This window comes from Parasteatoda tepidariorum, chromosome 4, assembly GCF_043381705.1.
Source record: "Parasteatoda tepidariorum isolate YZ-2023 chromosome 4, CAS_Ptep_4.0, whole genome shotgun sequence".
Lineage (NCBI taxonomy): Eukaryota > Metazoa > Arthropoda > Arachnida > Araneae > Theridiidae > Parasteatoda > Parasteatoda tepidariorum.
The window spans coordinates 33,713,512-33,853,396 of NC_092207.1; the positions used below are offsets into that span (position 1 = coordinate 33,713,512).

General features: G+C 28.1%; 1 protein-coding gene across 11 annotated transcripts; it reads right to left on the minus strand.

Moving 5' to 3' along the window:
• Window positions 1–40,885: 40,885 nt before the first annotated feature.
• LOC107437663 (protein split ends) lies at window positions 40,886–105,208 on the minus strand. Of its 11 annotated transcripts, XM_071179635.1 has the most exons (16): window positions 104,386–104,617; window positions 83,184–83,229; window positions 71,263–71,319; window positions 70,105–70,242; window positions 68,646–68,764; window positions 66,062–66,260; window positions 63,925–64,095; window positions 60,523–60,759; window positions 59,060–59,305; window positions 56,591–56,886; window positions 54,244–54,413; window positions 52,175–52,355; window positions 51,151–51,255; window positions 47,571–49,702; window positions 45,052–45,245; window positions 40,886–41,851 (listed from the first exon to the last, which is right to left on the minus strand). In XM_071179635.1, exons 3-16 carry the CDS (start codon window positions 71,291–71,293, stop codon window positions 41,838–41,840), a joined length of 4,233 nt encoding a protein of 1,410 aa, XP_071035736.1. In that variant the 5' UTR covers window positions 71,294–71,319; window positions 83,184–83,229; window positions 104,386–104,617; the 3' UTR covers window positions 40,886–41,837. The 11 variants fall into 11 exon arrangements, with proteins under 11 accessions (XP_071035736.1, XP_042912909.1, XP_071035741.1 ...); XM_043056975.2 differs by lacking the exon at window positions 83,184–83,229 and having other exon boundaries at window positions 104,386–105,208; XM_071179640.1 differs by lacking the exon at window positions 63,925–64,095 and having other exon boundaries at window positions 104,386–104,628.
• Window positions 105,209–139,885: the final 34,677 nt, after the last annotated feature.

Here is a 139,885-nt window from a genome sequence, read left to right on the forward strand (position 1 = left end):
CTACAGTGAGTGTAGTGTTTATAAACATACGCTAAGAGAAAAATCCTTCAAACAATATAATTTTCAATGTAATTCGTTAATTACAGCATTTCTTTGATGATAATAAAATGTTTTTCATCTTTTAAATTATGTAGTAGTCATTATTAGGTGTTCGTAATCATTATATATAATTGCTACTTTTCCGATTTTTCTATTGTGTGAGGTCATGATTTAAACTCAGTTTTAAAAAAGTTATTTTCCTATTCTTTCTCTAAACATATTACACAGATTCTGCAAGAATGATTTCGATGGATTTTGGAATATTTATTGAGAAAAATAAATACTCATAAAATGCTATTGCTATCACTTTGACGTTTAATTTTTTTTTCTGTTCCTTTTTATACACGAAACGAGAATATATTGATCATAATTTTTTTTAAAAAATATTAGTCATATCATAAAACATACATTCTAAAATATATTGGCTCATTTTATATCATCTGCTTGTTCTTACTTTTGGCTGGCTCATTCATCTCAAGAGAAGCATTAGTAATAGCTGTAGCAGATACCTTTGTCACCTAAAATGTAAGATTGGCGAACAAGCTATAATAACAGAATAACAGGCTTTGATTCTTTTTAAAGTTAAAATAAATCGTAACAGCAAATTTTTAATAGTATATTACAATAATGCAAATACTTGTAACAAAAAAACAGGATTTTTATCATTTTAGCAAAGTTTTTGCTGATTTTTTCTCGCGAATAGCTCGCTTTTATTAGAAATATATAAGAACATCTTTAACATATCATTTCTCATCTAAAATATAAAAGTCCCTCTGATGTTTTCTGTGTCTAACCATTAACAGGTTGTTACATAACAAAAAAATCAATCATTGCGCATATAAGACATGCTTTGAAACCAAATTGTTCAAAATACTTGCTCTTTGTTGAAACTGTTATTTTGTTTACATTAGATCTATGTAAACTTGAATCAGTTAATCAATACTTACCAATATTCTTATCGTTAATTTAATTGAGTGGCAATATGGAATTATATTAAATTATGCATTTAACTTAATGAATTTAGGTTAAAAACAAAATATACCTAATTTTTTTAAGTTAAAGTATTCATTATATACTATAAATATATAGCTTAAGTAAAGGAATAAATTATTTCTGTGTAAAAGTATCAAAATAGGTTTCTTGGACTACATTGTTATGTCTAATACATTATTGTTCTGCCTAATACATTTTTCGTGAACTTAAAAGGGTTTGATGCGTCATGTTTCAACGACTAACGAGATTGCGAAAAATACCGTCATACATCCAACCGAATTTAAATTTTAACAAAATTCTTGCATATTGATTTGCTATTATTAAACCATATTAAAACTTAGATAATAATAAAAAAAATCTCTCGATTACAAGACTGATCTTATGAAATACAAGACTAATAGTTACGCAACGTAAACTTTTATTATGTTGCAAAAGCATCAGAAGCACAAGATGAAAAGCGAAAAGTAACAAGACGTCAAAGAAAAGAAGAAAGAGAGAAAAAAAAAAGCGATCAAAAGCAAATTAAAGAGGGAACGAAAAGGAAGATGGATTAAAAAAGAAAGAGAAGTTAGAAAAGAATTCCATAAAGAAAATTGTAATAAGAAAATAAAAAATGGCAACAGCTATTGACGCAAGTTCAACGACCGGCTGTGGCCCAGCGTGAACTTGACGCATTGTGAGACTGTTGTGTGTGCAATGGGTTTGTAATCTGGGTTAGGACGACCACTAGGGATACAGGTCTTCAACACATAGCTGTTTCCCGGAAAGGGTTACAGGCGCAAATCTACCTCACAGTGTGTAATATACTAAGCGAAATTCAAACGATCTTTCTTTCTGTTTATTTATTTAAAACACTTTGGCAACGATGGCGCTATCAAAATGGAAGATAGAGCAAACGGTCAGGAATTTTGTATCGGTTCAGACTGGAAAAATAGGAAGTGGGCAGTTAAGTAAATTGTATGAGGTGTTTTAGATAATTGATACCTGGGATATTGTTTCTTTTTTTTTTTCTATGCGTGGAATGGCAACGGTATAGAAAAGAAGAAAAAAAACAAATTTCGGTGAATGAATGAAAACGACACAAAATTAATTTATTTAAACAAGAATAATAAATTATTTCGGGAAATTAATAACGTTTTTTTTTCTTAGCTAGACTGGTTTTTTAGTACAATTTTATGTAGTTTTAACGTATTTTAAAATATTTTCTCACGTTTATGAAAAGAAGTGTTTTAGTTATAGAAGTATCAAAATGAGTTGACAATATTTCATGTAAGTATTAATTCTAAGGATTAGAATTTGCCTGAAGCTTATAGTTCCAACAATCATTAATAAACTCATTCTTTCATAAAAATTAAACGAGAAATCGAACTGAATTCTGTCCTTTCAATATTAAATCTCTTGTAACTTGTACCAACTCCATTAAAATCGGATGAACGCTTAGGATTTTTACTTAGCTGTAGAGTAATATAATGTAGTTTAATGTTAAAATTATTCTTATTTTTTGTCTAGGTTTTAAAGCTAACACTAGGTTTTGTGCTTTTTGTAATATACAATTTTAGTTCTAAAATTATCTATCACGATGATTTGATAATTTAAGAAATCCATTGACGATTTCGTAAATAAGTATTTTAAAATGACTAAATTAAAATTTAGAGTAAGTAAATAAGTTTATTAATATTTTCTAAACTTATGTTTCCATCATGAATATTTTCGCTAACTAATGCAATAAGAATATTGATTTTGCAATGTCGAGCATACTGTAAATTGAAGAATGATATTCGACTTCACGGCCACTAGAGCTTCATTTTTTCTAAAGATTGCTTAAAAAGTAATTAGTAATTATACACACTTGATAAAACAGTAATTAAATTTAAAAAAAAGACATCTATATAATTTACTCGCTATAACTCTATCACTATACATTTAATAGAGTCTTATAAAATGGAACTGTTTGGTCTGGCGAAGTTCGATTTTGCAGAGGAGGGGAGCTTCTAATATCCAATGATTGCCTTACATTTATTACATAATTTGATCAATTTTTCTTTAAACATATCATCGCTACATTTTTGTATCATCCTACTTTTCAGTAATGAAGGAATAACAGTAATAATCTATTCCACAGCAACAAACCTTGAAATCGAAATAAAATGACCAACTAAATTGCAATCTAATCAGTCTCCAATCAGTTTCTTCTTGAGGACTTAAGATTCTATATTTTTAAGACTGAATCAATAAGAATGAAAGTAATTTAAAGAGAAAAATGTGAAAATGAAGACCATTTTCGAAATTCTTTGCATTGAAACTCTCAAATTATGATGAATATTTTAGATTAAAATAAAATCTGTTCTCATGGTTTATTTTAAACTTCTTTACAAGTCTTTTAACAAGTTTTAAAAAAAGTGCTTTTTTTTATTTGATAACTAATTGTTAACAATTTTCATTTAATCTGTGCAAGGAATCTCAATTTCAAACGATTGGTAATAACTCATTGATAACTTTTTAACATTGCTATCGTTTTATCAAAACTTATGTGTTGTGTTTCTTTAACATCGATTTGGTTTTTGATAACTTTTTGATGCATCTTCCTACTTTTTTGTTCAAAGTTTTTGAAATTCGTTACAATTATCATGATATTTCTGAGAATCGTTGCTTTTTCAGATCATTTTTACTTTTTGGTCACTTTTTGATCTTTGTCACTTTTTGGGGTAATATTTCGGGCGACAACTCATAATTCGCCATTTTATAATTTTCCTTGATTGTCTTTTACTATTTTATTTTATTAATAACTTTAAACACCAAATCAAAATAAAGGATGTTTTTCATGATTATTAACTTCGCAGACTTCATGAGCACAGTAGAAAACAAAACAAAAAAACTCCCTCAATAAAGTATTTTATTTTATTTTATTTTATTTTATTTTATTTTATTTTATTTATTATTTTTTTATTTTATTTTATTTTATTTTATTTTATAACCGTCGTTTAACAGCCGACCCAAATGTTTGAGTTTACGACTTACTAATGCTTAACTCCGTAGCCCTGTAATTTTGAAACCCAATCCAGAAAACAAAGGAACTCCNCAGCTCTGTCAACTCTCCGCTGACGCCCAGATAAGGCGCTTCTCCTAAGAAACCAGACCTTTACTAATGCTTAACTCCGTAGCCCTGTAATTTTGAAACCCAATCCAGAAAACAAAGGAACTCCTGAATCAAATATTTGGAAAAATTTGCCCTTGTGGAGGACTTTTTGAGGGTACTAACCCGCATTTGCTTTACATGGAGAGGAAAACCACAAAAACCTCCTACGGTTACTTCACGGTAAGGGGACTCTAACCCATGATCCGTCTAAAGCTGACGAGATTCAATGTCAGCACTATGGCCGGTTCCATCTGGTTGCGGAATTCGAATCGACCGACTGTCGCTGGGATTTAAACCCGGGTCAGCTCATTGGGAGGCGAGCGCTCCATCCCCCGAGCTACCATGACTAAGTTCATCTGCTTAGAATAATTTTTAAGTTAAATAAATCCGTTTTTGTTACGCGTTACACTGAGAAAAAGATCACAAAAGCCTGACTGTGCTTTAGTATTAAACTATTATCGGTGAGATTTCTTACTAAAAAGTTCCGTTCTTTGAAAAGCCTTTAATCCTTCTATAAACATATTTATATTAGCGGATTCATTTTGTAAAATTGAAATCTCATGTTTAAGAAATTTTGAATCATAATTTTGTTGTTTTTTAGCTCATTAACTTAATTAAATTCTCCACTAACACAAAAAAAAAAAACAATATGAAGAGAGTTTGTCCAAAATTGTTGTTAAGTACAATTAAAAAACCAATCAAAAACTATATTCTAGCAATGTACGATGTGTATTTTTTCGAAATTTCTTCCAAAGTAATCGTTATTTTAAAATTTGTTTTGAAATTTGTTTGTTGTGATATATTCCTGATTCTCTTACTTTTTATTTTACATCACTATTACTTTGTTTTATTATGAGATGTGCAATTTATGCATCACGTACTGCATCCTATGGGTTGTTTCTCTTTCCTCGATTATCCTTTGAACTATCATGGAATCAAAGCTAACAATTTAAAAACGAAAATTTTAATTCTAAATTTATGATGTATTTTAAACTTATAATGTGGTGCAAAAGCATACATGATTATTACATCGTACTGTGATTCGCATACCCCTCAAATTTAAATAGCGCAACAACCTGAACTGAGTTTATGTCTAAAGTATTGGAGGACGAGAGTATTACAGATTGATTGAACGAGATTACAGATTGATTGAACGATATTGTAGATTGATTGAATGAGATATACGATATACAGATTGATTGAACGAGATGGAAGGAGGTTTTAAAAATTGATCTGAAAAGTCTTCTGAATTCCACTCAGAGAAGTTTTTTGAATTCTACTCAGAGAAATTTTTGAATTTTTAATAAGCAATTATGTATGGATTATTTGTTAATTTCACTATCCATTTAACTTACCCTTGTTTATTTTGAACTAAAGAGTGTTTTTTGGTAATTCTAAAAAGTTAATAATCTTCAGAATGCGAAGTTCCCTGGTGCTATAGAAATTTTAATCAACTTCACTGTAAGAAAGAGTTTCCTTGTCTTTTGTGTTGCGTTCAAATTCACAAGGCTAAAGAGTTATGCATTACCCAGATAGCATTGTAAACTATGCAAGCTTGAAACAATGCCACTTTTAGCGATGCTAGTTTACGCACGATGAGGTTCGCATTAAGCTTGCATAATATTTTATATCGATATTAAATCTAAAAACACTACACTCACTATATAATAAATCACGGTAAAAAGTACTGACACTCAGGGTGCCGGTACTTTTTGCCGTAATATCCATTTTTATCAAAACATGTTTCGAAACAAAAAATTTAATAAACCGTAATTTTTACAGTTAATAATGACCGCAAAATCACTGAATCACTCTTAACTAAATAAATATTACAGTAAAAATTACGGTATTATATTTTACGGTAAAATGGATTTTACAAAAGATGTGCCAAAAGTGCCGGTACTTTATACCGTAATTCGATCGAGATTTTTTTGCAATGCATCATCAATAAAATAAAAAAAATTTTACTTGAGAACCTAACATACAAAGGTAAAAATGTTCTTAAACAAAGTTTGCAATAAAAGCCAAAAAACTATATTTCTTACAAAGGTTTTTGTGTACCTTCATACTCAATCTTTAAAAAAATAATATTCGCACCGTTGTAACATTTTTGTTTCGTAAGAAAAATTATTGACCAATCAACCTTTATGTATCAAACAGAAGAAACCACAAGTGTAACGTTTGGCGTACGATTGCTAGCTATCTGGGTAGTAACCGCGAATCTGATATGAATTGGTTGCTTAACGTTGATTATTTATTATAAAATTGGATTTATAGACTCAGTTTAATTTTAAAGCACATTAAAACTTTTTTAAACATATTTCTTATATTTTCAATTATTTTTTTTTAATTCTCAAGTATATCCTAACAAGATTCCTCGAGAGTCAATGACCTCAAATTAGTGGTACATAATTGAATTTCCCCCTTTAAAATTTATTCTCCTTTAATTGATATCGTTTTCAATGTCCCCCAGACCCCTCAAAATCGTGTACTAGGTGAAAAGGATGCGGAAGCGAGTTTTGGGTACGGAAATATATTCTGGATGCAGAAAAAGATGGAAGTGCATCATATACCCTTCCTAAAAGTGGATCATGGGAAAGGATAAGTGAGAACAATTCAAAACAGAGAATGGGGAAGTGAAATCGAGTGAAAGCTCTCGAAAAAGTGTTTTTTTTCCATCCTCATCATCGTTGAACTCTCACGCGAGGACCCCCTAAACAGGGCCTCAACGTGTTTCCCCACGTAAGAATTCCTCTGTCACCGCAAGTGATTAGAAAGAAAGAAGAAAAAAAAGTTTACAATTTTCTCCATCTTACTCGGCAGGTCAGATTTATCCTGAGTTATATAAATGTGATCCAAGGGGCAAAATATTGGAAAACAAAATCTCTCTTACGATGCAAAATATTGTCAGATACATTTGCTGCTGTAAATAGAAGATGGCCAATTTTAATTTTGTATGAATAGAAAGTTCAAATGAAGCCACGTTATTAATAAAGTCATAAAAGCCTATCTCAATCTACCATTCAATCTACCAGCGTAAATCACTGAACAGAAAAGAACATGGAATAAACATTACGAAAAAATTGGAGGTTTGAAAATTGCTTGAGCAAAAAATCGCGTAGATGAATTCTTCCTTTACAGGAAAGTTTTATATCAATCCTATACCCTCCCGAGACAGCAAATGTTTAATTTATTGGAAATTTATGCATATTTGTAATATGCAAATAAATACTTATCACAAGCATCCATGCATATATAATATTCGTGATAATTGCATGTATATTATGAAACCATGATTATTGCATTGACATTAAAATCTTACTACAATCGGATGAAAATTGAAGTTGATAATCCCTTTCTGTTGCAGAGAAGTTTAATTTCAACCTGATACGTATTTAATTTAATGGAATTTCTTAAATATATAGTATACTTCAAAACGTGTTTATATACACGTATACATATACATATATGTATATTAACATCCATATCATAAAATATATAAAAATGTGTAATTCTTGTGACATTAAACTTATTTACCAAATCGGATGAAAATTGAAGTTGATGATCCCTTTCTGTTCCAAGAGAAGTTTTATTTCAACCTGATACGTATTTAATTTAACGGAATTTTCTTAATTTACAGTATAGTTCAAAACGTGCATATATATACACGTATACATATATGTATAATAACATCCATATCATAAAATATATAGAAATGTTTAATTCTTATGACATTAAACTTATTTAACAAATCGGATGAAAATTGAAGTAGATAATAAAATTCTATAACAGATAAATTTTAAATCAACCCTATACGTGAATAGTTCTTTCTTTAACTATTGGTTTTCCTTCCCAGAATTCCTCTCTTCAATCATTTTAATACAGTAATAAACGTGTATAAGTATGTGATTTGAACTAATTAGTTAATTTAATATGTAGTATAACCGTTGAAATTAAAACGTAACATAATGATAGTTAGATATAAAAGAGAGTGATCTTGATTTGATTTGCAGATCTTGGGCTACTTGGCCACCACAAAGCCACTTAGTGACCCTATAAAACTGTCAACAAATCGAGAGTTTACATGCATGGTTTTTAATCTCAAAATCAAAACATATTTTTTTAGACAACAGCAAATTGTTAACAACCTAAAGCCATCACCCATAAAGTGCATGATACAGAAGTTCGAAATTTAGCTAAACTATTAAAGAAGAATTAGAATTTAATTGATAGAATAAGAGTTTTGAGAGAATACTGAAAATGACATCGAAAACAAGATATTTGTACTAAGTACCCAGTAAATCATATAATACTATTCTTAAAAAAATTTTTGTAAGATTTATTGCACATTTCGAAAAGAACTATTTATCAAATTTATTAGAGGTAATAATAATTTTATCACAAAATTAATATTAATAAAAATGAAGAAAAATTTGAGAGCCCTTACAAGTTGAAGTCTAAACTAGTTTAAAAAATAAAAAACTTGTTTTTCCTTATTTGGAATAGGAGCTCCTCACAAGTTGGGGGTCGTGGACACTTGCCTCGAATACCCATCCTAAAAACAGCCACCGAAGTTGATTGAGTCTAAAAGGTTTTATATCTTTCTAAACAATATAAACAGAATTTTGTAACATGGCTATGATAAATTTCTAAAGCTGCAAACTGAAATTCATCAAATACTCAAATCTTGTGAAATCAATATTTTTAAAATCTTTCTCATATATATATATGTAAATATGTATAGCCTGTGAAAAAATTAAACAATGCATTATCTTTTAATCCAAATAATTCTTTTATTTAGATTATTTTTTTTTTATTTTTTTGCCAAGGGAAATAAAAATTCTCACATTTTAGAGTGCCATATACTGTAAAAATTCCTGATCAATTTGCAGTAAAATCCCTTTTTATTGGAACATGTTACGGAATAAACAATCTTACAATAATAATTACCGTAAAATCACTAAACTGCTCTAATTCAATAAATATTAATGTAAAAATTAAGATATAATATTTTATGGTAAAAATAAATTTAACGGATGGTGCACCCAAAGTTCTGGTACTTAATATTGTAATTTGATTCGGAATTTTTTACAGTGTAACATTACAATAAATTTTTAGCTTATACTACACTTACTGTTTTACTACAGAGTGCTTTAACAAATATCTCACCTTTCAAAAAATATAGTATGTATATTGAAAATTCGGTACGATTTTTTTTCTTATCTAATTAAAAATTACTAAAATTAGCAGATAGTTTTCAATTTTGCCTATTTTTCTAAAACAGAAGCATAATGCGATTGATCAAGTTTTCAAATATTAATAAATTAAATTGAAAAATGCTTTTAACCTTTAAAGGTTGTGGATTTTCCTCATATTAGAACGCTGAGCCATAGAGGTTTTCGGGAAACAGAGGATAAGTTGCTCTAAGAAGATTTCTTCTGCGATAGTTCTATTTCAATACAATTTTATGTCAATCAAAAGTCTTTTCTTTTTTTAATTAAACAAGAAAGATTAAAAAAAAAAAAAAAGAAAATTGCATTATCTTTCACCCCAAACGATTATTCTTCTTACGTAACATCTAAAAGAGAGAGAGAGAGAGAAAAAAAGAATTGAAATTGTAGCAAGTGAATTTTCCTGTCTTACATCACCACCGTTAAAAAAAAAAGAAAAAAAAGTTGCCTGAAAGTTGTCTTCCCGATGAACCATCTCACGTGAGTTAGAACGTCACGAGTCGGTTGTCTTACCTACCTGTCCACAGCTGCGGAGGCCCACTTTTACTTAGTGGCTGCCACTCCCGGAAGTGGGGCAATGACCGACAGTAACCCTGACCTTGAGCGATTATGTTTTTTTTTTTATTTTATCTTCTTATTTATTTTTCATTTCTATTAACGTTTTTTTTTCTCTTGTATCTTTTTCTCTATTGCGATTCGTTTGTTTATTTACTCCAGGAAAAACTCTAATCGTGTTTTTTTTATGTATATATATCCTTTAGAATGAATATAAAAAGATTATTCTCACTCGTTTGTTTTGTTTTCTTTACGTATCGTAGGTAATTTTGAATTGAATTGTCTTATAAGCATATTAAAAAGTTTTTTTTTGACGATTTTATGATTCATTGTACTTTACTCTTTAAGTACCGAAATGTAACTGCTTAAATTCGACTTGTAACAGTAATTTTTTCGACTGTTTAAATAATCAATTGACTTTCAAACTTTAGAATTAAAATTATTGTTCTCCGTTATCATAATTTGCTCTTAACGATTTTATATAACAATATGGCTTTACATTCTAAATACCGGAATCGAATTCTTTAAATTCGATTTGTGGCATTAATTTTCGTCTGTTTAAATAAGTTAATATTTGTGATATTTTCCTTTTAAACTTTAGAGTTTATTTAAAATAATTGTTCTCTCATATTTGCTTTGTTTTCTTTACGTGCCGTATATAATTTTGAATTGAATTGTCTTATAAGCATATTAAAAAGTTTTTTTTGACGATTTTATGATTCATTGTACTTTACTCTTTAAGTACCGAAAAGTAACTGCTTAAATTCGACTTGTAACTGTAATTTTCGTCTGCTTAAATAATCGATTGACTTTTAAACTTTAGAATTAAAATTATTGTTCTCCGTTATCAAAATTTGTTTTAAGCGATTTTATATAACAATATGGCTTTACATTTTAAATACCGGATTAGAAATTAATTTTCGTCTGTTTAAATAAGTTAATGATATTTATGATATTTTCCTTTTAAACTTTAGAGTTTATTTAAAATAATTTTTCTCTCATATTTGCTTTATTTTCTTTACGTGTCGTATATAATTTTGAATTGAATTGTCTTATAAGCATATTAAGAAGTTTTTTTGACGATTTTATGATCCATTGTACTTTACTCTTTAAGTACCGAAATGTAACTGTTTAAATTCGACTTGTAACTGTAATTTTCGTCTGCTTAAATAATCAATTGACTTTTAAACTTTAGAATTAAAATTATTGTTCTCCGTTATCAAAATTTGTTTTAAACGATTTTGTATAACAATATGGCTTTGCATTCTAAATACCGGAATCGAATTGTTTAAATTCGATTTGTGGCATTAATTTTCGTCTGTTTAAATAAGTTAATGATATTTATGATATTTTCCTTTTAAACTTTAGAGTTTATATAAAATAATTGTTCCCTCACATTTGTTTTGTTTTCCTTACGTGTCGTAGTTAGTTTTGAATTAAATTGCACTTATGAGCATAGTAAGAATTTGACGAGTTTATGGTTTATTATACTTTAATCTTTAAGTACCGTAATATAACTGTTTAAATTCGACTTGTATCAGTAATTTTCGCCCGTTTAAATAATCAATTGACTTTTAAACTTTGGAATAAAAATTATTGTTCTCCGTTAACAAAATTTGTTTTAAACTATTTTATACAACAATTATGGTTTTACATTCTAACTACCGGAACTGGATTGTTTAAATTCGATTTGTAACATTAATTTTCATCTGTTTAAGAAACTTAATGATATTTATGATATTTTCCTTTTAAAGTTTAGAGCTTATATAAAATAATTGTTCCCTCTTATTTGTTTTGTTTTCTTTACATGTCGCATAGTTTTGAATTAATTGCACTTATGAGCATATTAAAAATTTGACGATTTCATGATTTTTTATATTTTACTCTTTAAGTACTGTAATATAACTGTTTGAATTCAATTTGAAACAGTAGTTTTCGTTTGTTTAAATAACCTAATGTTTTCATTTTCGACTTAAAATGAATATAAAATAAATGTTCTTTTTCGTTTGTTTTGTTTTCGTTACGAGATGTAGTTGGTTCTAAATTCGATGGCCTTTATACACTTATGCAAAACTGTTTTTGACGTTCATATTATTCATTATGTTTAACTTTTATGTACCGCAAATTTTAGTGTCAAACTTTATTTTGTGACTTCCATTTGTCTTTTAAATTTGATTTTATTATGAGCATCTGGAAAATTATTTCACAAGTGCATTAAAAATACAACTTTATTTCTGAAATATAATTCTAATAAGTATATTAAAAAGGAAGGATATTTCTGCTTTAGAATTCACGTTTTAATTTTAAATTATCTGAAAAGCATATTAAAATTTATTTCATAAACGTATTAAAAATGTAATATAATTCTAATTCTTATAAGAATATAAGAGAATAGTTATTCACTTTTAGTATATACATTTTGTAAATAGTTTTAGATATGAAATTTCTATAAGAATATGAAAAAAAATTTAAAAGCATTTTGAAAACAAAATCTAATTATAATTATATAATATAAATTTTATAATCATATTAACACTAGGTAGCCTAAAGGAAGTCATTGTGACTGCTTTTTAACTGCTTTTTAACTGCTTTTTCATTTGCGAAAAATGTACAAATAATAATACATAAATTAATATTTTCTTTCCGAGTGAAAAATTTTTTTTATTGTTAACATTGACTAATAACTTGTTATATAACTGTAAATAATGTAAAAAATATTGAAAATTAATTAAACAAATTTCTTTACTCATTAGTTATTCTTTCAGAATGCAGTCATTTTGACTGCTTTTGGGCAATATAGGTATTTCAGTCTTTCTAGTGTTAAAAACGAGCGATATTCTCGCTTTAGACTGCACGTTCTGTAGTTAGTTTTTAATTGAACTGTCTTAAAAACATACTAAAGTTTGCTTTATAAGCATATTTTATAATTTTATAACCGTCTTTAAACAGCCGATCCAATTTAGGGTTTACGACTACTAATGTTCAACTCCTTGAAATAGCCTTGAAATTTTGAACCCAATTCAGAAGACAAGGGAACTCCTGGATTAAGTATTGGGCCTTCATGAAAGACTTTTTGATGGAACTAACTCGTATTTGCGTAACATGAAGAGGAAAACCACGAAGACCTCCAACGGTTAGCCTGACGGCAAGGGGACTAACCCGTGATCCGTCTACCACTGAGGATATTTCACGTCACCACTGTGGTCGATGCGAGACTGGTGCGGAATTCGAATCAACCAGGTATTTCATTCCAGGTCACCTCATTGGAAGGCGAGCCCTCTATCCCCTAAGCCACCACGACTCTATAAGCATACTTAAAATTTAATGCAATTCAAGCTCTAAAGTATAATTCTTATGTATGGTCAATACGAAATCTGCTACCGGTTTCCACCAACTACAGTGCTGATGTAAAATATCCTCAGTGGTCGACGGATCATGAGTTAGAATCCCTTTGGCATTGATCTGATCATTGTAGATTTTCGTGGTTTTCCTCTCCATTTAATGCAAATATTGGTTAGTTCCATCAAAAAATCTTACACGATGACTAGTCTGTGCCAATGCTTAATCTAAAAGTTTCCTTGTGTTCTGGGTTGGGTTCAAAATTAAAATGCTACTGAGTTCAACATTGAAAGTCGTAAACCCGAAAATGAGAAGGCTGTTCAACGCCGGTTGTAAAATATCAAGTAAAACGAAATCAATTCATAGATATTAAAGATAAATACGGGGCATTATATCGTTCACTAACCCCCATGATACTTTTACCGCCATTTTTGTTTAGTGACGGTAAACAGAATGTAACGGTGAAATTAGAAGTTATTTAATTAAAATATTCCAAATTTTTAACATGGATTTAGTTCCGAATTCTTTTAGTGGAACATTTAAATCTCTTAATTTATTTGGCTACCATCACATCACTCATATTTTTTTTTTTTTTTTTTTAAATCCCATTTAGTTTTCGTTATTATAAAAACTCATTGCAACTGTTTCTCGCCCTCGAGGTATTATGCGTAATGTTAATTATTTACATTGGCTTGAAAATGTATATTGTATTGTGTATTGAGTTTATGTAAATGTATTAAGTTAATGTAATGTATTGAGTTAATGTAAATGTGTATTGAGTTTATATTTTCTTACAACTGCGTCCGTTGACTGAACGCCTGTTTTATATAAAATTTATTTTTAAAGTAATTATAACCTGTTATAAAATGAATATAACTTATTTGCCATTTGACAATAGTAAAATCGTAACTAATATCATCAAATGCTGCGTAATAAGATAATATCGTGTGTTTATATTCTAATACAATAGAGGGGCCACACATTTTCTCTTAAGCCTTTGAATAAATATATAATAAGAGAGAAAAATATTAAAAAAAAGATGATAATTACATGCTATGCTTATAAATAACGTTAAAAAAAGGATTAATAAATAATTTACAGGTAAATATCTTCATAAATTGTATTAACTTTATGCTGATTGTAGCCAAAGATATCTTCTTTGATTATCTATGGTCATGTAATGAAATCGTGTTTGTCCAAATGAGAATGCATGAATTAGTAAGGAGACAGTTATTTTTTTTTTTTATCTACGCTCTTTTACTCTTACTCTCTTATACTATATGCTTAAATATACTATGCATTACTTTGTACATTAGCAAACATGTGCGCTAAACGGTCTTTTTGTGCTAAATGTGGGTCTGCTGTTAGAGATAAGAGAATGCGAAAATCACCCATAAGTGCAATTTGTGCAAATATTATTCAAAGCGAAATATTTTTATTATTGAGTGTTAGATTTTATTATTGTTAAAATATTCCTATATTTATACTATTTATATTTATATCATAGCATAAGTTAGGCATATTTTTAAGAAAAAATGAATAAAATTCCCTAAATGTTGCTTTTAATTTTATCGTGATTTTAATTATTACTTGCTTTTTTCTATGCATTAATTATACATTAGTCGTGACCAAGACTACGGGATTATGTACCTACGATAATAAGGAGCTAAACATTGTACTTCATGCTTGCGAAGTAGACGACTCAACACTGAGAAAAAAAGTATGACAAATCTACCAGAATATGGTGAAATTTACCCTGTTTCTAGCTCTATGTGAATACCAAAAAGATCGGTAAATTTTCACCGAAGAGCTTATTAGACGATTTGGATAAATTTAATTTAAAGAAATATAATTTTACAATGTGTGGCAAAATTTGGTAATTTTATCAGGATACCTTAGAGCATAGCATAAAAACCATTTATTCGATTAAATTCATTTTTCACTTTTGTATTTTTTACTAAATGTGTGATCATAAGAACTATTATTTTAAAAACAATAATTTCCGCCAAACCGCCACCATATGAACGGAAAATAATCAAATGAATAGTTAAAATACTGTAAACTTTGGTTAACCAGAATTATGTTTTTTTATTTTTCTTTCACCATTATTGTCATTACATTACAGTTCGGTAAATCAGTAATTTTATCGAATTTTTTTTTCTCCGCATAACATTTAAGAAAAAACATCGTTTCGACAAAACTACGATACAAATCAGAACTATCAAAACGGTTCTTTATAAAGCAACTAGTGAATTGTAAAAATGAATTTTTTAAAAACGACACAAAACAGAGAGGCAACAATAAATCTTTTATTTTTTTTTTGTTGTTGAAGGAAATACAACCAAACAAGCAACATTTAAAAAATTTTCAGACTTGTTAAAAAAATATATATTTTTTAATTATATATGATAATAATAAGAGAGGTACGTATGCTTTCTTTGACATGTCGATTTTTGCAAAAATAGCACGTGAAAAATATAGGAGGAAATTGTTGTCCAGTGAAAAATAAAAATCCTGTTAAGAATTTAATTTTTAATATACAGTTTAAATCTGACTTCAAACAGTTCGGAAAAAATGGTTTTAAATATTCGGCACGCAGGTAACTGTTAAGGGCTACATAAAAATTTAAAATTCGAGTCCTTAAATATTTCTTCCTTTTTATAAGTCTTTGGATGCCTTAATTTCTTTAATATATTAAGACTTTTTAACCCAAGTCAAAATTTTTGATGGTTTTCCGTTGATGAATCAACGTAATCTTGATGGTAGCCATCAGTAATTCCATCATGAACCATTATATTTTTTGATGGTAACCAACATAAGTAATCATCACCTCAATGTAGGAATTCGGTCCAACATATAGAATAACAACTTGTTTTGATGGTTTGTTCATGTTGAACCATCCCGAATTTCCATCATACTATCTTAGAAATCAAACATTGGAACGATCATGAGAAACCACCATCCCAATGCAGGAATTCGGACTAATTTATAATCGTCCAACATTAAAAAAAACCAAATTGTTCTCTTGGTATATTCCTGTAAACCAACAGGAATTCCTATTTAACCATCATGGAAATGTATAGGTGGAAACATCATGAACCATCACAGATCACCATGGATTGTTGGTCCATGAGAGTCAAACTTCTCTTGATGGTAAACCATCATAGTATTAAATTAGCATTTTCCATCATGGAATGATGGAAGTTTGTTGGCAGATCAAAAACCATAAACACGTAATAGAAAATGTTGGATGATGGTGACCATCGTGAATCACACTGAAGCCAACATAAGCCATCAAAATTTTTTGATTGGACGATCAAGAATTTTGACTTAAGAAGCCCAAAAAAATTTCAACACCGAAAATAACCTAACTCTTTCAATCATGCTCGCAGCTCACGTGACCTAAAGAAAAATCAAATCACACAGGCCATGTATTCCTGACCAGCATCTGTCAGACGATAATTCTTTGACTTTTCTTGTATTTCCCTTATTCTATAAAGTACTTTCCCTTGCGTCACTCCCCTGAAAAATACTTCCGCTGCTAACTGACCGGAAGTGAACATTACACGATTTCCCTTTTATCATACCCGTTCGTAATGACGAACAAACCGAAGTCCATTTGTAAATACTCAAAAAGGAGGCAGAAATTTATGAGCCCCGTTTCCGTTGTTCAGAACGANGATCACCATGGATTGTTGGTCCATGAGAGTCAAACTTCTCTTGATGGTTAACCATCATAGTATTAAAGTAGCATTTTCCATCATGGAATGATGGAAGTTTGTTGGCAGATCAAAAACCATGAACACGTAATAGAAAATGTTGGATGATGGTGACCATCAAATGATGTTGGACCATCGTGAATCGCACTGAAGCGAACATAAGCCATCAAAATTTTTAGATTGGGTGATCAAGAATTTTGACTTTAGAAGCCCAAAAAAATTTCAATTCCGAATAAACCATCGTGGAAATGTATAGGTGGAAACATCATGAACCATCACGGATCACCATGGATTGTTGGTCCATGAGAGTCAAACTTCTCTTGATGGTTAACCATCATAGTATTAAAGTAGCATTTTCCATCATGGAATGATGGAAGTTTGTTGGCAGATCAAAAACCATGAACACGTAATAGAAAATGTTGGATGATGGTGACCATCAAATGATGTTGGACCATCGTGAATCGCACTGAAGCGAACATAAGCCATCAAAATTTTTAGATTGGGTGATCAAGAATTTTGACTTTAGAAGCCCAAAAAAATTTCAATTCCGAATAAACCATCGTGGAAATGTATAGGTGGAAACATCATGAACCATCACGGATCACCATGGATTGTTGGTCCATGAGAGTCAAACTTCTCTTGATGGTTAACCATCATAGTATTAAAGTAGCATTTTCCATCATGGAATGATGGAAGTTTGTTGGCAGATCAAAAACCATGAACACGTAATAGAAAATGTTGGATGATGGTGACCATCAAATGATGTTGGACCATCGTGAATCGCACTGAAGCGAACATAAGCCATCAAAATTTTTAGATTGGGTGATCAAGAATTTTGACTTTAGAAGCCCAAAAAAATTTCAATTCCGAATAAACCATCGTGGAAATGTATAGGTGGAAACATCATGAACCATCACGGATCACCATGGATTGTTGGTCCATGAGAGTCAAACTTCTCTTGATGGTTAACCATCATAGTATTAAAGTAGCATTTTCCATCATGGAATGATGGAAGTTTGTTGGCAGATCAAAAACCATGAACACGTAATAGAAAATGTTGGATGATGGTGACCATCAAATGATGTTGGACCATCGTGAATCGCACTGAAGCGAACATAAGCCATCAAAATTTTTAGATTGGGTGATCAAGAATTTTGACTTTAGAAGCCCAAAAAAATTTCAATTCCAAAAATAACTTAACTCTTTCAATCTTGCTCGCAGCTCACGTGACCTAAACAAAAATCAAATCACACAGGCCATATAATCCTGACCAACATCTGTCAGACGATAATTCGTTGACTTTTCTTGTATTTCCCTTATTCTAAAAGTACTTTCCCTTGCGTCACTCCCCTGAAAAATACTTCCGCTGCAAACTGACCGGAAGTGAACATTACACGATTTCCCTTTTATCATACCCGTTCGTAATGACGAACAAACCGAAGTCCATTTGTAAATACTCAAGAAGGAGGCAGAAATTTATGAGCCCCGTTTCCGTCGTTCAGAGCGAAATACGATTTGTTATTCTAAGTTTTACAACGCGTATCCGTGTTAAATTCAGATCAATTGTAAAAGGAACAAAAATTGGTGGGAAAACCAATAAAGTGGTTACTTATTTCGAAATTTCGAAGAAAGGAAAAGTGAGGAATGAAAACTGATCCACATCAACCCGAACATCAATCCTATTTCTTTAAAAACTGATAGATTTGACCAACTTTATATCGTATTTACGTACTTTTAATCATGTTCTAACTTTAAATCGTATTTAAAATTTTTAAATTTATTTAACGTACTAAAAAATTCAGAATTGTATTCTAAAAAATTTTGGACCTAGCATAAAATTATATTTAAAAATGAAGCAAAATATGAAAAACTTTTCTGAACTAATTTTAAAACATTTTAAGCAATTTCAAATTAGGCAAAAATTTTAGAAACTTAGATTTCTGGATATATATTGAATCATATTTAATTTTCTTTTTTTTTTTTTTTAAATTTCCAAAAATGTGAAAAGCTAATATTTCTGACCTAAATTAAAACCATGAATAAAATATGATAAGTATTAAAATTTATATCCTACCCGAATAAAATTATATGCTTAGCTTTTAAATTCGAATCGAAGTTAAACTTTATATATTGTACAAAACTTTTAAATTTGTCTGAAGTATGATCAGCTGAGATTTCTGACGTGTAGAAAATATGGTAGTTTAAAATTTGTATCTTAGCTTTAAATCATGGATAAAATTATAGGGTTGGATTTTAATTTAAATTTACATATGTTAAAAACTTTAAAAGTTGTCAAAAAATATGAAAAGCTGAGTTTTTTGACATAATTTTAAACCATGTATAAAATTTGATCCACTAAATCGGGAATAATGTTGTCGATTTAAATCTTAAATCAGGCTTAATTTTAAGTCATGTTTAAAATATTTTACAGGAAATAAGAATAGCTTAGATTTCTGAATTAGTTATAAATCGTGTTCAAAGATGTTAACGTGTTTTAAAACATAAAAAATTAAAATTTAGAAGAAGTTTAATCCGAGAAGAATATATTTTTATTAATAAAAGTATTAAAAGAAACTTTTAATCGTTTTTTCATGAATTCACAATATTCCGGCAAAAAGTAAGAAACATTTTATAGTTATTAGATTTTCTTATTGTTCTTTTCTTCTATTCTGGTTTCAGATTGGTTTATCACACCTATTTGTTTACCTTAATGTTTAACCTATTCCAAGATGAGTGATGAGTTTCATACCTTAACTAATATATCTTGTGGGTTTTGAATTTACCTTGTGTTTCAAGTTGTCAAATTTCCTGTTAAAAAAATTCTTGCAAAAATTAATGTTTTATTCCCTTAACCATTAAATGTAACGACTGAATTTAAGTTAATACTGGAGGTACAATTGAAAAAACAACATTAGTGCTTTACTCTAAATTTCGAAGAAAGTTGCTTGAACACTTCGTATTGCTAATGCTATGAAAGTTAAAATTAAATTTCAGAAAACTGTAAAAACAAAACTTATTTTTTTCATAAAAAGAAAATTAAATACTATATAAATTACCATTCAAAAATGTCAAATATATAAAAAATATCAATTTTGAATTTTTTAAATTTTCTTTATTTCACATATTTGAAAAGAGCAGAAATTAGGGATGGGGGAAATGATTAAAATAGTTATCTATGCTTCAAAATGAATCAAATAAGAATTGTTAGAGGGAGTACCAGAATAGGCGTGCCTAATTTTTGTATTGCTTTATAGGCACCAGTTTTTGATTACATAAAATTTTTAAGTTACCTAAAAGCATGAACCTCCTTGTGACTCTACGTGCAGTCTGAATTTGTGTAGTCTAAATGGTTGCCATTCGAAAGTTTATTCAAAGTATTTATTCAAAAAAGTTGAGGCCTCGTGAATTTTTTATAGAGTAAAAATAATTGGCACTAAAGTAAAAGTACTTGGTCACAAATTGGATTTTTCGACTCCAAAAAGAACCAGCAGCACTGGTGATTGTCCAATTCACCATAGAGGTGGAGCCATAAGAACTGTCAGAACATGTAATCGCAGCCATTAGAGAACGGATTAACAACAATCCATGCCAATCAGTTGAAGATATTTCAAGGAAAAATGCAAACATCACCATCAGTGGTGAACAGAATATTTTAAGAAGACATAAAACTGGAACCACATGCAAAAAAGCAACGAATTCATGGTCTTACGCGCAAAAGCAAGCTTGTAGAATGTACTTTGTTAACTGAAATTTCGCTCATTTATTTTTTAACTGCAGTAAATAAATATTTAAGTACCTCCATTTTCACACAAATTTTAATGTTAAAAATTATAATATTACAAATTAAAATATTTTTTTGACTTAAATGATTTTGATTTTCAAATTGAATTTTATTAAACTATAATTATAAAATACAGTGCATGCATGCTATGCGATGCCTTCAAGAATTGTTTTTTTTAACTAATTATTTTATCTGAGCAAAAAAACTTTTTTTTTACTTACGTATTTTGTTACTTTCAGGATTATATTCTGTAGGCTTTCTTTTCTGTTTTCTTTTTCAAAAAAACTAACTTAATATCTGTTTTAGAAAATGTGATTTATCGCATTATTGATGTCAAACTAAAACTTTTAAATTAAAAATAGAAAATATGTGATTTCTCATTGTTTCAAATTAATCCTTTCTATTTATTAGTATTACAATTCGATTTGTCTGAGTTAATTTTAAACTAAAGAAATAAAAGTTTCCTTTCAAAGTTTTTGTAATGACTTTCACGGAAAGACATTAATTAGTCAAAGAAAACAAAATTGATAGTGAAGTCCTCATAAAAGATAGTTTTATTAATCACGATTTTTATCAATGAAATCGTGAATGATAACCAATCACGATAGCGACGTTAGTAAACAAAGTAATAAATAACTCACGATTATAATTTTAGTTTTCTTTTTTCTTCGTTTTTTGTTTTTCTCTATTGCTTTTACTCTTCTTAAATCTTTTTACTCTAGGATGCTTTTAATTAATTTAACTGCTTAAAATTAGAAGACATTAATTATGTTTTCGTTTTTTTTTTTTACTTTCTATGTACCTAATTATTGTTTAATAGTTTAACTTAAATAATTTAATATGTTACTTCCGTTTCTAAGAATGAGTGGCAAAAAGAACGATGCAGTCGCGTGGGAATTTATAAGGTTTGAAACTTCAGCACGAAATACTTGAAATTTTTTTAAAATAGTAGCTGAATACCCATTTTCAGTACAGAGAAAAAAGAAATTAATCGGTGCATGCACAAAACTGAAAAATGACAAAATAAAATACTAATTGTATTAAACTACATACATTTTTTAAACATCTCTCCCAAATTATATAATTGAATTTTTTTTCCTTACGATTTTTAGGATAGGTGGCCAAAATTACTCGATAGCTCAAACTGTCCCAGAATTAAAAGAGTCTCACGAAAAAGCACACAAACTCTTCTCTTATTATCGATAGATAAATAAAAGATTATTAAATAATGAATATTGTTAGCATTTATTCAAAATACAAATTATTTCATGAAGGAACTTAATCTACAGAAATAAAATATGGTAACATAAATGTACAACATGAACCTAAAGTGAAATATGTTTTCTTTAAAATAATATTAATTTGCTACTTTCAACTCGAGAAGAAAACGATCAGTGATATCCAGGCACGTGATCTATGACCTCAGTGCTAGTGGATGGTATATAAACACGAGGACGTATTAAAGTCGGGCTAAGTTTCTCCACATGAGTTACAATGTTAATTAATATATAGTTAATTAAATACATTACCCTATCGCACATCGAATTTATTAAAATATAATTCTTTATTATCTATGTCTTTTACTTAACTTAGATTTATTATTTGTTTATGTATTTTATTGTAACCGAGATATATTTTTGCTTTGTGTACATAGTAGCTTCCATGCATAATTAGTTTGTTTATGTTCTGCATGGCTTCGTACCTGCCTTTTGTGTTAAGTAAGAAATACATTGTGAAAGAATCTTTCTGAAAGAATGTAGAATGTGTCACTTAAGAAAATTGATACTTGATGGACTTGGCTTACTTGTAATAGAATGGAAATAATTGCTAAAGTAAACAAATTCCACGTTAAAACAACTAATCAGGATCGAGATATCCACACTTTGTCACATGTATCTCATTGAATAATATTTTAGAAAATTCGTGTCAAGTTCTTACATAAAATTACTTATAAGTTTAAAATAATTGTACTTCTTTACATTTAAAAATAGGAATAATTTAGAGAATAAAGAATTTATTCAAACAAGCTTTTAAAAAAAAGTAACGCAATTTCACAAAAAAAATTTTTAACGAATGATAATGCATGTATAGTTTCAGTTAGAAAAGAATTTAAACATTGATGAAAGATGGTCCAAACTACAAGAGTATAGTAAACCATATTTCTGACTCTATAGAAACACAAAAAAAAAGAAAGGAACTGTCAAACAAAAGGAACAGCCAAAGCACTTTGATGATGATTTTGGCGAAATTAATAATAAAATAATGTTTTATTTATGAGTTTAAATTTGGTAAATGAGGTAAAATTTGGTAACTTTACATCATTTACCTCTCCATTCAAGGAAAATTGATATGAAAATCTTCCATGAAGATGTGATACAATTCTCACTAATGGTGATATTTGTAAACTAATTGCTAGTCAAAATACTTTTGCCATAAAAATTAAAATCCTGCCTCAGAGGGAAAAAAAATTTTTTTTTAACTTTTATTTAAATATTGACTTACAGCCTCGTTTAATTCTAATTATAAATATTAATTTATTTCTTAATGTTTAAAAAAAAAAAGAAATGCTAGAAATAGTGAAGTTAAACTTATCATTTCTATTTCAACTTCAAAATTCTTCTTTAATTTCTTCCAACGCAACGATTAGATGGTACTAATTTAAACAGTAAAAGAGTTAATCGAGAACTTTTATCCATTATATTAAAGTAAACAGAGGTCATTATTATTTAAAAGTAAACAGTAAGTCATTTCGAATTTTGACCAACAATGAAAAAAACTATGAAACCAACTTAGATTCTTTTATAAGAATCAGCATTCGCTTGTTGGGAACAAAAAAGCAATGCAACAATGTATTTAAAGTAACAATGTATATTATCGATGATAAAAATTAACATTCGTTAGTTGGGAATAAAAAAGCAATGCGACAATGTATTTAAAGTAACAATGTATATTATCGATGATAAAATGTAGTTCAAACCTAAAACAATGAAATTCACAGAAGTGGAAGACAGTTACTATGAATTTAAGTTTGTAAATATGTTTTGGCTTATAATAATCTTTTTACAAAAGCAGTTTTAATCTGTTTATGAAAATTTTCTTAAAATAGAAATTTTATTAAAACGTATTGTAATATTAGTGCAGAATTATCATCAATTTTGCGTGAGCAATTTTAACCATTGTTTAACAATTGTAACAATGTCAATTTGACAATGTGAGCCGCGGTGGCTCAGGGGATAGAGCGCTTTCCTCTCATTGAGGTAGCTCAGACTCGAGCCCCAGTGATCGCTGCTCAAACAAACATAAGAAGTTAATCTTCAATTAATAAAAAAAAACAATCGTGAGGAAAATCACAATTGATTACAGTGCTTCAAAAAAGAGATAAAAATTCGCTAAAACGTAAAATAAATATTTTTAAAAAATAATCTGTTTTTGATCAGAATCGTTAAAACTGATTTAAAGAAATAAGCATAAAATTCGCAATTGTTAAATTTAGATCAAAATGTATTTATGACTATATAATTTCTTTTTATTATTTCTTGGAAAAAAAATAAACAATTAAAAGTAAAGAGTCTTCAGTTTTTATGCTACTTAAATGTATTTTTTTAATTTAATTCAAAAAACATTTTTTTAAAAAGCTAAAGAATTCTAGGCTTAATTTAATCAGCGATATGGATAAAAAGTTGATTAGCTTAAATATCAAAATTTTTGGCGAAAATGATTCTATATGCAACATAAAAAAATATCAGGGAAAGAAAAGATTTTCCGCGTGCAAACATCCACAATTTTTATTTGATTTTTTATTTATTGGATTTCATTTATTTATTTTATAATATCGTTAACATTTCCTGTAATATACAATTTTTTAAATACCTTTTAGGAAATATAAGCTTGATCATATTGATGTAACTAAGCTACATACAGTAATGTTACATATCGTAAACTAAAGTTGTATCATTAATTACTAACAATGTAATCAACACTGAAGTAATTAAAAAGAAAAACTAATTTAAGAAATAATTTTAAAAAAATTCTATTGAACATTGGTTAATACTCGAATTTTTTGTTGCTAATTTTTGACCAATTTGTTCCAATCCTGTTTTAACATATTGATAACCATACACATTATTATTCAGTGCCCCCCTCCCAATCCATCCATGAACTGGTCGAATTTAGAATGTATCATTAGGTAGCATCACTTTCTGTTCTAAATTGAATTCAAACTTTGAATTTCTACTCATCAGGTGTTCTGTTAGTTTTTTAATTGATTCTTTACCGTAAACTTTACGTTTAATTTAATAGACAGAGTAATACAGGTTATTTTACAGCAATTTTGCAATGAAAATTCTAGCAGTTTAACTGGCCATGGAAATACCAAAATATACCGGTCTTGGCATCATTATGTTAACATGGATTTTCGAAGCTCTTTCGCCAAGGAATATAAAAAAGCAACAGTTTAGGTGTTTTATACTTGAAGGAAAGCTATAATTTTAAAATATTTATGTCATTTTGCAGCAAAAAATTATCTGAGCTATAGAACGGTCGAATAACTTAAAAATTATTCAACTTAGAAAAAATAATTTTTCCGACGACATTTTTCCACCAAGAAGAAAATTGTCAAAATCAATACCTTCTTCCTATTTTTTTTACACATTTTTATGAGTCCAGATAGCGCAACATTGGAGGGAGTTTTTAAATATTTAAAAATTAGACATCAAAAGCTTTTTATTTTTTCAAAACGGTGGCTTTTCTCCATATTGACGTTTCGCGCCATTTTCAGAATTAGCATGAGAGCTCTGGCTAAAGATAGCTTAAACTTGATCTAACAGTTACATGAGTAACTGTTACAAACTTACAACAGTTATCAAAATAGCATATTACTTGGAAGAAAAAAAAGTATCATTTCATGCAACAACAGAACCTTCGAAAAACAACCTTTGAAAGATATTGCAACTTATAATTTATTGTTTTTCTGTTTTCAACTCAACTACACTATTACAACTTGACAAATTTATTATAATAAAATAAACATCTGTATTTGCTGACATACGATTCCACAATGTTTATTTAGTTGTTCGTACATCTAAATTGTTCGTAAACTTTCCTTCATTGTTATAATATATTTTATCTCCAACACGGTGAATCCTTGCCCTAAACCAACATCAACAGCTGCTTGTATGTAAATGAACAAAATATTTAGAAAAGGCAAAGAAAAATAACCCTATTTGAAGATTTTGAAAGCTACCCGTCATACCCAAAAAGGGGCGAGAGGTCGGTGACCATTGGGGGGGATCAGTCAGCGGTCACTGATCAGTCTGCACCCCTTTTCGGAACACAAATCCTTTGACCGTGAAATGACCGGAATTGAATTGATATCTTGCCCCTTGTCCGAAGGATTTGCAAATAAATCATTATGTTCGAGTCCATTCTTTATGCTTATGTACCCCTTTATGTACTTTCTTGGAGGGTTATTAGTAAAAGGGACGTTGAAAAAGGATATTCCTCAGCGGGGGGTTGCAAAAATATGGGGGGAGGTAAAGGTGATCTTTATGCTTTCCAACGGCGTTGCAGTTGGGATTTATGAGATGTAAGGTGGGGTCTTGTAATCTAAAACTCTCTGTACAGAAAGTATAAACTTACATATTTTACATTTTGGAAACCAGGTGAAATTTGGGATCAATGGGTTAGAAACCCATATTTTTTCTATGTTCCTTCTGACAATGCGGGAATTTATATCTTTATTTTTGCTCGAAAACGAAACGAACTTTTTTTTATATATATGTCTAGGTCTTATTTATATCTTTCAAAGGATTTAAACGAAGCGGGAATATTTACCGACGGGTGTTTTTGTAATTTCGTGTCCAGTGAGAAACCCTGTGGATAAAATTCAAACCGAAATATAAAAATGCAGATGTAAAGATGGAACAGACAAGCAGTTCTAATACTTCTTGTTATGTTTGAATGAATTTATCATCAAAAAATCGGGAATTCTAGACTGGTGACTGAAAACTCAAACTTCTCTATTACTTAAAAAAGCCCCTTCATTTGCAGCAGTGCTGATTTTAACGAGACTTTAAGTATTAAAACTACGTACATATTTACTCGGAGAAAAAAATTCTGGTAAAATTACCGTATTGTACAGTAACAACATTTCAAGTAAAAAAAGAAAGAAAAAAGAAGAAAACATAATTTTGGTTAATAAAACCAAAATATACGATGTTTAAACCATTCATTTAGTAAATTTTCATATCGTACCGGTTCACGGGAAATTCTGGTTTTTAATTTTATAGTTTTTACTACCGTAGTAATAAATACAAAATTTATCCAAATAAATGGTTTTTATGTCATTCTTGAAGGTATCATGATAAAATTATTACATTTTACCATATTTACCAAATTTTATCTTTTATTATAAAACCATATTTAATTGTTAATTTTACTAAAATCATCATTATCAACACATTTTTGTAAAAATTATCGAGCTTTTTGGTGTTTCCACAGTAACAGAAAAGCGGTAAATTTTACCATATTCTAGTAGCCTTGACCATATTTTTCCTCACCATATACAATAGATCATAAAAGGAGTGAAACTGTCACATTTACTATAACCGAACAAGATAGTTACCTAGCATGCTAACTTAATACTGAGTTTGGAGTGGTTATTATTAAATATAAGTGCTTTTCTATTTTTAAAGACCAATTTATTGTATTATCCATACGTAGATTTATTAGCATCCGGGAAAGCTAAAAAAAAAAAAAAAAAAAAAAAAAAAAAAAAAAAAAAAAAAAAAAAAAAAAANAAAAAAAAAAAAAAAAAAGCCGGGAAAGCTAAAAATTTCGAAAAAAACAATCAAAAATTAGTAAGACACACTGAATCGCACTATGTATCCAATAGCACTGGATGTGGTGGGTAAAGAATAAACTATTAACGCATAATATGTAAAGAATATGTAATGTAATGTATTGTATGTGTACTGTAACATATAATTCGATCATACTTCACCTCATACGGATCATTCCACCATCCATCTATAGACTTAACAGTATCCGAAAAAGCTTTAAGAAGAAAACAATTTATAATAAAGTTTTTAAAAAACATTCGAAAGCTTGTCACTTTGCTTTTGCAATTTATAATTCTCAGAAGTTCTTTCTCATCATTAACAGAAATGATTTGCCTTTTTTAAATTGGGAAGCAAATTGGCAAATTTTCAAATATCCTTTTAAAATCTTTGGTTAAGTATTTTTTTAAAGAATTTTTAGAACGCTAAAATTTATCCACATGATTAATCAGCTATTGACATATGTTTATTTTATTTCATTAAAGAAATACACATTTTTAATGGTAAAAAACAATCATTATTCTTTATATGGTTTAAAAATTATTTAAAATATTATTTAATGCATTTAAAGCTTAATGTGCATTACTACAGTTTTCGGTGATTAAATGCAGACCTTCACTTAAGATGTATTTTTTATTTTCCTTTATACAGATAAATTAACCAGCAAAAAAAAAAAGAAAATCATTTTTATGTATACCAATATTTCTTTTCTTAAATTTTATTTTTCTTCCTTCCTGTTGAATAGCCGGAAACGTTGACATCGAAGAGCAATGCATCAAACGATGAGCCATAAATTTCACTGTCACCCATTAACATCAATGCAAACACTTTTATAGATTACTACATGTTTAAGAATGTGTGTAAGAAATGCTTAGGGTTGAATGGGGCTTAAATGTGACACGTTTCGAAAAAAGAATTATATTCCAGAGATCGGTATCCTCCCCCATCCACCTTAACTCTTTTGTCACCCATATCATCAGTCAAGGGTGCTGGAGCCTCCCACACTTCTGGATCACAATCGGCATCCTCTCCTCGGATACGTTTCCGTTTCTTAATGGTTTCCACGGGTCTTTTGATGCTTGAGATGGAAAATAGATGAGGATTTAAGTAAGTGGGTAAGGAGAACTTCGAAAGGAGTATCTTCTATAGTTAGATACTCTATCACAATTTTTTGCTATAAGATTTGTAAACAATATCTATTTTCATTACGAAGTGCTATAGTTTGTTCATGAACAGTAATCGTAGAATAAGTAATAGGTTGTCATCGCGTTCTTTAATGATAATTAGATACTTGATCACATTCTTTGTTAGATACTTATCACATTCTTAGTTGCAACGATTTGATAATTAGATACTTTATTATATTCTTAATGGGAAAGATTCAATTGTTAGATACCTTATCACATTCTTAGTTGCAACGATTCGATAGTTAGATATTTTGTTATATTCTTAATGGGAAAGATTCAATTGTTGGACATTTTATCACATTCTTAGTTGCAACGATTCGATAGTTAGATACTTTATTATATTCTTAATGGGAACGATTCAATTGTTAGATACTTTATCACATTCTTAGTGGGAAAAATTTGACAGTTGGAAACTTTATCACATTCTTACTGGTAAAGATTCTATAGTTCGATACTTATTCTTTATGGGAAAGATTTGATAGTTAGATACATTATCACATTCCTAGCAAGAAAGATTCAATATTTAGATACATTATCACATTCTTAGAGGTAACGATTCGATAGTTCGGTTCTTTATCACATTCTTAGTGGGAAAGATTCCATAATTAGATATCTTATCACACTCTTAATGGTAAAGATTCGATATTTAGACACTTTATCACTTTTTTGGATATTTTATTACATTCTTAGTGATAACGAATTGATAGTTAGATGTCTTATCACATTCTTGATGGTAACGATTCAATAGTTAGATACCATATCATGTTCTTGGTGGTAAAGATTCAACAGTTGGATACTTTATCATTCTTAGATACTTTAATACATTCTTTGTGGTAGAGATTCTATAGTTAGATACTCTATCACATTCTTATCAATCAGATTTATTAACACTACTTTCATTTTCTTGTTACTTTCTAACAATTCGTTAATAAACAGTTATCTCAGAATAAATTTAAGTAATAAATTTTATTAGGTTGCAGTGTCTTGCTAATAAATATGTAGTTTTCTATAGTGACGGAGAATCGTTAAAGAAAATCATTCTGAAATGAGACCGAGTGTTAACAATACTTAGATACACAATCACAGTCTTTGCATTCAGATTTATAAACAATAATTTTATTTTATTTATATATCTTTACAGTTTGTTAATAAGCAGCAATCATAGTATAAGAAGCATTTTTTTGTAAGGTTACAATGTCCTGCTAAGAGATATGAAGACAGAGTGACATAAAAATTAAAAGTAAGTGATTGAGGAAGATTTTGATATGAGGACGTTCATTCTCAATTGTTAGGTACTCGATCACATTCTTTGCATTACGATTTGTAAACAATATTTTCGGCTTCATAGCAAAGTTTTTACAGTATGTTCATGAAGAGCAATCGCTGAATAAGTAATAGATTATCATCAGGTTACAGTGTCTTACTAACAAATATGTAGTGTTCTTCAATGATAGTTAGATACTTTATCACTTACTTAGATACTTTTTTCAAATTTTACACATTTTCGGTGGTAAAAATTCGATAGTTAGATGCTCCATCCTATTCTTATCATACAGATTTATTCATAAAATTTCAACTCGCCAAAATTCAAACAAATTATCGAAAGAGAACTTCTATTATTGGGCAATCCTAAGTTATTTTTTTCCTAATTTATGGTTAGACATTCGAACACAGTCTTCGTATTCAATTTTATAAATAATATTTTCACTTTCATAAACAAAGTTGTTTTGTTTAGTTAGTGAAAGTAATCACAGAGTAAGTAACAGGTTTATTTATTTATCTTCAGATAATCTTGTTTTACAACCGTGCATATTTTTTTTTTAAACTCCGTAAATAGTTTCAGAGGTATAAGGAAAAAAGTAAGAAATAAAATTGACGATAAGGGACTAAGATTTTGACCGCAAACTTGACTAACTTCTGGGACCGTATTTATTGTTTTGTTCCCCCTTCATTTTTTTAGGGACCAAAAATTTTAATCTATTGTAAAAAAATTAAATAAATAAGTAAAAAAAAACGTGAATTTAAAGAAATTGCCTTTTCGTGTCCGATTACGTAACTTAAAATATAATCCACTTTAATTCATCAGCAGATTGAATGTTATATATTCAAAGCATAAAGATTGCAATAGTACGTGATAATCCTATCAAAGGTTACTCCACCCTTCTGTGTTTTTTAATTATTACTTTATGTTGTGATTAACTGTAAACGCGATTTTTTAATCTATATAACCCTTGCCGTATTTAGTCTGCATCCACGGGACGCCCTGTATGTAAGAGCACCGTATTTATCCGACATAAAAAACGACATCCACTGTGCACGTAAGTGCACCTTATTTATCCGGCATCCGCGCTAGGCACTTGTGTACGAGCGTTCGTACCACACATGGACGAATTTACGCAAAAGTTTGTCAACCTTGTTTCAAATTTATAATACTGAATAAATATCCAGAAATGTATCGAATTTTCCAAAATTACATTTTTGTTTATAATACTTGAGAAATCTCCAAATAAATTGAATAAGAAATCTTTAAGAAAATCTGAACATCAGCTTATTGACATGCGATGTACACAGTTCGCGGTACGGGATATCATTCAGTAACGATGACTGCCATAACGAAAGTGTTAAATTAAAAATATCGTACGGGCTAAAAAATATAAACTAAATTTATAGTAAAAATGTTTCTATAAGTTGTATGGTATATTAAGATAAAAGTTTTATCATAAAAGTATTTATTATAAAAGTTTCAAAAAAACTAATTTCTATTTCTTCTAATTCGAGTGTAACATTGAGACAAAATGAGTGCTGTGTGCATAAATTTGTTGCCGTTTTGAAAGTATGTCAGCAAAGCAAACTGATTTGCTTAGAAACCACGAATGTTATATTTGCGTTGCAATCAAAGGTCACATCCTACTTATAAGGAAAACATTGAGAGAATCAATTCCATTTCCTATATAAGTTATTTGCGGTATCCAGTTGAAGTAGTGGAAGAAAGTCTGGTTGCATTTTTTAAAATTGTTTTATTTTTAGACGCAGTTGCTAATCGTAAAAATAACAAAAAAAACTACGAAGTGGTGTTCTTGTCTAACTAAATGTATTACTTTAAAAGCAATCGCGCGATGATCAAACAGGTAGTAAAATCAGCATTCATTATATTTCTTTAATGCTCCCTCGCGACTGATAATTGGAGACGTTTTAGAATTAAAAGAAACAGCTATCATCTTTAAAGTCATAAACAAAAAAACTGTTTAACCCATCTAAAATTGAAGCTATATAGGAATGAAAACAGTAATGACCGCTTTACCCGTCTGCACCTGATAGAATTTTTAAAAAAAAATTGTTATGATCAATATTTTGATCCTTTTTAAAGGTTCCACACCCACTATATANTATAGTATAGTATAATATAATATAGTATAGTATAGTATAGTATAATATAATATAATATAATATAATATAATATATAACGAATTTGCTCGCGGACAGGAGCCGTATTTCCACAGCACTGCTTTCTTTTCACTATATTCCCCGAAATGCAGCTAATGAAGATTCAATCCTCTTTTTTGTGAGAAATTGACGTAAACCGTTCTTCACCCTTGATCTTCATTGAAATTTTACTTTTTTTTAAAAGAAAATAATTGAGCAAATTGATTTAAGGGAACGCTTTATTCCAATAAAATCATGTTGCAGTTTTTTCCTTCTTTTTTTCGGGGGTGGGAGAGACATTCATAATTGTTTCCAGTACAGATGCTGATTTTGAGTCAGTACTTAAAACGAATGGTCATCAGAGTAATGGAAAATATTGAATTTCCCGAATCAAATATTTCAAGCTAGTTTATAATGGGAGTTGAAGAATTCTGATGGAGTCATACCGATTAAATGTTTTCACGCTTTTCCACCTCTTCATATTACGTAAATACGAAATACTTTTCAAAGAAACTCTTTTTTATTTTTATATACTTGATTCCTAGTTAAACTATTTTATTTTAATTTATTTATTTATGGCCTCAAACGAGGTTGTATGGTAAGAACAGACAAGCTTTTAGAACTCACGAAAAAGATTTTTTTTCATTATAATTTACCTATTTCATCCTTACTGTTTTCGAAAATATTCTTGAAATTGATAAAAGCAAATGTTAAATAATAATTTTATAGAGAGTTTTATTTTATACAAAACTTTATACTCTCATAAAATGCTTAAAAACTATTCAAATGTTTTTCTTTTCTTCTTTTTAACTTTCCCAAATTTTTAAATTGCAAATATTTTTTTTTCTTCTTTCCCTCTCCCTTTTAGGAAAATTTTTTTTTATTGTGCGTAAATCCAGGCAGAATTCATTTTCTCTGCAAAATTTCTCTTCTTAAAAAAAGGATTAATTCGCTCTCATTTTTTAATATTTATCTCTAGTGCTGCCATCTAGTAAAAAATTTGTTAACCAAACGTTAAAGAAATTTATATATGTCAATCTTGTTATTCAAAATTAATCAGTAAAATTAATTAATCCCTAAAACATACTCCAAAACCAAATTTAAAATTAACTAGACATTTATGTTGTTATTAGTATTTTCTGGTTTAATAACAAATTAAGGATGATACAACAGAAAGGATATCAGATAGAAAAATAATAACTTCATGTTCAATTGTCTTTTTTTCATATGAGTGAGCTTAAATTTTTAAATAAAATGCTAAATTTTTGAAATATTTAAATTTTAAAAATTTCTTAATTTAAACATATTTAGACTTCTATATTATTCGTAAACCTAGAATGTTTCCTGCATCGAATTTACGCTAATATTCATTTATTAATTTTCTTTTATTCCTATTTTATTTTTCTATTAATTTATTTTAGACAGGGTAGCTAAGATTAATTTGTTTTTTACAGCATACAAATTCTGTAATCTTATTTTTTACGTAAAAGGTACATTCTTTATTGTTGTATCAATTCTTTTTATTATTTAACAAAAAAATTTAGCTCTGTTAAATGAAATAAAGGTAAAATGATTTCTAGAATAAAATGATTTCTAGAATTATAATTCAGTTTCCATGAAGAATACCATTAAACGAAGTAATAAAAATTGACTATATAAAATAAAGATCCTATTTTTTTTATTTTAAAGTGAATAAAATGCTTAATGTGAGTAAGAATTTATTTTTTTAAACTTTTTTGNCTAATTATAAAGAAGTAAAGATTATTTATAGTAGGTATAAAATCTTCACTTTTTTACATCTCTTTATATTAAAAAAAAAATCAAAAGTGTCGCCGCCGCTGTTTAGGGTGTTCAACTGCGTAAAATCTTTAAGTATTAGAATTACTCAGGAGTGGTGAAAAGCGAAATTAAGGTGGAATAAAAAAAATAATAAATATAAAAATCTATCTATATATAAATAAGTAATAATCAATAGTTAGAAAATTATTAACTGTTAAATTCATGGTGGAAAAAAAAATGATCAAATAGGAAATTTAACGTAGTAGAAAGACCATTTCAGATTATAAAATTAATGATAGTTTTCGCTTTTTTTCCCGAAATTCTTATTTGTTTGAAAATTTTATTACAAACTAAACTCTTTTTTCTTGCAATTTTTTTAAATAATAATTATTTATTCATAGTTGCAGAAAAATTCATCTCTTTCGCAATTTTTCCCTTATAAGCTCGAGCCTAACTTAATGTCAGAAAGAAAAAAAAGAAGAGAGAGATATTTTCATATATAAATTTTATCATTTATATCAATTTTTTTTTTAAATAAAAAAGACTGAAGAGAGATATTCCAATGCAAATTGTTATATTATATAAGGTAATCGGGATATATTATTAACAAATAAAATTACTTCCTATTGTATCGCACATTCTGTATACCTAAGTTTAAAATTCTTCAAAGGTAAAAACTTTTTAGTTAATCAAAGCTGATTCCGAGAAAAATAACTAATTGGAGCACGGACAGAAACTGTTTTTTTCACTGCATGGCCCATTTGAAATAACTCTCGGGGAGATGACCGATTTACCATATTATTGAATGATAAAAATTTAGTCAAAATGCAACAGACTGCAATCCAATCATAATTTTCACAACAGTTAAAAACATTAACCTAAGCTTAGAATCATATTCCACAGATACTTTTCAAGATGTAACTTAATTTACTTTAATATTTTAGTGCTGCCATCTACTTTTAATTTATGATATTTAAGAAACAGCGAACACTTAAAATATGCCTGAAGTAGACAAGGCTCTTTGTAGCCCTGGGCTCTTTGTGTGTGGTAGTACTAATTATGAATAATGCCAGACGTGAAAAAGCACAGTATATTATATAGCGTTTTTCTCACGCTACTTAATAAAAATTAGACGAGTTTAAAATACAGTTTCATAATTCAAGTTTAAAAAGAACATGCATGAATGTAGCAATATTTCATTCACTTTTGTATAAAAAATTTTTTAATTGTTTTACATTAGAACTTATGTTAGAAATAAAAGTTAAATATTCATATAACATTTGATTTTTTAAAATTTACTTTCATAGTTTAAATTTCCATTTAAAATGGATTTTTTCCTTTAAAAAAAATTATGAAGATTAAAACAAAACATTTAAGTTGAGGTTCCCAGTATGTTCTTAAAAAAAGTTTAATAAATTCCTTTACTATTAAGATCAAAACGTTACAAAACGAAGTTGATATTTCGATTACATATCTTCATCATAAGTGTGATCTGATATTAATGGCATAAAAATATATTTTATGCAATTCAATTTTTTAATTAGAAGTATAGATACAAAGATGTTTCAAAATGTATTTCTTCGTTAACTTTTTAGTTTTACTTTAATGCAATTTTTTTTCAAAATATTTTTATTAATTAAACAATAACATCAGAGAAATTTCAATTGACACTAAATGCCTTCTCAAGTGTCATTCGATATTAAGCAAATCTTAAAATTAATTAATATGTAATAAGTAACAGTCTTAAAATTTAATTAAAGTATTTGAGAATAAAATATAAACGTAATATATAATCATTTTATTAGATTTTAATTAAGTTTTATTTAAAAAATTTTTATATTTAGTTATTTATTTATATATGGAACTAAAAAAATCTATTATTTTTAAAGTTATAAAAAGCATAACAGGACAATACTTAGACTTAACAAATCTAAACATTTAATGTTAATACAATATGAAACAAAAAAAAATTTCTAGATCATGTTTTGGCCAAAAATCTATCTGCATGTCTTCTAGAAGCTGAAATGCAACATGGAAAACTTTTTAAAATATTGAAGGTTTCAGTGTGTATTTACAAAATCAGTTTCTATAAATACAGCACAAATCAGAAATATATTGCTCTATTTTAAAGACTTTCATGACTTAATTAAAATTGAAGAAATGGAAGCAAATTTTTATAACTAATTTCTTAAGTGTACTGTTAGAAATGTTAATTTTAGATTCCCATTTTCATGAAAAATATTTCTAACAAAAATTAGAGGTCAAACCAGAAGTGTATTGGTCATCTGTGTTATTTTTTAAAAATTGTCCTTATCTTGTAAAATGGTATCCATTCATGTACAGTCCGCAAAAAAAAAAAAACCAATCACCCTGAATATCTTTCGTTCTAATGTTCGGATTTTCACGAACTAAGTGTCAATCTTAATGGTACCTGGGGGTGACCTCAAATATGCTAATTAATTAGTGCTAACTATTAATTAAGTTACGAAATCAGACACAAAAACGTACTTTCTCTGAATAANTTAGTGTGTTCCATTGATATGTTGAATGCTCGTTTTGGCTGGATGCCCGGGACTGTTGCTCTTTCACATCCTAGCCACTATACACCATCAAGAGCAGAGCTGATACTTTAAACTCGTATGACATTTATTTTCTCTGATATTTAATAGACCCTTTAATAAATCCTTAAAAATATAAGCCAAAAATTTACATAAATAATGACATTTCTTTTCTTGCACAAAAATTTAACAAATGCACTTAAGATAATTAAAAAGAAAGCAAAAATAATGAAGAAATATTTTCAATATAAGCATCAATTAAATAATATCAGCTTGCGAAATAATGACAGTTTACTTTAGGTGAATAGAAATGGAATTGAACTTATAAGGGCCCTATCATTTTCAGTAGCTTAGGGCCCCACCAAGCTTAAATCCGGCCCTGATTTTGAAGGTTAAGAATCCAAATATGTTACGAAATCAGTTCCAGAAACGTACTTTCTCTTAATAAACATGCATTTTTTGTTACATATTTGGATTCTTGACCTTCAAAACATAGGGGGTAGCCGCAATCTGGGAAATATGGTCCCCATAGTTTGGCCAGGAGAGCAATCCAAAGTTCGCACCCCTTAATGTTAATTTCACTTTTTACGTTTTTAGTCATATTTTTAAAGCTAATAAAGCAATTCAAAAAAATTGCACCCCCTCATAAAACTCATTTACCCAAAGATAATTTCATGAAAAAAATAATTTTTAATAATTATTATTTAATTAAATAAAGGATGAAAAAATTTTAAGGTATGAATTTTTTTATTCCATATATTTTCATTTACTACATATTTTTCAATTGGAAAATCTAAAGTTTCAACTGTTTTATTTATTAGAAGCTGAGAAAAATTAAAATGAATTATTTATAAAAAAATAATTTGGCGACAATAAAGAAGTAATTAAATGGGGCGATTAATATTAAAATGTGCTAAACTTGCGAGGCACTTGACTTCGCGCGCGTAGCGTAAAATTTCATTCACAATTTTTTTGCTAATAGTCGTTTGCTTATCTTTTTATTTCTTTCAAACTATAAAATACGTTTCTTTTTTAGTCGCTTAATAATATTTGCAATTTAGTAAAGAAATTTGAATAAAACAATTTGAATAAAAAACACTTTATTCAACGAATGTCTAGTTTTATAAAAACGTGCTTCTAATAGAATATGATTATACACCAGATTGTGCTTATTTAATGTGATTATTTTTTGATTTTGTTTTTCAATAACTGATACAATTTCAATAATATACATACGCATGCATAGATTTGGAATAATATATTTATCAATTTCTTGAATATATATTTTATAAATATTAATAAAAATACGTAGTCAGCATTTTCAATGATATTAAAACTTCTTTACATTTTATATATCACCTTAATCTTAAAATAAATTTGTAAATTATCTGTCTGCACTTGTTTCGCAGAATTATTTTTCTAACTTTTCAATAAAATTTTAACGCAAAATCTTATTTCTTATGCTATCATACATATTATTTTCCAATAATATACTAATCAATCGTTTTAGTACTTTAATTTATCTTTTCCTTTAAAATAAAATTACTTTTTAAGTTATTGTTAAGTTTTTATTTATTGAAAACTTAGAATTATTGCCAGCTATCTGAGAATTAAATCTTGTTAAGAAATTAAAAATATTCTACTGATCACACATATTATCATTCGATGCAGAACAGCTGACTATCTACTAAGAATACTATTGTTTACGAAAAATGAAGATAAATTATTAATTTTCTTTTTTTTTATTGTTTCTCATTTATTCGAGTAATGAAAAGTAAATGCGCATGTGTGCACAGCGAAAAAATAAAACAGATTGTTTTGTTTTTTAAATGAACAAAGAATGCTATTTGCGAATACTACTTATTTAAGAAAAAACATGGAACCTAAATATTTGTCAGAATGAAATGACCTTTAACAATAAAAATTTACTCTTATACTATTTTATATATATATATATATATATAAATACAAAAAACACGAAGAAAATTAAGAAAAACAATAAGTTTCATTTATTGCGCATAAGCTGCAAGTAAATAGAACTCATAATATAAGTTCAAAATGTAGATAAAACAAGGAAAAAATTACGGAACAATGAAAAAAGTATAAATAATAAAAATAAAAAAATAACAAAAACCGGGAGGGAAAAAAAAGAACAAAAATTTTTTTCACAAAAATCCAGAAAACAAAAGATATAATCTTTTCATCAGCCCGCATGATTATATCCGCAAAAAAAAAAAGAGTGTTCTAATATTGCGGATATAATCGTGTGGGCTGACGAAAAGATATCTTTTATTTTCCGGATTTTTAAAAAATATATATATATACATTTCCTTTTTTCTCCCTGTTTTTTGTTATTTTTTTATTATTTTTCTTCTTTTTTCCTTGTTTTATCCGCATTTTGAACTTTATATATATATATATTTATTTCAATTTTATTGAAGAGAAATACCGTGAATTTTATTAAACCTTCTGATTGCGCATCAGAATCATACCCAAAATTTTTTGCAGGATCTCTTTTTTCTTTTCCTTACCTGAAAGTTTTGAACAGAGGTGTAAAAGCAATTAGCCCTACAACTCTTCATAAATTTATAATAGCTTAAGTAAATTTGGTTTTAGTACAGCATTTTTATACAAATAACATCTTTAAAAAAATGTCAGATAATAAGTTCAACGTTTAAATTTTGAAATATTGGAAAATCAAAAATAATTTCATTTTCATTTCATCATTTTAAATTCAAATTTTATTTTCTAAGTATCAAAACGAATACTATTTTCTATGCCCAGAAAGTAGATCCAAAAATTCTCTTCTTGGTTGCCTATANCTTCTGATTGTGCATCAGATCAGAATCATACCCAAAATTTTTTGCAGGATCTCTTTTTCCTTTTCCTTACCTGAAAGTTTTGAACTGAGCTGTAAAAGCAATTAGCCCTACAACTCTTCATAAATCGTAAATTTATAATAACTTAAGTAAATTTGGTTTTAGTACAGCATTTTTATACGAATAACATCTTTAATAAAATAAAAAATGTCAGATAATAAGTTCAACGTTTAAATTTTGAAATATTGGAAAATCAAAAATAATTTCATTTTCATTTCTTTATTTTAAATTCAAATTTTATTTTCTAAGTATCAAAACGAATACTATTTTCTATGCCCAGAAAGTAGATCCAAAAATTCTCTTCTTGGTTGCCTATAGCAACAGAAACACACAATATTATGTCATTCATTCAGTTTCTTTATGGTTGTTTTAAATTGCTTAACTTTCTATGGTGAGGTAATTTGGCATTTTTTTAAACTCTCGCCAAATATATAAACCTTTATTGCGACCCAATTTTTTCGAAATTTTGTCTATTTCAAGGGTCAGGATCCCAAATATGTAAAAAAAAATATATGTTTATTCAGAGAAAGTTAGTTTTTGTGTCAGATTTCGTAATTTAATTAATAGTTAGCACTAATTAATCAGTATATTTGAGGTCACCTCCAGGAACCATTAAGATTGACACTTAGTTCGTGAAAATCCGATCATTAGAACGAAAGTTATTCAGGGTGATTCGTTTTTGTTTTGTTTTGCGGACTGTACAAAATATTTTACGTGTTTAAAGAAGTTGTGCCTCTCAAACATAACACATCTTTCAATGGTTAAAAGCCTAGTTCCACAAAAGAAATCCAGGACATATTTTGGAACATAGTACACAGTCACTTTTTTAAAAAAAAAAGAATTTAAAAACAAATTTTAAAAAAAACTGCAATTTATTCTACTTTATAATAAAAAACATAATACTTTGAGATCAATAAATGAAAAATTTTTAAAGTATTGTTTCATTAAAAATAATCAAAAAAAATTTTTTTTTGTAGTTTGCAATTTTCTTAAACAAATAATTTAAAAATAGGGTTTCAATAATCAAAAACACAGTGACCTGAATAAAAATTTGATAATGTGAAATTGTTATTACAGTTTCTTTTTCATAAAATGACTGAATTCCAAAAGTGTGAAACAAGGTAAGGCTATATATTTAAACTATGCATATAATTAGTAGAAGGTCCCCAGTCCACAAGTTCTAACTAATGTACTGCATTATTAATTAAAAGATGTTGGATCAAAATCTTTTAAATTCTATTCTTCAAACAGATCATTTTAAAAAGCTCATTTATATTTATAGAAAATGGGATCTTCTGAATCTACACATCAGGAATATCAGTACAAAAAATTATAAACCTGGACAAATTATTTTTCATCAGGAATTGACTACGAATGGGACAAACTATGGCGTTATTAACTACACTATAATGAATAAAATGAAACAAATATTAAATGTAAATTATTTACTTTATTCACAGAACATATCATACCAGCCAAAATAACATGGATGGTGATAATATTGACACAATAATGTTCTTTATGAGAGAGAAAATACAAATTTAAATATAACCTACACAAAGCAAATTTTGGATTTTCATGAGCTGCACCAGTATGTATTTCAAATACTGAAGATGAAATATAAGATAAATATAAATAGGAAACAGTAACATAAACAAGCAATATGTCATGTTCAGACATTGAGCTTTTTAAGTTATAACTTACACAGTAAGCAACACTTTAAAAGAAAAAACACTTAAAAAATCTAATGAGTTAAAAAAAAATTCTATTTTATTAAATTGTTAAAGCATTTTAGTTTAAGAATTCTGAAAATTTTCAAAAAAACATATTGATCATTCTATAAAAAAAATAACAGACTGAGATAAATTTTGATAATTAAATTGACTAGTAAAATTATTAAAAAATTTTAAATCACAAATAAAAACAAATTATTAAACATATTAAATTAATACTATATAAGACACAGAAATTGAGAAGAGCAAACTTTAAAAAAATACACAATTATAAAAAACATTCCTTGTTTAAGCCGAATGCCAATTAAAATTAATATAGTATACAAAAATTTAATTTCTTTATAATATGCAATAGAGTTTTCTACAATTTTTGGGAGAAAAAAAAAGGAACAATATTTTTTTTTTCTATACAGACATATAAAAATATTTTTATCACATTGTGGCTTTACAGCCCCGAGAAAATTCAATAAAAAAGACTATATAATATGAACAAACAAGAATAGAAGCAAAAGAAAAGCTTTGGTAAAATGTACACTCAAAGAACAGAACATCGAAAGTCTTTATTCTACAAAATCTAGAAAATATGGGAAAAGCTTTTTTTTTTTTTTAAATACACAAGGGGATTGACAAAACCAACTTAGCGAAGACTTCAGTTCAAGAAATCTAAAATGAAAAGAAAGTTATATGTTAGTTTTTCAAGTATGATTAAGTTCAACAATTCAAGGTATATAAATGTAAAATATATTTATTGTTAATGAAGTAAGGCATAGTAGTTTTTCTAACTACTACTATTTTAAAGTCAATGAACATTTTATTGTGAATTGATTTTTTTTTCTTTCCACATTACAGAATAAGAAATGCGCTAGTGGACACCTAGAACCTCCAAATGGAAGGGCTATTTCAGGCAATAAAGAGAGACTTAAATATTGCTATTTAGATAAATGAGGTATTGTCTCCTTTGCTTCTCTTTTACATCGAATCAAATGCAACAAAACCAAGACTATAGTTTGATATCATTCACTTCAGTGAGAAAAAATACATAGAAAACAGCATTTTATTTGTAGATATAGCAACATGAGACATGTACAGTGGGCAATAAAAAAATTAATCACCCTGAATAACTTTTGATCTAATGATCGGATTTTCACGTTCTAAGACTCAGTCTTAATGACTCGAGAGGGTGACCTCAAATATGTTAATAAGTGCAGACGATATTTTAAGTTACAAAATCAGACACAAAAATGCACTTTCACTGAATAAACATATCTTCTTTTGACAGATTCGAATTTCTGACACCCAAAATATAGGGGTTAGCCCCAATCTGGGAAATATGGTACCTAAAGTTAGGTCAGGAGAACACTCTTAAATTTGGACCCCTTCATGTTAATTTCACTTTTTTCTTATCTCTCTACATCTCAAGAACTTTTTAAGTGAATTTAAACATTTTTGCACACAATTCTAAAATTTGTTAGCCAAAGATAATTTCATGCAAAAAAATAACTTTTAGTAAATATTTATTACTTTATATAATGATGGTTGAAAAAATGTTGAATTGTAAGATATACAAATCTTTGTATCATTTTAAAGAATATAATTTTACAAGGCAAAATACAAAACTTGAGTAAAACTGGTCAAATAGTTTCAGGGAAATTGAAATTCAAATATCTGACTTAATTGAAATTCAATTTCTCAGGAACTATTTCACCGATTTTGCTTACATTTTATATCTTGCCATGCAAAATCATATTCTTTAAAATGATGCAAAAAAATTGTTATAATTCAAAAAATTTTCAACCATTATTAAATAAGATAATAAATTATAAATATTTACTAAAAGTTATTTTTCTGCCCATAATTATCTTTGTATAAAAGAATTTTATAATTGCGTACAAAAAATTTTCAACTTGCTTAACCTCTCAAGACAAAGCGAAATACACAAAAAAATAAAATTAACATTAAGGGGACCAAACTTTAGACTGTTCTCTTGACCATACTATGGGGACCATATTTTACTGATTGTTCCCACCCCCTATATTTTGAAGGTTAGAAATCCAAATCCGTAGAAAAGAGTATGTTTATTCAGAGAACGTTTTTGTGTCTGATTTCGTATTTTTAAATATCGCCTGCACTAATATTTGAGATCGCCCCTTTCAAACCATGAAGATTGAGTCCTACAGCGTTTCGGAACATTAGATCATAAGTTGTTCAGGGTAGTCCTTTTTTTGGCGCACTGTAATTAGTTGTAAATATAAAATTTTATTTTTTGCAAATAAAGCATACCCTTTTAACTACTAAGAAAATTCCGTAGTTTCTGAAAATATTCGTCCAAGAGGTAGCAATTGTAAAAGTATTAATATTATAAAAAATTGGAATTTAAAAAAACAATTTTTGTCTACCAGCATATTATAAATAATGTAAGCAAATACACAGTACAAAGTTCTTTATAGTGAGCCTGCTTTAACATGAGCCTGGATTCAATAAATATATCGGATACACATGGTAGGTACTGCAATGCTAAGTCTATTGGAGCATAGCTAGCTTTTAAGGAGTTAACACCAGCTTTAGCATGCAATATTTTTGAAATTCATAAATTTTCTATTTAATTTCAACATTTCAGCTTAGACAATCTCTTCTTGGAAAAATTCCTTTTTGGTACTTCATGATCCACAATATCCTTTATGATGCCATAGATGTTTTTTAGGGCATTAGTTTCATTTGAAAAACAGTGATAATAAAACAGCTCAAACAAATTAGAGAAATGAAAATTTAATAAAGTACTATATTGCTATTTAATAGTACTATTTAACACGTATGAACTTATCTAGTTGATTTAAGGATCCTCTTTTCAAGAGCACAAGGTTGAAACAAGCAAATATTGCAGTCCCTCCGCGATCGTTATAAGAGTGTTACAACGAATTGATCATGTGCTTCAGTTCTTTATAGAAATTTTATGTTTTAAAATTTTCTTCTTCAGTTCAAAACCTCAGGTTTTAAGCATTTAGAAAAATATCTCAAATGCTCGAAGGTATGCATAATTTATAAATTATTAGCCATACAAACACTTGTTTGATAATGGATTCCGTAAGTCCACCAACGGTTTTCATATTCTGCAATGCCTTATTTATGAAATAAGACCACTCATAATACTTAGTTGCAAAACTGCACACATGATGTAATTGCAAAGCCTACTTACTGTAAAGATACCTTAAAAAATTGATAATTAAATTTTGAAATTAATAATTTAGACTCTTTAAATTATGATAATACTTAATTTATCAAAGAAACTAAAATGCAAAATATTTAAAATGTTAAAAAGGTTTAGTATATCAATTTGATTTTAAGAGGAATGATTTGGAGGGCACTAAGGCAGTGTCTCTGAAGTTTTCAAACCAGTGTATTACAAGACATAGACGAATGTGTTGCATAAGTTTTCGACAAATAATTAAAACTGTGTGGTTTTTCTAATTTTGAAATAGTTTAAAACTACATAAAATTATTATTTTCATAATTATCCCTCAAAGAAATATCTTTACTATGGAAACATAAAACATCAAAGGAAACATTTTGGATGTCTGTAGAGTGTTAATAAATCTCAGTCAGAAAAAATTTTGCAAATGAACTTTAACCCTCAATTAAAAGGTACTTCTAATTTTCACCAGACAAATATGACTGATAAATGAACCCATTTGCAATTTACAAGAAATGTCTATATCTTGTTTTGCAACACACAGAAGAATTATCAAATTTCGTAAGAGACACTACATGAGGTTTTGTTGTTAGTAGAATATGAATGATTATTTCAGTTTCCTATATCTTAAAAAAGAGCATAATGATTATTATTTGAATTATGAAATAAGAAATACCTGAAGTCATTAGAACTTTAGGTTTCTGTTCTTCTTGCATGAGGAAGGGATTCCCAGAAATCTGATTAGAGCTGCCTTTACCGAGAAAGGGATCAGAGGAAATCTTGTCTATGGCTCCAACATTTTCAAAGATGTTGTTTTCAACACTTAGAATGCTGTTGCCATAATCTGCTACCAATTTGGAAGACTCCGTACTAAAAAATAAAAATTCCATTTTAAATTATTACACAAACATCAAGTGTGAATATATATGGGCTCACAATAACTATTGTTACAACCAATTATAGTAACTTTTTAATTTTTCAAGTTAGATAAAATTATTTTTGCTACAATTTTTAACTTAAAAGGAAAGATTAGCAACAACAAAAAAATAATAATAAAAAGAGAAGCACAACACTGACATCACTAAAACATATTTATTATTAATAATTGATTTTTATTTACTGAGATATCCCCTAAAGCTTTTAACCCCTTATTAAAGAAAAATGCTGTTAACACTTGTAATTTTACTTAAGTAAAAAATATATATATATATATAAAAANCTGATGAAAAAGTAGGTGTAGAGCATTTTCCATATGATGATGCAGCAAAAATATTCAATGCTTTAAAAATTAGAAGATGTTAAAAATGCATTATAATTAAAGAAACGATTTTTTTTTCAAGTCTCGTAGTGTTTTTTTTTCTTTCTTTTTTTTAAATTTTTGAAATCTCACTTAACTTTTTGAAATCTCACCCTGTTTCTGAGAAAGGGTGAGAAATTCTCACCCATTTTTTTTCTGAGATGAAAACACTGTAATGTATAAGTCAAAATTAAAAAAAGTTATATTATTAATTAACTTTTGCTTTACTAAATATAATTCTGCAACATTCTTAACACTTATACTTTATTACTTTGAAGATTGAGCTAATTGTGCTCGAGTATAAACTAGCCACTGCACATTTTTTAACAGCTATAACTAATTATTGCTAAATGGGGAGCTCTTTCTAATCGGCTGGAAAAGTGTTAATACTTATTTTATAAATTCAGTAGTTTAAAAAAATTATTTCTCTTTAAATATTTTGTTTCAATAAGATTATTTATTCGTTTAATATGATTCATGCATCTTTGCTTACAAATATTTTTATTTATTTACAAATAAATCAGAATAGTACAAAATACTTATATAACTTTTCAAACCTCCTATAGTTCTTGATTAGTTCTAATATTAATACTAATAAGCATTAAAAAATATTTCAATATAACTTTCTTACTGAAGATTCAGTCACAATAAGTAGAGATAAATACAAGAAAAAATATTTATGAGGCTGCTCTCATAAACATAAAACCATACTTGTGAAATGAAACCTGTGCATTTTTTTAAAATTGTACATGCATATTGCAATTGTACAAACACAGGTTGATTTTTAGTTGCAATAGTAAACCTTAATGTTATAAGATGCTTAATTTCAAGAGATTTATCACAAATATTTTCTAGTCAATTCTTGCATGCACATAGAAACAGTAGTAGAAGGTGAATAGCTTGCCACAAACCTGAGCACAATTATTATATGCCATCAAATTGAAATTAAAATATTTACTTTTTTACCTTCTAAAAATAACTCTCTAACCATATTTTGTCATAAAATGTTGCAATATAAATTTTATAACAACTTAAACTTGTTACAGATGAACCATCTTAATTTTAAAAAATTCCTTTTAATGTTTCAACTTAACTTCTATTTTAACCCTTTGACAGACTTAATGTGACATATAAAGAGAGAAACTTTTAGTCGGAAAGAGACATAAAATTATGGTCATTTTATGCATATTATAAACAGATTAATTTAAGTACTATAACTTTTTAAATAAAAGTAATGTTAAAAAATATTAAATTTTTAAAATTTACATAATTAACTGATTTTACAAATTATCCACTGTCTACCAAACACTTGTTTTTTTTATGAAAAATTAATTCACAAAATATGCTAGCAAATTTCAATAAAAGATAAATTTATAATTTTTTTTTTATTTCAATTTTTTTTCAAATTTAAGTGATTTAAAAAAATACATGTGGGTTCCTTTATGGGAATTAATAAATTTAAAAAGCAATCTTATCAGAAAATGATTTAGTGAAAAATCATACCAATTTGAGTTTTATTGTAAAATTTGATAAATTAAAATTAGAAATGGCTTTGTGAAGTCAAGTAGTTTTATGTTATTAAAAAGGTAACAAAATTAAAGGGGTTAAAACCTCAGCTAGAAAGACACAATCTTGGAAAAAAATTACACTTGAAATTTAAATCTAGACTCATTTTAATCTTACATAATTAGTTATACTGTAGCTCAGGTAATTTCAACTTGATCACTAAGAAATTAAATTGTCTATTCTTGAAATATATTATGAACAACAAATTTTGCAATTAACTAATGACTTTTTGAAGGATAAACTCCACTAATATTTCCTCTTAACATGCCTAAAATTGAAAATAGAAACATTTATTTGAGTAAAATAAAGAAACAACAGAGACCACCACTCACCTGTGACCATTACTGTAGACTTCAAATTCTGAATAGTGACCAACACCCGATTGTGGAATGCTACTTTGATGGTTCTGTGTCATGAATGGATTGTCTGTATTATTGCTACTAGTTAGGTGGTCTGAATTAGTGTGGTTATTAATGTCAGTGTCCTTTTCACTGTCTTCAGGTGCTACCACTTGTGATAAATTACTATCTAAGGAACTGTCTTCACTGTCTGTCGTTGAGGCACATTCTAAATTATTAGTTAAGTGTTCATTTAATTTAGAAAAATTATTGGAGAAATGATCATTGTCAATGGATGAGATAATTCCAACATATTTTTCACTACCTTCCTGTTTTATAAGCGTTACATTTTCTAATTCATCTTGAAGATGAAGTTTGGAGGATTTATCTACATTTTGATCCTCAAAACCGTCCAGTAATGGAGACGCTTTTGAGTCAATCTCACCTAATTGGGAAGAAAATATATTTTGTTCAGTCTCATTGGGAATATAATTACTAACAAAAGGATTATCTACAGAAACAGTCACATCTGCTGCAGTTTCCTCAAATTTAAATGCTTCAGTTGCATCTCCTGCACCACCAAAATTATTAACAAAAGGGTTATCCACAGATACATTCACATCGGCTGCAGTTTGCTCGAATGCTTTACTAGCATCTCCTGCACCACCAAAGGGATTATCTACAGACCCATTCATGCCAGCTGCAGTTTCAAATGCCTTATTTGCATCTCCTGCTCCCCCAAAATCATTATCAAAGGGATTATCTACAGACCCATTCATGCCAGCTGCAGTTTTAAATGCTTCACTTGCATCTTCCACACCAACGAAGCTTTGCGAAAATGTGGAATGTAAGTTTTCACTATGAGCTGCCTCTCCATCATCAAAGGTTGAATCTTGATTTCCAGATGAAGTACTGAAAACATTCTCTTGCGCATGTTCCATTGCAGTTGACAGTTCATCACCACTCAAAATTTCATGGCCATGCCCAGCCATTTCTTTCTCTTCTGAAAATACGCTTGTTTGACTTGAAATTATGAGATTTTCTCCAATCTCACGCGGTTGTTCAACGAAGTCTTGATTTTCACGCTTATCATCTGAATCAAGAATCTGGCCTTGAACTGAAGGATCGAAAAATGGATTTTGGTTTGCCTCAAATGATTGATTAAGATTAGATTCAAAAGTAGCAGGTGACACAAAGTCATCTTGATCTTTTGAGTTTACTTCAATTTGATGGTCAGATGGAATTACTTGGACCTCAGCTGGTGAAGTAATTTCTGGAACATTTCCATAAGCATGATTGAAATTACTTTCTTCGATCTCGGCAGTAATATCAGCTGAATATCCATGAGATTGTGGAATCGTGACCAGATCATCATGTCCAGTTAAGAGGTTTATTTCATCTTTCTGTTCAAGAGCCTCTGTGTCCAACATGATATTTTCATTTTTAACGAAATCAGATGTTACAAACTGCTCCTTCACAAACTCATCGTCAAATGGCTGTTTATTTTCCTCAAACTCTGACGACTTTTGCTCAAATTTAATATCTTCCGTCAAAATTTCTTTAGTTGCTGAAATCTCAGCTTCTTCAGATTGTTGAGAGACCATACTATCAATTTGTGAACCAAGTTTCTCTTCTTCAAATGCAGATGAATCAACTTTGTCCTTGGTTTCACTTGTAAGCTGATCACTATTTGATTCAGCTTCTCCAGAAATATTTACAGGTGTTATTGCACTACTAGACTCTTCATTCTCAGCTGATTCGTGATGTGAAGTTTCCTTATTGGAAACAATAACCATGCTGTTTTCTCGGGAAGCAGCCTCGCTAGCAGGAAGCATCAAATCATTACTATTTAATGACACATCATTACTGCTGAACTCATAAGTGAGATTGGCCTCCAGAGAATTTCCACCACTCGAAGAAACTTCCATTTTAGCCATAGCATCGTCAGATGAAACTGGTTCACTTGGCGAGTTTGCACCTTCGTTGCTTTCTAATGAGTTGGCACCACTAGAGAATCCTTCTTGTTGATTTTCGACAGAATCCATGTGATCGCTTCCACTTACACTGCCAGAAGGAGATGTACCACTTGATTTGCCTCTTGTTCGACTCATGATTTTTTCAAGCCTCTAAATAAATAGGAGCATTTCTTACTAACAAGAAAATATTTAATTATCACTTAAAAAACAAAAACTACAAATCTGAACTAAATGCATATGTAAATAAATTGTAAAAAGTTAATAGATTATATATCTGACAAATTTTTAACAAGTTGATGACCAGAAAAGATTTAGGAAAGCATTACTCTCAGATTAACTTGTTGATTTGTATTCTTATCCTGAACATTGATTTGGAAAAATATTTTTAAAAATGTAACAATTAATTCAAAAATTAATAAAACTCAGCAACTAGAAATTTTTTTTACTATAAATAAGTTTTTAAAAAAAAAGACAATAAAATGCAATATTATAATATTAGAATTAGGGCTGAAATATGCATACAAAATGTGACTATAAGCAGCGATCAAATAGGCAGAAATCAATGCCACTTTTGAGTTCTGATTCACAAAGCAAAAATGGGCATCTGTCTACAGTTGTATACTGTTTAAAAACTTATTTTAGAGTTAAAACCTTTTTTGAAGTTGAATTACAGTAAGTCTGATAAAAAGCTTAAAATATCTACTATCAAACTAGATAATTAAAAAGTCACGCTTATTACCTATCAGGGGTCTGTCCAGACATTTTGTGAAAGGTCCGTTTTTCGTGAAATTGTGAAAAAATTACTCACATTCTTACAACCAGGGTCCGCTTATATGAATTTGTGCAAATAGGGTCCGTTTATTGCAAAAATAAAATTTTTTCAAGGAGTGTTTAAATTGTAAAGACATACAAGATTATGCTCAACACTGTAAAATTATAATTAAAAAAATTAAATTTTAAAAAATAAACAACAATTGCTGCTTCTAAATTAGAGATGCAAAATACAAATACTATTTGGTATTTAGCCTATACTGCTGAACGCAGAATATTAATTTCAGACTAATAATGGAAGAATCGTCTGCCGAAGACAAAACTTAATTAGTTTACATCCATCTTTCTTGTTTTCTGCCCTGGAAAGGGTTTATTCGATTAACAAAATAATAATGAAGATAAACAAATTTGTGAAGGGTCCGATTAAAAGAAAAATCATTTTGTGAAGGGTCCGTTTTTATGAAAAGATATTTTGTGAAGGGTCCGTTAACGGACCCAAATTTCTTCTAAACAGACCCCTGCCTATGATAATAGTATTCGATTGGGAAAACTGGCAACTAAGTTCACATTATAGAGGCATAAACGTGTTAAAATGATCCATAACAATTTTTTTCAAGATTTTTTACAAAAACAATAGTAATTATATGTTAACTGTTTAATTCAAAAATTTCAGAAGCTAGCTTTTAAAAGCTGATAAAATTTTAACTTTTAGCAGCTTTGCTTAAATATGTTAAAAAATAGGATATGTTATATTATTCATGTAAATACATGTTATTTTCCTTTTAGCACAGAAATTGGGAGACATTTTAGAAATATTCAAAACTAACTTTCTTTCTCTCTGCTCTTTCTTCCTCTTCACGCCGAAGCTTCTCTTCCATTTCAAGTCTAAGCTTTTCAGATTCTTCTTTAGCTTTCCGATCTTGTTCTGCTTTCTAAAAAATATAGTAAACAAACTGATTTTACAAACAGTTCTATTTAAAAACTAATGACATACATCATAACATATAATCTAAAAATGACATAACATAACCATTATATCAACAGTTACAAAGTAAATTCTGAATAGTCTTCTTTTTATTGTCATTTATATGCATCTAAATCTTGATGCATCCATTAGGTTGCTGACGAGACGTGCTATTTTTAAGATGCTTCCCATTTATCTTATATACAAAAAATACAAAAGTTAATATCAGCTTTCAAATTTTTTTTTAAAAAAAAAATACTAACTATTTTTTTATAAAAACCTTTTTACCAATTAAAAAACTATAAAATGATATTAGGAATTTTAAAAAAGGGAGAATAATTATTTAAAAATCTGAATGTTAAATGTATAATCAAAATCAACAAACTAAACCAACATTACTGAGACCAGACAGAAACTTGCAAAATTTCTTTTAATTGAAGACATGACAAATATTAACTTTAGAATCTTAGTTCAATAAATATATCATAAAAAAATATTAAGATAAAAGATAACTCCTATAAGAAGATTGATCAATAAATAATAACATATTATAGATTTGACTTTCCTTAACATATAACAGTTAATGTCTGACAAAAAAACAAGAAGTAGAAGAGAATCGAGGAATTAAGATTAAAAAAAATATTAGGGCAGCTTATAACTGTAAGACTCATGTTTACCTAAACTTCATGAGAGGAATTAAACATAATAGCTTATTGTATCAAAAATACTCAATTCAATAACATTAAAAAAATTGCAGCATTTTTCAATATTGATGTTTTTTTCAAGTGTTGTATCAAGACTCAACATTTCGTCTTTACAGGGCATATGTTAAAGCAATTATATCTTTATATCTATTCCATTTCAAAGAAAAATGTTAGGTTTCTCACCAAACGCAATTCTTCTTCTTGTCTAGCTCTCTCCTCCTCTTTTTTCTGTTCCTGGTCTTCAATTGCTTTTCTTAATTTCTCCTCTTCCTGTCGACGATGCTCCTCAAGAAGTCTCATAGATTCTTCTTCCATTTTGCGTTGCTCTTCTTCCTCTTTTCGCAAACGCTCTTCTTCCTGCCTTCTGAAATAATTAATAATTATTTTAGTAAATAGAAGAAAAAATCTTATTATTCAGATTATTGCCTTTAAATAAATGTAGGCTATGATTCAGGTACTAGAATATATGACGGAGTGAATCTGCAGAACTATCTTCATGAACCCCAATTGTTCTGCGAGCTCAATGCAGTCACAAAGATTATTACTAGAGCCCGGATTTTGATGACCTAAAAAATCTCAACTAATGCCCTTAAAAAGTGCAAAAAATGCCCTTAATTAGGGCAAAAAATGCCCTTAAAAATGCAAAAATTGTGCAAAAAATGCCTTAAATAAAGTAAAAATATTGAATTAAACAAATGTTTTGCTCTTTAAAATTATTATGAGTCATTTAAAAAATATAAAGCAATGCAATACTTCTTCTACGTTCATTAAAGTTTGAAAAATATGTTTTATATCCTAAAATAACAAAAAAAGGAAAATATATTGACACCAAAATATTTTTATTTTGTATAGAAACTTTAATGGATATAACAACTTCCATCTCATAATATTACTAAATATCAGAATTACATTGGATTATTAAATGTTTTTTGATAATTTGAAATGTAAACGAGCGTCTCTTGTCTGAAAGTAAATTTTCATTCCTGCAGAAGCTTCTTTCAACGTCTACTGATGTTATAGGTGCGTACTTGAAAAAGACGGTCTCACTTACTGACAATTCTTCTTCAATTTGAAAAGATTTTGCTTCACCTGTTAATATCCTATAGATTTTCTTCATTGTTTGGAAGCCAGTGTAATAATGAAAATTGATAAAAAATAATAAAAATTGGAAAAATTAGCAAAAAACTTAAAAAAATGCTTTAAAATGCAAAATACGCCCAAAAATTTAAAGAAAAATGCCCTATAAATCTAAAAAAATGCTCTAAAAGACAAAAAATGTCCAAAAATGCAAAAAAAATGCAAATGTCATCAAAATCCGGGCCTTAATTATTACTGTACAAAATTGAACTTAATCTAACATACATGCAAGGTCCTTATGCATAAAAATTATATTTTTTTTTTTAGATTTAAGTTGAATTTTATACAATTATAATACTATTAAATATAACAGAATAAATCCCTATACAGTCAAGCCTGTAATCAAGCAACAGAAGAAAAAAAATCTCTATTTTTTGATGTTCTCTCAATTCAGGTTATTAAATTTTATTAGGAAACAAGTTTCGAAATGCTTCAGAAAAAAGGAGCCGCAGAAATTTTCTCCATTTGTTTGTAGACTTTTCAAATATAAAAAGAAAAATAATCAGCAAATACTGAAATAATCAGCAAATACTGAAATAATCAGCAAATACTGAAATAATCGGCAGTCTCTGCTACCGTGCTGGATTTCTGTAGTTACAATTTTTATAATTCCTAAACCAAAGGCCGGGACAGCCTGGTTGTTAAGGCACTGAGCCCATGTCCAAGAAGTTGTGGGTTCGATCCCTGTCTGCCGAAGACTCTCTGTGCAGTAAAATGGTGACTGATGCACGTTAAATCTGTCGAGTCATCAAAGTCCTCCATGTTCCCATAACGAATCATACCTCTGGAAGTACTGATTCAGGAGTTTCCTTGTCTTCTGGATTGGTTCAAACTTACAAGGCTAAAAAGTTGAACCTTATAAGTCATAAAACCCAAAATTGGGTCGGCTGTTCAACGACGGTTATAAAATAAAATTCCTATATCAAGAGAGTATAACAAAACACTTAGATTCTCAACTAACAAAATTGAGAGAAAATCAGTGAAATTCATACATGCCCGAAATATTCCATATGAACTTATTCAGATGCTGAATAATTAAGAGGGTTAAGTATAAATATCTACCAAACTTATGAAACAGACTAACTATTTAATGCATAAAACTGCTCGATAGATACCTCAACTCTTCTTGTCTTTGTCGTTCCAACTCAGCTTCTCGTTCAGCTTGCTCTCTGGCCAATCTGCGTTTCTCTGCCAAAGCTGCTTTTGCTTCTTCTTCAGAGATGATGCGTTTATTGTTTTTATCACTCTCAACACCAGAATCAGAATCGGGCAAGGGGCTTCCACTCTATAAAGAGAGTGAAAAAAATTGTGTTTTCTTATTAACTTAAAACAAAATAAAGAAATGTAATTTATACACAAAACTTAAAAACAAAGGTAATAAAAAGTATTTACATACTTTTTATTACATTTATTTTTAAGTTTTGCTCTATAAAGGCTTTCACTCTATAAAGAGAATGAAAAAATTTTATTTTCTTATTAAGATAAAACCAAATAAAGAAATGTAATTTATGCGAAAAACTTAAGAAATAAATGTAATTACACGTATTTACATACTTTCTGGCATGGCATTTTCCACTAGAAGAAACCTCTTTTACTTTTTACTTTTTTTTAAAAAAAAATTAAGAAAATTTCTTTTAATTATCAAGAAATTAAATCTTTCAGTAATGCACAACATCTCACAATGCAATCACGCATAGGGATGCTTTGACTAAATAAAAACTGTTTGTAAAAATGTAATATAAATATCAGGGATGAGAGTAGTCAGAAAGTAAAAAAGAGGAAATCCAAAAAACAAAAGAAAAGAAAGAAAAAAAAATAAGAAAAAAAATATATATATATATAAACAAAAATTTGACAAAAAAGTGCGATTTTTAAACTTCTAAACCATGTGAATATAAATCCCGATATGAGACTTTTAAATCACGTAAATATGAAACTCTACATCGAATTTAAAAAATGCGAAAATACAAATCATGATTTTTTAATTTTTTGATCACGATGCATAATTTTTAAATCGCGCGATATTACAACCACAAAAACGAATCATGATATTGGATTTTAAGCTCACGTGAATACGAATTGCTACATAGGGCTTTAAAAGCTCGTAAATACAAATCGCGATATTGATTTTTTAAATCTCGTAAGTAAGAATCGCACTGTACAATATTTAAATCGCCTGAATAAGAATCGCAACGTTCAACTTTTAAATCAGGTAAATACGAAAATCGAGATTTGATAATAAAATCGAGATTTTAAAAATGCATAAATACAAAACACGATATTGGATTTTTAAATGTCGTAAATAAGAATCATAATATACGATATTTAAATAGCGTAAATAAGAATCGCAATGTGCAACTTTTAAATCAGGTAAATACGAAAATCGATGATTGATATTAAAATCGCGTGAATAAAAATCGAGATCTGAATTACGAAAATACGAGCTATCCAGCCGACGGATAAAAAATACGGAAAATCTTATTTTCTGTGCGTGAAATCGGAGAAAATAGCTAAAATAAGTAAAAATGCGGAAGGGTTAGCAGCTAGGGCGTAGATTGAATTTTCTGTTTATCTTTGAAAATCGTAAATAAATATAATTATTTTACTTCAATGACTGAATTTAAAAAAAACGGGATATTTATTTAAAAAAACGAAACTTTTAGAGAATCGGAGTTTTTGATAAAAAGGCTGAAATTCGAGAGACAAAAAAAATCTCATCCCTGTATAAAGGTCAACCAGTTTTATCCCAAGGAAATGATTTTTAGAGAAACTTCAGAGGGAGGAAAAGGAACTTCAAAAATTTCCCTCCGCGGAAAATTAAATTCCTCATAAAACATTTTAACTTGGGCAAAAAAAATTTCAGCGGAAATTAGCGGGAAAAATGGAAAAATCTGAAAAAAAGCGGAAATCCGCGGAAGAATCTCATCCCTGAAATATGAACTTAATAAGATTAAATATATAGTAAGTTTCTTTAACAGCATGAAAATTTATATTTATTATCCTATAAACTGAATAATTTCAAAATTATATAATTTGATCCAATGACTCATTTTGTTTCCAACAACTAATTTGTAAAAAAAAAAATTATAAATAAATAAAACTCGGATACAATACTATCATAACTTGCTAAGTCAAGCAATTGCAAAGAAGGAAAATTTAATAATCTAGTTTCCAAATTTTAAATGATTGTGTCTTGAGACACAGAAAACACCACATAAGAATATAAAGTTTCATAAAATTCAAAAGAATTGACAGATACATAAAGGTTTTTTTTTTAATATAATAAAAAATTTTTTTAAAAGGATTAAGATGCAAATTTATAAGCTTTCAAAACATCATTAAACTTATTTTTTAACTACGATGCTTAATTATAAAAATACTTTAAATAAAACTAACATGATTAAATAGAACAACTTTTAAAAAAAGGTTACACCCCCTTTTATTATTATAAGCACTACTCACCTTTTCGTTTCTATCCATTTTAACATCATCACTTTTAGTTGTAGAGACTTGAGCCTCACTTTTCTTTTTGCTTCCTGATGGTGTTTTATTATGCAATGGTTTTGTAGAGTTAGCAGAAGAATTTAATTTTTCTTTATTCAAGGGAGTCTTTGGCTTGGCAGGTACTGTCTTAGGAGGTGTTGGTTTCGGAGCCGCTGGCTTTGGGGCAATAGTTTTAACTGGAGCAGTAGTGGGTCGTGGTGCTGGTTTTGGTTTATCTGCAGACTTTGGAGTAGAACTTTTGAAGGTAGATGGAGCTATGAATAAAAAGAATAATTTCAGATATGAAATTCTCATTTTTAGAAATATTTTATTGAATTTTTATGAAAATAAAAATATTTTCAAAACTTTTTTATCCAGAAGTGCAGAACAAAGTAGAATTGGAAAACAAAACTCATCCAAATGCATTTTTCTCAATTGCAGTAATTTTTTTAAAAAAAAATAGCAATACAGGAGATTCTTTGCATTTCACTATTTTTCAAATAATATTAATAGTTGTCAAAAAAAATTACAGTTGACTTAAAACTTATGATTTTTTTTTAAATCCATAATCACAAAGAATGAATTGCTTAATGAGAACAAACTTGGTACAAAATCAAGTTGATCATTTTGTCACATATCCAATATTGTCTTAAAACTCATAGTTAAATTATTTTTAATTTTTTCAAAAAACGTATGTAATCCATAGCATAAAAATAGACAAAAACAAGAATTGGAACAGTTATTAAAAATTCAGTGAAAAACAGGGAAGATACAGTTTACAATATAAACATGAGTACTAAATTGACTTACATACTTTGACTGATAAAGTGTAAAAAATAAAACATCAATTTAAGTAAATGTTACTCCAAAATGCTTAATGTTGAAACATAATTAGCAAATTGAGAATCAATAATAATGTAATCATATCATCATTCTTGTTAGATGTAGTAAAGCTCATTACTTCAATGAATAACATTAATCTAATAGGTTGATTTTTAATCAGTTTTTAATACAAAAAGCAATAAATATCAAAATAATATAAGCAGTGTTTTCACTACAGCGCGAGAATCTCGCATATTTTTATCTTTTCTCGCAATAAAAAATGATAAACGCGAGAAGTTCGCGCACTCTATTAATCAATTTCAAAATGCGTGAATTTTGGAAAAAATTTCGTCTTTTGCAATTTTGAATAAAATCCATTTCACTTTTCTTCCTTGATCTTTCATTATTTTGAACATCGGTCCTTGTCATCTAGCTTCCCTATTTACCAGTATTGTTCAGAACCGGTGCGAACAGCAGAACCCCTTTCAGAACACATTTCTCTGCAACCACGTGTTCACCGTAGGTAAGGTTTCTTCATGTAAGAAAGACGTTTACATTTTTTGTGCATGAATGTAAGATGGACAAATACCTTGTTAAGGCGACATCTTCTATTCCGTAGCGGACAAATTAAAATGAAACAAATGTCGGTAGAAACGGTTAAAACGAAACAAATACGGATATTTTTCAGCCAAATAAATATAATAGCCGATGAAAAAGTAGATATAGAACACTTTCCATATGATGATGCAGCAAAAATACTCAATTAGAAGATGTTAAAAATGTATAATAATTAAAGAAATAATTTTTTTTCAAGTCTATTCGTGTTTTTTGAATTTTTAGAAATATCACTTAACTTTTTGAAATCTCACCCTGTTTTTGAGAAAGGGTGAGAAATTCTCTCCCATTTTATTTCTGTAATGAAAACACTGATAAGTGTGATGATATGGGGGAAAAACAATTTAATAAATTGTTTATTTTATCAGATGAATTCATATTTACCATATACCGAACAAAAATCAAAAATAAATGCTCCTAATATTAATGATTTGATTCACTGAATACATAAGAATAAATTTTGAGATATTTCTCTTTTTGATAATCAAATATTAATACTTTTCACACTTTGTAGCGTGATTGAGAAACATTAACATTTACTAGAAATTTTTAAAAAAGCATTGAAAGCTACCAAATTGCTAGAATTGCAACCAAAAATAATGTTAAAATTTAAATTTAAAAGGAATAACTTCACAACATTGTAAAAATTACAAAATGAAAAAAAATTATTAAGAATAACATTTGAAACAATTAAAGTTAAAAAAAAGAATAGTTAAATTTTTTGCTAAAACAAATAAGAACAAACAAAAAGATTTTAAATTATGGCATAGTAACAGCTTTATTCTTAAAAACTATTTTACTTTTGTTCATTACAATTATATTCGGTACTCATTAAAGTTAGGTTCTTCTTATATTTTACTCTAACAGCAATTCCCTAACTTAAAAATAAAATAGTATCATCCTAACAATTCTGTGGAAAAATTTAGTTTAGATATAGATATAAGTCTATAATTAAATCAACACTTTTATCTAAAACATTAAATTTAAAAATCATTTCAAAATACTATTTACTTTTCTTCAAATCAACAGCTTCTGTTTTCTTAGCTGGAGTTTTCTTTATAGCACTTCCTTTCAGTTCGTGCATTTTAAGAGCAGTAGTGTGTTTTTGATCTGGTATAGTACCAGCAATGGAAACAGGCCTTGGTTTCCTCGGAGATGATCGAACACGCCGTGTCACATTACTAGTAACCCTACCACCACTATGCTCAGATGCAGAAGAAAGTGGGCGATTGGGAGAGCATACATCTTTCAATAAGCCTAAATAAAAAGGGTTCAATATTTAATTTACATTAGATATTATATAATTGATAACAACATGCACAACTTTATTACAAACCAGCGGTGATTGTGAGACAAAGTGAAAAACCGTGAAAACTTTTAAGTGCAAAAACTCGATAACAAGATATCAATATACATACTATTTATATTTAATCTAATTTTTTGAACTAGATTTATAATTAAATTATCTACCTTGATAGTAACTAATTGAAGAAAAAACCTAGTTCTTACAAGAATTTCGATACTGGATTTTAAAATCACGTAAAACTGAATCGTGATATTGGATTTAAAAACACTAAAATACAAATCGTATTATTGGATTTTTAAATAGCATGAATATGTATTGCGATGTACGATTTTTAAATCATGTTAATACAGTTCACAATTAATAACTTTTAAATTAGGTAAATACGAAAATCGATACTAGATGTTAAAATCATATGAATCGCAATATTAGAAGATTCCAGCATAGTTTCAAACATTAAAATCTATGAAAATCCGACAAACCAAAAGAGGAATTAATAACTACTTGCATTAATTGCATGTCAGTATATCTAATGATTACTTAAAATTAAGATTACATCTGTATTAATAAACACATGAATGGAACTGTAATCAACAATCATGATTACTTGTAATCAACAATATTTTGCCCAACTATGGCAGACAATATAACATTCATTTAGTTTTTAATTATGACATGATTCGTGTTAACTATGAGACAAAATGTTTTTATGTTATTAATTCTTTTCAAACTTGATAGCAATATACAGAAAATAAAAATAGTACTTTTTTCATTAAAATTTATCTTGACATGACATAATTTAGAACTACTTTTAACTATTATTAGATTGTCTAGATCTACTTTAATTATTATTAGACAGTCAAAATTTAACTGTAATTTGTTTTAAGTATTTTTAAACCATTTCTCTAAGCTATTAGTAAATGCCAAAAATAATTTATTACTGCTAAAGAATTGGCAAACTGCTATTGATTACTTCGAATCAATAACAATTATGGCAAAAATACAACAGTATTCAAGATTAGATGAATTAATAACTACTTGCAATCAATAGTATTTTGTTTAACTATAGCAGACAATATAACATTGATTTAGTTTTTAATTATGACATGATTTGTGTTAACTATACAACAAAATGCTTTTATATTGAATGAAGAATTAAAAACAAACTTACTCGAAGTTCCGCTACTAGCGGTGCTATTAGCTTTGGTTGCTTCAACGTAATGTTTCCTGGGTTGAGCCAACTGATCCAGACGAGTCATGCTTACAGATCTTCTTCTGGAGGAAGAAGAGGTAGCGACTCTCGGTGCAGCTGCTCGGTCGTAGGGAACAGTAGGCATCAAGTCGTTTTTTCTTCGTCCTCTAGGCGCAGAAATGGAAGCTGTCATACTTCTGGACATGACATCTTCGACTGAAATTAATTACAAACACTTCATTACATGAAAAACAACAGTTGAAATTGTTATAACAGATAGAGTTATGATCCTTCCAGGTAACTACATTATTAGATTCTAAAAAAATGCTAGCCTGATTAATAGAAATCTACTCAGATAAGTTACAGTGAAATAAAATACTAAACTTTTCTTTTTAAAATGTTAAGGCGTACCTCATTCAAAAAAAAACATATCTGATTTTTGATTTAAATGGTTTAAGTCATATTTTGTTTTATTAAAGAGCTACAATAATTAATAGTAATGCTAGTCACCTTAATTTCCTTAAAATTAAAATAATTAATAAAATAAAATTGAACAAAAATAATTTAGTTGGGGTGAACAATTAATAAATTTAAGTAAATAAATAATGCAATTTTATTTAAAAAAAAAAAATTAAAAAAAAACACTTAAAAGTTTACAGGTGCAAAACAATTTTTTCATTGATTATGATTAGAAAACTATTTGGATGGCATTTAAAATAGTAAATAAGTTTTAAATTTCAATTTAAAAAATAATTAACAAATGCTTGATTTCAATTTTATGATGTGAACTGAACTTAATAAGGTCATTGATTAGACTCAATGCAGATAGCAATATACAGGAAATACCAGATAGTACTTTTAACATTAAAATTACTCTCAACATGACATAATATAGATCTACTTTATTATTAGATTGCCTAGGTCTACTTTAATTATTTTTAGATCATCAAAATTTAACTGTAAGCTGAGTGAAATTACCCTAAAAAATTAGTTTGTTGCAGGTATTTTTCTTCATAATTAAAGATATATTCAATATGATAGAATTTTTAGTAAAGATATATTTTATAAGAAGTGTATTGTTTTTGAAGTACTATATCAATTTAGTATTTATATTTAAGCATTTGCTTTGTTTTAAGTCAATCTAATAAAGAAGTTAACCTTCATGTTATTTTACTTATATCTAAAACAATTTATGTCTCTAAAATAAAATAAATTGAATAAGTATTAAATAATTATTCTATGCATAAGAAAGTAATGCTTTATTTCATGACATAAAATAATAAATCTCAATCAAATTATTGAAAACCTATAATAAATATGAAATAAAGTACTTTGCCTTATTGTTCATAAGAGTTCTACATAAATGCATAAAAAAAAAGACATCATAGTAAAGAGTTTCTTAAAGGGCATGATTACGGCCAACTTATGTGACTGAATTTTTCAATGATAAAATAAAAAGATTTAAATTCTCCTATTTTATGATACATAAATGCTAGTTTAATAAGCCTTACAATCTTGTTTCATAATAGTTGCACTTAATAGTAATAGCTAAAAATAATAGAGGAAACATTATGAAGCTCAGATAAAAAAATTCACATTTAATAACTTATTTCTCGTTGAACGACAAAGGGATAAAACAGTTTGGAACTAACACTAAGAATGTAAAATATTTTGAAACATGCTGATTCCTTATATAAAGGTATTTAAGCCAACTTTACTATTTTCAATTTTGTTCGAAAAATGGAGTCAATGTCAACTTTCACATTGAGACAAACAAGTTAAAAAAGCATTAGTTAGATACATTTTGTTCAAACGCATGAATTTTAAAAAATAGGAAAATGTGCTTCTAAAATGTGGCTCTTACATTATAATGTTATTACGACAAAATTTTTAGTTAGTTTTTTACTATCATACTCCATACAATGGTATAAGTTTGATACATTGCTTACATAAAATATAAATTTATTGTTTCCTTAAAACAACAATTTCAAGAGATATATTTCTAGTAAAATTTGAGACCATACTGGTAGAAAAACAAACATTACTGAATCGAAATTAGTAAATTGGCCTCCCAATTTACTTTTAAAAGAATTAATTGCTTGAATAGTTATGTAATTTACTCCAATGGAAATAAAAACTAAAAAAAACAGTGCATTTTTAAAAGGCTGATAATAAAAATTTATAGCAAATAGTTCATTAGATAAATTTTAATTTTAATCTTAGTTTTTACTCATTATCATGAATCTGATTAAAAAAATTTGGTTCTAAGTTAGAATTTGGTAAACTTACCTAAAAAAAAAATTTTAAAGAAAGAAAGAAAGAAAAGCTTTACCCAACTATTTTTATTGATATCAAAACTAATGCAGGGTGTGTAGCCAGATTTTTTTCAACAAAAAAAAGAGCACCTTTTAAGCACTCAAAAAATATTTTTAATCACTTTCCAAAAAAAAAATCAGAATGAGGAACTGTGCAGGAACAAAAAATATAAAAATTTATCGTTAAAAGTTCTTAATTTATAAACATAAAATTGAAGAACATTTTCAAAAATTTTACTTTATCATGATACAGGGTTCCCACTCTATGATGAGATTGAAATTCAAGGACTTTCCAGGACTTTTCAAGGACCTCAACAAAATTTTCAAGGACCTTAATCTAAGACCAATTTTAAAAATTATTCTCTTCTATTTTACTAGAAGCAACAATGCTATATGCAGATGCTGATTGGGNATCCGCGGGTGTTTTATAAAAAGGGCCGTCGGCAGTATTGGACAAATTCAAGGACCTATCAAGTTTTTCAAGGACCTAAGACGTTTTTCAAGCACTTTCAAGGACCTAAATTTAGCACAAAAAAATTCAAGGACTTTCAAGGACTCTCAAGGACCGTGGGAACCCTGTGATAAAATAACTAGTTTTTGACAAATATTGCAGAGAAAATTGTGCATTTTTTGTAATTTAGAATGACAATCGACACGGCAAAGAAAAAAAATTTCTCGCCAAAAGATTAAAAATTAAACACTTTTTCCAACCCCGAATAAAAAAAAAAGCACCTTAAAAGACTTTTAAAAAACATAAATAAAAAATAAGCACTTTTTAAAAACACTATGCATCCTGTAATGCAAATACTTTTCATCCTGCCATCACTTAAAATTCAGGAGGCCACTTCCAGAATTTTAAGCCCCCAATTAAAATAAACATGAATGAGCTAAGCACAAGTGGTTCAAGAAAAATTAATGAAATCACAATCACTGAATACAATACAAGATGACGAAAAAGAATTACAGAATAGAGAGAAAGAGACAGGAATGTTAGTTACAAGAAGAGACATGCTTAGCGGTCCTCCACATGCTTTGATTCATGAAGAATCACACTATCCCTACTCACCAATGATAGCACCAGAACCCACTAAGCAGCCTGACTGAGTATTAGATATTTTCTCAGAATAAGTTGAGAGTCTAGAGTCAGGTTGATGGCAAATGCCATTAACCAAACAAGGCCCAGCTAAGTAAACAGGTGAAACAGATCGTCTGTCATAGAAATTATTATGAAGTTCAGCTGAAAGGTTGGTATAAAATATGTTAATATATAAATGAGTTCTCTGATAGAAGTCTAAGAGATTTAGAGAAACTACATAATCTTATAATTAAGTATAAAAAAAATGGATAAAATGGAAAACAAACACTAAAGGATAAAAAAAAAAATATTTATATATACTACAAATTTTTCATAAATAAGCTTTACCATAACACAAGTCTTAATAGTTTGCAAAAGTGCAGTTTTTATAATATGCTTTCATTTTATGTTATTTATTTATGTATCAAGATTACATGGTATCAAATTTTTAATAAAATCAATATATTTAACTTACTTGTTTTCATAATGAGACATTTCATGGCATAATAAATGACATTTTTAAATGTAGAAAAATAATAATTGCAATAAATAAGAGACGAAAGTATAATTTAAATATATCTCTGAAAACAGAAAATTAACATACTCTCTTTGTAATGATTACCTCACCACTAGAAGATGAAACAGGAGTTAAATTAAGAACAAATAAATAAATGAAAATTATAAGAAATTACAGGTCTTTATCACAAGTTTAAAAACACAAAAATGATTTTTCAATGGGATGTATATATGAAAAAAAAATCTTTACATGATAAATTTCTTTAAAAATAATTAGGGACCAAGAATATTTTAGGAAGCGTAAGTCTACAAAAAAAAATTGATAGTCAAAAATGGAAAAGTAAAAACATGTTAAACCCAAAAAATGCTTTATGAATTAGAAGCTAAGCTAACTATAAGGGATTTTAAGACCCAGCTGAAGCTTAGTGCCTAACCAAGCTTCAGTTCAAGCCAAGATTTTAACCAAGAACATTTTAAGAAGCGTAAGTCTACCAAAAAAAAAATTTGATAGTCAAAAATAGAAAAGTAAAAACTTGTTAAACCTAAAAATTGCTTTATGAATTAGAAGCTAAGCTAACTATAAGGAATTTTAAGACCCAACTGAAGCTTAGTGCCTACAGAAACATTAAAAGAATTCATGGAAAAATATGGATGAGTAAAGTCAATATATACCTAACTTGATGTTAACATTGAAATTTCCTTGAAATGTAATTTTGTAATTTTCTTAAATTTTGGATGACTCGGAAAATTTGTTTTGTTTTTTCATTTAAATGCTTAATTTCCTTATGTTTTTAGGACAAAGATTTTTCTAAACTTGGCTTGCTGTTTATTTCTACTAAATTTTTGTAGCCGTTTTTCTTTTTTTTATTTTATAAAAGATATGACTTCACTTAATTTAAACAAGATGAAATGAAAGTCTTAAAAATTTTTGAATAACCTTAATCTTGAAGCAGATTCTTTATTCAGTTGTGAAGATGGAATAATAATAACAAAAAAAATTAGTGCAAAAAAGAGATACATTTTAGAATTCTTCAACGTTTCGACAGGTAACTTATAACAAAAAGACTAATAGAATTACACATTTTTAGTTAATTCAAACTAACAAAAATAAATAATTTTAAAAAAACTGGTTGAGATTTTTAGAAAATTGCTTTAGTCCTTTGTAATGAATTTATTTTTCATGCAGTCTTCAATTATTAGCAGTTAAACAAAATTAAACACAGTCCTGTGGTTCCATGTTCACAATGAACTTAATGACTTCTGAAGTACATTTATTGCATCAAAGAAGAGACAAATTAGAATATGAAAATGCAAAAGTGTCTCAAAATTTTTCTTAAAAGCAACCTGTAGAAATTAAAATTGCAACATTTTAAATGTCAACTCTAATTCCTTTTCAAAAAATTTGCAACATTTTCTTCAATGTTTAGAAAGAAGTCAATTTGCAACAAAATGATACAAAGAAGCAACGTTCTCTTCTATAAAATGATTTTTTTCCCCTATCTTTTTCTTGGTATGGTAATCATAATTAATCAGAAATACATTAAATGTCATACATATCTCTGATGAAGTAAAAAAAATAATTTTTTTTTAAAGCAAGACATGAAATGAATACCTCTGTGTGATGAACTAGCAGTAAAGGATCTACTCATACAGTCTGTTTCAACATTATGAGTAACAGGTTGTAAAGAATCGATATTACGCGGTATAGAACTTCCAAATGCAAAAGAAATTGTACTCCGACTTGCATTACGGCGGGCTTCCAGGGCCGCCTCTCGTTCCATGTGCTTTCTCATAACTGCATCATTTCTTTCCTGCAAAAGACACCAGTTCAAAGAGAAACCTTTCAATCAACCATTTTCATATTTAATCTTAAATAACTAGGTCTTCAATTGATTATTTGAATATAATTTTAATCATTGAATTTGTTGATAATAAATAGATAAAACATAGGAGGAAACCAAGGTTATAATTAGTTCACTTTTAAATTTATTATTTTTTTTTAATTTTGCTAAAAAATTATATAGTTTGATATTTTTATATGATAAATAACTTACTTTCCCTCATTCTTAATTTTTTTCTTCATAATACTCAATATATAATATTTAGCAACAATTAAAAAAAAATAATAAAAAAACATTGAAGAGGGGACCAGCATTAATCGAGACATAATAAGCTTGATTCACCTCTTGGACCACGTAACAAAATTGTACTCAAAAGCAATATTGAAGGATACATGTTATCAATACAATATTGCATTATATTCTTTAATATTAAAATTAAAAATCCAGCTTTAAAGATTAATAAAACATGCATTTCTTCAAATGATAAAATTCTTACTACACACAATTGTTTATTGAATTTCATAATAACAAATTTTTTGTCACTTAAACTAATTGATTTTGCATAAACCTGGCATAATTATTAAAAATAATTTATAAACATAAATAAGAACAAACAATAGCTTGTGCAATAAACAGCCTTATATTTCTTGAGCAGGATTCATTGAAAATAATATTATCTTCATGCATCATTTCACATTAAGATAGATATTAACAAACATACAAGCACAATATAAAATTCTTATGCCTGTAGAAATTTTGTTTTTAGTTGTAATTCCTTTAAAAATGTAATGTTTGATTCAAATTTATTTATTTTTTTAAAATAAGATACACAACATATATATGTAATTTCTATACAAAATATTGTGTTGTGTGAAGGTACAAAATATTGTGTTGCTTTTTTTTTTTTAACCCAAATCTCAATTCTAAATTCTGTTTCAGTTAAACAAAAGTTTAAAAAAAACAAAACAAAAAAAAAAATATATTTCTTAAAAATTTTATTAACTTAACGTTAATAAAACTAGCATAATTTTTATAAATAAAATGCATATTTGTAAACAAGTTGAATTTGAAGTACATTTTTTAATAATTTTTATGAAATATTTGATAACTTTTAAGGTTAATAATTACTTTAATTTTTATGAAATATTTGATAACTTTGTTTCTCTTCATATCAGACTTGAGTAACTTGAATTTTTAAAAAATATTTTTCTACTCCTAAAACAAATATACACATAAATTTAAATAAGAGATTATAACTGTTAAAATTATACAGGGTTCCCACTCTTTTATCAAAGCAAAAATTAAGCACTTTTAAGGACTTTTATCAAAAAAATTAAGGACTTTTTTTGTAGAAATTAAGGACCTTAAAAATGATTATTTATCATCAAATAAAACATCATAGATTAATAATAATAGATTAAAAAAATGGAATAGCTTTTCTTCAACTCAGTCATCCTTTAAAAATTTTAAAAAAAAACTAAATAAAGAAATGTTAAATACAAATAATCTGTATTTAATTAAGATTAAATTGCATTCAATCACCTCACATAGCTTTTAAGAATATAAAGAAAAACTCAAAGAATTCAGATTAAACATTAAAATTTTCTATTTTAAAAATAGAAAGAAATTGTGTNGACATAGAGTTTGTTAGTAGTTAGAAGTTTTGTTTAGCTTATTTCTAATATTTAAGAAATGCCAAATTTTAAATTCTTCATTTTAGTTCCTGAATTTATTAATAGTTCCAAGCTTTTTTGTTTGTTTGTTTATTTCTAACAATTAAGAAGTGCAAAATTTTGAATCCTTTGCAAATCAAGCTATTATGATAAAAGTAAGTATCACTATTTTCCATAAGTATATTACAATATTTCTATATGAATGTATATCCTTCTATAAGAATACATGTATATATATATAATTGCAAAATCAATAGCAATCATTTACAACATTCATTTATAAAGGCAATTATGTGAAAATAATATATTGTCTGCTATATGCCATAAATTTAAGAAAACAGTAGGTTTTTGACAGTTTTTACCGGTAAAAACACGGTTTTTACCACTGTCATGTCAAAAACCAGTTTTTGACGGCAAAAACCTAACCCTGAATTGCAATTTATTACTTTAATTTTGAAGAAACAAATTTTAGATGATAAAGTAGTAGAATCTAAAAAATTACTTAGCAGTGCTAAAATATTACTTGTTTATGGCACTTTAATAGAAGCAATTGATTTGTTCATAGAATTTGTAGTGTAACAGATTAATGAGGAAAAAAATACTAAACAGCATTAAAATAAATGAGCCTAGTCCAATCTACCTTGTCTCACATTAAAAATAAGAAATGAACACAACTGCTTACCTGTTCAGCTTCAAATAGAAGTTTTCTTCGCTCTTCAACTGCCATTCGTTTATCGGTGGTGTGTTGTAGTAATCTGTCATCCCGCTCAAGAGATGGGGGACCAGATGAATTACTTCCATCTGAAAACAATTATATAACATAACTTGCATTGAAAATTAATGGCTAACTTTCAAGTAAAGTTGCAAAAAACACTACAATAATAAAAATTTTTTTTTACTATTTTTAGAATATAGTTGGAACTTAAATATTGTGAGCTAATCCAGGGTGCATAGCCTAATCTTTCAACAAAAAATTTGCACCTTTTAAATATTTTTAAAGCACTCAAGAAATATCTTTAAGCACTATATACTTTAACAAAATGCAAAATTAATTTCAAAGACTGTACATGATCATGATAAAATAACTAGTTTCTGACAAGGAACTCTTTTTTTTTGTTTATATTAGAAATTATAAAATGATCAAGAGATTTTTTGGTTTGATATCAGAGGGTGGAAAATGAAGCCTGAAATTGAGAATATCTTGCAAAATGCAGCAGTCGCACACGAGAGTGCAATAATCTCAACAAACACAGCTCAGTAGATGCACATGTAGACTCGCAAGTATTTCATAAAACATGTCAAATGATTGGCCCTTTCATATGCTATAGACCGACGGTACGCCGAAATAGATTGTGGTTGAATGAATTGTGAAAACGTTGAAAGATTAACTCTTTGATTTAATTTAAATATAATTCAATTAATAAAATAAGCTTAAGTAATTAAATATATTTTAAAAGGTAGGAAATAGGTAATGCCAATTGTAGCATCACAGTTCTATCGTTCATAATTGATAAATCTGTTTTTACTCATAATTATATAGATAGTAGAGATCATTTTTATTGACACTAAATTTTATTCATTGATCCAATTTCCAAGAAGCCAATGCAAGTGGCATTTCTGCACCAAGGAAACGACACTGACTAAAATTAAAATCATTCGTGAAGAATCATGTACCATCGATAACAATTTGAAGTTAATTGAGGTAACCCTTAAAAACAAACAACCTCCATTAACAACAATTTTACTGTAGAACAGCGAGTGGTTGCTTCAGTAGGTTTAACTGTGCATAATTACAGGTAATTAAACTATTAATATACACATGTAAGCCATAGATATAAGGACCTATGAATCATGCAGAAATATGACTAAAATTATGCGACAAGGATACAGAAAAGTTTTACAGAGGAATTTTATAAGGATACAGAGAATTTTTAAAATTTGCAGATGACCAAAAAAAAAAAAAAAAAAAAAAAAAAAAAAAAAAAAAAATTAATAATTAATAAATTTAACGGTTTTCAGCATCTTTGCAAATTTTATAGGGTCCATATAAACAATTAAAAAGTTCTATTAAAAAAAGCATACATTCTTTTGACTTTATTTAAAATATATGTATGTATATATTACATCCTATTATTACTAACCTGTTAAGGAGATATCTTTAGATGACAATTTCTGATCTTCATAGCCTTTACGATCAAGAGAATTTGATTCATTTTCTTCTTCAACAACATTTTTATTCATCATCGATTCTGAGCCACCATGGGCAAACCAGTACATATCTAATATAAAACAAAAATTAATGGAAGAAAATATTTATTAAAAATTTTAAAAAAGATGTAACAGAAGGCTAAAATGTACTCAGTAAAAAGGTTTAAAAATATTTAGTGCAAAAAATGCACAAAAATTTTGGTCATTATAAAATTTTCTTCATTCATTTGGATTTTTCTTGTCAGATTTAGAAAAAAAATTAAATCTACAGGAATTTTAAGTTAGTGTAAACTGATCACAATTTTGTATTTTACCAATCACTAAGAAGTTGAATCACACTATTCTACTCGTAGAAAAATAAATAAATACTAAAACATTTATAATTTTCAATAACACAATGGATAATTATATAACTTATGATTTAATGTACATCTTGTTAAGTAAACAAATACCTATTCAAGGAACTTTAATGATAAATCTTAAATCCTTTTCAGAAGACAGAACAAGATATTGCTAGAAATAGTGAGTAAAATAATTACTGCACTCCCCAATTTAATAAAATTTGGCATTTTATCAAGTTAACAGTTATCCTTCATAACATGACAACTTAGGTAACACACAAGACAGTCTTAAGCACAAATATATTTATTCACTATTTTTTTTAAACTAATCAGCTACTTTTCTTTTTACACCTACTGAAATTTTAATTTCAGCCTTTTTTTCAAGGTTTCGGTACTACAAAGACCTATTATTCATACACATGTCATAAAAATATAATAAAAAATTGAAATTTCCTTTTAAAAAGAATTAAAGAATCACATTTCTTTGTTGGTAACTAGTCTGTAGCTTCGAATCAAAAGAATATCAGTAATTAAAAACTTGATGGCATTGAACGCAGTAAATATTTTGGGAGACAGAAAATAGCAACAAACAATTATTTAAGATAATTAACTTCATTTATTACAAAATAGCTCATAAAATAAAAACATTCATACAATGACACAGAAAGTTAGACATTTAAAAAAAACTGTATTGTAAACAAACTAAATTGTAATACAATTTAATTATGCAAAGTTTCCTATTTCGCTTACCTTTTGTGACAGGCCGGTTTCGCCTAGACATTTTGCTCAGATCCGTAATTTAATTACCTAAAACACAAATTTAATTTTAATAAAAACAACTCGCTTCAAAGATAAAAATAATCGAATACAAACAAAATTTGTTTACAATAAGCAATGAAATTAACAAAAAAGACAAGGATAAACATTTAAAAAATACAGGATTCTAATAAAATCCATGACCGTAATCGTATGATAACGAAAAAGAATCGATAAACTTATGCTCACAAATTTTATTTTAAAATAATCCAATGAACTAGATGCAGTCGAATGCTTGTGATATTAATTAAATTAATTCCAATCAAATAAGTACGTGTTATTTCCACAGAGAATAGAATTTTCTAAATTTATCAAACAATTTCTACTGAAATAACCGATAAATTTCAATTAAAACAAGTGATTAAAGTATGCATAGATTACGTAATTATAATTCCTAGACAGTGATGAATAAATAACCTTTTCATCCTGATCTTCCAGTACTCAACAAGAGGTTAACTCAACATCGCTCTGAAGACAGACGCTCACAAACTCTCGCATCCACACATACATATGACGCAGCCAGATAGATGAATTACTCCGTGATTCGTGAAGTGGATCTCATGACGTCATAATGTGGTTGCAAGTTCAGTTTCTACAACGCTAATTTGGCGACGTTTTCAGTGAAATGAAACCTATGAATAATACCGACTTTAATTTTCTTTTCTTTCATTCTCTTTTATGTTTTTAATTTTTCGTTCCGGCTCACTGCTGATGGCCTTGAAATAAAATAACGGTCAGTTTGGTGTATTCGTAATAATGTATTTGTCAGGTATCTGTTTCAGCTAAAAAGTGAGTGAACAAACGTTTAAATTACAAGTTAAAAATTTGTTTTCTGTTTCTTTTTTTTTTAATTGCATTATTGGAAACTTGACACAAAAAAGTAGTCGTTAATGCTTATTTTACAATCCAAAATAATTCATTTTCAATGTTGTTTTAAATATTCCATTATTCAAATCATTGAAAAAATATTTAAGCGAAAAATGATAAATATTTTAAACAAAAACAGGTAATTTTCGGATAGCCGGCGGAAATAAATTCCACTATTTTTTTTTAAATATATTTTTGCATTTTATTTATTTATTTATGTTCTTAAAAAAATAGAAAAGTTGTCAGAGGTCTACATTTTTTAACGACTTTTTGCTTCCGCTCGGCTAACCGAAAAGTACCCAAAAACATTTTCAACATCTATTCAAAAATCACTTTTGAAAATCGTATATTTGTGAAAATTATAGTATAGAAAATTATAATTTATAGATTCAAGAGTAAAACAAAAGTTAGAAGTCTAACACACATGGTACACAAACAGTACTAGAAACACAAACGGTCTGATCCAAAAATATAAAAAGGAGAAATCATATTGTAGACATTTAATTAATCCATATTTTTCACAACGACAAATTAATATCAACCTGAAATAAATCCTTTATTTGTACCGTAACGGAGAGAAACTTTATGAAATCAACACAATTTGCAAACAATTATCATAAAATAATTCATTCCTGAAAAAAAGTTTTTGATACATCAGTATCTAATTCCAAATGTCAAGTTCAAAACTCATGATGCCAAAATTTAAAAAATTCTAAAGCTTCAGAAAAAATCTTTTCAGTTAAGTTTCTTATAAAATAACACATGGCAACAAAAATTGGGGTGAGAAAAACCTCATGAATTGTACAGGATGATTCGAGTCATGACATGTTCTGGCAATTTTTCCGAGTATTCAATCAAAAAGTTCCGTTTTACACGCAGACTACCTTAAACATGACAAATCCCAAATTTTTATTTATTTAATTTTCTTTTTGGATAATTTAGGTGCTTGGTGTTTAAAAATCAATGATAAGACGCATTTTCAAAGTGTTCATAATAGCATCCATGGTATTGAGAAAAAAAAGAAAGGAAAAAAAAATTCCATTGCCATAAAGGGAATATTTTTCTTTGTATAGCTGTGCTGTTATCTGGAGGAAATTCCGAGTAACTTATAACGAAACAATAACGAGGAACAGTTTGATGAAAAAAGATTACTTTTAGAGGAAGAAAAAAAATATGGCTTATCACTAAAATCCCTCAAATCCTTAACTTTTTAACACTAAATAATATTTTATGGTGGAATAATATTGAAGTTAGAATAAATATTGAAATATTTATTCTAACTTCAATAAAATACTTATTATCTGTGGAATAAAGATAAAATTATACTAATAATTAAAATTTTATCTCAATTTATTAGATAAATTTGACTTTAAACAATAAGAAACAAAATCAAAACTTTTACTACCACATTACATCAAAATTAAGCAGTTAAAATGATAGTCTTCTATTTTATCATGACTTATATTGCATTAATAAATTAACGCAATACTGTCATTTACAGCATTATTCTTTCCTACTTCAAACTCTTTATTATTTTACTGTGCCAGAAAATAACAAAAGAAAAAAAAAATTCAATTCTCACAAAATTTTATTGAGCTATACTTGTCAATATTTTTCACGAACCGCCTGAAAGCGCATTCGTTGTCTTCAAACTTAATAATAGATTATTTTAATATTTGTATGGATACTATATATTGGTTTTTGACATTGCATGGGTACTTCAAGGAATTCATTACCAGTAAAAGAGAACTCATTGCTCTCTGATAGATATTTGTTGCAGTGTAATGTTCAAATCTCAAGAGATAAGTAAAAGTAAACATTTATCCAAAAATTGGATTAGTGCAAAACGAGGTATATAAAATACGAGATATGTAAAATACAAGATATAACAAGATATACATTTCACGCTTAACATTTTGAAATTTAGAATTATTTTATTACTTAAAAAGTAATATTTTGTGTGTGTGTGTGTTCGCAACACTCAAAAATTTTTTAAAAAGCATAATTATTTAGGTTGATTTTTGCTTTTTGGATGCTTTAACGATTATAATAATGATTTTTTTCAAATCAAATAATTAAAATCGCATTACTTTTAATAAATTCTTTTAATAAACTCTGCAATTTAACTGACTCAAAAATGAGAAACAAAATAACTAAATAAAAAACTAACTTAATTAATTTTTCGAAAAAAAAATTTAGCTTTGAAAGGCAATTACTTTAAATTAAGAAGAGATATCGTCAGTTGACAGCTCGATTTAATTCATTGTCACCATAATCCAAATGTCTGTAACAAAATTATACCTGTTATAGTATGTTGTTCTGATTGCAATTCATTGAGAGTTAAAATCGAAACAAGTGACCAGAAACTTTTTTTTTAAAAAAAAAAGATATAAGTTTAAAACACGTAATTAGATATAAGTAAAATATGTATTTCAAAGTATAAATCAGAATATCTCACCTGCTTTCGTTTCTTTTTATCATTTTTTTAAACGACAAGTTTAGAAAGAATCTCTGGATGAATACTAGAACTAACTAATGCTTTAACTAATTTTGTTACTACTAATGCTTAAACAATTCAAATTAATTGTCCTTGATACGTATTTGGTTTGCTGTTTATGGAAATGATTTTAAAATGTTTGCAACTCTCAACAGAAGGCCAAAAATTCAAGAAATATCCCAGTTCAAAAATGCTTTGACCATTTTTAAGTTTAAAAAAAAATTATAAATGTTTATAGAAAAAAAAATATTTTACACACAGAATTCATGACTTTTAATAGCGAGAAAAAAAAAATATTTTGATTAGCTTATAGACTTAAATAGTAGAGATATAGTAAATGATGTGGAGCTCAAACTAGAAACCGCACTCCCGACTAAATTAATGGGTCCGCTTTTTATATTTTGTGGCTTCTTCCAATTCCTACAATAAAAATTCCGAAAAATGGCTTCTCCCAATTCCTACAGTAAAAATTCCGAAAAATGGCTTTTAATTCCTACAGGAAAAATTCCGAAAAATGGCTTTTTCCAATTCCTACAGGAAAAATTCCGAAAAATGGCTTCTTCCAATTCCTACAGTAAAAATTCCGAAAAATGGCTTCTTCCAATTCCTACAGGAAAAATTCCGAAAAAAGGCTTCTTCCAATTCCTAGTAAAAATTCCAAAAAATGGGTTGATACGCTTGCTTACAGAAAGTACATTTTTGTGTCTGATTTAACGTAAAATATGAACTGCATCTTCGTGGGTGAAAATTCAATCATTACATCATAAGCTTATTCAGATATATTGCACTAGTACATATTAAAAAGACAAACTTAAATATCCATTTCAAGTCTTCCATGCATATTACGGTACTTCAAAATATCCATTTCATTTCAGTATACCTTTTTTCCAAAAACTAAAACAAACAAAAAAAAATCTTTTCGAAAGAGAAGGGAGATAAAAAAAAAATAAATAAAAAAAAAATAAAAGAATCATAAATTTCTAACCAAGAGAATACTCCTATTACGGTGGGGGCACTGTGTTTGGGTGCTACGGAATACACATTTTTATTAGACTCTGCGGGAGTGATTTCGTTTCGGTTTTCAAGTCCTACGTGCCTCTCATGATCCATGAGTTCGTTTTGAGTTCGAATTCGAAATGATGAACCAAGAAACGAAATTTCAATAAAAGCTGTATCTTTTAATCAGTATTAACTATACAAGTAATATGTTTGTATTCGTAAAATTTTATGTAGTGTCTGCTTTTAACACAAAAGCTGTTTTTCATATTAAAAGAAACGGATAAAAAATCAAAATACCTCTGAAAGGGCTTCAAATAAAAGCATATTGCAACTTAAGAAGAATCAAAAACTGCGCCTTTTTTTGTTTTTTAGAAATTATGGGCTGACTTCAAATATTGTTGAGTAAAGACATGGGTAAATTTTTAATCAGTATACGAAATTAAACAGTGAAAAATTATTTTTATACTGAACTGAATTCGTACTCAAATGAAATTTTTAAAACTTGTAAGAGTTTTTAATTCCGACCTCACCAACGTTTTAACAATAGCAGAAATAATTCTTTGGCAGATTATAAAAAATTATAACATTTTTTGAACCCGTTCATAAAAAAATACAAGAGCCAAAAAAGAAAAATAGGTCCTTTTTTAACAGATTTAATATAAGGACTTTTATAAAAAGAAAAAAGCAAATTAGGAAAAATATGACGTTTTTTTTTTCGTTTTTTTTTTATTTCTACAAGACAACCCGAACTAAACAAACACATCGTTCTTAAGTTTGCGATCATGTTCTTAGATGTCTGTAATCCTAAGTGACATGTCTCGTACAAACGACATAATTTTTTATGTAGTTCTGATATCGATTGAATGCCAGAAGAATTAACCCTATAAAATCGAAGAAAATAAGTATTATGGAAACTTCGGAATGTTGACTCGTTTTCAAATTTCCAACGAAATGCTTTATAAAATAAAATAAACAAAAATAGAAGAATAGTCGTTCCTCAACTTCAGATCTTGCAACTACACACATTTCTTTACTGACGAAATAAGAATTGTTTTTCTATTATTTATTGACAAGAGAAATATTGATGTTTGAAAGAAGAAAATATTCATCAAAAATTCGGAAAAATATAAGCTTTTAAAATATTAATTCATCGCGCATGCGCTGAATGGACAATTTAAAGGCCATTTTTTTTCATTCAGTTCCAGAATCGAAAAAAGGGTTGGCAAAATTGCTGATTTTAAACAAAAATAATAATAATAATCGGACTTATTTGATTTTAATCAGATTTTTTTAAAATTTAAAATCAGATTTTTTAATTTTTTTTCTTCATATTTATCAACCAAATCATCTGATAAAGCATACGTGTAAGTATCTGGTAAAGTAAAATAGATATTTACTAAAATGCTTCAAAAGTTAATTAGATTATGACAAACTAATTGTGCATATTAATTATAAATTTGTTTATTACAAACTAATCCACTGAATAAATAAAATCACGGTTTTTTTTGTTCAAGCAAAAATCTTAAAATTTTTAAACAGGTAGGCAATTTGTCAGTTAAGATATTCAATGAAGAGTTAATTAGTTTAGATCAGAATACATTAAAGAAATAAATTATTGTAAGTTTCTCTGAGCAGAACTTGTCTTCATTCAATATTAGTTAACTAATTACGTATTTAATATGTTTTAAAAGCACTTAAAGCATTAAAATGAACGTAAAACCAAATGAGTATAATTGAAAAATGTTTATTATCAGAAAATTATTTTACATGCAGCTATTGGAAAATTATAATTTCACGTTACTGTTACCCACTTTTAGTCGCTATTTTATTTTCTTATTGGTCTATTTTGTTTGAAATATGATAATTTACCCTTTCATCATTTTTATGGTTAAAATCTTCATTAGCAATGAAATCAGACTTTAAAAAGAATCACACCCTAAAGAATATATTTATAAAAACATTTTCGACTTAACGATTAATTAAAAAAAAAAAAAGAGTTGCGTTAAATCAATGAATTTTTTTTTTAAAAAATCAAGCGATTTAAATCGCGATTTTAATCACACCAACACTAATGGAAAATGGAGCTTTTACAATGGCAATTCTGATATAAAGAACAGTAAAAATTACATTACAAATTCGCACTTTACACTTACATAAGGTTGATGACTTTGAATAGAGTGCATTGGTATTTGGAACATTCACACACTTTATTATTACTAAAATTGTAACTATCATAAATGCAGAGTGCATTTACAGGGTGCGTAGCCAAATAAATCAACAAAAAATAAACACCTTTAAAGCACTTTTCAAGCACTCAAAAATATTTTTAAGCACTTTAAAAAAATATCAAAATTGAGCACGGTTGGAAAGATTTTGACAATCGACGGTTTTATCTTGTTTCAACCGTCATGTCAAAAAAAAAAAACATTTTGGCATTGTTTTTGACAATTGTCAAAAATCATGAAATTTTGAATTATGTAAAACGAATGGCGTTTTCAAACGCTACGGACTAACTATAAGCCGAAATAGATTGGGGTTGAATTAATTATGAAAACGTTGAATAGAAAGAACAATGTTAACTATGTCTTTTTGCATAATTCAAAGCGAAAATCAACATAGTAAAGGAAAAATATCATTTTGAAAAAGGGATAATTAAGCACTTTTTAAAGACACCCAATGAAAAAGCACCTTTAAGGGCTTTTAAAAAACGAAAATCGAAAATAAGCACTTTTAAGCGCTTTTTAAAAACGCTACGCACCCTGATTTAATTATATTCATTTTGATCATATGTTGGTTACTTTTGTACACATATTTAATTTGTATTAAATATAAGATATTTATTAAACAATTTTAAAAAAACTATGCTCTTAAACAACTTAAGAGCCATCATAAAATGGCAAAATTATTTCTCAGCTGTCATTCGATAAAAAAAATAAAAAAATCGCAACTTCAATTAAAAGCACAAACTGACTCCATACTTGGTGAATGTGTATCCAGGTCAAAAGAAACCAGACTTCGTTCTTTTGCACCCTCCCAATTCTTGAAATTTAAGAAGGAAAACTAGTGACGTTATGTAAGAATGACTCACACTCGAGCAAAAACGTTCGATGCGGCCTTGCGAACACCTCAAAATATATTCTTAAGTTAATCTAGTTGAGGATATTTAAATCAATGATCTTTTTATTTCAACTAAACCAGTTGATCGTTCTAAACAAAGCTAATTATCAATTATAAAGTAATTTAATCTCACAATTCAAGGTTTTTTTTTTTTTTAATATTTTAAACTAATCAGGGTGGGCACCAGATATGCATAATGTAATGAATGCCCAGAAGCGCGAGAAGCTGTTGGCGGAAAATTGATCCCCGATGCGGATATTCTTTTACTGTTACTCATTATACAAAATATAGCCAAATATAAGATAAAACAAGGTAAGTTAATAACTAATTTTATGTCTTCAAAAAGATGCTAAATTTAGAGAAACATATGCTGGTATGTATAATAATAAATATAGAGTTCTATATATATTAAAACTCTTTTTTAAAAAAATAATCGATTTTCGGACGAATTTTGTCAAAATTAGGTGGCGGCGTAAAGGTTGAAAATTATAAGAATCAATAAATTGCCTGTAGGAAATTTTTTTCAATTGAGATATTGTGTTAGCAGATTTTTTTTTTTTTTTTTAATTAACTTAGAAAGCCGGGATAGCCTGGTCGGTAGGGCGCTGGGCCCATATCCAAGAGGTCGTGGGTTCGATCCTCGCCGGCCGAAGACTCCCCGTGTAGTAAATGGTGACTGATGTACGTTAAATCTGTCGAGTCTCAAAGTCCTCCATGTTCCCACAACAAATCAATACCTCTGGGGGTACTGATCCAGGAGTTCCTTTGTCTTCTGGATTGGTTCAAAATTACAAGACTACGGAGTTGAACGTAAGTAGTCGTAAACCCATGAAATTGGGTCGGCTGCTCAACGACGGTTATAAAATAAAATAAAATTAACTTAGAAAAGAAACGTCTTAACATATTCCTGATTTCAAAGAATTCCCTTAATTTTTGTAATCGATCACAAATATTATTTCATTATTAATTTTGCAGTTATGTCTTATTTGAGAATAAGATAACACATTAAATTTGTTACAAAAATCTATATAATACATAAAAAAATGTTACAAAAAAACTTAAAGGTGCTATTAAGAGTTTAAAAGAAACATTTTTTTTAAAAATAATTATTATCAAGACCAAATTTTTCGGCAAAATATTAGACATCATTAATGTACCTCAGTCTTTTTTAGCTACCTCAAACTCCAATTTATTCATTTCCCGTGACTTTTAGTTTATTTAAATTTTCCTGTTTTCCTTGAAATTTCCTTGCCTTTTTTTTTCAGATTAATAAAATTACTTGCATTTTCCCGTTTTATGGTCACCCTGTAAGAATATAGTAACAGAGTCCAGAAAATATTCTGTCACATACAAAGTAACAAAAAAATTTTTAATTAGTAAATTTCGCTTAAAAGAGAAAATAATTACACAAAAAAGTATTAAATAAATTCATTTAAATTCAATTTTTCAAAAATAACTCTTAAATTGTTGTCATGTCGCAGGCTAGAAGAAAAATAAAGCTCTTTGCTCATTCTGAAAGCCTAAAAAGTGTTCAAATACAGGGGGGGGGGATTTAAAACAAATAAACAACAACAATCGTATTAAACAAATAAAAATCGTTACCATATAATAAGCACCGGAATTCTATCACTTTAAGGCATGGTGTGATAATCTCTTAATATTGATATCGACTAGTAAGTAGAATTTGACTCATGGTATCATTATCAATCAATTTGTTTATTTAAGAGTTTCTTAAATCACTCACTGCAAAGTTCAGGTTTTTAAATGTGCATGCTGACAGATTATGCAAAATGAAATTTAAAAAATGGATTTTTCGGAAAATTTCTCAGAGGGATTCTCTTTTAATTTAAAATGCCTATTTAGAATTTTTGATCTCATTTATAATTTAAATGAAATCTAATTTATTTATAATTTAAATGGGTAATTAATTTAAATGGTAATTTTTTTTAAGGAATAAACTATTTTTCATCAGTTTTTATGGAGAACTTTATAGCCTAAGCCCTGAGGTAATAAATAACTAATAAGGTAGTAAATCATTAATTCAAATCTTAGGAAAAAAACTAACTAGTTACAGCATTTAAATTTTGAGTTAACCAGGTCAGCGAAAGCTAAAAGAATATTATAAAAGAGAAAAGAAATTGAAAAAAAAAATGTGACGATAGAAAATGAAAGGCACATAAGAAAAGTAGTTTATGGGAAGCCTCATTATCTAATAACACTAGATAAACGAAATAAATGACGGCGAAGGGCGTTTCCCGTTTGGAAAAATGTATGACATCCACTAAATAAAGCATTAAATGGTAAATTATAAGGATCGTAATTTGTTTATTCATTTATTTTATTTACTTATTTATTTCAATAAGACATGATTTTATGAGTGGAAAACTGAGTAGTTTGTACGATGAATTTGGTGCAGCTAAAAAATTGTAAAAGTAACAATAAGGAATAATTTGTATGTAAAATATAGTTAGGCCAAAAAATAATAGTACCTATATGAAAAAAATTTTAAGTTATACATTCGATTTCATAATTATATTTTAGTAATTAGTTTTACGGAAACGAAAAAAAAAGAAGAAAAAAACTGAAATAATAATTTATATATATGTATGCATTCAATTTTGTTTACTAAAGAATTATTGTGCAAAATCACCTAGTATCTGGTTAAATTAGGCAAATAATTTTAAGCTGTCTAGTATCCTTCAATATTTAAGTAAATTTTAGATCGTATTGTATAAATATGCATAAGCAGGGGTCTGTCCAGACATTTTGTGAAAGGTCCGTTTTTCGTGAAATTGTGAAAAAATTACTCACTTTCTTTCTACCAGGGTCTGCTTTTATGAATTTGTGCAAATGGGGTCCGTTATTGCAAAAAAAAAATTCAAGGAGTTTTTAAATTCTACAGACATACAAGATTATGCTCAACACTGTAAAACTGTAATTAAAAAAATTAAATTTTAAAAAATAAACAACAATTGCTCTTTCTAAATTAGAGATGCAACGTACAAATATTTCGTATTTAGCCTATACTGCTGAACGCAGAATATTAATTTCGGACGAATAATGGAAGAATCGTCTGCCGAAGACAAAACTTAATTCGTTTACATCCATCTTTCTTGTTTTCTGCCCTGGAAAGGGTTTATTCGATTAACAAAATAATAATGAAGATAAACAAATTTGTGAAGGGTCCGATTAAAAGAAAAATCATTTTGTGAAGGGTCCGTTTTTAAGTTAAAATATTTTGTGAAGGGTCCGTTTTTATGAAAAGATATTTTGTGAAGGGTCCGTTAACGGACCCAAATTTCTTCTAAACAGACCCCTGATAAGTGAAAAAAGGAATTGTCCAAAAGTTTTATCATCCAACCCCAAACAACTGTAAGCAAAAATTTGTAATATATTATAGAACATTTATATTTTAAAAATTACTTCTCCTAAACAGTAACATGAGCAGAGAAACTCGTGTTCTCATCTATTTTTGCTGAACACAACTCATTATTAAAAAAAATACATATATATGTATACATATATGGCTTACTTTAAGGAATCACTTAAAAAGTTGTAATTTCATTTATTTATTATTTATTTTTTTGAAGATTCCGACATGCCTTGTTAAGAATGAAACAAAAAATTTAGCTTAATAGCAATCCTTCAAAAGACATCATGAACTTAATGTTTACAGCTACTTGTCTGTTGATTTAGACTTCTTGGCAAACACTCAAAACTAACTTAGGAGAACAACTTCATGGGAATTCTCTAAGAGACTACTTTTTTGAACTACATTAGTCTCTTAGTAGATTCCTGGTTTAAATTCCAATAAATAATTCTCAGTTGTTTTAATTATTGAACCTCAAATTAAACTGCTAATAAGAATCAGTATGTCGTTCAACAGAAAAAATCATAATATGTATTAATTTTATAGGAGGAGAATTTCACAGAGTATGAAACTGATTTACTAACCAATGGATAATTTATGTAAGCACAGTTAAAAGGCACACACAAACATATATTTATAAACAATAAATAAAATTTTTTATACGAGACTTAGCGATTAAAATAATACAAACGATAATTAGAACTGTCAAATAAAATCATTTAATTTATGAGAGAAATAATACAAAATAGAAAAATCGTTTAGCACATTACAATAAACTCGAACACAAATAATGAGAAAATTATTTTGCAAATTAGCTGTTCATAAAATCTTTTGCTCAAAAAATACACGCGCTTTCATATTGTTTCCTTTTATTGAATTAATCCAAAGATTTTATTGAATTAATCCAATATTTTCTATCAGTCTTCGCAATTTTTGTGCAGTTTTAAAAAAGGAATAAAAGGAATTTTATAAGAGGAATAATAGAAAATTTAAGGAGACACTCACATGCTTACTGCCCCTAGAGGTGCAGTTAATGTCGAGGTTGTTTTAACTAAAATAAAAACAAAAAATATGACTAATTTCTTTAAAAAAATTTGCTTTTCTAACCATTTAAATTTTTAATAATAATTTTTAAGTATTAAAAAAATAAACATGAAATAATAAAATAAACAAGACGTAATCAACAAAAGTAATTTTTCCTTTTATATATATACTTTTGTATAGCTACTTTATGAGGTAAAAATTTCGAAGTAGTATTTAGTTGATTATATAAGAATTAATAAGACAGCATTATAAGACAGTAACATATTTTTGACGTGAAAAAATAATTTCTGAAATCGGGAGATTTTCTTAAAATATTAACCAAAGCTAGCAAAAATAAAAATTGATATTTAATATTAATTCAATAATATTAAGATCGATTTATTATCTTCGTAAAATACAAGCAGAGTAAGAGAAGAACACCATAAGATGTAGAACAATAAAGAAATACGAAATGCGTAACAATAAAGAAAATGATCACAAAGAAACAATAGAAATAAATCATGACATAATTTTAAAATTAACATTTTAAAAGCGAAGTCAAACATAAAAAATAGCAATAAAATATTTTTTTACGAAAAGGCACCGAAAACAGGCGGTACCCAAATAGAATGATTTACTAAGGGGCAACGTGCCCTTGTAAAGGAGGAAGCAACGGAAGAAGTAGGCGAAGTTTAAAAATAAAGTTCCACTTAGCAGACTTGACAGAAAATAAAAATAAAAAATAGGAATTCGAAAAATGAATGCTGTTTCCCCCGCAGCTGTTTGGAAAAGTAATTGACAGTTGATTCACTCCATTTATCTGTTAAAGAAAATTCAGATAAAATTGGCAGAATAATTAAATTAATTTATTTCGTTTCAATGGAAGTGATAGCGAGAGAAACGTAAATATCCAATAAGTCAAAACTAAAAAAACTTTTTCACAAATTAAAGAGAGAAAAAGCTTTTAATTTTCTTTTGCAAATATACTTTCGGAAGAAGCAGAGGCATTTGAGAACGATTGAACGATAAAGATGAAACTGGGCTTTTTAAAACTGGTATAAAATAACACATTGTGGTTTTTTTTTTAATTTCAAACTATTAATAATTTTTCATCCGCGTAATAAAAGTACTAAATCAATTTAAACGCCGACGGAAAAAAAGTATGATTGAAATCAAAAAATTTTAACATTTGTGTTTCTGACTCTTTTGGAACATCAAAAAGCTCGGTAATTTTCAACGAAGCGCTTTAGTAGCGCTTTCGATTTTGGTAAAATTACAAAAAAATATAATTAGATAAAACGTGATAAAATTCGATAAATGCGATAAATTTAGCAATTATATCATGATATCTTAGAGCATGTATTTAGGGTTAAATTAAATTTTCAGTTTTGTATTTTTTACTAAATGTGAGGTAATAAGAACTATAATTTTGAAAGCCAGAATTTGTGGTAAACCACAACCATATGAACAAAAAATTAAAATACTAAATGGTTTATATACTGTAGATTTTGGTTTTTAAGACCAGAATTTTTTTTTCTGCAGGAGCCATTCTAAGCGAAATTTGTAATCGTTAATGATTTCTTTACATGTAGTTTTTATCGTAGAAACGGACTAATTACAGAATATTTCATAGCAAAAACGGAGCCTTCACAAAATATTTAATCGTAAAAACGGTAAGTTCAGAAATTATTTAATCGCAAAATCATAAAAAAAAAAAAAAAAAACTNAAAAAAAAAAAAACTTTCACAAATTATTTTATTTTAAATATGAACCCCTTACAATTCTTCTTTTGAAACTAAATTTTTCTTTTGAAAATAACGGCGTGTTAAAAATTAAGAATTTTCTGGAATTCAAATTAAGAATTTCTTATAAGCTATATTAAGTGGTTTTTCACAAAAGCAGAATCATATACTCGCATATTTACGAAATAGCATCCTAGCAGGAAGAATAGATTATACGATAAACATCAAGTAAAAAAAAATCTGATGATTTTTTTTCAAAGTACTTAAAATCAAAAAGTCAAAAGTCAGTCAATCAAAAAGTATACACTTAGTTCTTGTAAAACATACACGGAGAAAAAAAATTTGGTAAAATTACTGTACGGTATAGTAATGACATTTCTGGTGAGGAAAAAAAATAAAAACATAAGTCTGATAATAAAAACCAAAATTTACGGTACTTAAACCATTCAAATGGGTAATTTTCCGTTCATTTGGTAACGGTTTATCGGATATTCTGGTATTTGAAATTATAGTTCTTATTATCACTCATTTAGTAAAAAAATACTTAACAAGTAAATGTAAAAGAATATATGTTTTTTTTTATGCCATGCTCTAAAGAATCATGATAAAATTACTAAATTTTACACCATTCGCCAAATTTTATCACATATAATAAAACCATATTTGATAGTTAATTTTACCAAACTTATTACCAAAGCGCTTCGGGAAAAATTACCGAACTTTTTGGTGTTCCCATAGAGCCAGAAACACGATAAATTTTACTATATTCTGGTACTTCTGACAATTTTTCCCCTCAATATACAGAATCTTACTTCATAAAGGAAACAGTCGTAAGACCCTATGTTAGCAAATTTTCAACAGTAGGAGTTTATTATTCACAACATAAAAAAAAAAAAAAAACAGTACCTTTAACTAAGTCTGCAGGGGTCTGTTTAGAAGAAATTTGGGTCCGTTAACGGACCCTTCACAAAATATCTTTTCGTAAAAACGGACCCTTCACAAAATAATTTTTTTTANTTTTTCCCCTCAATATACAGAATCCTACTTCATAAAGGAAACAGCCGTAAGACCCTATGTTAGCAAATTTTCAACAGTAGGAGTATATTATTCACAACATTTAAAAAAAAAAAAAAAAACAGTACCTTTAACTAAGTTTGGTATAACACCTGCAGTTATATTTTACGTCTTGTTTTCTTTAACATTGTTCATATAGAATTCATATTGTTCATATTTTTCATATAGAACCGCAAACAAGCTTGTTAAGATCTTTAATAACTACAGTAAATAATATTACTCGAAATTGCAGACAAAAATACTAGCAAAATACTTCAATATATATTATAAAATAAGAAAAAAAACACAAAAATAATAAGTGGTACTTCTCTATTTTTATATATATTTCCTAGTACACGAGTATTTAACCATAACAAATAAATAAAACATAAGGAACTATAAACAAAAGATTTTTTCCGCGATAATTGTATCAATAAATTATATGAAAAGACCAAATCCTATCAATTATCGTAAAAATTCGTACCGTTCCTTGTTGCCAAAGTATCGTAAAATTTTAAAGTTTAGTTATTTTGGGCTATTTGATCGAAAAAAACATGACCTGATCAATTCAATATTATGTCTTGTAAAAAATCGTGTACACGTGTAAAAAATCTAAATTTTAATCTTGGTAAAATTATGCTGCAATTCAAAGACACTTTGAATACTTTAAAAAAAAATGTTTTTTTATAACATTTGCAAGTTTTTACTATAACCCGATTAGAGAGTTAATGAGTTATACGAGTTGTTTTGTTGCATTAATTATTAATTTAATTATTCATGATAATTTTTCTTTTAGGTTTTTTTATTATTTTTACTGCATTGTGGATCAAAAACAATAATTTTATTTTCCTGAAATGCTTTTAAATTTTTTAGTCTAAGGATGGCCAACTTGGGACAATGGTAGCACGGCAGAATTATAACAGTAATAGGCGAAAGTATATGAAAAATTGAAGAAAAAAATAAATAAATATAAAATGCTGCCTTTAAGTCTTTTTTTTTAAATGCTTAATGCTATTCTTCAAATTATTTTGAATGTTGCAAATCAATACCAATTAAAGTTTTCAAAATTCATACGATTTGACAGTACGATTCATATGATTCACACGATTGTTATAGCATTTTTTTAAATGATATTACAATATAAGTAATCTACGACTATAAAAAGTTATTTCAACATTAAAAATAATATATATAAGCTAGAAAATTTTGTTAAACAAACTGACTTGGCTAAGTTCAGAAGAAATTCAATTAGACCTTGGAAAATTTATGGTCGAATTAAAAGAACAAAAAAAAATTGCAAAATCTTTTTATTGTGAACAAAAAGAGTCGCTTCACAAAATTTTTCCCTGAGAAAAAGAGTTAATTATTTCTTGAAATAAAATCGAATTTGGTCAATATAATTCCGATATTTTTAAAATAACATTAAACAGATATATTTGGTTTTGATTCGATTAATTACTTATTGGGGCGTTTTATTTGCGCCGATTCCTTTTCGCTCACAGAATAGGAAAGCATTTTGCTTACAATAATAAAAAATCGTGATGTAATTCTGGAGAAAAGAGAGCAAGGTAAAATTACTAATCAGGGAAGTTAAAATAAAATGCATTGTTATATCGCCTATTGTTCATTAAGAAAACGGTAATAAAACCCTCCATTAAATTAGAATTTAATGAAGCGAGAAAAGAAATATTTATTGGAAAAAAATCATATATAAATCACCGTAGTTATTAAGAAAAAGCAATAGTGTTATAGAAAAAGTTATAGAAAAAAGTTATAGGAGTTGTATTTCGAAGTATATTTATCGATCGCATTATATTGAATAACAGCTGAAATAAAAACAAATATTTTTACATTGAATTCAAATTATTATATTATTGATTTAATTGGAGAAAAAAAATTCATTTTTACACATTCAAAAATTTAATCCATAAAAACTGATTTCGAAGAAGAAGAAAAAAAAGGCTCATATGAAAACAGCATAAAGCAGCAAAAGTTCACAGCAAAAATAAGAAAAATCCTGGGTTGAAATGAAGGGAGAGAAAAGAAAGAGGCCTTTGACATGAAGAATAAACATTCATTAATCCAATAAGAAACCCCTTCCTCGGTCACACAGAAAGAAAAGGATGACTCATCTTGAAAGAGAAAAATAAACTCAATTCACTTAAGATATCTCTCAAGGGCTCTTCTCTTGAAAAGGTTCAAATTCCAACTTGGTTCGGATTTTGGAATAAAGAAAGATAGCAAACTAGCTTTATCTTTTGTTTACCAGATATATTTTGTTTCGTACAACGATTTCCGGAAATAGAAAGTTTGATTTTTGATAGTTAAGAGCACACAATTTAATAAAAAGTTGTGCAAAAGTTACAAATAACATTTTATCCATATGAGAGGAAAGAACAATTTTTTCAAAATCTTTTCTTACAAGCACACGAACATATTAAATTTTACTCCGCGATCTAGTGTTCTTAGGCTGTTTTTTTTTAAGGCTCCGTCATCATATAAAATGATGCTCTTTTGTTAATACACAATATGCCATTTTCATAACTGCTATGAGTTTACAACAGTTACTCATGACTGTGAAGTCATCTTAAGCCTATCTAAAGCCAATATTTTGAAAATGGTGCAAAACGTCAATAGGGAGAAAAGCCACAGTTTTGTGAAAATGAAAAGCGTTTGTGGTCTAATTTTTTAATATTTAAAAACGTACTCCAATGCTGCCTTATCCGGACTCATAAAAAGTTGCAAAAACTGAGAATAAGGAAGTGATCTTCATAATTTTCACCTAGGTGGGAAAATGTAGTTAAATTGACGAATTTTAAAAAAATGTTTTATAACGTTTAAAATATGAAAGTTCCAGATAATTCTTCACAGTAAGATGATATATATATATAGCTTAAAATCATCATTTTGCTTCAAGTGTGGTACTTAAACTCTTTTTTTTCCCCGTGGCGGTAGATTTTCAACAACAAAAAAATGTAAATAGAATAAAATTAAGATGCTTAAACTGAAAAAAAAAACAATAACAAAATAACATCACTAATGGAATGAGAGATAAGATCTATTTTCGCAGTCCAGTGATAATCGTAATATCTATATTAGTTGGTAAATACTATCCGAACTTGCGCAATCGAACAATTGATATCTATCTTATTTTTCTCGAATTACAAGGAAATAAACACGTATTTATTATTTGATAGGAATTTAACATTATTATACAATAGTTGTTTATCAAAATATCCAATATGTGTAAAATATTTAAAAGATATTACAAAACTTTTCGCATAATACCAAACCGAACAATTACGCATACATATGTTTAAGATACACATTTGTAGTATTAAATCTAACAATTACGATTTAAATAATTTTTCTCTACATTTTTAGTAATTTAAAAAATAATTGAATTTAATAAACGTATTTTGAACGTATTTTGATTGCTGCTTTGTATGATCTCATTTGTATATTATACTGAAAAAGTAAATAAGATATTCTTAGACAGATAATATAATAATATAATAATTTACAAAATATAATAATTTACAAAATGTGTAAATTTAGAGATTGAATATATAAAAAATGAAATTTTGGCGATAACATATAGAACTAAAATAAATTAACTAAATAACATATAGAACTAAAATAAAAGTAGTTAGGCAAATGAGTAATTTAGATACTTTATTTAGATGGAAAATAGTGCACATAAACATACACACATTAGCCTATCAAAGACACACATATTATAATAACTTTATCTTATTTTTGATGCTACCACGGATTATACAACAGGAATTTCGTAATAGTCCAACAAAAATATTAACAATTTTTATTACTAAAAGAGAAAATGTTTATTCTTTCCATTGACCTATACCTAATAATGATTTGGCATGTTTGGTAATTTTTGTTAGTTTTGAAATATATTTGCATTTCCTACAGTGGTAAATTCCACTGTAAAAATAGAGAAATTTTCTAAAAAAATTTAAAATTACTCAGGCTTAAAAAATTAAGTAATTTTTAAAAAAACAAGGTTTTTTTTAGTTCATATATTTTTTTAATCAATATTTTAGTGTAACAAAAAATACCACTACATCAAATGAGACTTCGCTTCATAATGAGGTGACCCAGGTTCGAATTTCTGCGGTGGCTCGTTAATACAAATTTTGCTCTTGGCTCGCACGGACCATACTGATGACGTAAAATATCCTAAGTGGTAGAAAAATCATGGACTAGAATCCCCTTGCCGTTGGATTAACCGTGGGATGTTTTCGTGGTATTAATCACTATGTAACGCAAATGCATACAAGTTCCATAAAAAAAGGCATCCACGAAGGCTACTCCCAATGCTTGATCTAGGAGTCCCTTTGTCTTCTGGGTTGGGTTAAAAAAAAAACAAAGCTACGAAGTTGTTCACTGATAGTCGTAAACTCAGAATTGGGTCGGCTGTTCCACGCCGGTTATTAAATAAAATACAGAACTACATCAAAAATATACATGCCGTATAGTTAAGTAAATTGAATAAAAAAATTACAAATGCTATTTTAGTTCTTTTAATTATGCAATCAATGTAAAAAAAAAAAAAAATCTTTTCGTGACAATTACAGTGACGTCACACTTGAAATAAGTCACCCATAACGTTAGTCGTCTGAAATATATTGTTATCTTTCATTTTTTGAGGTTTTATTACCTTACAGATTGTAATTCACCTTCATTTCATTTTGATGAAAATGAAATGAGTACAGTTAATCGATTCACTGATCACAAGAATCACCACGCGACTTGAATGAACTAAATCAATTTTTGATATTTTCATTTAGCTTTTTACAGATGTACTACGTATAGATATATATATAACGAGAGAGAGTCAGAATGATTTTTTTTCTCTTGATTTGTTCCTCTTTTATTTTTTCATTGAAATTTACTTAATTGATAACATTATGAGGTCGATAACAATAATTAATGTGCATGTTTCAACAAGTAGTTTGAGGCGAATCTCGTGAATGAAATCATTTTAAGTTTAATTTTCATATTTGAATTCAAAAATGTCTTTAAAGGTTAGATAATGTCAAAAACACACACACAAAATGAAAATAACGGAGAATTTATTTTAAAATTCTTTGTTTTTAAAACGATTTCTTGTTCAAAAACCACATAAAGAAACTTTTAATTTTTTTAACTATATTAAAAATATGGTTAGTGAATATTTTTTTAATTAAATTCGGATTTGAAAGTTGCTTTTATTTATAAATGAAACATTATTATTATTTTTTTGTTTAATTGTGAATAATATAATCCTACTTTTAGAAATTTCTTTACCAGAATTTTTTCTACGCTGCTTATTAAATTTAACTAACAAGGAACTTTTTTTTTTAATGAATCAAAAAAAGCTTCTAATCTTTGATTATAACATGTAATTTGAGCATAAACGAAATCAATAGAAATTTCGAATTTAAGACATATTCAATGGTGAAAACAGTTAAAGAGTGTATTTTGACTCACTATCTTCCTCATATCACGTGTGAAAACATAAAATTGCTTACAATGATTCTTGTCTTTAACATGTGTTGCACTTCTGTTAAAAGGCACTTCACAGGAAAGCCCAGATAAGGACCTCCACCAAAAGTTATTTTTAGAATAACATTGGAAGAAACCTCGTGGAAGGAAGAAAACAAGAGCAGATTATTTTCCAAGTTTTGTGAATAACTTAATTAACGTTGCAATAAATCAATTATTTTATAAACTTTAATTTAAATTAATAAACCCATAAAGATAACACATTTCTTAGATGTTTGGGGAACCTAAATGTTCAAGGTAGGCGAATTTCGGGGTTTAGTTAATTTTAGTCAACATTTTCTGCTATGTTAAAAAATATGTTTGTTTATCCGAAACCAATATGTTAATTCATTATTTTTTAAATAAAATTTATATTCAATCTAAGAGTACAAGGATAAAATCAACCTATGAGTTATCACCAGGATCCACATTTATGATAACACTAAGCAGGCGTCTGTCCAGACATTTTGTGAAAGGTCCGTTTTTGTAAAATTGTGAAAAAATTATTCGTAATTTGTGAATATAAAATAAACGTAAAGTAACATTCTTTCAACCAGGGTCCGCTTTTGTGAATTTGTGCAAATAGGGTCCGTTATTTCAAAAAAACTTTTTCAAGGAGTTTTTAAATTGTAAAGACATACAAGATTATGCTCTACACTGTAAAATTATAATTAAATAAATTAAATTTTAAAAAATAAACTGCAATTGCAGCTACTAAATTAGCGATGCAACATACAAATATTTGGTATTTAGCCTATACTGTTGAAAGCAGAATATTCATTTCGGACGAATAAAGGAAGAGTCTGCCGAAGACAAAATTTAGTTCGTTTACACCTGTCTTTCTCTTTCTCTCCCCTCCCCTTCCTGGGAAGGGTTTATTCGATTAACAAAACAATAATGAAGATAAACAAATTTGTGAAGTGTCTGCTTTTAAGTAAAATATTTTGTTTACGGACCCAAATTTCTTCTAAACAGACCCCTGCTAAGGAACAGATTTTTTGTTACATTCATAATAAGACTTCAACTTGCCTCATTCGGGTGTGGGGATACCAAATCTGAAATTAGTTTTTTTTCCTATGTCAGTTTTCGTCAATTTTTAATTTAAAACGTTAAGTATAGAAGGGGATCGTGTAAATGTTGAGACAAACTTCTAGGGGAGTTAAGGCACATCTTCAGGATTAAAAATGCGTAGGAAAGCATGATCTGAAATGTCCTATTATGACCTGTTCGACACGAAGAAACAGTTCATAATGGGAAAGCATCTCTAGCGGCGTATGGCGACATTTCAGGGCATGGGTTCCAATACAATTTTATTCCGCTAGAATTTTGTCACAACATTTATACGACCCCCTGTTATATATATAACGTTTATAAACTTGTACATTCCGACAAATAGTATGCTAAAAATGTCATTAAAAAAAAACTGTAGCTTGAAGACAGGAACTGATTGCAGAGTTGAAATCAGCAATAGGAAAGTATCTAGGATAATAGCAATAGGAAATAGCAATAGAAAAGTATCCAAGGTATAGCAATAGGAACTGGATATAGATATAGCCTAACAAGATATAGCCTAGGATATAGCAATAGGAAAGTATCGAAGAATAAGGTGCGTAGCCAAATTATTCAACAAAAAATAAGTACCTTTAAAGCACTTTTCAAGCACTCATAAAATATTTTTAAGCACTTTAAAAAATATCATAATTAGGCAGGGTTGAAAAGTTTTTGACAATTAACGGTTCTATCTTGTTTTAAACCGTCATGTCACGAAAAAAAAACCTTTTGGCATTGTTTTTGACAACTGTCAAAAAACTTGAAATTTTGAATCATGTAAAACGAATGTTGTTTTCATACGCTAAGGACTGACAAAGCGAAAATCAACATAGTAAAGGAAAAATCTCATTTTGAAAAAGGGAAAATTAAGCACTTTTTAAAAACATCCAGGCTAAAAGGGCTTTTAAAAAACGAAAATCGAAAATAAGCATCTTTAAGCACTTTTTAAAAACGTTACGCACCCCGTCCTGTTATATATATAACGTTTATAAACTTGTGCATTCCGACAAAAAGAAGGCTAAAAATGTCATTTAAAAAAAAAAAAAACTGTAGCTTGAAGAGAGAAACTGATAGCAGAGTTGAAATCAGCGATACGAAAGTATCTAGGATCTATTACAAATTCTCACGTAACAGAAAACAAAACAAAATCTGTTCCCCAGTGTAATCAAACAATCTCTCATTATATAATCTATGTATTTTAGAAATCTAAAATCTTATTTTATAGAAAATGATTAATATTGAAATGAAGAAAAATTGTTCCCGCTAATACTCTTGCTTCTAGTTTTAGTTTCATTGTTGATAATACCTGTATCAAAAATATAAAGATAATTCTCCAGTCAGATTGTCACTTGCAAACACCTGTCGATGAAAAGTCTCAATTTTTAAGATGATATCCAAGGATAATAAACATATGATTTTATCAAGTATAGGTGCGCCTACGACAAAGCAGAAATGTGGCACCAAGGCTAAAGGATTTACCTTAAAATGACATAAGCCGACTTCCGCCACTTAACTAACAATGAGAAATGAAACTTGGGGCAAATCAATTGACCTTGCTTTTGTTTCAGACTTTTTTCCAATGGTATTTACTTGGGAATGCCATTAAGCTATTGTTCTCGGACATATTTACGTCAAGATGAAAGAAATCTTCCTGAATTAATCTTAAATCAGTTTGAGTTTAATTGTTTATAAACAAATTTTTCTTCTCTTCTACGAATAAAAAGAAATTCTAAAGAAAGAAACAGTACCGTCTTCACGCATGGGCACCACCGGGCGGTACTCGAGGGCCCAAGGCACTCAGGGGACCCTTGAGAATCTCACTTTTTATAAATTGTATTTTAAAAAAACTGAAATTAAACAAAATTGCCTTATATATTTTTCTAAAATAAATATATTCTATTGTATAAAGTGTGTAGTTTGTCTTTCTTTCTGCAAATAGTGATTGATTATCATGAAAACAACAATAATTTGAATAGTTTATCACCAGGGAAACTTAAAAAAACAACTGAAATCTATTTTTCACGTTCCAATGAAGTTTTTATGTGACTTCAGGTTTCTTTGTGTCTACTAAAAACAAATTTAAATACATTTAAATTTATTCAAATTATTGCATATGTTAAAAATGTTTTATTTTGTGTATGTGCAGTTTTTTAGTTCGATTTTAAGCAGTATGTCCTGTTATAAGTTCCCAAAACATTTCTGTGCCCGGGGACCCTGCGTGTTGTTAAGACGGCTCTGGAAAGAAAGAAGAAATAAATTCTAAAAATATTGAAAAAGAAATGCAATACAGTTTCTTGACAGCTGGAAAGACTATTATGATATATTAGATTCATTCACATATTTGTTTAATTAACTTATTAACTCAGCTAAAAAACAAATTTTAGAATTAAATAATTAAAAAATAACTTAATAATAATTCAATTATTAATTTCGATTCTCCAATAGCTTATCAATGATTTTCTAGGATTCCTTTCAAATTGTTCGGTTAAATATAGGATCAAAAACGTTCTAATATGATTAATTAAGTTTGGGACAAGTAATATTATCTTAAACTTATTTATAGATTTTTGAAAAATATCTTTAAATTTGAACATTAAGACACAGCAGAATTTTGAGGTTATTAAATATTTTAATACTGGATTGATGATCTTCATAATAAAATAACGCTATAAATGGTCTTCAAATAACAATATTTTTTTGCACAAAAAAATAAAATAAAATAAACCGACGGTGAAAATTTTGATGACTTTCATTTTAATCACATAAGCTAGCGGTCCCCAAATGGTGTTTCGCGGAACCCTAGGTAGCAGGATTCTAAAAGTTAGGACTTTTTTTTTTCAGGAGTCAACTAGTCAAGATTTCGGAAACATTTAACTAAATTTGTATAGAATTAGTTATTCCATTATTCATACCATTATTTGTATACCAATATTCATTTAATGTTTCCGTTATTTTTATGAAATTATGTTTAATTAAAATGCTTGTGAAGAAAGAAAATTCAAGTCAATGTTAACATTATAATGAATGAATTATGAAAAGGACATGCATTAGTGAAAAATTCCATTAATATTTCGCATCGAATTAAAAAAAAAATTTAAAAAAAATTCAACAATGAAGAAGTATGTTTCTCTGCTAAACATTCTACACGTTTATTTTCGTCCATTTTCGTTTTCATTTATACGAAAACCATAATTCGACTCATTCATTTTCAATTTATGAATACAATATAATCTAATTAAGAACTGGACTAGATTCCACTCTAAACTTGTGATTTCAACTGTCTGAGACAAAACCCAACCGACTGATCTTGATAAAATTATATGATAAAATTTTTTTTTAACTCTCCATTAATTCACTATATATTAAAATAATAAAAAACATTTGAATCAATACATATTTTCAAAACCTTTATGATTCTTTCGTTAATTAATAAGTTTACCAATCGCTAATGAAATTTATTCAGGAAGTCTCGGATTTTCGCCAAAATAAGTTCGATCATTTAGGGCTCCACAATTTGAAAAAATTGGTCATCGCTAAAATAAGGCTATAAATATTTTTCCCATTATTTTCTTGTATGTATTTAGAAACCGATAGAGATTTGAACCAGAGTGACGATTAAAGATAATAAAAATAAATTATTAACTATTTTTTTCAAAACAATAATTTTTTTAGTTTACAAGATAAGTCCATTAAAATTTTAATTTTCACTGTTCTAAATTTATTTAATGAAGTTAGTTAAGAGCCTGATTGAATAAACACTAATTCATAAATCCATAATATAAGTTTTTGAAGAGTCCGGATTTTTTTATTGTTTTTTATGGAACGATTAATAGGCGAAAACTTTATGTATATACACTATAAGTTAATTTTTATGGTATTTAAGAGTTATAAAACGCATAAAAAGTTTAATTTGTCACGAATACATTGGGTCATGGATAAGGAACAAGCAGGAAAAAAATTGACCTGTCGGGTGGATTGGTTTAAAACGATAATTTATTATTACTTCATTCCAGTTTAAATACTTGCGAATTCAAAATTCAGACTGTGAAATGTTTTTTTTTAGATATGTTTTATTTTCTTACAATCATAATAAAAATAGGTTTATATGAGCTGACATTATTAACCATAATATATATAGAATAAGGTTAATACTTTAAAGAAGTAAAAACGAAATTATAATGAAATTTTCAATATAAAAATGAGGACATGCGTAACGTGAAACTAACATTCAGTCTTTAAAATGATTTAATGTCCATTTGTACCTCAATGTCATTTGAGAAAGAAAATTTTTTTTTACACTTATAGAATATGTAGTTTTAAAATAAAGAAATAATCACATATATTTCTTCTATACTATTTAGATATATTCCATACAGTAGTTCTTTTCATCGTTTTTTTTCTGTTATTTTTACATATTCTAGAATTCTAGACAAAGGTTATTCATATATAATTTTAATATTAGTAATAGTAGGTAGTTTAAATTCAAATTTAAAAAAAATTTAGTGAATGATGTCATGTTAATTAATACATTTGCCATGTCTGTTAGTACATAAGGGTAACAGACATGACATTTAAAAAGAAAGAAAAAAACAAGATTCAAGAAACTAAATAATTCTAAAAAAATTTATTAAAACAAACAAATATTAAACATAATTAAATATTAAAACATTCAATATAGTTGCTCATATTTCTTTTTTGTATACATTATTTTTTTGTATTTCTTCAATTGTATAAATTAAGAGATGAGCTATGCAAATTCTTGATGTATAAAAAACTGCATTTTCTTGCAAAAATTTATATTCTGAATTGATTCAACATTTAAAAAATGTAAACACAATTTTCTAACATTTGTCACAGGTTATACCTATAACAAATGCTAGAAAATTGTTTACTTCGATACTATAAGCTATCGCTGTAAGATCCGTTATTATCAGTTGAAAGTTTTTCCATGGATTATGTTAAAACCTCTATTTATGTTATGTTAATACATGCGAAAATGACGAATTAAATTACGTTTAAGTTACGTTTTTTAATAAATGATTCGTCAAGCATTTTTAAATAACGCTGACTTACTCTCATTACTATTTTTTTTTTCGTATCTTACTAATCTGTCTGACAACTGAAATAAAAACACTATAAAAAAAAATTTTTTTTTTTTAACTTAAATACGTTTTATTTTAAAACTTGTGAATAGTAAATCTGAAATAGCCTAGCAATTTAAAAGCAGTTATATATGCTTAAAGCATCGTACATTTTAATTAATTAATTTAAGTTGGCACATTACGTTGTTAATCATCTAAGTTTGATATGAGTTGGCGTCTTATGTCTGTAAACATTTCTTTCTTTCATGATAATAATAAAAAAACATCATTACTCATTACTCTTGTGTAAAATATTATGAAGTTGTTGACTCGCATTTTTGTATCATTTTGATAGTACAAAACCAATGAAAATCTTTTTTTTCCGCATAACATCAAACAGTTAAAAACAATTTTATAAATCAATTTAATACAAATAATTTGGCTTAAACGAATATTCAACCGGCGTGGTTGAATACAGAATAGAAGAGGTATGTGTACGAGTACATACACATACCTATATGTGTATGTTAGGTATGTGTATGTACTCGTACCTAACATACACATAAGAATTAATAAACCAGAAGAGAAAAAAAATAAAATTTTAGCTGCCGGAGTCCATGAATAGTTAGATAAGATTTGGGAGAAAAAGAGAAAAAACTTTTCACATCGCCTTTTTTATACTCATAAATGTTTTAATTACAATATGTTACGCTTTAGTGAATAGGTAATTTATTAACGATTTAGCATTTTTCTTTCGATTTTAAATTACAATATTTACTGTCGATTGACTTTAGTCACTAATAAGCCATACCTTGTTATTTGGTATAACATTAAAAAAACGATTTTAATTCATCCAATCAATAAGTATATCAGAAATCACATTCATCACAGAACAAGTTCTTTGAAAACATTAATTTTGATTAATACTTGTGTCAGCAGTTTCCAAACTATTCCCTAATGCATATCTTGAAGATTCTGAAGTCATTTTCTCAAGACTTTCAAGCACACATAATTTAAAAACACTTGATTGATTAGCATTATATAATTAATTTATATTAAAAAAAAGATTGAAGGTAAAAAATTAAAATCCTTGAGAATTTTATAAAGATGGATGTCAAAAGTTAATTTGAATTTAAGTATGACCTTTTATCAAAGCACTATATTCATTTGTCATAAATGTAGATTTAAATAATTTTAATAAATACATAGTTTAATTAATAGCTCGCTATTTGAAAATAAATTAGGTCAAATGAAATAGATACGTAGTGACGACAAGAAATGGGCATCATTTGAATAATATTCATGTTAATATTAAATTGGTATAAATTAATTAATATTATAATTTACAAACAATTACTAATGATGAATCATACTAAATAATTCGCTTAATGCTATAATCAATTTATAACTTTGAAAACATTTTTTTAGTAATTGCTTGACATAACGCATGAAACGCTTCTAATTAGCTTCGAAACTAATGAGTTTTAAGAAGAAGAAAAATCCACGACCTTGTCATTCAATCACAAGATGGTATAACAAGTTCTATAGAAAGTAATTAATAGAAACTCAAACGCATGAAGAAAGAAAGAAAAAAAACGCGAAAAAATTTCATTTATAAAATGCACATAAAAATTTCTTCTTAAACGTATTTTTAGTATTTTTAGTCTCATCCTACTTTTAGTCTATTTTTTAAATTTTAAAAACATTATAAAAAGTGTCATTGGTTATGTTTCCCCAATTAGTTTCAATTGCATAATATTTGAACTACGAGTTTTAAATAAAAAAAATTCAATAAAATCAACAACAGTTTTAAACAAAAATGAATTAAATAACAATATTTCAGGCAATCAGACAGGCATTTTATTCCGCGATAAGGTGTCTATTTCTCAATATCATATTCTAAGTTAATCCAATCCACCCAACCGTACCATAACATCCATTACAATAAAATGAAAATAAATCTGTCAAATTCTGATTGCTGCAGGATCTGCCCCTTAGCCATAGCAACTGCAGACGATTATATAATTTAGAAAACGTGGCTTAGAAATAAGGCGCCTCCGAATGTAACTTATGAGAACTTTCGAAAACATATCTAGTTCTCCTCCCCCATGCACAATTACGCATCAATTAAGTGATAAACTGCAAGTCCGGCCCATAATTACACAGGAGCTATTAAACCGAAAGGAAACTTTACTGTACGTAAAAGGAAAAAAAGAAACAACTTTTTTTTTTATATCGTAGGCAATAGAAACAATATAAATTAAATCTCAATATAGGGTGTTGATCTATTAGACAGCTAGTTGCACTTAAAAAGTCGATTACCCTTCACTGATTTTTGCAAGATTAGAAAAATGAAATAGCTTTATGCACCAGAAATCTTTGAAGAACTAAAATATACGTTATAATATATGTTAATATAAAATATATGTTAGTTAGTGACACTTTCTTTTCTTTCATATTAAAAAGTATCAACTAAAAAGTCACGGATTTTTGTGGAGTAAATAAAGTACAATTCATCAGTGACAGTAAAAAAAAATTTATCACATATAATTAACTCGATTGTGCCCTAACAATCCGTTTGTTTCTTTTTTTAAATAAAATACTGCCGAAAAAAATTTCTAATAGTAAGTATCTAGTTTCAAAATTTATAAAAATGTAATGGGCAATTATTCAATGCAAGACTTTTCGAACAAAAGATTTTTTTCACGAGATTTGTTTTCTTTTTTTTTTTGGTGCATTTAACACTTTGGAGTGTTCCGCTATTCAGTCACGAATTTAATTCAGTTATAATCAGAGATGATCAACAAATATCATCATCTTGACAGATGATGAGCATTATCATTATGATCTTAATCGAGAAGATATATTAAAGATCTTTTCCAAGATCTAAAAAGATCGTCATGGTATCATCACAGGTAACTGGTTTTTAAATCTTAACTATGGCTGGTAAGTTTAGCATTGTTGTCAAGATTGCTGTTCAGACAACAATACAGACATAAAATATGCTAAGCGATAGACACAGCATGTTTTAGAGTTTCATTACCATCAATTTTCGTTTCCTTTTAAATGTATGTGTTTCTGGCTGGTAAGCAAAAATGAGTACTTTTCGAAACCCAATTTACATAAGACACCGCAGGTCCCTCGTCTTCAGAGTTGACCTCAAAATTAATAGGATATTTTGATAAACATTTAAAGTTAATGGATAGACCGTTCGTAGATAGCATAAAATAAAAACAATTTTGTCACACTTCTTTGATAATGAATTTTTCACATTTTAGATACAATTAAATGAAAAATTCTAGAAAAAGGGTTTAAAAAGCAGAGTTCAAAAAGCTGAAAGTAACTAAATTGAAACTGCCATATATTACTAACTTTATCACACAAAATTCTGTTCAAACAAAATGCAAGTTTTATCAGCTGACTGTACGCAGATGTCTGACATCGAACACGTTGCTCGGCCTTGATCAAGGTTGAATATGGAAATGAATCAGCTTCAGCGCTTTTATCTTACTCACAAATAACATCATGCGAGTTATTCAGTCGCCAACACAGGTGTAAATAACACGTTATCGTACGCAGCTTATTCTATAAAATCAATTTTTATGGGAAATTACAGGAAAAAACATTTTGAGCCAATAAAATAAAATATGTCAAATTTGCAAAAGCAAAACAAGTGAGGAAAGCTTAATGTAACATTTCAGTTTTTTAAAAAAATTTGATAATTTTAAACTTATTTACAAAATATTTTAATTGGTAATTAGATATGTAGGAGATTTTAGGATTTAAATTGATAGATTTAATAATAATCAATACGCTACAAGCGAAAATGTTAAAATAGCTCAATTGTAAATAAAAAAAACTAAAAGGAAAAAAAAGGAATAAAATTGGGCAACTAAACTAATAATAGCTGTGCAACGTAATAAAAAATTTAGAGGGGGAAACAGAAAACTGTTTAAAAAAAAGAAGAAGAAAAAAAGATACCATACAGTATATTGTAAGACAACTTTACATTTTATAATAATTTTTACATCTCCCTCATAGTAGTGTCAAAAATAAGTAATACATAATTCTAACTTTATTAATTGCCGTTTCTAAAGTAACTAATATTGTATAAAAAAATTCGTTTAATACAATACAAAAATATTTTATTTAAACTAATAATATTGTCTCCATTTGGTAAGCACAAATGTACATGGTATCGAAACTAAAATAACTAACAAGTACGTATTACTGATACGTACTTGTTAGTTATTTTAGTTTCGATTTTCAACTAAGTTATTTTAGTTCCGATTTTCAACTAACTTAAGACTTCAAAATTCTAGACATAAAATTTACTACTTAATATCTTCATATATCAAAAGTTAAAAGCGGATTAAAACATATTAATAAATTAATAAACACTAACAAATTGGTTCTAAACATGATTAAAAAATATGACTAATATTTTGCAGACAAAAATCATTAATAACATAACATGGTTACTTTCATTTTGTTTCCAGCAAGATGAAATGAACTATAATAACAATTTGCTAAACTTGTTTGTTAAAATTTTTCAATATTTTAAATATTTTAATCAGATTCACTACGAAAACTTGGTGCTACTGATCATGTTGCCGATCTAATAGCTTAAGAAAGAACAACGAAATAATGATCATCAAAACTCAATATTTAAAAGGTTCTTTTTTTATCACTAACTGTCGATAACTTAATAATTTCCACGTTAACAATGTTACACAATTTTCTTACTTAAAAATATAAAATACAAACAAATTCTACCTATAAACAATTTTCCGATTTCTTATTAGTTATATAATTAAAGAATTCAACTGAAATCATACATAGAAATTCTTTATTTTGAGTTTTCTTTATTCCAATATAAATTTTTTTAATACATGTTTTACATACTTTTATTTATTTTTAAAATATTTTGTTAGGTATTTTTTCGATATTTTTAATATATTTTGTATCCGCACTCCGAGAATTAAAATAAAATAAATGGAAATTTAAAGAAACAATATAGAGAGAAACAATTAATTCTAAGAGCTAAAAAAAAATTGCACATTCATAAATACTTTATTTTATCTAATAGAAAATAAAAATGTTACGTTTAATTCAAGAAAGAAGAAGCCATTTTTATAATAATCTTACCTGATACATATAATATAATAAAGCTTCATAAAAATAACGACTTAGAGAAGTTTTGAATGAATAAATCGAAAAAAAGAAAACAACCCCAGTCTATTTTTACTGTTGCCTTCATCAACTTCCGCTTATCAAGATGATAAATGCATTACTGACGGAGTAATAAAATGAAGAGTAAGATGATAATGACTTTTGGAAACAGGATTTTAATTGATTTCCAAAAAAAGAATAATGACATTTAAAAAACCGTGATCATGACAGGTGAAAAAATAACTCCAAAATCATGCTACCAATTCACATTTGAATTTATAAATTTGAATTTATATCGAATAAAAAAAAACTTGTTTTCAAAACTACATTTAACTTTGACAAAATTAATGAATAAAAAACGGCAAAAGATTATAATTAATATGTTGGTCCCTTCTTAAGGATTTGAGGTTTATTGTTAATGTTTTTATAAATTGTAAGATATTAAATAAAATAGGTCATCTGGAAATTTAAAATATTAATGAAAAATTGCATAATGCAATGAAAGTTTTAAAAAAATTGATGAGTAAAGTACTTTAAGAGTTATTTAAAAAAAAACATCTTAACTGCTTGATTTTATTAAACTAATTTGTATGTAAAGTCCGCAGACGATAAATCAGCAATTGTCTTAATGAATATTATTTACAAAAATTACCTAATGTTTATTAATCTCATTTTAAAACTAAAATATTATTAAAATAATAGCATAACTAGGTATAAATTAAAATTCCTTAAGTTAAAAAAATAAATTTTAAACATAGACAACACAGTTTGTTGAATATATAGTCAACAATCCATCAAAAATTATTTTTGCCTGAGTTGAAATGAAACAAATAAAAAGATGCGATAAATCAAATCTTTTCTAAAATTAATTCACTTGTTTTCATCACTGATACAGCCCAACTTCTAGAATTCAATTTATTTTAATACAGTATTATAAATTATAATGATATTTCATAACTCGCTAACTGAAATAAATAAAAGCAATTTAAAATACCATTACATTGTGACCATTAGTTTCATAAACGATCGTATTAATTCACTTCGTACATATTTATATGTAGAATATAATTCATTTAGTATGCTTAAATCTTAAACATGAGTACAACATCTATAAATATATAAAATAGGAAAACGCTTTTATTCTAGTGAATTGTTTAGTAATTAATAAAAATATACAAAGTGCTTGTTTTCTTATTTAATTCATCTTTAATCGAACTGAATATGTAAATTAAATGACAAATAATTTTCTAGAACATTTTCACCTTTTTCGTTGAAAAATTTTCATCGCAACCATTTATGACATTATACACAATCAAATAATTTATCAATGTAAATAGTATTTATAAATAAAATTAATAATCGTCCACATTCTAAATTCAATAACTTAAAACATTCATAAATCTAATAATCAATTCACCGAATTTGATTGAATATGAAGGAAGAAATAAACTATTAAATAATTAAGTTAGCAAAAATATTATTACACAAAAATTAGAAAGAATATTTACTATTAAATTAATTAAATAAATTAATACTTACAAGAAATAATAATAAATCCAAATGATGAGATGGAAATATTCTATCCTCAATTTAAGCGAAATCTTTCACATAAACAGATACTCCGTAACACATTTCGAACGATTAATCAACAATGCCACCGATTATTAAATATTAATATATCAATGCTCGGCTTTTTTCCTTTCAAACGTTAATGAAAGAGGACAATCGTTTTCGTTTTACTTCTTATTCCGTACTGGCTATTTCGAACTGTGTGATTCACCCGCAGAGGGATATTGCGTTACGGATGAAACACATGCCGTGTATGGTTGTATGAATTTGGCGATTTTTCGTATTTATGAAGCCAAATGCTTTGCCAAAGAAATGGATACTTTACAGCTGTTCGTATGAAAGAAAGAAATACGAATAAAAACTTAAACTGAAATAAGCAGAAAAACTATAATAAAAATAAAAGTAAATTATCTCTCTCGACGACTTCATTATAAATAGTTTTTTTTTTCCTCAAATGAAACATTTATTCGCCAGTGTCAAGTTAATTGAATTCGGTAATTTAAATTGAATAAATGAAATTTTAACATTACTAATTAGAATTAATGTTCGTATATAAAAATATTCTTAAAACGAAGGAAAGCTTATAAAAATTAAATATTTAAAAGATTTAACATAAAAGATTTAAATACTGATGTAGTTAATAGAATTAAAATGCAAATTTCCAAAATTGTCTTCTTTTTATTCCCACAACTTAGTTTTAGTGCATTTTTTAGTTACCTAAATAATTTCTTTTATTATTTTTGGTTGAAGATAAATTAAGAACATTTGAGCACTTGTTACTCAAGAAGAAATGAAGTGATTATGCTTAACCCTATGATTTAAATCAGATTTAATTGGATACCTGAAAGCGACGCCACACGCGTATGTCGAACCTGATTGGTTTTTGAATCGACAAATGTTATAATTTGCCTACGATGACGTCACTTGCAGCCCTAATTGTAAAAACATTAGAAATTGTTATCTATGATATAGAAATAATATAATTCAATGAAGAAAAAAATTTGTCTCATGTTAAACGTTAAAATTTTATAAGTAGCTAAATGTTTTCCTTTGATGAAAAAATACAACTTTTCCCTTTGATAAAAAAAAGGAAGCAAGAAGTAATAAATTAGAAAATAAAAAATAGTAATAATAATACATTTTTGCGCCATTTGTTATCTAAACGAATTAATAAAGAAAAGGATGAAAATCACAAGAACCAAGATAGCGATTTTTTTTCCACCTCAAAAAAGTTAAAGAGAATAAGAGTAAATAATAATAGTAATAATAATAATACAGTAAATGATAATTACAAAAAAATCTGATTAATTTACCGTACTGTATGTCAATGACATTTCTGACAAACAAAAAGTCATAACTCTGGTTATAAAACAAAACTATACCTTATTAAACCCATTCATTTCGTAATGTTTCCATTCATATGGAAGAGATTTATTGAAGATTTTGGTTTCTAAAATTATACTTCTTATTACCACACATTTAGTAACGAATGCAAAACTAAAATATATATTTAACCCAAAAAAAAAAATTAAAAAATTTTTATGTCATGCTCTAAGGTATCATGACAAAATTAGCAAATTTTACCGCATTTAACAATTTTATCACATATTAAAAAACCATATTTTATTGTTAATTTTACCAAAATCTTTACCAAAGTACTTCGATAAAAAATAACCGAGCTTTTTTATTGTTCCCATGGTGTCAGAAGTACGGTAATCTTTTTTCTCTCCATATTTTGGTAATTTTAACCATACTTTTTCCACGGAATAGGTTTTTTCCTATTTACATGCCTTTGAGTTCTATAAAATGCATGTTTTTGGAATATTTGTTTCGATAGTACAAACTCCCTATCTACAGTTGTTATTAACGTGTTGCGAAAATAATCTTTAACAATTCTGAAACATAATTTATTTAAAAATATTTTTTATATTCAAAATATAATTTATTTCGAAATATTAACTTACAAAATTAATTAAGGAATGCAAGAAAATTTTAATTTGCATACAATTAACTTTAAACAATCAGTTTGGCATGAGGTGTACAAATCTAGATCTAGATTCCCGATATGAATCTAGAAAAATTTGAAACAAAATTATTGTGATCGCCTTTCGGCGATCACAGGTTATCCATTGACAAAATGGTTGTTGTCTAATTCTTAATTGAGACAAAAAAAAAAAAAAATATCGTTCAAATGATGAAATTCTCTTTTATTCACAACTCAAGAAGTATTTATGGGATCTCTCTGGTCCCATGTCTCAAAATTAAACTCATAAACTTAATGCATAACAAAATTAAAAGTGAAAAAAAGAATTCTAAAAAAATTATTAAACAGCAGCTGTCGCCATAGCAACGCACGCGCACTGTTTACTATTACTCTTGAACACAGTTGAAAAGTGTGATGACGTCCAAATAAGGTGCGCACGCCATCAAACCCAAAACAACACTCATTTTGCCAATGACTAGTAGAGTAAATAATAATAATGATATTAATGACCAATAAACAGTTTACATTATGTAGTGGCCGATTGTCAAGCTTTTTGTGTTTTGTTGTTCTCTCAAAAGGTAAAATGTAGCAAAATGTATAACTTAGCATCTGTTTATGGATTTGGAAATTCGTTTCGAAAATTATTTTTGCTACTTAAATTTGATATCATCCTGTGATAATTTAAACGTTAACAAAAATGATAACTAAATCAAAGCAAAGAAAATGTAAACAAACAAAAGCTATACAATATACACTTTACTCCCATAGTAGCTACCAATTTCTTTTATTATTTTTTTTAAATGTTATTTCTTGGGATTTATCACGGTCCATAGTACGTCTTTTAATATTTTTATTGCGAGAAAAAGTCAAGCGATGCGTTATTTGAAAAAATAAAAAGGTAGTGTAAAATGTTCTCATATTTAATCACTTTGTTCATTGTAATCATTACAATAATGTCACTTTTTTCACCAAATTAAAAACAAATTCTGACTACCGTTTCTTAGAAAATTTTACGAATAAGATGCGTAGTACATTGTAAGATGCTAAGTACATTAAAAACGCGAGTAAAAATTATTTATCTCAAAAAAATATAGGTTCGAGGCTGGAAATCCGTGAAATAAATTTTTCAAGTGTTCACAGTATCAGTAAAATTTCTGTCCCTTCTTCATCAAAATGAAAACTATATCTGACTGTCATTTTAGAAAAAGTTTCAACTAAGATATGAAATATATGGCAAAATTTTAAAGAATGATATGACCGGAAGCTATTTATCTCATAAAAACAAAAGTTCCACTTAGCAAATTTCTGAAATAACTTGCTTAAGTGTTCATTGTATTATTTTTCTGTCAAGTTTTCTTCAAAATAAAAAGTGTCTCTGACTGTCGTTATTTAGAAAAAGTTGCTACTCTATGTGTGTTACAGTGTGTGTGTTTGACACATTTTAAAATATGTTGTACAATTTTAAACAGTGATATGACCAGAAACTATTAATCTAATAGAAACATAGGCTCCACTGTGCAATTGTACCATTGCAATTCCTATCACTTCTTTATCAAAACAAAATCTTTGAAAAAACTTTTAATTCTAATGTAAAATATATGATAAAGTTATAAAAAGTGATATGTTCAGAAACTATCATTTGTCACTCCTTTTTTTTTATCAAAACATAAACTAATTTTTATTGTCATGTTTAGATAGTGTTTCATCTTAGATGAGAATTTTCTTTAGATAAAGACTTCCCTGTACTGAACAGAAAGAACTGGCGAACCGCTGATGAGAACAGATTAGGATGGAAAAGAATCCTCGAGAAGGCCAGGGCCCACACAGGGCTGTCACGCCAATGATGATGATGATATGCAAAATAGTTTAATCTCCCTTCTTTCTATGCTTTTTATACCAGGTATGAAACCCCCGAATTTTCCATTTATTCAAACTTTACAGGTTTGTAAGTTTTTTTCTCTTTTTTTTCCATTAAAAAAAGTTTTAAAATAAATTCCGTTGTTGATCAAATCATGGATTTTAGAAAAAATCTCGTCGGTAATCTTTTTTTTTTTATTATGTTAAACATTCTTCAGAAACCCTTCAAGCACTCTGCATACTTTATGTTATCAATTGTATGTTTGATTTAAAAAAAATGTAAATAGGACATTTGCATAATACAGAAAGAAATCGATAATTGATAATTGAGCGTCAACAAGGTTTGACTCAGTAAAAATATAAAATAGGAAATTACTCATAAAGGAGCGGCATGTTTGCATTTCCAAGATAAGTATCATTATGTATTCATATCAAGATAACAATAATATCGTTGTCTGCTGTAGAATTATGATCTTTTTCTATCGTTACTGACAATTACACAAAACTTCGATAACTCGAAGCTGTATCAGAAATAGAGAAAACATCGTTGCATTGAAAATACAGAGAGGGATAAATTACGAATTATTCTCGATTATTTTTTTATTATTAATTTTTTAGAGGATATACAAATTGTCATTTCAGTAATAGATATTTTCGTTAAGAGAAGTATTGTTTAGAAAAACAATTCTCAAAATAAGAGTTTTGTTTATAAACATTTAAAAATAAATAAATAAACATTTTTTTTATTCGTAGCTTCTAACATAAACAAAATGTCATTTTAAAAGCTTTAGTCTTTTCAGAAAAGTTGCGTATTTTTTATACAGTAATAGCTCAAATAATTTTAAAAACATTTCGGATAATTACTTTGTTGCAGATGATAGTGATAGAGTAAAGAAACGATTGTCTTTTTTTAACTCAAATCTGAGGTAACTTTTTGAATAATTTTAAACTTTGCTCATAAAAAATTTATTACAAGAAATTTGTATTTTTTTTAAAGTAATCGACTTTTGGATGGATTTTAGATTCGATGTTTCAAAGTCAGAGTTTTCTTAATTAAATCAAATGATTGAGTGATTGAATGCTTGATTATTCAAACTTAGTAAAAGAAAAAATATTTATTGTTATATTCGGAATCACCACATATCCTAAAATTACCTGAAGTTACGGAAAAATCGATAAATGCGTAATGTAATCGAATTGTTTATTATCGTAATCGAATTCATCAGTTATCGAATTATTATTTTTGTAAGCAATTTTTGCAATATATTTAATATTTATATTTAAAGTGGTCACCAGATTTAAATTTTTTTTTATAATTTGAATACATAAATTTTAATCAAAATGATATTGATTTCCACTATACAATAAGGAAGAGTTCGTCAAAATAGAGCCAAAATGTGTCACATACTCCTAACAGCTCTGAAACAAATACAGTCGAATTAGAAAACCCCATGTACTCATTGAGTATAGTGACTTGCTCAAAATTGAAACAACGACGTGTACTCATTTTGTGCATTTTGTTGTTTAAAAGAGATAGTCTCAAAAACGAGACGATATTTTATCCTCATTTTTTTGTCATTTGCTGTTTAAATGAGCATAGTTATAAAAATAAATTTTAATTGTTTATTAATTTTTTTAATAAGGCCACAGAAATTTTGAATTGTAAAGTTTACATCATTTTGAATTATGTAATTTTAAATCACAAATTTCCAAATGAAACAAAATCAATCGAATAATTTATTACCCATCGGCAAAATGGGCGTTGTTTTGGGTTTGATGTCATGCGCACCTTATTTGGACATCATCACACTTTTCAACTGTGTTCAAGAGTAATAGTAAACAGTGCGCATGCGTCGTCATTGCATGCCTTGCTATGGCGACAGCTGCTGTTTGATATTTTTTTTTTATATATTCCTTTTATTAACTTATAATTAACGTCTTGATGGTGATTTTAATAGTTGTAAGCTATTTTAATAATGATTTAAACAGTTTATTTTAATAGTTGCAGCACAACAAGCTCAAATATTAAAAAAAAAGCAGACGATAATTTTGGAACTTCTTTAATTGATTTTTTCCAGACTAAGTTTTCCATTTTTATTTTCACCAGCAGGCATTTTTAATGTATTTACATAATAATATTTTAAAGTATTTTTTATTCTTTTATTATTAACTTATAATTAATGTCTTGGACGAACGAAAAGTATTTTGTGACGTCTTGGAACACGTATATAGGCAAGATTTGAAAACCAATTCGACGACAAGAAGACAAATATCAATTGAGGCAGTTTTTGAAATCCGTGATTTGAAACGCAGTGACAATCCAGAAAAGAAAAAAAAGCATTTGACCAATGGGTAACCAGTAATCGTAATAAAGCAATCACAATTGTTTCCTTTATTATTAAATTTAGTTTAATCAAAATTTAAAGACTTTTATTCAAATTACATAAAATAAAATAGCAAAAATTTGTTTTCCTTACATTTCAAAAATGCTCGTTAAATAAATATTTTTTTATTAAATAAAATAATAAATAATTATTAAAAATTATTTTTTACATAAAATATCTTCCAATAGGAGATTAAAAGTACTTTTGAATACGCTATTTTAAAAAGAGCATTCTTTTCATCTTCTTTATTTTTCTTTATTTCTTTTTTCATTATAGGGTTTAAATCTACTTTGAGATTTAAAAATCAATAAAATAGAAAACAATAGCTAGAGATTAAAGAAATACACTGAAATAGAATATTTTAAACATAGTATTCTATTTAGGTACTTTATTTTTTTCCATTTTAATGCTTATATGTACTTTGCAATTTAAATAACACAAGAATGAAAAAACATTGCTATAGATAGAAAAAAAATATTAAAAAATGCGCTGAAATACAATATTTTAAAAAGAGCATTTTTATATACTTTATTTTCTTCCATTATAATGTTTTTATGTACTTTGCAATTTGAATAACACATGAATTAAAAACCATTGCTATAGATTAAAAAAAAAGAAACAAAACACTGAAATACATTTTTTTAAAAGAGCATTCTTTTTATACACTTTATTTTTCCTATTTAATGATTTATATGTATTCTGTAATTTGAATAACACAAGAATCAAAATTCATTGATAAGAAAAATACATTATACAATATTTTTTTTAAAAAAACGCATCGCATGGATTTAGCGTCATTTTTCGAAAATCACTTCTGTTCAAGTGGAATTCTACCCAAATAAATGACATGTTCTGCATCTATTAGAATTCCCAGAAAGCTTATACGTCCACGAATGTTTCAGTGAGGGTAAAACTATGAATTTTCTAATAGCTTGTTTTTTTAAGCAAAGAAGCGATGCCTCACATGTGAATCGTGGAAATGAAGATGTTAAACTCGACAAAATTAAATCTAACTGTCATGATTAACAGTTATAAACTCACAACAGTAACAAAAGTGACTATTATTTGCTAAAAAGAGCAATAATAGTCAATATGCAATGGCAAAACCTTCGAGGAACAGTCTACACACAGGGAAGATAGAAAAAAATGTTTATTCTATATAGTTTTTGACAGTTTACTTAAACGATTTAATAGAAAATTTCGTTAAATTCAATTCAATTTTAAGTAGATTTTCCATATGAGCTCAATTTTCCTGACTCCCCATTTTTGGCTCTTAGATCCTTAGTTTGATGAACTAATTTGATTGATGAGCTAACGATATCAAAACTTAATAAGTGTAAACATAATTTGAAATAAATTATCTCTATTAAAAAAATTAGATCTTTTTTTAAAAAAAAATTTGATTAACCCTTTAACGCAGAATCTTTATTAGTCACATTCTTCATACTCTTTTCATTATTTTGTATTAATTTAGGTCAAAATAATGGGAAAATACTATATTTAACTTTTAATCACATATGGTTATGAAATATGGCATAAAACACCGGTGTCTTTTTCTATGATAAAGGTGAAATTTTCCAAACGCGGTTCATATTTGCAGTTATTTAGANAATAATTATTATTTACTTTTACGTTTTTGAAAAATGCTAGTTGTAAATGGTTAAAAAACCGTATAGTTTTGTATTCATGGTTTTATAACCATACTTTTTGTAAATGGTATCAAAACCATAAAGGAAAAAAAATGTTCTTTACCGTAAACTTTACGGTTAATCGGATGGACAGACAGCTGCCAGTTATTTTACCATAATTTTAGGACGCAAATTTTAACAGTGTGTGAATCGAGGAAATGAAGAGGCTAAACTAGACAAAACTAAACCTAACTGCCATGATTAACTGTTACAAACTCACAACAGTTATAAAAGTGATCTTTAGTTCGATTAACTAATTTGATTGATGAGCCAACAATATCAAAACTTAAAAAAGTGTAAACATAACTTGAAATAAATTATCTCTATTAAAAAAATTAGATAGTTCTTAAAAAAAAATAATTCGATTAACCCTTTAACGCAAAATTTTTAATAGTCATATTTTTCATACTCTTTTCATTATTTTGTATTAATTTAGGTCAAAATAATGGGAAAATATTATACTTAACTTTTAATTACTTATATGGTTATGAAATATGGCATGAAACACCGGTGTCTTTTTCTATGATGAAGGTGAAATTTTCCAAACGCGGTTCATACTTGCAGTTATTTAGATCTAAGAGAAATCATCAAAAGATCTGAGAGAAATCATCATTTATCATCAAAATTTCTGTTAAATACGGTGAGATGATCTCGGGGTTTAATCATTACAAAACGCCTTTAACATAAAATATATTTAATAACAAACACGGATGATGGTAATGATACAGTGGCATGGAGGAAACTGATTACAATTAATGATATGATTTCACATTGCTGAGCAGAGCGCCATCTGTTTAGTTTCAGAAATTATTATTATTTACATTAAGAAATATTATTAACACTTCACCCCGATGAACTCTTAGTTCATAACAAATTAATCATTTCAAAATATTAATCAAAAATAACAATATAATCTTACCTTTTTACATAATGAGCCATTCTTAATTATATAAGGATTATAATTTAATAATATTAATCGAATTCATAAAATAATATGTTTCATCAGCATTAGTTCAAACCTTTTACAAATTATTGCTTTATAAATGAAATTATTGAAATTTAAATAAATATCAATTGATAAATTAAATTACCATACCAAGAATAATAAATTAAACAATTTTCACATCACAAATTCTTTCACATGCAAATATTTTCATCCTAAACAAACATGTATTTGAACAATAAAAATATATATGTATGCATATTTTCTTTAAATCAAAAAAATTCAAATAATATCTTAAAATAAACTTAATTTGAAAATTAAATGTTTATCTTAAGCAATATTGTAAAATAAAATGTTCAAATAATAATAAATGTGAATTTATATTAATATTAATATTAATTTACATTATTATATGTGTAAAAATAATAATAAATGTGAATCAAATAGAATGTTCATTCAGGTATTAATTTAATTGCTCACTTCTAAATTATACAATAAATTTATAGGACGTTTTATTATTAACGTTTCTGTTTTCAAAGCACATGCTCTTATTTTGTTATCACGTCCTTGAAATGTTTCCACAATTTTTTCAAGTTTACACATGCTCCTTGGAAGTTTGTCATAATGAATCAAAACAATGTCATTTACATTAAAATTTTGATTACCTTTATCCAAATTATTGACAGCTCTTAAATTTAAAAGATAGTCCTTTTTCCATTTCTTCCAAAATTGATTTATAAGTCTTCCTCGAAATTTAAATTTTTTAATTATCATTTTTGTGTCAATCATGCGGTCAATACCGGATAACTTGACTGACGGTAAACTTATTAATCGTCTTCAAAGTAGCATGTGGGATGGTGTTAGAGGAAAAGTATCTGGTGAGTCTGTAGTCACATAAGTAATAGGTCTGGAGTTGAGCACAGCTTCTATTTCACATAGAACTGCTTCTAGTTCTTCACTAGTCAAAGATGTTTTCCTCAGTAATTTCCTTAGAATGATTTTCATTGAACGAACCATTCGCTCGTAGAATCCACCCCACCAGGGTGCTGTTTCAACGATGAATTTCCACCTTATTTATTCCCTTTGAGGAATAAAACTCACTCACTTCAGAAATGCTCAAAATATTCCACATTTTTCTTAACTCAAAATCTGCTCGATTGAACGTCTGAGCATTGTCTGAATAAATAACAGAACACTCTTCTGGATATAAAGCGACGAAAAGCAAGTAAAAATGCTTCCGTTGTTAAACTGGAAACAATTTCCAGGTGTATCGCTCGTGTAACTGCACAGGTACATAGCCTGATGTAAAACTTACTGTCAGAATCTTTCACAAATAAGGGTCCAGCGAAATCAAGTCAGTAACTGAAAATGGAGGTGACTGTTCTATTCTGTCTTTTGGAAGAGGAGCCATAATTTCACTCCTGATCGAACATTGAATCTTTTACATAAGACGCATCTTCCAATTATTGACTTAATAAATTGCCTACCTTTCGGAATCCAAAAATTTTCTCATTTCAGTCTTAAAATATCTCGGAATTCCTCATCCCATTCTAAGCCCTGTTCCCATATTTCTTGAAGAAGAATTTTAATTCTAATCGTGAATGCTGTTATATATCCCATTGGATCAAATAATTTCGAAAATATGCGTAATACGCTTCTCTTTGCATTTTTGACATTTTCCAAAAAATAAATTAACGAATTTAAATATAAATTAAATTCATCCTATAAAGTATTCCAAATTAATCCTAAAACTTTTAAAGGTACTGTTTCTTCACTAGGATATTCTTCAAATTTGGTGTCTTGCCATTTTTGGCATAGCTCTTTAGAATTACTCTTCCAAGATTTATTGATGCATCCTTTAATATTAATTTAGTGTCCCGGGATAATAGTAGTCCATCTTCAATCGTATTTGTACCAGTAATAAGGTCATCGACATATAAATTTTCATTTAAAACCTTACCCGCCAAAGAATGAGAATCTTTAGAATTTTTGATATGATACTTTATTGTTCCAGCCAGTAAAGATGTTGATGACTTTACTCCGAAAGTTACGGTTCTGTTACGAAAAATCTCAATTTTCCTGGGAAGGAATTGCTCTGACCAAAGAAATCTGAAATAGTCCCTATCGTGTTCATCAATTAACAATTGTAGGAAAGCCTTTTCACAATCAGCAATTTTTCCTATCTTAAACTCGCGAAATTTTGATAGTAAAATTAAAAGATTAGGGTTTAGATTGGGACCCGATAATGAGTCATCATTTAGAGAGTAGCATTTTTTTTCTTTAGCCGAAGCATCAAAAACTATCCGTAATTTTGTGGTTTGTTTATCATTTCTAATTAATGAACGATGATAATGTAGAAACTGAAATCACACGAGACTCTTAATCTCGGGATCGTGGGTTCGAGCCCCACGTAGGGTGCCAATGTTAAATACAGTGAGTTGATCTCGGGGTTTAATCATTACAAAACGCCTTTAACATAAAATATATTTAATAACAAACACGGATGTTTGTAATGATGGAGTGGCATAGAGGAAACTGATTACAATTAATGATATGATTTCACATTGCTGCGCAGAGCGCCATCTGTTTAGTTTCATAAATTATTATTACTTACATTGAGAAATATTATTAACAATTTCTTTAATTTATAAAAATAATTATTTACAAGTGTATAAAAATGATAGGAAAAAAATATTTCGCTTTACTTTATTTTGATTTTATATTATCGAACAAACATAATTCAGATAATCTGACTGATTTTTTAATAACTATTAGCCTGTTTTTAATAGTTAAAAAGGAGCAAAATATATATTTATGCTGATAATTAGAGAGTCAGAAAAAAATATATGAAAAGGAGACACCGGTGTCTCATCTGCGTCAAAGAGTTAACCGAAACCGCGAATAAATAAATAATTATGACGATTCATCAAGGAATGTCTTTGAGAGGAGCGTCAATCCTTAAAAAGTAGATAAAATATCATATAAAATTCCATTTTTGGATTAAATAAAAGAAAGAATACTCATTCGACAAAGATAAGATAAAATAAAAATAGAAATGCGTAAATACACTCGTGTGTCATTTCGCGGAAAAAAATATTTGACTTCTGTTGTTGCTGCTAGTGTATGAAATTTGTGAAATACACAATTTAACTACAAGGTAATATTGCTGGTGTAATTCGATAACTTGATAACTCATAACTTTTTTTATTTCTATATATAAATACATTTTTTAATGATTAAGTTATCCACATAGATAGAGCTTTAAAATATTTTATTTTATAACCGTCGTTGAACAGCCGACCCAATTTCATGGGTTTACGACTACTAATGTTCAACTCCGTAGCCTTGTAATTTTGAACCAATCCAGAAGACAAGGAAACTCCTGGATCAGTACCCCCAGAGGTATTGATTTGTTATAGGAACATGGAGGACTTTGAGACTCGACAGATTTAACTGCATCAGTCACCATTTACTACACGGGGAGTCTTCGGCCGGCGAGGATCGAACCCACGACCTCTTGGACATGGGTGCAGCACCCTAAAGCTTTAAAATATTATAATTAGTTAACTCTCGTTGCAACTCTGTGTGAAATCTAACTAACTAGAATTAGACCAGCAGTTCCCAATTATTTTTTTCTTTCGCCTTTGGAACCCTAAATGATCAAACTTCTTTCAGCGAAGCTCAGCCTTAATGATTGAAGTAGATAAAGATAATTGTGAACGTTTAAACCAATAAAATACTATGGATTTTATTTTGAAAATATTTACTGAGTAATTGCTCAGCTGATGTGATGGCTCAGTTTATTGAACGTTCGCTTTCCAATCTGGTGCAACGGGTTCGAATCTTAGCGATGGCTAGTCGATACGAATTTCGCATCCGAATTGCACCGACCACAGTGGTGACGTAAAATATCCTCAGTTGTAGACGGATTATGGGTTAGAGTCCCCTTGCTGTTAGGTTAGCCATGGGAGGTTTTCGTGGTTTTGCTCCCCATGTATCGCAAATGCGGGCTATTTCCATCAAAAAGTCCTCCACGAACGCAAATTTCTCCCACTACTTGATCCAGGAATTCCCTTGTCTTCTGGATTGGGTTCAAAATTACAAGGCTACGAAGTTGAACATTAGTAGTCGTAAACCCAAAAAATTGGGTCGCCTGTTCACCGACGGTTATAGAATAAAATAAAATGAGAGGAATGCACCAACCGCAGTGCAGACATTGAATATATATCCTCATTGGTAGACAATTCAAGGATTTGAATCTCCTTGCCATCGGGCTAACTGTGAGAGGTTTTAGTCATTTTCCTCTCCATGTAACGCAAAGGTGGGTGAGTTCCACCAAAAAGTCCTCCACGAAGGCTAGTTTGTCCCAATGCTTGAAACAGGAGTTCCGTTGTATTCTAGAATAGGTTCAAAATTACAAGGCTTCGGAATTGAACATTGATAGTCTTAAACTCAAAATTGTGTCTGCTGTTCAACTACGGTTATAAAATTAGAGGCGTGATTTTTTTCTTTTTATCATTACCATAAATTTGATTTAATGTCCACACACTTGAATTTACAGTCCTGGAGCTTTATCTAGTCTGGAATTTGTTTTCAATGTATATGCATAGGCTGAAAGCGAATAAAATAAGCTGAATTATGGTTTTCTTTAAAAGGAAATTTAAAAACTAACTGCTATAAACGTTGAAAATAACTATTAGGAAAACATGCTCATTTATTTGCGAATTCAGTTGTTTTATTTTCACTTGAAAAGCCGAATAAGAAATACTAAAGCAATTTTCTTTATAGATCTACGTCCTCTTTTCATAAATAATTCAATATAGTGTTATTTGATAAATTATTTATCTTTAAAAAAAATCGCCATTTCTTTTTTTATTGGCATTTTGATTTTATTAATTTCATAAAGACGACCGAAATATTAAATAGATAATGGCTTATTGATTAGATTTAGACGTAATTCAAAAAATTTCAAAGCATTTACTTCCCAATTAAAAAAAAGAATTTCAAAAATGTCGGAACCCCATTAGGAAAGCGCGGACCTGGACCACTCTAATCTTTCCACGCCGGCTGTCACTAAAGCGCAACAGTATTAAGGTTATAAATCAGAGTTAAAAAAATAAAACTAACCAAACTAATTCTTTTGCAGTTTATTTGTGAGCGTGGTTATAATAGTTTGTTTCATTTAATTGAACACTACTAACTAAACTAAAAACAAAATACGTCTGTCAAATTAGTAATTAAGTTACCGCTTTATATTTTATTTCTTCCCGATTCTGATTTTGCGCGAATGCTTTAAGAATCGCCCATCCCGAAGGGGTTAGATTAACGCTGTTTTTTCGAAGCTCTGTCGCCAAGGAAAATAAAAAAGCCATAGTTTAAGTGCCTTACACTTGAAGCAATGCGATGATTTTAAATTAGATATAATCTTGTCGTGGAGAATTATCTGGTCTTTAGACCAGATTTAAAAGTATTAAATATTTTTAAAAATCGCCAATTAAACGAGATTTTTCCACTTAGATTAAAATTATCAAAATCACTGCCTTATTCTCAGTTTTTACAAATTTTTATGAGCGCAGGTAATGCAACATTGGAATAGGTTTTTAAATATTAAAAAATTAGACAACAAACGCTTTTCATTTTCATAAAACTATGGCTTTTCTCCATATCGACATTTTGCGTCATTTACAATATGAGCGTAGACAGTGCTGGCTTTAGACAGGCTATATTTGACCTATCAGTCATCATGAGTAATAGTTTCAAACCTACAACAATATGAAAAAAATTATATTATTCGCCAAAAAAAACATCATTTCATATTATAAGGGAGCCTTCCAAAAACAGCCTCTCACCACCTCAACGTGGTTCTTTTTGGTAACTGGAATGCAAATTGGAGTGAAAAGGAAATTAAATATTTTGTATTTTAGATAAAGTTGGGTCGCTACAAAAATAAGCTGCCATTGGCCTAAGGTTTATGTCTTTTCTCAACTTTACAAAAGCAAGAATGTCATTGAATCTTGCAGTATCACAATTTACGCTATTTTCAAAAAAATGTGCAAATTAGCTTTGCAATATGATAATCTAAAAAATCTATGTTAAGATCGCGATGTATGTTCTTATTTCGGATAAGCCATCTTGCTTGTGTTATTTTCTGGGGTATTTTATTCTGGCATCTTTCGAGTTTCTCTAGGAATGATGGGAAGACGTTGCATCAAGCAAGAGATGCTTAACCCCTTAACGACCAGTTAATTTTCAAGGAAACGGTCATAAAAGTTCCTATTTTGCCAAATACACGTATTTGATTAGTGCTGGCAACTAGTTTAAAATAAACTATCTACAATTACTTTAAAAATATCCTAGTACTGCCATCTGGTGTGTAAAATGAGAAATAAAATGTTTTCCGGGCAAAGGAAATGAATTAGTTTTATTCTTATTGGCGCATTATTACTGAACACTCCAGCTCGGAAATTTCACATGAGCGAGAAATAGAGGGCGAAACCTCACCGTCATTTTCACGGGAGCGAGATAGGATGGGGCAGATCATTGAGATGTAGAGTAGAGTAAGCGTTTAAGTCTGAGTTTCATTTTAGGAGAACTTCTGAGGCAGGATTTGCAATTTGCGGCAGGCTGTTTGTGCTTTGTTGATAACTCATTTGACGTGATCATTCTAATTGATTTTACTGTTTATGACCAGACCAATTAACACCACCTGTCCATTTTTAATGCATTGATATGAAACGCGTTTTTATACAAAGAGAGGTAGTTTATCAAGTGGGTATATTTTCTTATGTTGACTATACAATGCTTTAAATAAAATTAGAGGCAGTGGAAGCCCAGTGGTTAAACACTCTTGAATGTTCTTGACTGGGTGCTCAGATATTTTATAGAGACAGTTTTTGAAAATATTCTATGTGTTGGCAAATTTTATGCAATTTGGTTTTAGTTTTAATAAATTTGATTTACAATGATTTTGATCTTCAAATCCGTAAAAATATCTGTAATCGCTTTCCAGTTTTTACTCATTTTCCAAACATAGGGATTGAAAAAAAATATAGAAACACTTCTATATACTAACTCCATGTAAACATTCTTCCTTTTAGCAGCAAATGTTGCTGCTGAAGTTTTTACGTAGCAAAACTGTTGCCAGAATTAAAAAGATCACGCTTGAAGCTTTTAAAAATGTAGCTTTTAATTTGCCTCGACCAATATGAGGGTAGGCAGTTAAAAGCTTCTGTCCATTTTCAATACCACTATAATTAAAAAAAAACATTCTAATACAAATTTTGAAATCATGTAGAAGGATTTTTAAATGACTAGTTCTAAATCAAGAAAAAAATTATTCGAATTTTGCATAAATAAAAATGACGTTATTTCTAAAATTTTCAAGCATTTTCTTCCAAATTGTACCAACAGTTTTGCCATGAAAAATTTTCTAAAACATTTACTGCTTAAAGAAAGATTGTTTGCATAGAGTAAGTATTTAAGTATTTCCATACTAGTGTCCAACCCCGGTACATTCATCATTAAAAATATACCAACATTTAAGAGTTTATCCACTTAGCTGAACACAACAATAAATATAATTTTGAGTTTTTGTATGTCTTGCAATGTAACCTGAAAGGTACAACAACAACAAAAGAGAGAGAAAAAAAAGGAGTAGAAGAAACACTTTAAAAATCATCGAAGTCTAAAATTAGAATTATTTCACGTAGTACCGTAACGAAACCAATCACTGAAAGAAAAAAAAGTTACCAGACGTTTTAAATGTCGAAACCAAATCGGTGCCATGCTGGGAAAAAGCTGAAATGACACACGAAGACATAAAGAGGTAGTTAAGAGAACATTTAGGTATGCAAAACTGAAGACGTGCTTCAACAGCGTAAATCTTCAATTATCTTTCTACCAGTCACATGTTCATTAAAGAGGTTTCTTTAACTATCTTTAAATTTTCACTCCATTTCCTTAATTTAAAGAATGGAAAGTTAATATTAACTCAGGCAATATCAAAAATGAGAAAATTATTTCAAATAAAAAAAAATATTTGCATATAAGTGTAGAAAACGTAACGATTTTTTTTTTCTGTTTGTAATGCCGAATTGCAATCTAAATTTAAATATTTTTCAATAGCCTTGAGTAAACATAGTTACCATATACCTGCCAACTTTCGCTTTTTCCAAGAACAATTTTCTTTAGTGGTAATTGAAAAATCAATTGTGAAAAAAAAAATTATAATGTTTTGTCAGAAATTCACACACATTGCAAGATTATCACGCATTTGCACAGCTGCCAAATTGTGCGATCGTTGAAAAGGACTTTAAAAAGTGGCAGTATAATAACATAGCTTGTTTTTACGGAAGAATGTTCTTTTTATATTCAAAATGGTAGGAAAGATTATGCGTCGATATTTCACACTTGATGTAATAATTTGAATTTTAAATGTTTTCGCCTAACATTATATGTATAAATGTCCGCCAAAATTTGTAAAATGGTCAAAATTTAAACTATATTATATTTTGCTATGTTATATTTTATGTAAAATATATTAAATATTTTATATTATATTTAGCATTTTAATAATTCATGGTAGTGAAATACGGCATGAAACAAACAGAGGCTTTTTCTACGTTAAAGGTAAAATCTTCCCTTCCAAACAATAATTTTTCATATTTGCACTTATTTACAGTTATTTAGATCTTAAGAGAAACAGTTATTCATCACTGAAATTTTTTTAGTTTACAAAATCAATTACTAATATTTTTTTTTTATTTGAATGGAAATAAATAACTTTTTTTTAAACTACCTTTTTTTGGATTTTATATTTTAGTACAAATTTAATTCTGATAATCTAACAAAGTTTTAGCAATTATTAGACTGGTTTTTATAATAAAAAAATATCAAAATATATTTATGCTTGTAATTAGGGCATCAGAAGAAAAAAAAAGAAATATGTAAAATGGGCACAGGTGTTCCATCAAAGTCGAATAAAGCTTATTCAGGGATGCCAGCTTGTTCTGTTTTGTTTGCAACATTTTTCTAATGGTAGTAAAATGTATGTTATGTAGTAAAATGTACAAAGGGTTGTAAAATGTATGTTATGTAGTAAGATGTACAAATGGTAGTAAAATGTATGTTATGTAGTAAAATGTAAAAATGGTAGTAAACTGTATGTTATGTAGTAAGATGTACAAAGGGTTGTAAAATGTATGTTATGTAGTAAGATGTACAAATGGTAGTAAAATGTATGTTATGTAGTAAGATTTACAAATGGTAGTAAACTGTATGTTCTGTAGTAAGATGTACAAATGGTAGCATAATGTATGTTCTGCAGTAAAATATACAAAGGGTTGTAAAATGTATGTTATGTAGTAAAATGTACAAATGGTAGTAAAATGTGTGTTTGATTCTTGGTCATTGATGCATAATTATTGATTATGTTAATTTTATTTAAGTTTATTTAGCTTATCACTATGCATAAATAATTCAAAAATGCATATAAAATACCGATTTATTGCAGTAAGATCAGGGTGCAAAGAATCGACTAAGTTACTTAAAATTTTTCAAAATAAAATTTTCAAGTCTTAACCACTTTATAAAATTGTTCGTATAAAGTGGAGTAGTTGCATCCCTGCATATTTTTTGACGATTTCGGAGTTCTGTCACCCATAATAAGAGGGTAGCTGCAACCTAAAAAGAAATGTTCTTTAGAAATTTTTTTTTTGGGGGGGGAGGGGGGAATAATTCAAAGAATAATAAAAATATATAAATTGAACTTCAACTTATTACGTTGATATTTTTATTTGTAACTCAAAAATCAGTTGAAAACTTACTTAAAATAAACAAGTGGAGCTGCAATAAGGACGAAAAATGATTGGCCAGGTCAAGTTTGACGAATCATAAAAGACGAATCATTCATCATCTTCCGACTCCTAGAAATATCCTCCACTTCTCAGACTTTTTTTGATTATTATTTATTACTCAACTCTATGTGTGAGAAATCAAGAACCATAACACGAAATACTTTATTTATTGACCAAACGGGCTAAATATTTTTTGAAAAAAAATTTATATTTATAATAATTTATATGATAAATGGTTTTAGTTAGAATAATTTATTCGCACTAGTAAAAAATAGGAATTATTTTCGACAGCAATTGCCTGAAGCTGATGCTGGCACAAAAATGTTTAATAGCAAGTTCAAAAGACGCCAATTGAGTAAAATTATTCAAAAATGAGTTAAGCAGACCAAAGCGAAATTTTTGAAGTTTTTTCTATGTCGAGACATAGAGGTCGCTGGCTAAAGATAGGTTAAACTTGAACTCACACAAGTTATGAAAATAGCATATTATACCCAAAAAAGCAAAAGTTGGGTTGTCACAGGCGACTATCAATGCAAAAAGTGGTGACTAATAAATTTCAAAATTTTATTTAAAGAGATTAAAATTAGCTACTTTTTCTAGCGTATTTTTTCCGGTTCACCATTAAAATTGAATGCAAAGAATGTTTTTACTTTAAATATAAATCATTTTAATGTACGACATAGTGGTAGTTAGAATTGAATAGTTAAAGAGATAATAAATAAACAAAAATGATTGGAGTTTCTACCACTTTTGGCAATTTTAGTCGCCTACGTCATTCCTGCAAAAGCAAAGCAAAAAAGCAGCGAACCGGTATTATAAATTAGTATTGTTAACAAGTCTAGCTAGACAGGCTTCTTTTATTCTTACCGAAAATAATCTAAGTATGAAATGGTTTTATCACGATTTTTTTTTCTCTTCCCACTTTTTCTAAAAATCCGATGAAAATCCAGAATGTATCACAGTTCTATATATTCAATAAGTTTCCAAATCTTTGCGGTAATCAAGAAAATTCAATGATCTCTTTTTAAAAATAAGAAATATATTTTACAATATACATTTTGCTACTAACTTCAATATTTTTGGCGTACCTTCGGGAGCTACGCCGATTGAAAATCGGCACGAATTTTCCGGACAACCCTATGATAAAAAAAAAAGGTATAAATGTAATGGTATTAGTATTTTCTTTATCTATACCTATACTTTCAGCACGGATGTTAGCAAATATTTTAGAGTGGTAGTCTTTTAATGTATGATTCTTGGTTTAAAAATTCGAGATACAGGGTTTTTACTTACTGTTACTTCTAAATAATTCCAAGGCTTACGTAACAGGCCACTTTGTTACAGTTAAGCTATGTTGAGCCCGTTAAAAGGTTGACAAAATCAATCGAAAATTTAGTTCGTAGTTTTCTAACGTTTTTTAAAATATTTTGCCGAATCCGGAGCATTTGACAACTCTGTAGTCTTCTAAATTTCATTATTATTTCACAAACCCTACAATGAATTTTTATTAAAAAAAAAAAAAAAAAAAAAAAACTTAATAAATGCTGCTATGCATACTTGAGTAGTGCCATTTGCTTATAATTTTTTTCCATAAATAATTAAAAACTATTGGTTTATAAATAAAAACAACGAACAAATATTTATGTTTTATGACTTATTTAATCTTTGCATAATATTCGTATCATTGGGTAATAAATAAAGCACGCATAAGCAAAAGAAGAGCTATAAAACTTCACGCCGTGACACTGACCTCTAAATATTACTCTTGGAAATTCCAAAGAATTCGTTGTTGTTGAGTAAGCAAACAGGAAGTATGCAAATTGAATGCTTCGTCTGACATATAGAGGCACTGTCCTCAACGAACAAAAAAATTTTCTCACAAAATTATTTCCTAGGTTGTTTATCTTCTCTTGCTTCAATTTTAAATCAAGCGAGATGTTTATTCAAATTATTATCAAGAGCAGTTTAAAATTTCTCACGGGTCACAAAAATTCGAAAACTGGTGTCGAGAATACTAAAAATTTAATACGTTTTTGGGTATTTATTGGTTATGGGATTCTCTTACAAATTTTTTGAATGTATAATGCGTACGTCTGAATAAATATTCCTTTTAATTATTAAAATTGTGCAAAATAAAAATACTATTTGAAATTCGCACAATTTTGGGATAACTTTTGTAAGAGTCAAAGTCTCAAAAATTAAATTTAATACTGATATTGAGTAAACATTTACAAGAATGAAATATGTCCAGAGCACAAGTGAAAATGAAATCTGTTGATGAAATTAGATAAACACCAGCCCATACATGCCATTTTCGACCAAAAGCGTGATCCGGCCACTTTGAAATTTAATCACGAGCAACAAATTTGGCTTCATGATTCCTATAACCAATAAGTATCAGGACTGAAAGCTAAAATATATCAGGACTGGAAGGAGTAAAAAAATGGTAAGAAAACCAGTTAATACTAACGTGTTTTTGGAAAGAGTAAATATTCATGACTAGTAAGAATTTTTAACAGTTATGTAATACGCATATAGGACTGTTTCTGACTTCAGAAAAAATAAACAGTGATAAATAGTTTATAGTTAAAAATAGTAAGACTTATTTTACTCCTCTCAATTGAAATGGTTTTACCAGTTCTTAATCAGATGAACAGATTAAACAAATATATAAATTCATAAAAATCACGAATTGGTGTAGGGCTGCCAACTTTCTGCGACCTCGAGGAAATTTTTTATAGTGGTAGTTAAGTAAGTTTCAGTTGTAGTTTTTTTAGTGGTAGTTAGGTTTTAATGTATGCTTCTTTGTTTTCTAAATTTGATTTTAAATTACTTTCCCACACTACTACACGCTTATATCCAACACTACTTTGTTCCAGCTCTCTCGTGGTGAGGTTTTTAAAATATCGGCAGAATTATCAACATTTTTGGAAACTTTAGTTTTTAATTATATATTACTCAATAAAATATTTTGGAAAAAGCGTATTAGGCAGCCCTGCTAGGTGTGTTCAAGGTTAAGCAGGATATTAAAATGCATTAATCTACAATAGATTTTTCAATTTATATTTAGCGACGACCACATCGAAAAATCATTCTTGAAAAGAGCCAAAGAGTTGATATGCAGTACTCATTTTTGATTGCCACAACAGATCATTACATCATAAAGAATTATTTCGGTGTGCAGGGCTGCCAACTAATACGCTTTTTGCAAAATATGTCATGGTTGTTAATAAAAAACTAAAGCTTTAAAATTTTTTAGTAATTTTGACAACAATTTTAAAAGTTTCGCCTCGAGAGCGTTGGTGCAAAGCGACGTTTCTTGTAAACTTTTGAATCGCTTGCATATAGTGGTGACTAAAAAATCATCTTAACTTCCATTAGGAGGGAATATTTCCAAAAAGCGCAGAAAGTTGGCAATCCGATATATGAGATCGTTATGATAGCAGTTCACTAAACGTCTTGGCTCAAAAAAAAACAACAAATTCTTAAGCCTCGGCTGCTAATTTTCAGAAAATATAAATTACTAGGAGGCTCCGCCCCCTGCTCGGTAACACTCGCCAACCCCCGAGAAATGCTACGCAATCCTATGTGGTTCACGCCGTGAACCATGGCTCGCTGCGTTCGCTCGCCAATGAACACAATGTTCTAGCACAAAGACATAGTATATTATCATCAAAGACATAGTATTTTATCATCAAAGACATAGTATTGTACTTATGTAGAAGAATTCTATCAATGTTCTTATTGGCTTTTAAAAAAGTATATTAGCTATTTAGATTGTACATGGTGAAAAAATCAAAACATTAGCTAAATGAGAAACATATTAGCAAAATAAATTATCAAATATTGCAGTTACTCACCTAAATTCAACTAAATGTGTATAATAAATTAGTTAATGCTAGAAATTCTGAAAGTTTTAGAAAAAAATTTTATTATTTAAAAATATAAACTTTAAACCCTAACTTTTCCTTGTGAGATAATAACCCTCAAAAAGTCTTTCATTTTCAAGAACACAAAAATTTGTTTTATCGCCAAATGAAATATTTTTTGGTGATCAGCATTATTGAAATCAATTTCTATATTAATTAACATTTGTGATAAAGTACATAACATTTTAGAACAAAATAAGGATGTTTTACATACAATAAATTAAAATGCATGGCTGTTAGCATTACCCGAGAAATACCACGTGGAGGTCGCCATGCTGCATTTCTAATCGGGGAGTTTTGATTTTGGCAGTTCCCCTTGCCTACTGCCAATAGAAGTTTCAATTAAATTTTTTCCAAAAAACATTTTTTTCTGCAAAGCTCTAAGAAATTAACACTAAGCATTTAGAATTTCTTTGAAAACACAATTATAGATTTGGCATCTTGGAGCAATTACTGAAAGGCTGTCAAATGACTTAACTCTTGACAGGCCAACATAAAGTTGTCCATGACTAAAAACTTGTTTAGTCAATACTAAACTGATTTTCTCAAAAGTCTGACCTTGTGACTTATTTATAGTCATGGAGAAGGCCAGCCTAATTAATTCCTAATTGAGTTTAAATTAAATATTATCATGTTTTTAGGGCATGAATCTGAATTGAACAACCTGATAATGCTCACTCTGGTTATTGTTTCCGTTTTTAAAAGCGCTATATGTTGAGCCACCTCATGTGACATTTGCCATGTGACATTTTTAGCAGCAATCATTGGTCAATTTTCTAACGTTGCCATTCGGGGAGTTGTAATGAGGCTTTTTTTTGGTGCCGTGTAAGAGAAATATATATATATAGATTGGTGATAAAACATCACATTTCTACCTTTATTTTAAAAGAAGTAATAAGAGGCTAATTGTTAGCAGTAAAGCATAAAAATTTACAAGGGACAGTTTAAATATATATATTTACTTCGGAAAGTTTACTGAAAGCATCTGCAGACCTTGCAACATCTCTTAAATTAATTGGAAAAACTTTTAGGTGCAACAATTTTTTCATTCGTTTGGTATCTAATTTATGAAAATAAAGTAACTTTTGAGGTTCATTATTTTTCATTTATAGTATAAAATGTATAAGAAGCATGCAGCAAAATTTTTCTATAATACATTTCAAACTTAAAAAAAAAAATTTAATTTTTAAGTTTTTAAATACAAAACAGAAAAACCAACATCAAAACTAAATTAAAACTATTTTCTTGCAACAACGAGGTGAGTGTTAGCAATAGAAAACATTTTTGACAAGAAAAAGCATTTTCGATAATTATTTTCACACTTGATGACATTAATAAAAATTAATCTTTTTCTCACATCAAAATAATTAAAAAAAAGTTCACATTTTCAATTAAATGCATTTAGGGAAACCACCACTATGCTTAACAGTTGTAATCAAAAAACAATTGACTGAATCTCTCAACCGAAACGAAACAAATAATAAATTAGAAAAAGAAAAATTAAGCCCAATGAAACATTTCAAATATCTTGTAATAAAAATGGCATATAATTAAAATAACATCAATCTTCATAATAATCGATAAGTATAGTATTTTAGATAAATGTATGTCACTCTTAATGCTGGCGAGATTCATTAATGAATAACGCTGTTTTAAAGAGGTCAAAAGAGAGATTAAGTTCATTATCAGATAAATATTTTGTATTAAACATTAATTAAATGGCATAGTTTATTGTTACACTGTAATGTTATTGCATTATGTTTTCTTTCATTAAAGCTGTTTTTTCTTTATCTTAACTCGGTATTCAGATTATCTAAATTAATTACGGTTAGCTTTCACTATTTCTTCAATTATACTCATTAAACTGTTTAATGTTTATTTTTATAAATGAGTACTCAAATAAATTGACAAAATACGGAAAAAAGATTGGTGGAATGCAAAAATAAATGAATGAATATAAAAAATTATTCTATTATAAAAATGTATAAAAAACGTATTGTTATTTAATTTTAAATAGACTATTTTGAAGTTAGTAACAACAATAGTCATTTCATTTTTTAAAAAAAATATTACTGTTATTCTTTTTTGTAAAAAAAAGTCTTTAAAGTGAGTAAAAATGTAAACACTTTGAGTTGATTATTTTATAAATTGTTCTGGAATTACTTTTAAATCTTCAGTTTTAAGTGTTCGCTCCAGCAGAAAATTAAATTCAATAAAAAAAATCTTTGTGAAAAAAAGACTACGCTGCGAAGTTTAAAGAGTTAGTATTTTTTTCCCTTCAAAACTTGAAAGCTGATAATCTTTATCAGGACTTGAAAAATCTAATATTTTTGTTTTTTACATGTTCTGTCATAATAGTCTACAAAAATACAAACCCAAATCAAATTTTTACATGCCTGAACTTCTTAATAAAAATTATTTACACAGATTAAAAAAATACAGAAATTTGATAGTTGTTTTCGATCTTTTAAACCAATTCTTTTAAAGTTTTTCCATTAAAAAAAATTAGACGATTAATATTTAAAAAAAACATGATATTTCCACATTCGACGTGTAACTAACTAACAATGCACATTAAATCAGAAGGAACTGCCAAAAAAGAGAGAGAAAATAATAATAGATCCATGTTTAAATAAAATAAATATTTCCTTATGTTAGCTATCACTTTAGTTTTAATAAGATCAGTTGAGTATGTTTGTCAATCTGTTAAAAATCTGTTGAATTTTAATTTATGTTGGCTCATAAATGTGTATTCTTATAATTAAAGTTAATAGGGAAATGTGGTTGGTTGGTTCTAATGCCACTTGCCACACGGGCAAGCCTGCTTGGTGAAACCGAGCAAATTTAAGGCAGAGTGTGTGATTCTTGTTTTTCAGTGGTGCCATCTATGGCCAAGAATTCGACTTCTGCCACATCATATGTCACACCAGTTTATAAGGCGAACCCATTCATACATCCATTCATTCATCCACAGATCGCAATGTTGCCCTGAATCAGAGAACGATCGATCTCTAATCTAGTACCCCCATATGTTTTGATTTGTTATGGGAACATGGAGGACGTTGCTACTCGACAGAGTTTTAACGTGCATCAGTCACCAGCTACACGGGGAGTCTTCGGCGGGGTTCGAACCCACGAACTCTCGGACATGGGCCCAGCGCCCTACCGACCAGGCTATATCGGCCAAAAGGGAAATGTGTTACCAGTTTATGTGTTAATCTTAAATGTACCTGCAAAGCGGCCAACATTTATTCATTTTTGCGTAATTTTTCTTGTATACTTTAAGTGGTAGTAAAATTCATGCTTTCTATTAATTTCTCAAATTTATGAATTTAATTTAAAATGGTTTTTACTACTTTTTTCATGAACAAATTAAACACACATAGAAAAGTTTGATGTTCATACGATTTATGTTGAAGACAAAAAATAAATTTCTGCATATGATTGTACTTTTATTGTAAATTTTAATTTTGCATTAACATTAGAAATTAAAATTTAATTTTTTTGTAAATTTTAATTTTACAACCACTTGGAAAAATAAAAGCTGGCAGATATGTGCCCTTCTCTCAAGAAAAAAAAATATAATAATGGATTAAAAACAAACCGGAAGAAATGCTCGTTAAGTCGTTTTCGGAAGCAAGAACTCTTTTTCGACGAGATAAAGTTTTTTTTATCTTCAATCTGTGGTCATAAAGTTTTTTACAACAATGGTAGTAAAATTGAAGTGTTTCAAAGCCATTCTTTTAATAGAAAAGAAAAATAATCTTGTTAGTATAATAACATTTATAATTTAAACAATACGCATCAATAACCGATTCAAACAGACAAATATACAATAACTTCAGCAGAAATTTGTTACCAATTTAAAAAAAAGTTCCGATGTTTGCATTTCGAATTTTCTCAACTTTTTTCTGAAAATCTTAGAGAAGCCTTTCCAACTAAAATATGTTATGCGTTTTAATTATATTTAAAAAATAACTTTCAAATGAAAAATGTATTTTTAGTCAGCTTTATGGCAAATATACCACTTTTAACTTATAATATTGCGATATTTTTCAATAACATTTTGCATGTTGATATTAAAAATGATTTGTGTTCTGAATAAATTCTTGTTGTTCAATAAAACAAGAAGAACGAAAAAATATTTTAAAATTTTAGAAAGAAATACGTTAAATTAATTTTTGAAACAAAATCTAGATTTGGTGAACGAAATGCATAAAATTTGAAATTCTGAAAAACTATTTTTGTGTTGGTGGTTGCCAAAGTATTTGCTGTATACAAAAACAAATTTCAACTGATTAATTAATAAATAAATAAAAACTTTTTTGTTTTTGATAGTGGCAAAAAACTACTTTCGAGTTGCGCTTGAAAAATCAAGAAAACGATTGTATCATTCATCCAAACGTGTGCATCCCCCAATAAAATTTAAAAAAAGAAAAATAAATTCGCAAGAACTATTTTCTGTAAACTAAGCCGCATTTTTAAAGCCTTTCCAAAAAAAAAAGGACGCAAAGTATTTATCCATATAAAACTGCTTAAAAGCCTTTCAAACGAGAGGACATAATTTCGCTTTGCTGACACATCCTACAAGAAGGAATAAGTGGTATGAAAAGTGTATAGAAAATCAACAGACACCTTACTGCCTTGTTGTGATGTGAATAAAATTGCGCGAACAAGTACCAAAACTGCCAAGTATGTGTAGGTATCTAACCTGTGTCAAAGAACATATTATAATCTATTTATTTTTTTACGATTTTTCATACTCTTTTCTTCTTTTTTTTTCTCTATGGTTTAGAACAAAATGGTCGTTGCAGACGATAGAGGAAGAACCGGCTGACTGCGAAAAAGAGGTGAATGTTCGCCCAAAAACTTAACGCTCCATAGAGTTTTCCAAGTTTCCGGCAAAAAAAAGCTTACCAGCATTATCCGTTTATACCTTATTTTCTTTTTTTTTATGTGTTTGGGTTCCTTGGAGTTGTTGATTCTTCACCCGCTTTTTCAAGATGTCTGTTGTTCTACACCAAGGTTAATGAGATGTAAAAGTGAAGGTTTCTTCGTGCAACGCCAGAAGACAAACCGGAAAGAATGAGAAGAATTCATCAAGAACTTATTAATTCGAAACAAAAGAGAATGATTTATAATTTTCACCCTTTAATAAATCGATGGTCATTTGCTCCAGGGAATCAAGTTGACCCTTCTTATTTATGTAATCACGGTAAACTAGAATGCATCGCTTGCTCTTTTTTTTCTTCTTTTTTTGGCATCTATGGTAAATCGAAGTTTTTTAAGTATTGTCATAAATTTTTAAAATAAACAGCTATCAACTGGAGCACGTATTATATCAATATTCATTTGAGAAACTTCTTCTCTAACAGGATTCAGGGGTTATTATTGTTTATTGTTAAAAAAAAAAAAAAAAAAGAGGAATTCAATAGAGCTTCACTACTTCTTTAGAAGATCTGAATTTTAGGGATGACATTGCCTTATTTACCACCAAAGTTGATGATCTGCAACGCAAAGCAACTATTATTTAAAAATATGCAGGGAATGCTGAAATATAATAGCAAGAGCTATGAGAAGAAATAGCAAGACTAAAAGAGTAATTAAAATTGAAAGTGACAAAATAAAAGATGTTGAAAGAAAAGTTTACCTACCTTGGTGTGATTGTTGATAGAAAAGGAGGGACAGATGCAGAAATTGGAGCAAGAATTTTAAAAACACTATTTTGCTTCAAAAAAAAGAACGTTTAAAAGTGTGGAGATCAAATAATTTAACGCTAAATACTAAAATTAATATTTTTAATTCAGTGCAAAATAGTGTACTGTTGTGTGGGTCAGAAACATGGAAACTAAGAAAAGTTCAAAGAAAATATTTAAGTGGTTGATAAGACAAATGCAAATCTTTGAGAAATATTCTGGCCTCAGAGCAAATCAAATTTAGAACTCTACAGTACAACCAGGCTTGAACCAATCACCATCAGTATAAAAAGAAAAAGATGAAAATGGATTGGTCTCATATTGAGAATGCCTCCTACAAGAATGCCATCAGTAGCCTTAATGTGAGCATCAGAAGGCAAATGAAAAAGAGGCAGACCCTTGCTGACATGGTGAAGAAAGGTGGAAGAAGCAACAAGACCGGTGGAACGGACAAGTTGGTCCGAGACGAAATCTTGTGTAAATGGACGAGTAAGCTGGCACAAGAAGATAGAGGCCCTATGTGCCACCGGGCACTAGGTAGAATAAGTAAGTAGCGTTTATTGTTGACAATTCAGCAAAAGAGGAGTTAGACATTTGATGTCCATCAGAGTTGTAGAACTATAGTCAATTGCTTGTAGTTATGTTTATCAACTAATTATGCTTACCTAACGATGGCAATTTTATTTACTAACAAACAATCATAATTTATGATTGTGATTGCAATCTTAATTATAACTAACATTGAACTACAATTACAAAACCGAAACCGAATCGATTGAATTAACATTGAAGAAACTATTAGGGTTGAGTCATTTTTAAAATTTCGGCGTCATTTGGAAATTGGAAATAAGTAAATAAATAAAAATGTTACTTGAGAATATTTAATTTTTAAAAGTACTTAAACACTTAGAGTTCGAAAACATTCAAAAAATTTTTCCTACTGTTCCCTACTTTTTTATTTTTCTTTAAATTACCTTTATTGTATACATTTTTGGCAGGATATATAATTATTCCTATATTATTCTAACATATTCTAGAGAAAGGTACTTCATAATTTGCATTACCAATAGTCCAATAGTATGCAAATTTAACTCTTTTTTATTAAAACCTTGTAAATAATGTCATGTCTGCTACTATCTTTGTCGAATCTGTTACCAAGTAGTATAACAGACATGATATTTTAAAAAACAAAAATTTAGGAAACTAAAAAAAATCCAAAAAATGCATGTATCAAAATTTTGTTTGATTCACGAAACCAACAAGCTAAATTATCCAGTTGAATAGTTAAGGAAATATTTTTTATACAATTAATTATAATGCAGGCAGTACACGCTACAAAAAGAAAAAAAGAAGAAAAAAAAAGCTTTATCAAATATTTATAAACCATTCGAAATAACTTATTATTATATTTTTTTAATAGTCTTCAAGTTTAAACAATTCATGTCAAACAAAAATTCCAATTGTGTGAATTAAAGATTGTAAAAAGTATATAATAACAGATATGACATCAATTTTCAGACAGCGATATTTAGTTCTTTGAAAACTTATATTTTTATTAATTGTTCTTAAAACCTTTTTAGAATACAATTTAGAGAATTTAATATTATTTAATACAAGTATAAAATATGACAGGGTTAAATAATTCGTTTCTTGAAAACAATTCTAAAAATAAATTAGATCTTATGTTACGACATCTATATTTTCACATTCGACTAATTTCCTTGAAATATATCCAAAGTCACCCGAAGCTTATAGAGCCATAACAGTTTGGCGAACGAAAAGGGACTGAACCATGTTTATAAGCTGGAAGATCACAAACAAATTTTTTTTTTATAAGATGTTTAAAAAATGAGTTATGATATGAGGACACAAAAATTCAACTTACAACTAATGAGCTATCTTCCATAAGTGCCATTCAGCTCACTAAAAAAGCCAACGGCAAAAACAATCATTACTGATTTTCATGTTTTCTAGGAGCAAAGATGAAAAAGCCAAGAACGTTTATAATTTCACACTTTTACTTCAATCGTAAGCTAACTCTACAAAGGAAAAGAAAAAGCCCTATGCAATTCTCTAAATGACAGAAACTTCAACACTCAAACTGGCTTCCATCACGCAGATCACTTAAATAATAAGCTCATTCAACCAGCACGAAGACAAAAGTTGTTTCAGCAAAATGCTGTGACGGCGATTTTCATTCCCGTTTTAAAAATTCCCAGTATATCTTTCTCTTCTAGGGAAAATTATTAACAACACCAAAGGCAGTAAGCAGAAGTAAGAACCTTCTCAACATAAAACTATGAATGTAAACAAGTCATACAAGTACTAAAAGAGCAAAAAAAACTAACAAAGACTTAAATATCCTTAATCCCAAAAATGAGGAATCAAAAAAACTTGCAGTCCAACTCTGAGACATTTTCTAACTCTGCAACACGACAATAGCAAAACCTTGCCCAAACAAATAAAACAGCCGAAAACCAGGAAACAAGCATGGAAGAAAATGACAATTAGAACAAATGTTACTAAATCAACAAAAATAGCCTCATGGAATTCGAACGAAATCAAATATAAACGTTGTGAACTACAAAATTTTTTGAGAGAACACAGCATTGACATTTGTGCCATCACTTAAACGCACCTAATTCCAAGTAATCGACTAAGTTTCTCCCAAACTTCAGCATATTTAGATGTGAGAGAACTGTATACGGAAGCGATAGTACAGTCCTCCTTATAAATAAAAACTACTCAGCTATCTTCTACAGTGCTACAAATTTTGATGGATTCGAAGACGTTTCAACCATTATAACTGTTGATAATAATAGAAAAATCAAAATTATAAGTCTTTACAACCCATCTAAGCACACCCTTACTGATAACAACATTAATGACCTGTTTCCTTCTAATATTGAAAACATCATCTCATGAGACTTGAATGCCGAACCCACCACTTGCGGATGGAACAGGACAAAAGCCTAATAAATCTTGTAAGGAAATATGGTCAAACAGTTTATGCACCGATAGGACCGAGATATATCCCTTCTGGTAGACCACCTCAGAAATGTTATCCTAGACATCCTAATCCCGAACTCTGTAAGTCTCCTTGCTGTTGAAGTGCTATAAGAATTAAACAATGACCACCTCCCAATCGTTGCTACTGGAGTATTCAAGAAACAAGACAAAATTCGTTTAAAAAACAACACTGAATCAAAGACTTGTTTTTGATAATGTATTAAAAGGAAACACGAGCGACCTAAACACCCCTCAAAACAAACAGCGAAATTGACAAACTAACAAATTCATCAAATGTCCTACCTGTGATGAAGCCATCTACTAAGCTGAAATTAGAAACGACTGTACAAAATTACCAATGGATATTATATATATCAAATTAAAATCAAGAACAAATTAAGAAAATAATACCAGAGGATGCTAGACCCATTAAGAACACTTTCAACAATTTTATCAAAAGTATTCGGAAATAAATAATTGAATTTAAGAATGGGACAACCAAATATGAAGTCCGACCACACAGAAAAATTCAGCACAGACAATGGTAAGATCTTTAAAAACAGACAAAACTTCCGACGTGCCTTTGAACGGACTTAATGGCAAAGCCTATGCGAACTTAGACAAATGTGAAATCCTTGCTGATGTAATTGAAAAGCAATTCAAATTAAATGAGAAGCCTACTGATAACGTCTCTAAAAAAGAAATTCTTCCAAACTTATATAACTTCATAGCATCCAATAATCATCTTGACACAATTAAGCCAACAACTATGAAATAAATAAATAATATCATCCATATCTTATCAATATCTTACCTATATCTACATCTTATCAATATCTTATCTATATCTACGTCTTATCAATATCTTATCTTACCTATATCATCAATATCAAATTATATTCTTCCCAAAAGAGGGTAAAAACCATCTGAACCTTGAAAACTATAAACTGATAAGCCTTCCTACTGTTCTGTTTGAAATATTTGAAATTATCATACTTCAATATTATCATACTGAAGACATTTAAACCGTTTCTTGACTTTCTGAACAATAGTTTTCGCTAAACCTTTCAATCAAACAACTCGTTAGAATTATTGTAAATATTACTCAAAGCTTCTATAAATCAACTGCTCCTGCCCTCCTGATGATGCACGGGGCCAAAGTTTTTGATCACTTCTGGCCCCACGGCCTAACATATAAATTAATCATAAACAAAATTCTGTTACTGTTATTTAACTAATAGCACATTCAACATCAAAGTAAATGATGCCAAATAAACTAAAAAGAAAATTAATATAGGAGTTCCGCAAGGGCACATATTGGAGCTAATTTTTTAAAATTATTTGATGTCTTGATTTCCCTAAACTCGCAGAAAATAACAATATCACATCAGTTTTTTATGCTGGCGAAACAGCTATCCTAAGTTGATCACTATACCCAAATATAGCTGTTAACAAAATCAAAAGCATCATTCCCACTAGAGAAGATTGGTCTGGTGTGCAAGATGAAAAACTTTTATAAATACCACCAAATTCGCGTTATTAATTATAAGAATATTTAATAAAAGAAAAATCAAATATCCTAATATCAACTTACTTGGAGCATCAAACTTGATTCTCGATAAAACCAAGCACGTTGCTGCCGCACTTACAAACACATTAAACTGGAACGCATAATTGGAAAGGCTGAAGCAAGGAGTTCATAGTACTAGTATTTGTAGTTGCATTAGGCGTTAATATAATAATATTAGCATGATTTAAGAGTGAAGTAATATTCTTTCACAATCAGCAGGTTAGTGTAAAGCAGGGCTGCCCAACTGCAAGAAGCCCACGGGCCAGAATTCCGGCCACTGATAACGGTCACTGGCGGGCCGCAGTTTGAAAAATTTGAACAATAACCTCTTACCTCTTATACAATAACAATTAATAGTTGAATTATGAATTATAAAACAATGGAACAGAAGGATTATAAAACAATTTGCTTACATTTTAATGGGGAAACTGAGGCCGATCAGCCTGAATAAGAAGTTGGCGGGCCGCACAATATGTGTTGGGGGACGGGCCGCCAGTTGGACAGCACTGGTGTAAAGGATGTAAAACTAGCTAGCATTTGCATTACAGGAATAAGAAAATTCACGAAGAAAAACTTTATAAAATATGTAAAGCAAATTAGTAAATACCTAACTATTATTCGCGTATTAAAAGGGAAAACAATTATACATTCTGATAGCTGAAATAGCTATCTTTTTTTAAAGGGAAAAAATTGTTTTAGGTGAAATAGGCAAATTAATAACTACACAACTTCTACTATAAATGAGAAAAAATTTTCTAAGTCATTCTAATTGGTAAAAAATATTTTATAAAAAAGAAATTTTATTAAAAAATGCTAAATATGATTTTTCTATGAGAAAAACATGACCGCAAAATTTGAAATATTTACACCTTTTCGCTTTCTCTTTTTTCTATTCAGTTTAGCTTTGTCGTAAGTGTAATACTCTAATTTGGTCAGAAGAATATTTTATAATGGCAGTTTAAATGCTTTTATGAGAAAAAAAAGAAAAAATTTAACTTTTAAATTGCTGTCAAGTTAAAATGATAGTAGGGCAGGAAAAGCGGTTTGAAAATTACAGATCAATTTTGGACTATCATATTATATGCTTAGAAAATCATATGCTTGAAGATACAGTGAATAAAACTAGTTTCTTTCTTCTAAGAACCGTGAGGTGACGGAGTTTATATATTAATTACTATATAATCGTTTTCTTGAAGTTTTTCTTGTCTTCAACTAACATGTGATATTTTGGAGCCACAGAGAAATATTTAAAGAGTTTCCATCTAACGCTAAAGCATATAAAAGGCGATGCGTTATTTTCTTTCTTTTTTTCTTATCGATGCGCTCTATGGTAATATTCTGGCTCAAACGATCTTAGCGCCACGCTACGACAAAAAGCTTAACTAAAAATCAGATTAATCAATTGATAAGTTTATCGTTTGTTTTTTTATTATTTTTAAATGAATTTATAAAGTTTTTTTATAATCGTTTGGTCATCTGTTTTATTTTAGTTCCATGAAATGCTTGGATGTTAACTCATTAAGGATGTCGATTGTTAATGAAGACAAAACTACATTTTGCAAAGTAAGAATTACGATTTATTTTAAATATTTTAATCTCCTCTCCTTTTTCTTGATCTTTATATTTATTTCAATATTGAATTTAATAAGTATTAACATAGAAGAATAACACCATTAATACTTTGAAATTAATAGAAGAATAAATACGGAAAAGCATTATTCAAATGTAAATTTTCATTCTTTTCTCTGTTTATTAGTAGAATTTATTTTATGAAAGAAGGGAAATAGACATTAATAAATAACAATATAAAGGAAATACTTTTTACGTATTATAGAACTAAAGTTTAAAATTAAAAAAAATGAAGTGATTAGAAAATTTTATGTTTCTGCATAAATCCACAAAATGAAATTCTGAATAAATGACAATTGTTGTCCAGTTCGTTTTGCATAAAAATTTTGTATGTTTTTGTGTGAAAAAATTTTTTTTGAAAATTTTAGTAGAATAGTTTATAAACATGTTTCATTTTTCTTTCTGTTTAGTTACTAAATAGATAAATTGCATAATAATGTTTTTCATATTTTTGTCATTGTAAATAATATTTTTTCTTCTCATAATTGAAAAGATGTTGTTTGTAGTAAGGAAAAAGGAACAATCGTACCAACCTAAAAATTTTAAATTTAAAGTATTCTAAATTTTTTTTTATTTTGGCTCACCAAAAATTTTTTTTGGGGGGGATGTAATACAAAAAGTAAATACTTTTGTATTAATAAAAGAATTAATTTTCTTTCGTTTTCATAAAATGTCTTTGTTAAAGAATAAGCGTAGAGAGATTCTATTTTGGGAATTCAAGGCTGAAAACATACCATTGAAATATAAATAGATTTATATTTCAAGGGAAGAGTTATTTTTAGAATCGTTCCCTTTTTCAATTCCATATAAGGAAGCAGAAATGATTTTCCTTAATGCGTAAGGATACAAGGTATGTACGAAGGTGCCTTTTTACTTCAAATCTATGTTGGTATAAAACGTAAGAACGCATAGTTTTGCGTGTCCTTT

Coding starts and splice junctions, on each gene's coding strand:
- LOC107437663 (XM_043056975.2), bottom strand. CDS start 71,293: ATGTCTAGGCGAAACCGGCCTGTCACAAAAG. Junction 56,887..59,059: donor AGCTGTTGATTTGAAGAAAA/GTAAATAGTATT, acceptor TTTTATTCATAG/CTCCATCTACCTTCAAAAGT. Junction 51,256..52,174: donor AAGAAGAAGAATTGCGTTTG/GTGAGAAACCTA, acceptor TATATTTTTTAG/AAAGCAGAACAAGATCGGAA.